This window comes from Dryobates pubescens, chromosome 4, assembly GCF_014839835.1.
Source record: "Dryobates pubescens isolate bDryPub1 chromosome 4, bDryPub1.pri, whole genome shotgun sequence".
In the NCBI taxonomy this organism is placed as follows: domain Eukaryota; kingdom Metazoa; phylum Chordata; class Aves; order Piciformes; family Picidae; genus Dryobates; species Dryobates pubescens.
Genome location: NC_071615.1, coordinates 829740 through 967910, shown reverse-complemented (window position 1 = coordinate 967910; position 138171 = coordinate 829740). Strand labels below are relative to the sequence as shown.

General features: G+C 53.4%; 3 protein-coding genes across 3 annotated transcripts; 2 read left to right on the top strand and 1 right to left on the bottom strand.

Annotated features, from left to right (window-relative positions):
- Nucleotides 1–48380: 48380 nt before the first annotated feature.
- Nucleotides 48381–52855, bottom strand: SOX8 (SRY-box transcription factor 8). The gene is made up of 3 exons (XM_054161299.1): nucleotides 52250–52855; nucleotides 50510–50748; nucleotides 48381–49571 (listed from the first exon to the last, which is right to left on the bottom strand). Exons 1-3 carry the CDS (start codon nucleotides 52690–52692, stop codon nucleotides 48835–48837), a joined length of 1419 nt encoding a protein of 472 aa, XP_054017274.1. The 5' UTR covers nucleotides 52693–52855; the 3' UTR covers nucleotides 48381–48834.
- A 307-nt stretch (nucleotides 52856–53162) lies between these two features.
- LOC128899969 (uncharacterized) lies at nucleotides 53163–55118 on the top strand. Its single transcript, XM_054180226.1, has 3 exons — nucleotides 53163–53918; nucleotides 54708–54783; nucleotides 55001–55118. The coding sequence occupies exons 1-3, from the start codon at nucleotides 53480–53482 to the stop codon at nucleotides 55116–55118; spliced, it is 633 nt and encodes a 210-aa protein (XP_054036201.1). The 5' UTR covers nucleotides 53163–53479.
- Nucleotides 55119–62900: 7782 nt separating this feature from the next.
- Nucleotides 62901–137908, top strand: LOC128897203 (lipase maturation factor 1-like). The gene is made up of 4 exons (XM_054161298.1): nucleotides 62901–63111; nucleotides 73740–74049; nucleotides 118215–118363; nucleotides 137682–137908. Exons 1-4 carry the CDS (start codon nucleotides 62916–62918, stop codon nucleotides 137690–137692), a joined length of 666 nt encoding a protein of 221 aa, XP_054017273.1. The 5' UTR covers nucleotides 62901–62915; the 3' UTR covers nucleotides 137693–137908.
- Nucleotides 137909–138171: the final 263 nt, after the last annotated feature.

Below are 138171 nucleotides of genomic sequence, written 5' to 3'. Positions count from 1 at the left end.
TCACTGTTTCGTCCTCGCTGCTTCTCCGCTGGGAAGTCTCCACATGCTCATTTGCTCCTTACGAGATGGTGATACCCACAGAGGAGCGTTGATCTCCTGGGGCAAAGAAGCAAATCAGCACCTCCAGGTCAGCTTCTGCCTTTTCCTTCACCTACTCAGAAATAATTCTTTTGCCTTTCATTTCCAGTATTAATTACTCCTTCTGCCCAACCTTTGCCAAGAGGGTTCCCAAGGGGAGGAAGGATGGTTGTCTGGTCACACGCATCTCATGTTTCTTTAGCCAGGCCTCCTGCTTTCTGACTTACCCCACCTGGGGTTTGTCCTTTGCAGGGATGTTGTAGTTTTGAATTAACTGAGGTTCAGAAAGTAATCCCAAGATGTAGAGCAGAATTCCTACTAAATTCTCGAGTGCTATTCCTGGCTTGCAGGCACCTAAGAGCTCTGCTCTGTCTATGATCCTATTTATCCCTATTTTATGTTTCTGTGTGCATTCTCACACCCTTCCTCTTCTTCTCTCATCCACATGACACAGCTGAGGGGGAGAGGGAATTTGGGGCTCATTTTCTGGTTTGAATTTCCATGGCAGAGAAGTCATACACCACGTCAAGGACACAAGAGGTCACCCAGCTTCTCATACCTGTAGGTATGACACCTGCATGTCTGCAAACCCACCTGACCACCAGGCACCCTGTGTGAAACGAATAGAATGGAACAGCATCAAACAAAAAGAATATAATAGAAGAAAGAATAGCATGGAATAGAATGGAATAGCATAGAATGGAATAGTGAGAGAAGAGAAGAGAAGAGAAGGAGAAGAGAAGGAGAAGAGAAGGAGAAGAGAAGGAGAAGAGAAGGAGAAGAGAAGGAGAAGAGAAGGAGAAGAGAAGGAGAAGAGAAGGAGAAGAGAAGGAGAAGAGAAGGAGAAGAGAAGGAGAAGAGAAGGAGAAGAGAAGGAGAAGAGAAGGAGAAGAGAAGGAGAAGAGAAGGAGAAGAGAAGGAGAAGAGAAGGAGAAGAGAAGGAGAAGAGAAGGAGAAGAGAAGGAGAAGAGAAGGAGAAGAGAATCATCATAGAATTATTGTGGTTGGAAAAGACCTTTAAGATCATCAAGCCAACCCATTCTCTAACTGTAACCAAGTCTGGTGCTAAACCATGTTCCTCAGCACCACATCTCTGCCTCTTTTAAACACCTCCAGGGGTGGGGATTCAAGCAGCTCCCTGAGGAACCTGTTCCAGTGTTTGAGAACCCTTTCAGTGAAGAAGTTTCTTCTAATATCCAACTTAAATCTCCTCTGGGGCAATTTGAGGCTCTTTCCTCTCACCTTATCACTTGTTACTAGGGAGAGAGACCAACCTCACAGCTGGTTTAGGATGTATTTACCATAAAGCAGTAACAAAGGACCACAAGGAGCAGCACTGCCGAGCTGCTGTGCTTTGCCTGGGTGCCTGGGTCCTATAGAAAACAAGAGCATGAAGTAGAACCACAGAATCAGTAAGGCTGGTCAAAACCTCCAAGATCATTGAGTCCAACCCTCCAACCAGGTTGCCACTAAACCACCTCCCTTAGCACCATGTCAGCTTTGAAACTTTTCCAGGGATGGGGGTGCCCTGGGCAGCCTGGGCCAGGCCTAGACAACCCTTTTGGGGAAGAAGTTGTTCCCCATGTAAACCTAAACCTGCCCTGGGGCAACCTGAGCTCATTTCCTCTCGTTCTGTCGCTTGTTCCATGGGAGAAGAGATCAACGCCGCACCTGGCTCCAGCCTCCTTTCAAGGGAGTCGTGGAGAGCCAGAAGGTCTCCCCTCAGCCTCCTTTTCTCCAGGCTGAACCAGCCCAGTTCCCTCAGCTGCTCCTCCCCAGCACCACTGTGTTGCAGTGCCTTAGGAGCATTACCCCTTCAGCTTAAAGGGCACGAGTTCACGTCACGGAGCTGACGTATTTCGTGCAGGGCTGGCCCACAAGCCATGTTGCTCCCCAATGGAGAGTGTCAAGGTTTCACAAGTTCTTTGAGTCCCCACCAGATCTCTTGGAATTTGTTTGTGAAGAGAGTAAGACAAGCAACCAACCACAACAACACAACCAAGGCTGTGGTGAAGCAGCTCCCGAGGGAAGCGAAGGCCAAAACTGCTCATTGGATTTCATCTGCTGAGTTGTGCCCTTAAATGATGATCTGTAAGTGCTCACAAAGGTGCTCTTTGATTCCTGGGAGCCATCATCTTAAAGTAATTAACTGAGGATTAGTCAGAAATGATGCCCAAACAAATGAGATACGGAAGGGCAAGAAATTGTATTCCCCTCCTGAACCTTGCGTTACGTGGAGCTCTGCCAGTGCAAACAGCAGAGAGAACAGAGTGTTGTGTCTTCAGGAGAATGAGGAATCAGATTGGTAATTAGAGCTGGAGGGCTGTTTTCAAAACAGAGTGTCTCAAGGGTGGACATTGCTCAGCCTGTGACCAACACTGTCATCTTCTGCTGCCCCGCATCCCAGGAGCTTGGCTTTGCTTCTCTCTCCAGCAGGATGCTAACGTGAGCCTGGCTGCAGCTTCCATGCCTGTAAATCAAAGGCTGTGTCAACAGTTTATCAGCAGCATGAAGGAACAGCAGAGCTCCCCACACAAAGTTCTCTTCTGACAGCCTCCTCCTTCCGTCTGCCTTCCCATGACTGATGCAGAATTCAGGAAGCAGGCTCAGGAACGTGGGTTTGAGGGGAGAGAAAATGCAGCAGCTCTGTGTGGGGGAGTTTTAGCACCCCTGCAGCAGGCCTGGGCTGCCCTTCTCTGGAACAGAACCATGGAATTGTTCAGGCTGGAAAAGACCTTTAGGATCATCAAGTCCAGCTGATAACCCAGCACTGCCAGGTCACTACTAAACCATGTCTCTCAGCAGCACATCTGCATGGCTTTGGAACCCCTCGGGGATGGGGACTCCACCACTGCTCTGGCCAGCCTCTTCCAGGCCTTAACAACCCTTATAGGGGAAGAAATTATCCCTCATGTCCTATCTAAACCTCCTGTGCCTCAACTTGAGGCCATTTCCTCTCCTTGTCTTTCTTGTTCCCTGGGAGAAGAGACCCACCTCCCCCTGGCTCCAACCCCTTTCAGGGAGTTGTAGGTTAAGTCCTTGCTCAGTCTTCTTGTTTAGGCTGAAAGATCCTGCACAGAAATCAGCAAGAGTTCATAAATCATGCCCAAGTGTTGCTCACATCAGGTTATTTTCAGACTAAAGCCACAGTCTGACACTGACCCCCACTGCACAGCTGCCCACAAGGCCCCCTCCAGAGCTTTGTTTCTACCCCCGCAGCACAGAGGAGCAGCGCTCCCAGCTCCCTGCACAAACTGCAGCAACTCAGGGAGACCCTGAGCTGGCACAAAACTCCTAACCCCACTCCAAATGAGCTTTGTGGCTCCTCAAAACCTCACTGAGGTGTGTGAGCTGCTCTCAAAGCCCTCAAAGCTTGCATGCCCCTGCCACTCCTGTTGCTGACATCCTGACGCAGGCTGAATTCCCTCCCTTGGGAGCACCACTAGCGCCGCTGCTGCCGCAGAACATCCCAGTCCAGTGCCCTGGGGTTCTGCAGGCAGCTATAAATCCTCTGACCTCTGCCACCCAACTGCTCAGCAGCCTCAGTAAATCCAGGCTGTGCCTCGCTCCGCTGCAGCAGCCCAGCTCCCCTGGCAGCAGGCTGGCCATTGCCTCACCAACACGTGCTGGCTGCACTGGGAACAGACCCTGCAGAGCCCAGCTGGAGGAGGAGGAGGAGGAGGCAAGTGGGACAGCACTTGAGCGGTAATTGAGTGCATGTGCTAAGCAACTTTACGACCCTGCTTCGCTGGGAAGCCAATAAAAGGGCAAAACACAATTGGCCAGGTTTAATTAAGAAGTGCCCATTTAAATGAGGTGCATCATCTGTTTGTGTTAAACGTGTTTAATTTAATTTGTTATAGCCCACTTATTAAATCAATCAGCTTTATTGAGCCTGCTGCGCCGGTGGCACGGCCGGCAGAAGGGAAGGGAAAGAAGCTGGGTCTGGAATTTTCTCTTCTCAGTCAACCAAGGCTCTGTCTGCAGGCAGCAATGCTCAGGAAGATTACTTCCAGCTAATTAAAGGTGTGGATTTGGAGCAGATCGGTTCAGCCACCTGAAAACACTGAGCAGACCTCTTCAGTCCGGGTTCCAATGCCAGGATTGTGGGACGGGGGGGCAGGAGGTGCTCATCCATCCCTGGTGTACCCAAACACACCTCCAGTATCTGGCAGTTTGAAAAACACCTTTAGGGGGCTGCATCTTTTCCTGGCTCTCCTCCATCCCTGCTCCCAGCCAGGCAGTGCCTGCTTATTCCACGGGAGAGCCAGGGAGGTTTCAAAGCCACTTGCAAGACCCACAGTGCGGTGGGGCAAAAGCACAGAGCACCAGAGGAGCTCCAGTACAGAAAGGGTCCCCAGCAGGGGGATGGAGACTCCCTTTTGACAAGGACAGGTAAAGATAAAGAGTAATGAGGACAAGGTCCTGCTGGGGAGATTCCCCTGGGGCTCCAGAAGAAAATGTTTCCCAATGAGAACAGTCAGGCATTGGAATCATCTCCCAAGTGGATTCCCCTACACTGGACAGTTTAAGGCTCAGCTTGGCAGGGTGCTGGGCCAGCTCACTTCAACTTCACTGTTACCTACAAAGGTTGGACCAGGTGGTCCTTGGGGTCCCTTGCAGCCTGGCATTCTGTGACTCTGTGAGGCTCCCTCCCGCCGCACGTCGCCTCGGCTCCGGCGGGGATCAGCACACCGGCGCTGCTGGTCACTGCATCCCTGAGGGGGGGAGGCCCACACGTGCCAGAGCCCTCCTGCCATCACCCTGCATGAAAGAGCCCTTGTGCTCCCTGCTGCCAGCCAGCCCCTCGTCATCTCTTCAGCTCCCTGCATGCTTTTCCTGAGAGGAAAATGAAATTCCTGCCTGGGAATCGGCGCCGCGGTGCCAGAGCGGCAGTGACCTCTGCAACCACACAAGATTTAGTGGTTGCTTTATTTCGGCTGTAATGAGGCTTTGTAAACCACTAAAAGCTGAATGTTTGCTTCTCCTTTAACTCTTGCTGGATGGGGGGGGGAATAAATAACCCAAGAGACGTGCTGTCTGTGCAGGGATTGAGAAGTCACTGCAAATTACCCAGCGTCTGAAGTGGGTGGGATGGAGGGACCGGGAGCAGGTAGGTGCTGAGTGAGAAGTTATTTGGAGCAGTGAGCCCTGAGCTCTTTGCAGCAAGCACAGCCACAGCTGGCTGGGGGCACAGGGAATGGCTTTGGGCACACCGAGAAGGACTCCAGTGTTGATGTGTCGATGTGTTGCTGAGGGACGTGGTTTAGTGGTGGGCTTGGCAGTGTCAGGTTAACTGCTGGACTCGATGCTCCTGGAGGTCTTTTCCCAAGCTGAATTTTCCTATGATTCACAGAAGCACAGGAGGGTAGGGGTTGGGTCTGGAGATCAGCCCGGTCAAGCCCTCCACCAGAGCAGGTTCACTTAGAGCAGGTTGTACAGGGCAGTGTCCAAGCAGGCCTTGAATGACTCCAGAGATGGACACTCCACCACCTCTCTGGGCAGCCTGCTCCAGTCCTCCACCACCCTCAACTTCAAGAAGTTCCTCCTTGTGTTTAGATGGAAACTTCCTTCTTTGATTTCTGCAAGGAGACACAGGGCTCAGTCTCCTCCCAGCCTCACTCAGGTGTATGGCAGGGGTCAGACCTTGGGCCCAATGATCCTAGAGGTCTTCTCCAACCAAAGCAATTCTGTGCTTCCATGGCTCTGTGATTCTATGAGCTAAGCCCTGCCAGTGCCATGCATTGTCTCAGGGGAAGCCTGTGCTCATCCTTCTGATCTCCTCTGCAAGCTTCAGCTGCAGGAGGGCTCCTTCCCATTCAAAAAGGTCTGCAGTGTTCCAACCAACATCCACTGCCTTGAGCACCAGGACAGCCATGGACTGGTAAACACGAGCTGCAGTGGTTGTCAGTGAGCACAGGTTTCCAAGGTTTGGGGGTTAACAGTAAAATGCTGATTCTCTACATCTCATTCTTAGCCCAGAGGCTGCTTCACTGCACCAAAACAACATTAGAGATGGAGATGATAGGAAGGTGCTGATGGAGCCCAGCTTGGTAGGGACCTTCTTCATCTTCTGCTGCTAATATCAATGAAAAAATAAATAAATCTATTTTCTTATGGTTTGGAACAAGTGTCCAAATGTTTTCCACTCCCACAGCAGCTGCAAGGTGGTGAGGTGGATTGCTCTGGGGTTCAGAAGGGCTTTGGAGTGGTGTTGTCCCCAAGACATAGCTGATGCCACCACGGTGCCACCACCATCCCACTGCTGCTGGGAGCCACAGGGCCACAGAGGATTCAGCCAGGGCGACCCAATTAATTTGGAGCAACTGGAAAGCTCTTTCTCCAGGTTTAATTTGCTGCATGAGTGACTCCAGCCTGATGATGATGATTGAATGTGGGAGAGGGGCAGGGCCCCAGGCAGGGTGATGCCACTGTCATGGAAATGAGGGTCGGTTTTGAGGTTCCTTCCCAGCGTGGACCCTCATGGGGGGCTGGGAGCCATGTGCCACCCAGTGACCAGGCTGCTTATCCATGAAGCTCTCACACAGCACTGGTGGAGGGTACCCAGACACCAGGGGGTTGCTGCACAGCCTGAATCCAAAAGGAGAAGGGCATCACTTCTGCCTGCTGCTAGCAGAGGCAGGCTGCTCATCGAGGGCAGTTCTTTGTCCTGCTTTGAGCTGGGGCAGATCTGATTCTGCTGGGGCTGTCACTCCCCAGCTCAGGCTCTGCTCAGCTCAGGCACTTTCTGCAGCTCAGGGCAGCTTTGTACAGCCAGGAGCTGCTTCTAGCAGGCACAAGCTGATGGGCAGAGCTCCTGCCAAGGGCTGGGCTGCAGAGAGCCTCTGTCTGAGACTTGCTCCTCTGCACACCAAGGGCACTGCCACGGCTTGTGTCCCACCCTGGGGTGCAGCCAGTCAGGGGTGGCACTGGTGGGGAGGAGCAGCCAGGACAGGTGACCCTCAGCTGCCCACCCAGGGCTTGCATCCCATGGGCAGCATCTTCAGGATCAAGCTGAGACATCACCAGGGCCAAGCCTCTTCCTCACTGGCTGCTGTCCCAGGGGGACTCTGTCCCTTCTGCCTCTGATCCTGATCTGTGTGTTGCTGAATGCAGTTCCAGAGCCCAGCTCCTGGATCTGGTTCCCATCTGCTGCTGAGTCCATCCTTGGTCTTGCCCAGTGCCTGCCCAGTGGTGCCAATGGTGATGTAATTGCCACCAGGGGTTGGGCTCCACACTGGTTTGTGTCTCTTGGTCTCTAGTTCATGTTATTGTTTTCCTTCAAACTGTTTCCATTTCTCTCTCCCTTCTTCCCTTTCTCTTCCCTTGGGGAAGGCAGAGGTGTTCATAGAGAGCCTCTGGCACTCGACTGGTGGCCAGCCCTGCCCTGACCCTTGGCAGCATTCATCCACAGCAAACAGTCTTCTGCTCTCCAGTCAACTCTTCCACCCTACAAGCAAACCCAGCTGCAGCATTTCTCTCTGTGGTGCAGATCAGCCGTTTGGGGCTGATCAAGAGCCTGCAGAAGGTGAACTGAAAGTCAGGATTGCTGGTTTCAACCCCCAGCTCAGCCCCAAGTAAATAATAACAAGGCAGTACTGAGCTTTCAGCAGGAGGCTGCTCCACTCATGCTCTGGGAAGATCAGGAATTTCACCTCGTGGCTATTTCATGCCCAGCCAACACCACGAAGCAGACTGTGGCTGGGTCTGGGGGTTGGTTTCAAAGTGTTTGGAGGGATTCACCAGATTCCTTCCTAGCACACCAGCTCTTTGTTCCTGTCCTGGTGAACCCATCCAGCTTGATATTCTCCTTTCTGTTACAGCCATGACCTTTTCTATTCTAATTCCCATCCCTAGAGCCTAACCATCTTCTTGGCACCGCTCGGGCTCTCTGCTGTAAGCAAAGCCTTGCATCAGTAGGTTCCCCGGGTTTATAACCCCCTGTGCTGCACCAGGGTTATTTGAATAGATAAAGGCAGATTCTCACCTGCACCAAGCTGGAGTCAAGTCAAGTTATGCCATCAAAAGAGCTGGCCCAAGGTTCTAACTTCATCAAACACCTCTTTGATCTTCTATTAGAGGAAAGGGAAAATAGAAGCACTTTGTAACTGGAGGGGGTTATGCCCCACATTTTATCTTCTTCTGCCTCTTACTCTTTCAGAGAGGAGCTGTGCTGTCCCTTTCAGCTCTTCCTGGCTAGAGTCTCCCACTGCTGACTCTGGTCTGCACTGACCCTCAGGAAGGGCAGGGGATCACCTCTTTGGCTTGACCTGATGGACAAAGCTCCTGCTGGGCTATCCACTAAGAAAGAGGACAACCTACACAGGGCAAAAGTGGCTTAGGAAAGGCAGCAATTCATTCCACACCTCCAGGGTACCTTGCAGGGTCAGGTGCGAGGAAAGATCCTACTCTGCATGGATGTGACCTTATCTAATCTCACTCCTCTCAGGTTAAGGAAGGACCTTATCCTGCCATTTGCCCCTGCTACCAGGAAGCAAAGTCTTCTGCACATCTCTGGTGCTTCACAGGGAACACCAAACAAAGGCTGCACTGTGCAAACCCCAGCAGCATTCTCCTTCTCACCTTCTTCTTCAGGCCCTCCCTTGACCTCCCTGTGTCCCCTCAGATGAATCAGCTCTCATCCCATCCAGCAGCCCCTCTGCAGCCAAACAAATTTCATGTTGATATTCCCTACATAATGCCTCTGAGATTTGGCCTTTAGGCTGAACAGGAACCTGGGAAGGTTTCTGGAGAAGCATCTTTGTGCCTCCACTGCTGCGTGGGCTGAGAACACCACATGGGAAAGATTTTTTCCCAGTTAGACTCCTGGGTTTTATACCTTTCTTGGGGGTGTGTGAGATCAGTCTGAGCTACTGACAGGGTCTGAAAGCTCAAACTAGGTCACTGTGCAGTGATTGCATCACTGGACTGCTGCCTTGGTGATGTGTATCTCACCAAGGACAAAGCCACTTCTCCTTGGCAGGCCTCTGAGCTATCATCTAAAGCTGAGCAGCTTCTGTCTCCACCAGCCAGGGCTAGATCTGAAACCCCAGGCAGTGACAGATGCAGAAGCTTGCTGTTTGATGAGACATCTTACCTGGGAGCTGCAGGAATCCCCATGCTGGGCTTTGAGGGAGGAATTTAATCAAGTTGGGTCTCCCTCATCTTCAGGAGTGACTCAGGCCAGCTGCTAGAGAGGAAAGAGCAAGCAGGCAGCCGTGGGCCATGAGGGAAGTGTTGTCCTTACCCCTGTTCATTAGAGCTTTGCAGAGCACTGAAGCAGGAGGATTTCTGACCTTTCCCAGATATTGCTTCTGGGTGGTTCCCAAGGCTCTCCAGCTCAGGGTGCTGGTGCCACACCACTGTTCCTGCTCCCTCCTGGAGCCCTCTGCCGCAGCAAAGCTCGGATCACCTGCCCCAGCACAAGACATCAGCAAGCCCAGCCAGTGGTTGTGCAATAAACTCTTGGAAACTCTGAAAGGTTAAAACAGCCCCATAAACAAGAAGTAAAAGTTGTATTTCCAACCCTCCACCCCTCCCTGGGTGCCTTTGAGTCATGTTCTTTGGGGCGAGGAAGAACAAGCAGAGCTTTTCATCCAGACTCTCTGTGCCGAGCTCCACTCAACGTTAGGAAGAGGGCACTGGGTTCTGCTCTGCTCTGACAGAGTCTGCATGGGGCCATGCAAGGTTTTTTTCTAGAGGCTTTGTTCATGAGGACAGGAAATGGATCTCAAGAAACATTGCTTGTGGGCATCTGACCCTACAGCCATGTTGCAACCTTGCACTGCAGAAGTGGAGAGTGGAAGTCCCAAGGACCCACCATGGGACACTCCTTGTGTCCATCACACCCAAGCATTCTTAGTGGGTTCAGCAGGACCATGCAGGTGGTACAGAAGGACAGAGGTAGAGAGGCACAGAGTCAGGGCCAAAGGGAGAATCACAGAATTGTTTCATCTGCAAAAGACCTCTAAGGTCATGCAGTCCAACCAGCAACCCAACACCACCATGGCCATTAAACCGTGGGCCCAAGTGCCACGGCCATACAGTTCTTAAACACCCCCAGGGATGGGGACTCCACCACCTCCCTGGGCAGCCTGTCCCAGTGCCTGGCCACTCTTGCAGCAAAGAAATTCCACACTCCATTCAGAGCTGAAGCTGCACCTCCAGAGACAGAGCAGGTGAAGCCAGGCTGAGCTAACTCGTTTGAACTGACGCTGACATAAGGCTGACTTTTCCTTTGCCTACCCAAAAGCAGGAGCAGGCTCCCTCCTGGTGTGTCAGACCATTGCCAGGCACACACCTGGGGCAGCAGAGGTTGTGACAAGACCAGGCAGGCAATTACCACACAACCAGAGCTGTGACCCACAGGAAGACCCTCGCCAGCCGAGAGCTGGGAAGCGCTCCCTGCACGGGCAGGAAAATCCATCGCAGCCGTCCACGAAGCAAGCCTGCAGGCTGCAGGAAGGTGTCTGCCACTTGGCTGTGCAGCAGCAGCAGCAGCAGCAGCAGCAATCACGACAGAAGTCCCTGGCTTGTGAAGTTGTCAAACTGTAAAGTTAATGAGGTAGAAATGAGAGTTCGGTGCAGGCGTCTGAGCGCTGGAATGGGTCCCCAACGGCTTCGCCCTCCTCTTATTGCAGCCTGTGTAAATGAAGTGACTAAGGGTCTCCCTGGCCCCTGGCCAGCTCGCCACTGCTGCTGCAGAGAGCTCCCAGCCTTGTTTTGCAGATTAATAAACACAAAGTTGCTGGGGAAGGAGGAACATGTGGTTTCCAAGAGCTAGACGAGCAGGAAAAGCAGACAGACATTACACCGCCCCGCGGCCCGGCAAAGGAATAAAAGCCTCAGAAGGCAGCAGCACGGGAGAGCAGGGGTGCTGTGACAGAGCGGGGGGTGGAGGGGGCTGGGGCATGCTGGAGGAGAAAAGGGCTCAGGTGCCAGATGGAGCAAAATAAAAAGGAGGGGTTTGTGCTTTGCCACTGAGAGAGGAGCTTAAATTGGGTGAAATCAGTGGGAGCTGAGGTGTGCCCTGCGTGGGTCAGCTGATGAACGCATCCTGACAAGCCAGCAGGAGAAACCACCTGGAGAAGAGACCTTTCCTTTGGGTGCTGGTGCGGAGGAGGCTCCACAGAGAACCTCTCCACGAGCATCGGTGTGCCTTCGTGGGAGCCCAGGGCAGCAGGAGGAGCGGCACAGATGGAAACAAACGCCACAGTCTCCTCTGCTGTGGAAAGAAGAGGCCTGGATTGAGCCATCTGCAAACAGCCTTGCTGGCCAAGGAGCTCCTCTGTCCTCTTGGGAGCCCCCAGCAGATGACCTGCAACACTGCGGCGAAGTGGAGGGAGGATATTAATCGTGGAGAGCAGGAGGAGAGCTAATCCCACAGAGCCATTCGTGTCTAAGGCTTGTGGCTGTGGGATTGTGTTTCTCACAGTCCTCCCAAGCTCACCTAGAGCAGTGGAGCCTGGTCCTCAGCACGATCCTGAGAAGAGTTGTGCAATAAAAAGGAAGAAAGTAGGATGAGCACAGGCCACAGGTTGGGGAAGCAGGAGGAAGGATTTTTTTTCACTCTAAGGGCAAAGGAACACTGGAACAGGCTGCTCAGGGGGGTGTGGAGTCTCCCTCTCTGGAGATACTCAAGACTCACCTGGATGAGTTCCAGTGTGATCTGGAGCAGGGCATCCTGCTCAGGCAGGGGGGTTGGACTGGATGGTTTTTCGAGGTCCCTTCCGGCCCCTATCGTTCTGTGGTGCTGTGATTTTCCCTCTTAAAGCTTAGAGAAGCTTGTGCAGCTCAAAGCCCTGGCATAAGCAGGAAGTTAGAGGTGTGCTGCTGATGGCCACGAGCTCAGTGAGACAGCCTCCTCTTGAAAGTAGTCATTTCCAACAGCTCCTCTCTCTCCTTCCCTCCTGCTGAGGCAAGGAGGGGCCCTGCTCCCACACAGGGGCTCAAGGAAGGAGGTTTAGCTGAGGATAGCAGCAAGTTCTTCGCTGCTTTCGCTGCTGCTAAGACCAAGGGAGTTTAAAGGAGGCTGTGGAGCCCATTGCTGTGCCTTCCCCACGCTGGAGGAACTGCCTCACACGTCAGCTTCGAGAAGAGACATCCCAGCAGCCCCGAACCCTCGGCGACGTGCTGCTCGTCCTGTGAGCCCCGCCAGACTCTCACTGCTAACATCTGCAGGCTCTGCACTATCAGCACCATCAAGTTTTCTCTGCTCCAGGCTCGGATCCATCCTCAGTGGAGGCTGTTTTGATAAAGCAGCAGCTGTTCTGGTCCCATCTGGTGTCCAACATGCAGCAGGAGATGTGTGATGGCAGCCCGGGGGTCCTCTGCTCCCTGCTGCTGACACACACAGCCACCAGGAAATGGTGAAGATCAATTTTACACCGAATTTACCAGGAGTGAACATGGCTCTCTCTCAGCTGCCTAATGGAACCCAGTCCCACTGCCTGTCACTCCCAGCTGCTTCCTCTGCTTGGTGACTTCCAGAGTTGCAGACTTGTGACTCTAAGACCTTGCCAAGCTGTGACCTAGGACTTTGCCGACTCACATCTTCCAAGAGGCTCTGGAAAGGCTCCAGGGAAGCTCTGCAACAGCTCTGGGAAAGCTTTGAGCTGGCTCATTGGGAGTGAGGCTGTCTGAGCTCACCCTACAATATATTCAGAGAAGCTCTTGGATACGCCTAGGACAGAATCTGCCCCAGCTCTAGAGAGGCTCCGGAGTAGCTTCAGAAAGCTCCCATGAGCTCCAGGGAGGACTGGCGAGGAGAGCCAGGACTGCTTCAGGAGCCTTTGCACTTGAGCTATGGAGAAGGCTTCATGTGGCTCAGAGAATCTCAGAGTCCCATCATGGTGAGTGTTGGAAGGGACCTCTGGGGATGATCCAGTCCACCCCCCCTGCTCCAGCAGGGCAGCTTGCCCAGGAGCACAATGCCCAGGGGAGGTTGGAAGCTCTCCACATGAGGAGACTCCACAACCTCTCTGGGCAGCCTGCTCCAGGGCTCCAGCAGGGCTCACACCAAACAATTTCACAGTATCACAGTATAATTTCTTCTCATCTTCAGATGGAGCCTCCTGGGTTTCAGTTTGTGCCTCCTGCTGCCCCTTGTCCTGTTCCTGGGCACCACTGAGCAGAGCCTGGCCCCAGCCTCTTGCCCCCCAGCCTTTATCTCTTTGCTGAGCATTGCTTAGCTCCCCTCTGGGGCTGCTCTTCTTCAGGCTCTCAGTCCCAGGGCTCTCAGCCCCAGGGCTCTCAGCCTTTGCTCCTCACAGAGGTTCTGCATTCCCCTCAGCATCTTCCTAGCCTCTGCTGGACTCTCTCCAGGAGTTCCCAGTTCTCTTGCACTGGGGAGCCCAGCACTGGACACAGGACTCCAGATGTGGCCTCACTAGAGCAGAGCAGAGGGGGATGAGAACCTCCCTCAACACTCTGTTGAATACACCATAGGAGCTCATTTGTCTTCTTGGCCATGGGGGCACACTGCTGCCTCATGGGGAGCTTGTTGAGCATCAGGACTTCTCTGCAGGTTGACAAACTACTTTCTAGCTTGTCAACCCCAGCCTGAGTCTCTCTTCACCATGCCAGTGCTGGCCACATTACATCTGCCTGCCTCCTGCTTCTGCTGCAGAGAAGCAGCTCACACCCCATGGTCCTTGCCTGGTGCCATTGCCAGGCTGAAAGGTTTACAGAAAATCCTTCTGCTCCCTGACTTTGCCTGGCCTGAGACCTGCACCGGCAACAGCTCCTTCCCACCTCCCCATACAGCTCCTGTGGGGAAGGCTCAGTGTCTGCATCACCTTGCAGGGCAGAGAAACACAACCTCTTGTGCAGGGGACACATAAAGTGTTTCCAGAGCACGGCTGAGTTTCCCCACAGCAAGGCAGCACTCTTCTGAAGGCAAGGCAACAGCTCCTGCTCTGCAAACCTTTGCTTTCTGAGCTCCCATCCCAAAGCTGAAGCTCAGGGTGGGTTGGTTCCTTTTGTCAAACCCAGGTTAAAAGCTGTGGGGAACCAAAGTGCTGAGGGGAGACCTCATGGCTCTCTACAGCTCCCTGAGAGGAGGTTGGAGTGAGTGAGCTCCTCTCCCTAGTCTCAGGTAATAGAATGAGAGGAAATGGCCTGAAATTGTGCCAGGGGAGGGTTAGGTTGGAGATGAGGAACAATTTCTTCACTGGCAGAGTGGTCAGGCACTGGCACAGGCTGCCCAGGGAGGTGGTGGAGTCCCCATCCCTGGGGCTGTTCAGAAAACCTGTGGCCGTGGCACTTGGGGGCATGGTTTAATGGCCATGGTGGTGTTGGGTTGCTGGTTGGACTGGCTGATCTTAGAGGGCTTTTCCTGCCAGCCCAATCCTCTGCTCCTCTGATTCTTCCCAGTGCCCTAATCCTCGGGAAAACAGCGCGGCGCTTTCCTCCCGTTGCACTCCCTGCGCTCGTCCCTGCTGCAGCCAAAGCTTGACCTGATGCCATATTCCCCATTCCAGATGCCAAATTCCTCCTTTACCCAGAGACACAAATTAGGCACAGCTCACATCGCTTTCTGCCTCCCCCATGCCTGTGTTTTTCCCTCTCTGAGGACGTTTTCACCTCGGCGGAGCCACCGGGAGAGCTGCGAGCTGCCTCCCAGCTCCTCGGCTGCGCTCTTCGGAGGCTGGGATTATGTTGCAGATGTTGCCTGCTCTGAATGTGTAAGGATCCTACCCGGTGGTGTCACAGCTGGACATCCCATTAATAGGAACAATATTTAGCTTGAGCCATTTTAATTGAAACCACGGCTGGAGCAGCATGTCATTTTCTTCTCTTCCCTCCCCCACCCCTTAATCATAGGCAAACGTGTTCCTCTCGGCTCTCCCCACCTCCTCTGCCATAGTTATTGCTCTAAGACATCTGGTTTCACAGTTCAACAAGCACAGGCATCCTTCCACCATGTAGTTCTTTGCCTGTTGACAGGGCAGAATTTTTTAATATGGGGTTACTATCATCCAGACTTCCTCCACCTCCTCATTTCTGTGACGGATACCTCTAAACAGTCCCTCAGCTCCTCCATCTTCAAGCTGCTGGCCCAGTTTTATTAGCTCACATTCATGACACCTCCATGTCTGATTTCTCCCTTCCCCTCCCAGCTGAAATCCAAACCCTAAATGGGAACCGGACCTAATACTTCTTCTTTACTTCCCCCTCTTTTGTTGAGGTCTGCTCCAGCGAAGCCAGGCCAGCGACGTGGAGCCTCTTCAGCCTGCAAGTAAGCTGCCAGTGGAGTTCAGGGAAGGATGAGTCCCCTCCCCATTCCTGACCGGGGCTGTAGGACAGCCCAGAGCACAGCAGCCCTGGAATCATGCAGTTGGTTGCATAGGAAGAGACCTTTAAGGTCGTTGAGTCCAACCATTACCCAGCACTGCAGGGCACCACCAAACCAGGGCCCTCAGCACCACATCTACACAGCCTTGAAACCCCTCCAGGGATGGGGACTCATCCACTGTCCTGAGCAGCCTGGGCCAGGGCTTGACAACTCTTTGGGGGAAGAAATTGTTCCTCTAGTCCAACCTAAACCTCCCCTGGTGCAGCTTGAAGCCATTTCCCCTCCTCCTGTTGCTTGTTACCTGGGAGAAGACACCAGCCCCCACCTCACTCCAACCTCCTTTCAGGGAGCTGCAGAGAGCCAGAAGGTCTCCCTTGAGCCTCCTTTCCTCCAGGCTGCACAATCCCAGTTCCCTCACCTGCTCCTCCCTGGACTTAACCTCAGATTTTGCACAGATGTTACACTTTGGAACCTGTGTGAATGTGAAGGGTCCCACAGCTGCCAGAGCCTTTTGGGCTTCGTTGTTTTGCAACACAAAAGGTTGCTTCACTGTGTGCAACCTTCACCAGCTTTGGCAATGTCCAAAGGAAAGCCCCAGTGGGTACTGAGCCTCTTTTCCTCGGGGTGCCTTCCAAAGGGGGATTGGTTTGCAAAGGGAGAGGTGCCCTTTACACAGGACCACCCTCAGCCCCAGGGCAGGGACACCAGTGGCCCTGGGGCTAATTCTCACAGAACCAGGGAGTTGTTTGGGTTGGAAAAGCCCTCCAAGGTCACCCAGTCCAACCATCAACCCAGCCCCACCATGGCTGTTCAACCATGCCCCAAAGTGCCATGGCCACACATTTCTTCAACACCTCCAGAGATGCTGACTTCACCACTTCTCTGGACAGCCTGTTCCAACCTCCTGTCTTGGCCTTGTCTATCCTCCTACCTTGGCTATGTCTATCCAACCTCTCTCTTCACCCCTGAATATCAAAACAGTGCAGCCCAGCGAGTGCCCTCCCAAGGAGTGAAGTTATCTCCAGCCACACTCCCTCATTTGTGCCTCATGCAGCCAAGGAAACTTGTGCTGGTAGCTCCAGCACAATCCTTCCCTGGCATCCTGGAGCTGCTTCTACCATTTCCTCATGACACTGATGGGAATGACACCACAAGGTAGGACTGCACCATCTCTTGTAGCTACCACACCAAGCATTGCTCTCAGCTCAGCTTTGCATCTTCCCAGCTCAGAAGGTTTTCTCCGGGCATGAATTAGCTCCTCCAGCACTGGATGGAAGCATCAGCCCCACTGATGGCTGAAGATAAGGAGGTGACCTGCATGGGGCAGAGTGGAGGTGGCATGAGCTACCAGCAACAGGGATGCACATGAAGATGGAGCTAGTTGATGGAGATCACCAAGTAGAAAAGGCAGGGTTTGTATTGCACTGGGCTGGAGGGAGCCCAGCAGTAAAGCAAAGACTGCAAAACAGAAGTTCTTATCCTCCAGACCAGAGCTCCTCATTCTTCAGACCTTAAGTCTTCACTCTCCAGACCAGAGCTCCTCACTCTCCAGACCTTAAGTCCTCACTCTCCAGACCAGAGCTCCTCACCCTTCAGACCAGAGCTCCTCACTCTCCAGACCTTAAGTCCTCACTCTCCCGACCAGAGCTCCTCACTCTCCAGACCTTAAGTCCTCACTCTCCAGACCAGAGCTCCTCACTCTTCAGACCTTAAGTCCTCACTCTCCCAACCAGAGCTCCTCACTCTCCAGACCTTAAGTCCTCACTCTCCAGACCTTAAGTCCTCACTCTCCCGACCAGAACTCCTCACTCTCCAGACCTTAAGTCCTCACTCTCCAGACCAGAACTCCTCACTCTCCAGACCTTAAGTCCTCACTCTCCAGACCAGAGCTCCTCACCCTTCAGATCAGAGCTCCTCACTCTCCAGACCTTAAGTCCTCACTCTCCAGACCAGAGCTCCTCACTCTCTGAACCAGAAGCCCCTTCTCTCCAAACCTTCTTTTCTGCACGTAGAATAACTCCAATTATCTGAACCCCTGCCCCACTTAAGAGGGGTTTAAGCCCAGCTCAGTGAGCTGAACTTTCACCAGAACAGTTGCACCTGCTCACCCAAGGTGTGAACTTGCCTCTTTATTTTCTTTTTAGGCTTTATTGTAGCAAAGAAAAAAAAAAAAAGAAAAAAAAATAAAAGCAGCCAAAAAAGGCAAAACTCAGCTAACAAAAAAAAAAAAAAGAGAGAAGTTATTAGGTAAGGCCCAAACAAACTTTCCCTTTCATTCTTGGTTTATTGGATACTGGAAAATAAGCTTTACAAACTATCTCTTGCAGAGGACTTGTTTTCAGCTAGTTTATATAGTAGCTTTTGTTCACATAAAAATTTAGAAAGCTCCTTTCCTCTTCTCCTTTCTCCTTCCCACCTCCCCTCTCCCCAATCCATCAGGGAGGTATTACAGTGTGAAATATATCTACCGCTAGCAGGGCTGTGTTGTGAAGCTTAAAATGAACACAGTAAATTCTGAGAAGGAATTTGTTTAACCTCTAACCTTAAAGTAATAAGTGGAGTGCTAAATGTTTTGGCTCACACTGATATATTTTTATAACACTTGGCAAGGCAGCTCGGAGGCTGAAAGAAAAACTTGAGCGCTGGAGAAACAGCTCACTGCCTCTCCATCTCCAGGAGGCTGAGTCCCAGCCCAGCACCGACCCCATCCCACCCCTCCGTGGGCGCTGGGAGCGGGAGGGTGGCGGCTTGCACACGCGTGTGCCCGCGGCAGCCGCAGCGAGGAGGTGAAGCTGGCGGCGGCTTGACCCTGAGCGTCCCATCCAGGCTGCCCTGCTCAAGAGGCATTAGTTAATTTGGGGTGGGTCTGATGTAATTAAAGTCCTTCTCTCTCTCTCTCTCTGGAGGCTTTGGGAGGCAGCTGGAGCACAGGGAGCTGGGCTTTGAGATGGAGCAGGTCCTGTGGTTCCCAGTCCCCTCCACTGGCAGCGGTGGCTCAGCCTCGGCGCCAGCCGGGCCCCAGCTCTCCGTCATGCCCTCAATTCCTCCTCTGCTGCTGGGAGCAATAATTACCCCCTCCTCCCTCCAGCAAACACGTTTCCCAAAGATTGGAGGGGGCTGCAACTCCCAGGCCTGGTTTTCCTTCATTAACACCCAGCTGACATGGGCTGCAATAACATCAGCCCCTGCCTGTGCCACCGCTGGAGCGGAGCCGAGCCGCCAGGGTCTTGCCACCCAGTCCCTGCTCCACGCTGGCCCCAGCAGCTGGGCAGAGGGCAACGGCTTGACCTCGGCTCCCCTGCCATTCCCTTGGTGGAAACCCGGAGTGAACTGCCCTGAAACCACTGAGCAGCAGCTTGCAGGGCCAAGATGCAGCCCAGCATCCAGCCCCTGGCTTGGCTGGGGGCCAGGGTACAGTCTAGCCCCAGGCTGGGCTGTGTACTTTGGTTGCAAACCCACGCGCCGCAGGTTAAAGCAAATCCTTCTTTCTGTCCAGACAACGTCACTCCTGTTGCATCTCGGCCCAAGGTGATGTTTTTCCTGGGGAGAGACCAAGGGCACAGCATCTGAGCTGGGTTGTGGAGCCATGGTGAGGTGCTGACATCCAGCTCGGGAGCTGAGAGGCTGTGGTGCCTCTTGTTCCAGATCTCCACTTCTAGGGGGTCTGAAAAGGTGGGAAATGAGGGGGTGCCAGGTCTGAGAAACACCCCAAGGGCTGTGGGCAGGCTGGATGCTGAGTGAGGCACTGGAGAGGTGAGATCCTCACAGCACAGCAGATGGGAAAGTGGATTTTAGGGGGGCCTGGGGGGCCCCAGCATGTTTCCCAGCCCTCCCAGGGAGTGCTGCAGAGACACAGCAAAGGGACTCAGCCACAGCCACTGATCACAGAGTCACAGAATGCAGCAGGGTGGAAGGGATCCCCAAAGGTCATCTTGTGCAATGTCCCTGCTCAGGGACATCTCCAGCTGGATCACTGCTGCTGCCTTAATAAAGAGTAAAGTGTCTGTGCTTAGCCCAGGGCAGCACAGGTCCCCTCCAGTGCCACCCCTCTCACTCGGGACAACAGCATCTGGCAAAGACCTTTCAGATGTCCTCAGTTTAAACACAGCCAGTGGTGCCCATGGTCATAGCTCTGAGCATCCATGTCTCCCATCCATGTGGAATGATTCTCTGGGGAATTAAGAAACAGCTCTGGTCTGTGGTTAGGGTGGGGAAACAGTCACAGCACCACTTAGTGACCCCTTCCCAGGCACATGAGGAGGTGGTGGCAGCTATGGGGATGTCAGGACGACGTGAGAAGCTTGACCCATCTCTGCCATCCCTCTGAAGCTCATAGCAGACAAGGGGGGACCCAGGGATAAGGCTGCCCTGAGAGGTGGTCATGTCTGTCTATCACCCATTTTCTGAGCTGGGCTATTTCCCCTCCCATGAGCAGCCCCCCCAGGAGCACACACTGCTCCCCCCAGAGCCCTGCCCTATGGAGCAGGGATGGTGGCAGCAGGAATGGTTCACACCTCTCATCCTCCTGGTTTGGTTCTTAGCTTTTAATTTGGCATTATTAATCTCGGGGGGGATGGGTGAGGGGGGCAGGGGGTGTATAAATAACCTCACTCACCCTTCCCCTGCCTCCACCTCCCAGCTCATTTGCTGTGGATTAATATTTGCAGGCTCATTTGCACAGTAGCCTGTAGATTTTCAGCCTGCTGGCTGGAACGATGTTGACTTGGAGAGAAATTACAGGGGCTTTAGCTGGGCACAAAGCAAACAGTGTGTGCTGTAATCAGACTCAACACCTCAGCAAATAATGAAAAGAGATATTATGTGGCTATAATTTCCAGCCGGGATTAGGTGTTTGTCTTGTAAAGCGTTCAGGTGCCAGCGGCCGCGCGAGCCCGGGGCGTAATTATGGTCATCAGCTCCAACGGCGAGGGAGCAGGAACCCGACCCGCAGTGGGGACTGATGGGAGCTGTTCCTTTGCAGCTATGAATGCTTCTCACAGGTCCTGGGGCTTGCAGCGACTTGGCTTCTATTTATGGCTCCCAAGTGCGGAGCCGAGGCCAAGTCCTGCAGGCCCCAGGAGCCTTTCCGTGGCTCTGCACTGAGCCTCCTTCAGTTTTCGCTCCTCTTAGTTTCAGTCCCCTCTCCCAGATGTCCCAGGCACTGCTGTCCCAAAGTAGCCTTGTCCCATACCAGGAGATGGACTTCATCTACTCCTACAGCTCCTGGGTCCTGGAGTGATGCAGCTTCTATTTATGGTTCCCAAGCGCAGAGCCGAGGCCAGGTCCTGCGGACCCCAGGAGCCCTTCGCTGGCTCTGCACTGAGCCTCCTTCAGTTTTCCCTCCTCTCATTCCCAGCAGGAATCAATCACCTCTCCCAAATGTCCCAATCAATACTGTCCCAAAGCCACCTTGTCCCACACCAGGAGGTGGACTTCATCTGCTAGAGGGTTTGTGTTAGATCAAGGAGAAAGTTCTGGGGTGTGAGAGGTCAACAAAGTCATGCTAGAGGCACAGCCCCAGAATGGTTCTTTGCTCTCCAAGTGTGCTCTGGAGGGGTTTGGGGCACTGAGGTGTGATGGGACAGGAGGACACACTGAATCTCCTCCTGAATGGGTGCCTTGTTCCCTAAAGGCTGGAGAGGGAGCAGCCTGTTTTGCCTTGGCCAGCGGAGAGCTGAGAGCTATCCCTGGAAAAACCACCACAGGCACCCAGGGCAGACATGTCCACCCACAGTGACCAGCTGGGGTGGCAATAAATCCCAGCAGGACCCAGCATGGGACAGCCAAAGGCCAGAAATGGAAACCAGGCAAAACTCAGACTGGGAACAGGGGCTGGTTTGGGCTGGGAAGGAGTTAGCTGCTGTCAGACCCCATGGAAAAGTGATGGACGTGGCAGTTCTGGATAGAGCTGGGGCATGAGATCACTCTTGGCCCAGTATGGAGATAACCTGAGGGTACCTCATGGCCAGCAAGGTGCTCCAAAGCCATCCCAGCCTTTGGCTCTGTAAAAGCAAAGAGTTTTTCTCTTCAAGAGCTAAGCCTGCCCAAGCAACTCAAAACAGTGTCCAACCAAAAAATCCTCTTGGAGTCTTTGTTCCTCCCTGTCCCCATAGGGAGGGGGGAGCCATGGGGACAAGGTGACACCCAGGAGGCTCCTGGGCAGCCTGGCAGGGAGAGAAGAGCTTGGCAAAGGAAGGGACATTGCCTGGTGGCTGTGCTCAGCTCCCAGCATGTGTCCCAGGTAGGCAGAGATGGGCAGGAGGCCAGCAGGATGGAAGGAGGCTGGAGGACAAGGAGGAGAAGGCTTGGCTGGCTGCCCAGCCAGGAGGACAGGATGCCTGCTCAGGCTCTGGCACAGAAGCTGGAGGCTAAGGGGATGGTTTTGCATCCCCAGCAGCTGCCTGGAGCCATCCTGACTGCCCAGCCTGGATTTACCCTGTGGCGGAAGCCAGGAGAGCAACAAACCTCCCTAGCATCCCCCAAGCACTCCCTGCTTTTGCCTGCCAGCCCAATCCCGTTGTGGGGGATTCCCTTGTGCAGACCCTCTCCCAAGGCACAGCAGCCTGAGGGCTGCAAAGCTGCAGGTCTGCAGCTCCGGCCGCAGCACCCTCCGGCCGCAGCACCCTCCGGCCGCCTCGGTGCGAGGGGAGCAGCCTGGCCAAGCCGTCTCACACCTTCCCCAGGACGGAGTCAGGGCTTATTATAGCAAATGTTATTGCAGCAGGGAAGGAGGCAGCATCCAGGAGCAGGCAATATCCTGCCTGAAATGTTCAGGGACCTCTGCCATGTGCACATTCTTCCAGGGAGCAATTAGGGTGGCAGGCGCTGGAGACAGGCACGCAGACGGCTGGGGACGGGGCTGCGGGGCGGGGGGGATTTGTTGGGGTCTGGGGTTTGGGGTTTTTTCCCCTCCTTCTCTTTGCAGGAGATTCACCTCAGCTGGGGAACACGCTGCTTTCCTGAACACAAAATGTTCCAGAGGAAATCATTAAAGTGGGGTGGAGTGACAGAGCTTTGGGTTAATGTCACCTAAGAGAAAAAGGGCTTCCAGAAAGGAAGAATCCGGGAAAGCCCTCGTGGCCCCACATGCTCCTGGTGAGAAACAGGGAGGTGAAGGAGCTGCTCTGCCCAGGGCAAGGCTGCAGCAGGCTGCTGGCTTCTGTGGTAGCACTCAGTGCTGTGTGACAGGAGGGACGCAGAGCCTTGCCAAAGGCCGGTGGCACAGGGGACAGCTTAGCCAAGCCGTGCTGCCTGCAGCCAGGGATGTAGGGCTGGGGGGAGCTGATGCTTGTTCCTTGGCTGCAGTGCTCTTTGCATGTGAAAAGTTTCAAGCCTCTCTTTTCAGTGCTGTAAGGGTCCTGATTTCAGCAGAGCACACACATCCCTCCCTGCTGGAGACTCCTGCTTTCAGAGAAGGTCCTTGCAGCTGCACTTGCTGGAGCCTGATGAGTCTGGGCTCCTGACCAGCCTCTCTGGTCACTGCCTCTGGTTTATCTCCTCCCATCCAGTCCTTGCTGATCAGTTGGGCTGGGTTTAGCCCTTTCATGGAATGTTAGGGCTGGAAGGAACCTCTGGGGATCATCCAGTCCAAGCCCCCTGCCAGGGGCAGGTCACCCAGAAACACATCCAGATGGGTCTTGAAAGTCTCCAGAGAAGCAGACTCCACAACCTCTCTGGGCAGCCTGCTCCAGGGCTCCAGCAGCCTCACAGTAAAGAATTTTCTCCTCACGTTGAGGTGGAACCTTCTGAGTTCAGTTTGTGTCCATTGCCTCTTGTTCTGTCACAGGGCACCACTGAGAAGAGTCTGGCCCCCAGTTTCCCTTCAGCATCTCACAGGAAACTGGGATTCATATTGGGTGAGTGGTCTTGGGACCACTGAGTGAAGATCTGGTTGTGCCACAGCCTTCATGGCCAGCATGCTCCCAGGTGCTCAGAGGGGAGGATGCTGTAGGTGTGGGACTGGAAGTGTCCACATGTTTGGTGCCCTGAAAGAGCCAGCAACATATCTAATAATAATTCCCTCTCTCAGTTCACTTCAGGAAAGGAAAACACAAGCTTTAAACCCAAACTAAGTAACCCTGAAGCCCTTCTCTTTAGGCTGCAGAAGAATTAAAGAGTTTAGGAGGGAGAATTTAACTGCTGAGTAGGTTTGTGTCTGCTGAGGACATCTGGAAAGAACTTCTCCATTCATTCCATACCAGGTGGGTACATGGGGAACAAATGTGCCCCTCAGTGCTGTTGTTGGGTGTCACCTCAGAGCACATACTTCATACTCAGCTGCTTGTTTCCCTCCTTCCTCTCTGGGATCAACAAATCTCCAGGGAGAAACCTCCACAGCTATTTTGGAGCCCAAGGATGTGATTCACTTCAGGCAACCTGTGCAAATAGTAACATTAGTGTCTGTCACTCCTGTCCCCAGGACATCTGTCCTGCTTTAAGCTCCTTGGTGGGTATAGAGAATCAGAGAATGGGCTGGGTTGGAAGGCACCTGAAAGCTCATCCAGCTCCAGCCCCCTGCCATGGGCAGGGACACCTCCCACCAGCCCAGGCTGCTCAATGCTGCATCCAACCTCAGCTTGAACACCTCCAGGGAGGGGGCATCCATGACCTCCCTGGGCAACCTGTGCCAGTGTCTCCCCACTCTCACTGTAAAGAATTTCTTTCTCATCTCCAGTCTCAATCTCCTCTCTCCCAGCTCAAAGCCATTGCCTCTCCTCCTGTCACTCCCAGCCCTTGTCAGAAGCCCCTCCCCAGCTCTCCTGGAGCCCCTTCAGGTACTGGGAAGCTGCTTTAAGGTCTCCCTGGAGCCTTCTCTTCTCCAGGCTGAACAGCCCCAACCCTCTCAGCCTGTTCCCACAGGGGAGGTGCTCCAGCTCTCTGGTATCTTCATGGCCTCCTCTGGACCCACTCCAACTGTTCTATGTCCTTCTTGTGTGTCCAGAACTGGAGGCAGTACTCCAGGTGGGGTCTCACAAGAGCAGAGCAGAGGGTGAGTATCACATTCCTTGTCCTGCTGCTCATACTTCTTTTGATGCAGCTCAGGGCTGCCTTCTGGGCTGCCAGAGCCCAGTGCCAGCTCATGAGGAGCTTTTCATCAAGTGCACAGTGACTTTCTCCCAGCAGCCACACGGCTGGGTACCATGGTACCTCTGCCAGGTATTTGCCAGGCTGATGCTCCAACCTTCCACCTGAGGTGGGTGCAAGTCTGGGGACTTCAACCCACTGGAAACTGCTCCCTTCCCAAACATCCATCCCTTTTGCCTCGTAGCTGCCTGCACTCTCACAGCCATGGTCTTGCCTCTGCCTTGCAGCAGCCAATCCCACAAGAAAAGAGTTCAAAGCAACATGAAATAAATGTCCCAGGAAACAAGGGCTGTGCCTTGGCTGGGGATTGCAAAGCCACCTCCCAGACTGGTGCCAGCTGGGTGCTCTGGGAGAGGGCTGGCAAGGAGCAGGACCAGGGAGGGCATCCAGGGCTCAGTGGCCTTGGAGCAGCCTGGCACAGCAGGCTGTCCTTTCAAACTGCCTTTGCACCCTGGCCTGGGCTGAGCCTGAGTGGGAAAAACTGCCTCATGGCAAAGCAGGAGGGACATTTATCACCACTGTCAGGGCTTGGGAGTCAGAAAGTGGCAGCAGAATACAGAATCCCAGCCCATGGAACAAAATCCAAGCCCCTGGGGACAGGGGGGATAAAGAAAAGGGCTGTGTCACACAGGTCAGATCCCACCTCTCCTCCTGCTCTCCAGGGATGGGTTTCTGCTCTTGCTGCTCACATGGAAAACGATGGCAGGGCTGGAAGCCCTCTGCTGTGAGGCCAAGCTGAGAGAGTTGGGGTTGTTCAGCTTGGAGAAGAGAAGGCTCCAGGAGAGACCTTCTGGTGGCCTTTCAGGAATTAAAGGGGCTGAGAAGAAAGCTGGGGACAGACTTTGATCAGAGCCTGTTGTGACAGGACAAGGGGGGATGGCTTGAACTAAAAGAGGGAGGTATAGACCGGAGAGAAGGGACACGTTTTTTACTCTGAGGATGGTGAGACACTGGCTCAGGTTTTCCCAGAGAGGTAGGAGCTGCCCCATCCCTGGAACCATCCCAGGTCAGGTTGTTTTGGGCTCTGTGCAACCTGTTCTAGCTGCAGATGTCCCTGCTGGCTGCAGGGGGGTTGGACTGGATGAGCTTCCAAGGTCCCTTCCCATCCAAACCAGTCTGGGATTCTATGGAGAGCTCTGTAAAGGCAGTGTCCACATGTGTCTGGCCCATGGCTGTTCCTCCCACCCCCATGGTGCCAGCCAGCATTGCCCCCAGCCTCAGCTGCTGGCTGTGCTGACTTCAGCTGGAGTGGGAGGCAGCTGCTGCTGCGCGGCTGGCCAGGAGTGATGCTGAGAGACGCTGGGGTGGGGATCCACACGCTCAGATTTCACGCCCTGCTCTCATCCCATCCCATCCCAAAGGCTCCCAGCTCCTGCAGGGATGGAGCGATGGGTTTGCAGCTGCGGGGCTGTCTCCTTCAGGAGGAGCCAGAGAGACGCCGGTGCCGGGAGCGCCTGCGGCTGGCACGGTGCTGCCACAGCCCCAGCTTCCCGCAGGCACCCAGGCTTCCCGCAGCAGCCAGCACTGTGCAGGCAGAAGCGACCTTCCCAGCGACATGCTGGGACCTCGGGAATGGTCCAGGCAGGAAAGTCTGTCCCTGTTTTATAAAGGAACACAGAATCCTAGAGTCCTTTTGAGCTGGGGAAGTCCAACTATGGCAAACCCACCGTGGCCATGAAGGCACGGTGATGATCTCAGAGCACTTTGCCAGCCTAAACAGCTCTATGATTCCATTAAAATATAATCAGGCAGCTAATTGCAGCAGCCACAGCTGCACTTGCTCAGAGAGGAGCAGCACCTTGACCAGTGGAGGAGACCAAGCTTCAAGGTCCTACAAACTCCGTGTCCAGAAGTCCCTTCTGCACCCAGCAACAGAAACATTGCTGCCCACCAAGGGAGTTGTAAATGCAGTTCCCTCCCACCCTGCTTGGGCACTTCCAAGCAGGCTTCTACATGGAGCAGAGGATGCAAATCAGTGCCCCTCACTTTGCATCTCATCTGCATATCTCCTCTTGCTCCATGGCAGGCTGCCCACGCTGCAGCCCCCAGCTGGGGCTGGGGGTAAATGGCAGCCACTGCCTAAGAGGGGTGGGGATGGGGATGGGAATAGGGATAGGGATGGAGATGGGGATGAGATAGAGGATGGAGATAGGGGATGAGGATAGGAATGGGGATAGAGGATGGGGATAGAAGATGGGGATATACATGATATAGGGGATGAAAATAGGATGCAGGATGGAGATGGAATGGGCATGGAAATGGGTTAGGGGATAGGGAGAAGGATAAGAATAGGGATGAGGCTCCCTATGGTGCCTTCCCATCCATGGCAGGATGCAGCTTCAGAGCCAGCAACACCAGCTGGCATCAGTGTCCTTGTTTCCTCTGTAGGAAGTGAGATGATTCAGCTTTGATCAACTTGTAAAAGTGAATAAAGGCTGCAGAGGAGCTTGCTGTCAGGAGAAGATCCTGGGTCTGATCGGAGCAAGAAGGCAGGCAGCAGGCTGCTCCATCGCAGCAGAGACCTCTGTGGTTGTCAGTTGTCTCCAGCATCCCTCCTCAGGAAAGAAAAAGCAGTGAAAGCAGCTCCTTTGCTCTTGGAGCAGTCAAGCAGGGAGGAATAGCTCCAAGGTGGGACCCTCAAAAAAACCCCAACCCTGCTCCCCTCTTTGTTATCCTGCTGATGGGCTTGGGCAGCTCCTGAGAGCTGTGCTGAGTGTGACATTCCCAGCCAGCAAAGCCAGGAGTGAGGGCTGCAAGGGGCATAGCATCATAGAGTGGTAGGGATTGGAAAGGACCTCTGGAGATCACTGAGCCCAACCCCCTGCCACAGCAGCATCACCCAGCACAGGTCACAGGAATGCATCCAGACAAGGCTGGAAAGGCTCCAGAGGAGACTCCACAACCTCTCTGGGCAGCCTGCTCCTGTGGAGCTTCCTGGGTTCCAGTTTGTGCCCCTTGCCCCAAAACACCACTGCAAAAGAGACTTGCACCTTCTTGATGCAAAGAAGCAGCCAGGGAGGAGCAAAAGCAGAGTCAGAGAATCACAGAATCAGAGAATCAGAGACTCACAGACTCTCAGATTCACAGAAAGGTGGAGGTTGGAAGGGACCTCTGAAGATCATCTTGCCCAACACCTCCCCCCCATGCCAAGAGCCTCCCAGCCCACCCGCAGCCCTCCGTGGGTGCAGAGGTGTTTGCAGCCCCCTCAGGTGGGATCTAATAATGTTAATAAGAGTAATAAAAGCTCTGTCCTAACTGCAACAGCAAAGCTGCAGCGTGGAAGGAAGGGGGAAAAAGGATGCAAATGAGGCTTATCTGCTGATCAGAATAACAAGTGAACTCGAGAGGGAAGGGGCAGCCTCTCTGGGTAATGAGGATTATTTACCCACCATTTCCCTTGCAAATCAGCAGCAGCTTCCCAGAGCAGGCTGAGCACGCAGCTCAGCACCCAGAGATGCCTCTCCAGGGCCACCACGTGAAGCCCAGGCACAGGAGATGCTTGCCCAAGCCTTTAGTTTTTCACAATGAAATGTTGTCCCTGGGTTAGGTTCTTATGAGGAGAGGTTGAGGGAGCTGAGGTGGTTTAGTCTGGAGAAGAGGGAGGCTGAGGGGAGACCTCATGGCTCTCTGCAGCTGCCTGAGAAGAGGCTGCAGTAAGGTGGAGGTTAGGCTCTTCTCCCTAGTCTCAGGTGATAGAATGAGAGGAAATGACCTGAAATTGTGCCAGGGGAGGCTTAGGTTGGAGATTAAGAACAGTTTCTTCACTGCCAGAGTGGTCAGGGATTGGCACAGGCTGCCCAGGGAGGTGGAGGAGTCCCCATGCCTGGAGGTGCTCAAGAAACCTGTGGCCGTGGCACTTGGGGACATGGTTTAAAGGCCATGGTGGTGCTGGGTTGCTGGTTGGACTGGGTGATCTCAGAGGCCTTCTCCTACCCAAACAACTCTTTGATTCTCTGATTCCTTCCTTGCTGCTCTGGGGTTTGAGCTCAGTGCCTCCTGGATGCATCATCTTCCTCTTTGTGACCACGCTGCGTGCAGAGCAGAGCAGAGCTCTGTGTTGGCTCTGCTGAGGAGGGAGTTGAAGCTGCAGGAGTGAGTTTATGTTCTGGCAATTAGCAGTGCTCATGGTTATTTCCCCTCATTATGATCTGTCCTGTGTGTCATGGAACAACACTCACCAACAGCCTCCAAATCCTCCTTGAGCCCCTCCACCCGTGGCCAGGTCAGGGTCTCAGCAGCCTGTTGCCTCAGCTCCCAGGGATTGTCCTTTATTGAATCCAGCTTCCAGGCAGCGTCCAGAGCTGTCTTTGGAGCTATTTGGGTCTTACCCATGCTTTCCAGGCCAGGACTATTCCCATATGCATGATCCATGTGTTCCAAAATATTAGTGTACTGGAAAGGCCCTAACTCAATTTCACTCTGCATTTTCCAGACACTTATTGAAACAGTGAGCTGTGAAATTCTGCTGTGGATTCCCTCTGGTTCAATTTGTATCTGGGATGGAGGAATCTGCAGAAGACTCATCCAGGGCTCACAGCACAGGGGACAACCTCTCTGGATGCTAACTGGAGTCTCTCACAGGCATCCCAGGGCAATTGCTTTTTTCTTCTGACTGTTCAGTGCAGGGCACAAGGAAGCATCCCTAAGAGCCAGGGCTTGATTAGCTCTGCCAGAGTGATGCTTGTAGGGCTCTCCAGAGCTTCACTTCCCTTTGCATCAAGTGCTCCAGTTCCTAGCCCCAGTTCCTCCTCTAGAGTATTCTGCTGCCCCATGGGAGGAGCAGACACCTGGAAGAGGGAGTAGATGTTCCACAGACATTGTGCTGGGTAGGATGCCAGGATACAGCCCACCTCAGGCTGTGTATTATCTTCCCTGCCATTGCTCCTCCAGGCTCCTGGGAGAAGGATTCCAAGGTGTCACCCATTGGTATGATGCCCATGGGTGTGACCTACCACCAGGGCTCTGGATCAAGCACAAAGGTGAATGAGATGAGGTTTCTGGGGGGCATACAGGGGCTTTGCTAAGAGGAGTTCAGCAGAGGAGATCTTGTCCTCCCAAATACTTCTGCTGAAGCCCTGCAGTTGGGCCATGCAGCACCTCCCTTCCTTCCCCCTCCAGCTCTGCTGGAGGATTTTCCATGGGACAGCAGAACTTTGTGAGCAAGGGTTCAGCTGCAGACACACCTGGCCAAGGCAGAGCTGCACTGCAGGCAATCCTGTGCTGCCAGCACCACAGAGGAGCCATCACAGCCCTGGGGAGGGCATGGAGAAGTGTGAGAAAAGGGGAATCACTTTATTAAGGCCATGTGAATATCTGGGGCAGAAGCCCAAGTCTGAGAGGCTGAGTGTGCAGCAGCCCTGCACAGCCAGCCCCAACCATGCACATCCATTTGGGGGTGGGGAGCAGCTGCTCACGTGCTTGCTCTAGGACTTGGTTTCAGAGCATCACGCTGCGTGGGACAGGGACATCCCAGCACAAACATTGTCCCTCTGTCCCTCTGCCCCAGCACTCCCACAGTCCAGAGCCAGTCACCAGAGTACAGACAGAGAAGGCAGAGCAGGGTCATGTTTCCAGCCCTGAGGCCATCTGCACTGCAAGAACTTGCCAAGTTCAGTGCTGCTCCCCCCAGTCAGCTCCAGAAGGATTTGCACTACTGCTGCAATCTCCCAAGTGCAGCTTGTTACAGGAGGTTCCAGTTTCATTTCAGTGATGGTTTCACCAGGAGCTGCTGTGCTAAAGAGCTCACAGGGGCTGGGTGCTCTCAGGCCAGGTTCAGCTCTTGTTACCCTTGTGCAGACCTCAGGTGAGGTTCTGGTGGCAGTGAAGATGTTGCTTGTTTGGAGGCTTACACATGAAGATAGACTTTGGTCTAAGATTGCTCCCCCCAAGGCTTTCTCATGCAAATGTGGCCCTTTTGCACATGCCTTGAATACCAAACCAGTCCAGCTTCTACTTCTCAGTCTCACATTTCCCCCACAGAACCTGCACCACCACATCTGTCCCTGCTGAGCCCTGGCACAGGGCTTTCCCTGCCCCTGAGCCACAAAGCTGCCTTCTGCTGGCAGTGTCCCCCACTCACTGCCAACCCAAATGGCTGTTGCCACACCAATAAAACCCACCAGATGGGTTGGCCAAGGCTGCTCATGGAGGAGTATTTGGCCATGGAAACTGGGAGCAGCAACTAGGAAGAATCAGCAATGTGCTCTTGGGGCTAAGAAGGTCAATGGTCTCCTGGGGGGCACTATGAAGAGACTGACCAGGTCCAGGAAGGTTCTCCTCCCCCTTGCTCTGCCCTACTAAGGCTACAGCTGGAGTCCTGTGTCCACTTCTGGACTGCTCAGTTCAAGAGAGACAGGGAACTACTGGAGAGAGTCCAGTGGAGGCTAAGAAGATGCTGAGGGGACTGCAGCATCTTTGAGGAGGAAAGGTTCTTCTTTGCTGTGAGGATGCCAAAGCCCTGGAGCAGGCTCTCTCTGGAGAGATTCCAAGCCCCTCTGGGCATCATGGTCCTGGTCAAGCTGCTGTGGGTGCCCTGCTTTGGCAGGGGGCTTGGGCTGGATGATCTCCAGAGGTCTCTTCCAACCCTGGATGGGTTCTGTGTGGAGTCTCCCCAGTCTGTATTTGCTGGTTTGTATCCAGGTGGGCTTTCCACTGCTGAATGCTCACCAAACTCCACACAGTCTCCAGAGGCCCCTGTCAGCCCCCACCATGCTGGGACTCAGTGAAATCAGGATGTGAGAGGCACCTGTGGAAGCCATGAGGAGCTTCGCTCCAGCTCTCGACTGTAGCTGAAGGTGTCCAAGCAGGAGGCTCTGGGGAGGAGGTGGGGGGAAACTCCCAGATGAGGCAACCAGCCATCAGGCAGAGGAGCTGGAGGAGAATGGAATATTCCTGCCACACCAAGGAGCAGAGCCCTCACCCCTTCAGGTGCTGCATGGCACCAGAGCCGGGGGAATTCACTTTTGTCTGGCTCAGAGTGGCGCTGATCCTGCTGCAGCTGGGAGAGGATTTCCCTTCAGCTCCAGCCCAGCTGCCTAAAGAAGCAAGCAACCCCCAAAGCCTAACACAGCAAGCAGCACCAGGGCCACCAGAGCCCTCTGCCCCCTCACTGAGCTAATATTTCATGAATAAATTGAAGTGGTCAAGTCCCATTTTGTGCAGAAAGGAGGTTCCCTGCCGACCAAGCCTCCTGGGTGCCTTTGGGGGTATAAATAACTTCACAGGCTCCTTCTCTCTGCCTTTCAAAATAAAAGCAACTTTCACTCATTTGATTTTTTTCCCCCCCTTTTTCTTTTTTTTTTTTTAATTTTATGCAAATGATCTTCTGTTCTGTGTTATTATGTAAAGGAGCCAACTGAAATGGTAATGAGGGAACCCAGAAGCATGCATACATTAACTGCCTGCTAGAGAGCTTTACACCTCCAGAGCTGGCACTCAGGCCCAGCTCCAAGGGAGGGACAGGTGTCCTGGGGGGGAAGAGTTTACTCCAGGACTTGGTTACTTCTGAAAGTAAGAGAAAAGAGAGACTTTATTACCATCGACCAGAGATCCATGGAATCAGAGAATGGGTTGGATTGGAAGAGACCTTAATGATCATCCAGTTCCAACCCCCTGCCATGGGCAGGGACACCTCCCACCAGCCTCATCCAGCCTGGCCTTGAACACCTCCAGGTTGGTGGCACCCCTGAGCTCCTTGGGCAACCTGCTGCAGTGTCTCCCCAGCCTCACTGTGAAGAATTTCCAGTCTAAATCTGCCCCTTATGCACTGGTATATGCAGAGTGGCTACCAGGGGGATGGAGACTCCCTTTTACAAGGAGTCCCATGGAAAAGACAAGGGGCCATGGGTACAGGTCACTGCTGGGGAGATTCTGACTGGACTCCAGAAGAAAATGTTCCATCATGAGGACAGTCAGACATTGGAACTGACTCCCAAGGGGAGCAGTGGATCCCCCCACGCTGGACAGATCTAAGATTCAGCCCCCTGCTGCCTAAACCACATCCTTATGTGCCCAGTGGGGTCCTGTGCCTGCTCTCCTCCAAGGTGCTGCCCCAGGGGACACAGCTCCAGCTAGAAACTGCCCTGAGAGTGAGACAAGTTCAAATGTTCATTTTCTGTGCCCTCCAAGAACACCCAAGGGGTTCGACCAGGGGGGAAAGATCAGAGTTTCTCACCTTCGTAATGAGAGAGCCGAAGCTCAGATCACGAAGGAGCAGATGCCTCAAATCCTCCTTAATCCCCACGTTCAGCACTGCTGTTTGAAGCAATTAGAGGCACAGCCAGGACCATTCCCGAGAAGGTGGAGCAGATGTTGCACACAGAGGTGCATTAAGCTCTCCGTCGTGGCTGAGCTGCAGAGACGTTGGCCCAAGTCCACCCCAGTGTGACTGTGAGGGCTGCTTGGCTCCAAGCACAGCAGCCTGGACCAGCAGCACAACACCGATCGCAGTTCGTGAGCTCACCACCGTGTCAGGAGCTGGAGTGAGATCCAGAGACCTCCTGGAGGCGGTGGGAGCCTTCTCCTTGATTTCAAGGCACCTAGAAGCTTTATATCTGCGGCTTCTGTGTAGTAATTAAATGAGAGGCAGCAAATAATGGATAATTTGTCACAGGGAAAACTACACCAAGAGGCTAGGGCTGATCCAAAAGCCTTCTGTGAAAGCCTTCTGCTGAGCCAACGGGGTTCTGGAACAAGCCCTGAGTGGTAATAAAAATAAATCCCTGTAATTAGGCAAAAGGGAAAAGCCAAAAGGCTTCCAAATCTGGATCCTGGAGTTAGGGCTGGGGAGGCTTGAAACCTCAGGAAATCCCAGGAGCACACAGGAGGTAGCGCAGGAGGTGCTCAGCCATCCCTCACTGGAGGGGGTGAGGGAGCATCTTCTGCACCCCCAGGGCTCAGCCTCCTGAAATGGCAATTCCCAGGTGGCCTGGGGTGCCCTGAGCCTGGATGGGGTCAGGAGACATCACAGAATCTTTTCAGGTGGAAAAGGCCTCCAAGAGCATCAAATCCAAGCAGGAACTCAGCACCACCAGGGCCTTTTAACTGTCCCCAAGTGCCATGGCCACACATTTCATGAACACCTCCAGGGATGGGGACTCCACCACCACCCTGGGCAGCCTGTGCCAGGCCCTGACCACTCCTGCAGGAAAGAAATTGTTCCTAATCTCCAATCTAAACCTTCCCTGGTACAACCTGAGGCCATTCCTCTTGTCCTATTGCTTGCTCCTTGGGAGAAGAGACCAACCCCCACCTGGCTCCAACCTCTGTTCAGGGAGCTGCAGAGAGCAGTGAGGTCTCCCTCAGCCTCCTTTCCTCCAGGCTGAACAGTCCCAGCTCCTCAGCTGCTCCTCAAGTGTCCTCTTCTCCAGACCCTTCACCAGCTTCGTTGTCCTTCTCTGGAGGTGCTGCAGCTCCTCCTTCTTGCAGTTTGGGATCTGCCTGACTGTTCCTGATCTCTGCTGGCAATCCATTCTCCCTAAGAAAGCTCCCCTGGGTCTGTCCATCCTTCCTGCAGAAATGTGTGCAGCGGTCTGTCCAGGCTGCCTCACCACCCGAGACACCAATGCCATGCCAGGCCGTGCCACAGCCCTGTCTGCTTCCCCTGGGCTGCATGCCCCCAGAGAGCCAGGAATTGGTTGCTTGGAAGGCATGGTGCAAAAAGCAGGATCCTTGGCTCCAAAGCCAGGAAAGTGACTTTTCAAGCATGTCCAAAGTGCATTTTTCACAGTGGGATGAGCTAAATGGCAGCAGCAGCAGCAGCAGTGTAGGGAGCCCCAACACAGGGTCAGAGATGGGGACAAAAGTCTGCCCAAAGAGGATATTTTGGGTTTGGGGGTGAAATGTGGAATTTGTCTCCAGGAGGTTCTTTGTAGTTTTGGTGTAGCCAGTGGAGCAGCAAACGGGGGAAGAAGAAGAGGAAAGGAGATCCATTACTGTTGTGTTGACCTGCTGTGCCTCATGGTAGAGTGAGGGAACAGACAGCTGAAATTAGACGAAAAAGGAAGGATTCTTGTGGGTTTTCTGAGCAAGGAGTTCACCATAGAGCTCTGGCGTGGGCAGAGGCCAAGAGCAGGGCTGGGTTCAAAGGGAGGTTAGATAAATTCATGGAAAATATGCAACTTCTAGGCATGGCATTGAGACAACTCAAGTGTCAGACAGTGCTTCCTGAGTGCCAGAGGCTGGCACAGACCAGGGGGATGGTGCTGCCTACACACCCTGCTCATGCCCCTGCTTTGAGATGGGGTTTGGTTAGCTCCTGCGTGGCAAACCCACACAGTGCCCTGGCAGGATGCTCCTGAGGCAAACCTTTGCTCTCTTCCAGGGCAGAGATTTCCATCTTGCCTCTTCCTTTCACGAGGGTCTGAGCCTCTGCATCGTTTGGGGCTGACTGTTTTAGCATTTCAGTTCTCTTTTTTGATCATTTCTTTCTTTTCTGGGGGGGTTCAGAGGACCTTTCCTGCCTTCCCAGAAACAGAGCACAAACATCTCCTGCTCGGATGTTTTGCTAAGTTATTTTCATTAGCAAGAAAATAAACTTGCTTCCATCTGGGAATTTTGTTAAGTGCTTCAGATAGGGTTTTCAACTTCTCTGTATCCCATCACCAGGGGTGGAATTCAGCCAAGTGTTCCAGGGCTTGGACACACAGCTCTTCAGGGATGGTCAGGATTTGGCTCTGAAGCCCTCACCTGACTTCCTTCTGATAGACACCGCTCCAAGCTCCTCCTCCACAGATCTGATTTCTCCCAAATGTTGAGAACTTTTGGATTCCTGCCTGAATTGTGTCCATTTGGGTCCAGCTTTATCCTCACTTCCATATGGTGACCAGGAGAGGCTCTCGAAGCCAACAAACCTTCCGGGCTTCAGGTGGCCCCGGAGCAGCAAGAGAGACAGAAGTAAGCGCTGGGGGACCTCAAAGAGCCTGGGAATTTGCTACCCACGCACAGAGGAACTCATCTGGGGGGGTCACATTAAACCCTCCTTGTTAGGAGAAGGGGGATGTGCAGGTGACCCACTGGGCTCAAACAGCCTCTGAGTGACTCAGGGCTCAGCTCCAGGGGCCAAGATGGCAAAACCACTGCAGTGAGTGTTGTCTTCAGGGGCAGAGCAGGTGGTGGTGGCAGAGTCATCCTCTGTGGCAGAGCAAGTGGTGGTGCCAGAGTCATCCTCCTTGGCAGAGCAGGTGGTGGTGCCAGAGTCATCCTCCTTGGCAGAGCAGGTGGTGGTGGCAGAGTCATCCTCCTTGGCAGAGCAGGTGGTGGTGGCAGAGTCATCCTCCTTGGCAGAGCAGGTGGTGGTGCCAGAGTCATCCTCCTTGGCAGAGCAGGTGGTGGTGCCAGAGTCATCCTCCATGGCAGAGCAAGTGGTGGTGCCAGAGTCATCCTCCATGGCAGAGCAAGTGGTGGTGCCAGAGTCATCCTCCTTGGCAGAGCAGGTGGTGGTGCCAGAGTCATCCTCCATGGCAGAGCAAGTGGTGGTGCCAGAGTCATCCTCCTTGGCAGAGCAGGTAGTGGTGGCAGAGTCATCCTCCATGGCAGAGCAGGTGGTGGTGGCAGAGTCATCCTCAGTGGCAGAGCAGGTGGTGGTGGCAAGATCCTCCTCTGTGGCAGAGCTAGTGGTGGTGTGACCCACCCCAGGAGGCACCATCACTCCCTGGCCAGAGGATCTCTTGCCACTACTAAGAGCTCTTCCCTTTGCCTCCTTCCCAGCTGCAGCACGACCAGAGGAGCACAAATGGCAGTGCACATTTTCCCCCCTCCTTTCACAGTGCTAAGAAGCTGAAGTCTCAGGAGGACCATTACAATTTCCAGGGGAACCAGCTACCTTCCCACCTCTTTTCCCTGATTATTTTATGTTTGTTTGACACTCATGCCTCTACTTTCCTGAATGAAGAGTGCCACTAACTACCTCTTAAAATATGATTGCAGCAGGGCTGTATTCTACTGAGAATGGCATTTTGGTAATAACCCCATTTTCCCTCTCACTTATTCTTACCTAAAAAGTTTCAGATTGCAGCTCATCCATCTCCCTGACACCCAAATCCCCTCTCACGTTTTCACTTTTATATATATAGATTGTTAACCCATTATTAGCCCATTGTACCCAGGGAGCAAAAACCCCAAACAACAAAACAACCCAAACCAACACCAGGGAAGCACGAGAGAGGTCCAAACCCTGAGCAGAGGAGTGGGGGTGCCTCAGTTTGAGCTGCTGCTTTTGGGAGGTGTGTTGAAAGTGGGTGGCTGTGGAGCCTCTTTCCTCCCTACAGCCTCCCTCTGCTAAGGGTTTTGTGGGGACACCTTGGTGTCACCAGTGAGGGGGTTAAGAGTTGGACTAAAATGACCTTAAAGGTCTCTTCCCCCCAAAATGATTTTGTGATTCTGACTGCCTCCTCAGGTCTTGCTCCAGCGCCTGGTGGGCAGCCCCAGCCTGCTCTGCCCTACATCGTGTGGGGGATGAAACTCACCCAGACAGGAAAATCAGGGGCAGGAGACTGTGGAGGAGGAGAAAACCAAACTCTCCCTGCTGTTTCCTCCAGCCAGGATGGGAGAGGTCATGTTCTGAAGGATGTGTGTGTGTGAGCTCATCCCAGCGGGGCAGCAGCGGTGCACGTGGTGCTAAAAACTCCTCGGCCTGGGTTCCTGGGGCAGGAGGGGAAGGATGGGGTTGGGAATGGAATATCCCCTGGGGATCATCCAGTCCAACCCCCCTGCCAAAGCAGGGTCACTCAAAGCGGCTTGCCCATGATCACAACTGCCAGCTGGGTTTGGAATCTCTCCAGAGAAGGAAACTCCACAGCCTCTCTGGGCAGCCTGCTCCAGGGCTCCAGCAGCCTCACGCCGAGGAATGTTCTCCTCCTGCTCAGATAGAACCCCCTGGGTTCCAGTTTGTGCCCCTTGCCCCCTGCCCTGTCCCTGGGCACCACTGAAAATAGTCTGGCCCCATCCCCTTGCTCCCTGCCTTTTACATCTCAGTCCAACCCAGTCCATCCCAGCTGCCCCAGAAGCCAGCAGGAGGATTCAGGCTGTAGGGGAAGCCGGGTGAGATGCATCGGCACCTGGGGGCTTTTGCTCCCCTGTTCCTTGGAAAGCCTGGGCTCACCCCTGGCATCACAGCCCCATGGCCAGCAACCCCCTGGTACCAGGCAGGTGTAGGGGTGTCTGCTGCTGGTGACTCAGGGGAGGAAGAGCCTCTTACACTTAGTGAGGCCAGGTGGCATCCTGAGCCTGTCAGGAAGGGCTTATCCTCTGCCAGCTTTTGAGGCAGATGAAAAGGGTGCAAAGACCTCTGGGGCAGGCGAAGGCCACAGCTTTCCCTTTCCTGCAGGCTGTAAGGAACCACTTGCAAGGGAAAAAAAAACACATCACCAAAACCCAACCCAAAATCTCCATCTTCCTTAAAGTGTCCTCTTTTCTTTTTTCTTTTCTTTTCTTTCCTTCTCTTTCCTCTTTTCTTTTCTTTTCTTTTCTTTTCTTTTCTTTTCTTTTCTTTTCTTTTCTTTTCTTTTCTTTTCTTTTCTTTTCTTTTCTTTTCTTTTTTCTTTTCTTTTCTTTCCTTCTCTTTCCTCTTTTCTTTTCTTTTCTTTTCTTTTCTTTTCTTTTCTTTTCTTTTCTTTTCTTTTCTTTTCTTTTCTTTTCTTTTCTTTTCTTTTCTTTTCTTTTCTTTTCCTTTCTCTTTTCTTTTCTTTTCCTTTCTTTTCTTTTCTCTTTTCTTTTCTTTTCTTTTCTTTTGTTTCCTTTTCTTCTTTTCTTTCCTTCTCTTTCCTTCTCTTTCCTTCTCTTTCCTTCTCTTTCCTTTTTTCTTTTCTTTTCTTTTCTTTTCTCTTTTATTTTCTTTATTTCATTTTATTGCATTTTATTGCATTTTATTGTATTTATTTAATTTAATTTCATTTTATTTATTTTAATTTATTTTTTATTTATTTTATTTTAATTTCACTTTATTTTAATTTTTTTATTTTACTTTAATTTTATTTTATTTGTTTTGTTTTGTTTTGTTTTACTTATTTTTTTTTCTTTCTATTTTATTTTCTTTTTCACCCTGACACTCCAGCAGCTGTGCTCAGCCCTGACAGCAAACTGCTGTTTCTGTTTGTTCTCCTCTTAGGCTAACAAAAAATCCAGCACATAAATGCATTCCTCATCAAAATCACACCTACCCGACCTGCCTGGATGGGGATTTTCTTTTGCTCCTTCTTTTCCCTCCTCTGTGTGTGTGGTTTTTATTATAACTCACAGGCAACTGCTTAACATCAACAACAACAAGGGGAAGTTTGGCAGAAGCCGCCTCAAAGGATGCCTGTGCGAGATGTTCACTCCACTTCCTAGCGACCAATGATTCCAGTTGGCTGCTTCTCCTCCAGCTCCATCCTCCTGGGCCTTGGGAGTGGAAGTGGTCAGTGCCCCGGCGCTCACAGGGGCTCCGGCAGCTGCAGGAGGCTTTCCTGGATGGTGGCTCCTTGGGAATGATGGGGAGAGGGTGGAGGGGAGGTGGGGGGAGGGTGGGGAGAGAAGTGGGAGAGGTTTATTAGTTCTTTTTCCTTTTGCTAAATGAAGCTACTTCTCCCAAGTCCAAATATTTACTGGATGGACACACACACAAAAATTGATGGAACTCTCCTCGGAGTGAGGTTCTGATTCCCCAATTATTTTGCTTTGGTGAAGTTAAAAGCAAAAGGAGAAGGGGGGGGGGGGGGGGGGGGGGGGGGGGGGGGGGGGGGGAAGAGAAAGGGGAAAAAAAAAAAAGAAAGAAAGAAAAAAAGAAAGTAAAAAAGAGGAAAAAAAATCCAAACCAAACAACAAAAAACCAGCCCAACTTTGTTTGTGCATTCTTATTGCAAACACAATGCCAACAATGGCTAAATAGACAGCATAATAAATAGCACCACAATGCTGACATAAAGGCCTTTCTGGTACTGCATACAAAATATAAACTGTGCCATGCCATTATTATTCTGGAGCCCTTGCTGAAACAGTGCAGTTGAAATTCCACCCCCAATGTGCACCTAATCAGCCATTCAGAGCCCCTTAATGACTTGTCAGTTCTTTGCCCTGCCATTTTCTGTCCAATTAATTCTTTTATTGTGCACCGGATAAAGGAAGACAAAGGCCTTCCATGCAATAATGAATCATTAAAATTCAGCAGCTCCTCTCTTGTGCTCTTGGCTCCTCACCAGCAATTCAGGCTGTTTCGCATTCGTTATGTGTGTGGTGGTTAAAATTCACTCTGCCTCAAACAAGACCTTGCAAAAGGCTTAACCCTTTCCTGGGTGAAGACCTCCAGCGCTACGCTGGGAATTTAGACACACACCGAAAGGGGTGGGGGGAGAAGGGGGGAAGGAAAAGAATGGAGGAGGAGGAGGAAGAGGAGGAGGAAGGGGATGAACGAGGGGAGGAGAAAGGCAGGCAGAGGTATTTTGGGTAAATGTTTTAATATCACATCGCTGACAGTCACAATATTGCCGGAGCGCACAGCCACAAACAAATACGGAGAGCGGGAGCCGCTGCCAGCGCGGCTGGGAGAGCGCAGCCGGGGCGGGACGGGACGGGACGGGGCGTGGGCGCCGTCCCCCCTCCCCGGGCACAGCTTCCCGATCCAGCCCGGTGGCTTTGCATCGCTTTGCCTAAACCAACAGAGCCCCAGGAGCGGGCGGTGGAGGCAGGGAGGGACACCCTCTTATTTTGGATTAGGAGGGGCTTGGTTTTCATTCCTAATTGGTTTAAGAGAAGCTGAAAGGAGCCGGCTTTTAAACCCGAACAAGTGTGTCTAACTGGCTTTTTTTTCCCCCCTTCTTCTTCTTCTTTTTCTTCTGCATGGGCTTCACTAAATCAGGTCAAAACCAACACTCCAGTTAAGCCAGTGACACACTGTGCATGGCTGAGCTCCACAGCCATATGGGAGCTGCTTAATAGGGGTCAGCAGCAACGCCAGAGGCTCTCTCAAGCAGGAGGGCAGAGCCCCACTTGTCAGCAGTGCCCACCGCGGTTTCCCAAGTGCCAAACCATTTCTGAGCAAGAGTCCCCAGGCTGGTGGCAACCGGTGACTCCCATCCCACCGTGGTGACAGAAGGTGGGGGGAGGTTTGGTTTCTGAGCCCTGCTACAAATGATTTGTTTTGCTGGGGGTTGTTGGTTTGTTTGTTTGTTTTATAATGAAGAATGAGTGATTTCATAAAGTCATAGAATTGGTTTTGGTTGGAAGAGCCCTTTAAGATCCACTATCTTAAGGGGCCCTACAAGAAAGCTGGGGAGGGACTTTTGAGGGTGTCAGGGAGGGATAGGACTGGGGGGGATGGAGCAAAACTAGGAATGGGGAGATGCAGATTGGATGTGAGGAAGAAGCTGTTCCCCATGAGGGTGGTGAGAGCCTGGCACAGGTAGCCCAGGGAGGTGGTGGAAGCCTCCTGCCTGGAGGTGTTTGCAGCCAGGCTGGAGGTGGCTGTGAGCAACCTGCTGCAGTGTGAGGTGTCCCTGCCCATGGCAGGGGGCTGGAACTGGCTGAGCCTTGATTCCAACCCTAACAATTCTATGATTCTGTGATCATTCAGTCCAACCATTATCTAACCCTCCCAAGTACAGGACTAAGCCATGCCCCCCAGCACCACAGCTGTGCTGAGGTCCCAGGTAAGTTGCTGGGAAATGATCTTTTTTTGTTGTTCTCCTACCTGTGCATAGGATATCAAAGTGCAGCAGGAGGCTCCCGTGGCTGCTTGCATTATCTGGTTGCTAACTTGGGACTCCACAGCTGCCTGCCCTTCCCCTCCTCGGGCAGCAAGGGTCTGAACACAAAATCAGCTCACTTTCCACCTAAAGCAGAGAAGCTGCCAGCACTGCCGCCACAGCTACTGAAAGCTGCAAACCCCCTGTGGCAGGGACCCACCATGAGCCTCCTGGGCTGAGCCAAGAGCTGATGGCTCCCAAAAGCCCAGGCTGAGGGAGCAGCCCTGGATCCTGTCACGTCACATCGGCAGGGGTTGCCCTGCAGCCTCTGTGGCTCTGGCACAGGCTGGGCTGGCAGGAGGGCAGGAGAACGAAGCCATTTGTAATAAGCACCATTTTTCTGCGGTTTGGGCTCCAGGGGGGATTATTTTTAGCTCCTGCTGACTCATTTGGGAAATGGCTTCCCCTCCCCAAGCCTCATCCTTTGCCATTTGGTGCCATCCTTAATTCCTGAGGAATAAAATGAACTTGAAATGACACCAACCCAGCTCAGCTGGGCAGCGGTGGAGGAGATGGGACTGGGGCTGGGCTGGGTCTCCCTGGCTCCCATGGTCCTGTGCTGCTTTCCTCTCTTCATAAATTAATGAATAAGGCTCTGCAGGGTCTCCCAGAAGAGTGCAGCAGTGGTGAGGTACAGGACAATGCCTCTCTTGGGAGCTGGGGCTCCTCTGCATTGCTCATGGAACACAGGGGAGTTGATGTGAAATTCCCCTGGTTTCACTCCCACCTCCCAGAAAGGGAGTTTGGGGTCTTTCAGCTGGTGAATTCACACTGAAGCACTTGCCTTCAGATGTAAAAGACCCTAAACCAACTGGACCCAACCTCATGCTCCTGAAGGCTGAAAACAGGGCAATCACAGAGTCATCTTAAAGCCTTCCCTGGGGACTGGGTTCATTCCCAGGCTCTGTTCACTATAGCATCTCCTCAGCTTGCCCAGTCCTGTCCCTGCAGCTCCTGTGGCCACCAAGGCTTCCCAAGGGCTTGCACAGTGCTGCTCCTGCTCCCCAGAGCTTTCTGGCTGTGCACAGCAGTGGAGCTCTGCCCTGCTCAGGTTATGGTCACAGCATCTGCTGCTCACTGGAGTATGGCTTCTGCTGCCCTCGTGCTGCTCCAACACCACAAGCTCCAAACAGCACTCCTGGCTCTCGTCATTTGTAGTTTACATTTCATATTTTTGCCCTCCAGATCCCAAAACCCAACTAACCAGGGGCTGGGAGCTCTCAGCCTTGGCAATGGGAGGAGTAAATGTGGCAGAAGGATGAGGTAGCTTCACATCTCTCATCGAGCATCAGGCTGGAGATGCTGGGTGGGGGCAGCCCCAAGGCTGCTGCTTCCAGGAGCAGCATGTGAGGATGGCCAAATCCCTGGAGCTCCCACAGGGAGCAGTTCCACGTGGGAAGGGTCCAGGGAGCTCACCCAAGATGGATTGTCCCATGCACCAAAGGTTGTTCAGATGTGGTGCTTGGGGATATGGTTTAGGGTGAACTTTGCAGAGTAGGGTCAGTGGTTGGACTTGGTGATCCTGAGGGTCTTTTCCAACCTGAATGTTTCTGTGATTCTGTGATCAGCTCTCATAGCCCCAAGACTTCACAGAATGGTTTGGGTAGGAAGGGACCCTCAAAGGTCATCTTATCCAACCCCCTGCAGTCAGCAGGGGCATCTTGAAGTAGAATCAGGTTACTCAGGGGCCCATCAAGTCTGACCTTGAATGTCTGTAGGCATGGAGCCTTCACACATCTCTGGGCAGCCTGCTCCAGCATTCCACCCCTCTCACTGTAAAGAACTTCCTCCTTATGGCCCACCCTGCTCCAGTTTAAAGCCATGCTCTTGCTGTGGGTTGGGGCTGGAGAGCCCAGCTGGAAAATCTCAACATCCCAAGGAGGTCAATCCATGGAAAAGCAGCTGGGATATGCCCATGTGGAAGTGCATGAGAGCTGAACACCCTCACGGCAAGGGCATTTCAGAGACTTCTGTGCCCTACACCTAACACCCAGCTGTGAAAAAGAAACAAGCAACAACAGCCAAACCCAACCAAAACAAAGTGCACCAAAGGCTGCTATCACTCCAGGAAAAGCTATAAGGAGGAGGATGGGAAGGGACTTTTTCCCCCATGCAGCAGGAATGTGGATATGGTCTATAAAATTAATTTCCCCTTTCTGACTGAGCAGAACCTTCTGAGCCCTGCTGACAAACAGCAACCTCCACGATTCCCTGCAAGAAAAAAAGGAGGAACTTTCATCACTTGTGTGTCCCTGCAATTATCTTGAGAAGCCTTTTTCTGTTGACAGGCAGGGGTCAAAAGCTGGTCTTGGTTTCACCTGATCTCATTGACTTCTGCAGAGACATTCCAGATTCACGCCAACACAAGAGCCATCAGAGCCCGGCTCGGGACACACAATGCTGCCATTCATGGCAGGAAGATGCTGGGCTCATGGAAAATCACTTCCCTTGCTGTAGACAACATCTACACAGAACAAAACAACAATAAAATGGAAGGAAAGGACAATGCAGGGAAATGCATTTTGTCAAACAGCCTCAAAATGCTCTTCTCTGAGTCAAATCCGTGGGCCCCTGACCGCTGCTTCTCTGCTGTGGAAATTAAATGGGGGGGGGGGGGGGTGTTGTATGTTTGGCTGTAAAGCTGAGCATGGGGAATGAACTTCTGGTGCCCTTAGGAGCTCCCAGCTCACCCTCGAGCCTGGCTCCCTGGGATTTCATTCAGGCTGGTGAATTTTCCCTGCCTGTCACCATCCTGAGCATCCATTTTGTAACCTCCTGGAGTTTTACTCCATCGTGGACGTGCCGTGAGTAGCCCAGACTCGGGGAGGTGCCAAAAGAAAGTTGAATGTCACCATTCAGCAGGAGCTGCTCCAAAGGCAGCTGCCTCCAGGAGCTGCAGAGGGGTCTCCAGGCTCCCATTCTCACTTGTGCCCACCAAAGGGTCTAGATCTGTGGCATCTGATTTCTGCAAACATTAGTAAAAGCCAAGCTGATTTTGCAAAGCTTGTAGAAAGCAAACCCAAGTGGAAACTAAGCCAAAGCAAGCAACTGGGTTTAAAAATCTGCCTATTTTGGATGTGCTTTTCCTTGGTGCAGTGGCTAGGCTGGGCCAGGAGCCCTGTGGCTGCCCAGGGCTCCCGTGGGAGCAGAGCACATCTCCAAACAGACAGCTGCTGGGCATGCTGAGGATGTTGCACTCACTGGATGTCAGCTAGGAAGCCATGGCTGGTAAAATACCCTGGGAGGAGGAGGAAGAGCTTGGGAATGTCGCCCAAGCCTGTTCTGGGGATCCATCCTGCTGGGTGCACAGGCCCCCATCACCCTCTCCCATGAGCCACAGATACTTTGGAGCCATTTCTAATTTCAGCTGATTTATTTACAATGTTATCAAATTCTGAGCCTATTTCAAAGATGAATCCAGGCCTCAGTGAAGGCACTGTGAGCTCTGCTGTTAAACAGCAAGAAGAAGCAAGCACTTAAACTCCCATCCCACCCTTTTCTCCCCCTCGCCCCCCACCAAAGTGTGAGGCTTGGAAGCAGCTCTGCCTCAAGGTGCAGAACAAGCAAAGCCAGAACACATCTCCTTTTTTTGAGTGGGAGTTAGGACTAATACTTGAAACTCAGATTGTAACTGGAAGGGAGGAGAAGGGAGGAAAGAAAACCTCCTCTGAAAGTGATTCTGCAGCTTTGGCCTGGAGTGCAATAAAGTCGTTTTGCCAGCAGTGCTGTAAATGAGCACAGAGAAAATGGTGTCCAGTTACAGACACTCCTGGCAAGATAGCTCTTGGCAGGTCCTGCAACCAGCAAATTTGCATTGGGACTCTGTTGTTCAGACTCTGTTAATGTTCCTGAAGCTTCATTAATTGTCATCACATTTATTCTCTCCTCCCACCCTCCCTGTTAAAGCCTTTTCCACGGGGCTGCAAGTCCCCAGCTCGTTTCGGGGGCAGGAGCAGCAGAGTTTCCCTCAGCCTGACCCTTTCCTCCCAGTGCAGAGCCCAGCCTGAAAGCCTTGCACCAGTGAAAGCAAACTGCAACTCCATTTATATAAGCAAAAAAAGGAGAGAATTAAATCACTGCTGTGGCTATTTTAATGCCTGCATTTAGAAGAAACACACACCCCCCACACCAGCCACTCCAGGGGACGTTCAGTTTTGCTGCTGTCCTCACTCAGAGGCATTGACAGGAGCAAACAGCAGTTGGTAGGGCACCATTCCTGCCTGCTGCAGAGAAGAGAACCAACTTGGGCTGAAACTCTCCAGCCTGACCTTGCAAACCCTCACCCATGTGAGCAGTCTCACTGAAATCCTGTGAAATCCTCGGGATTACAGGCAGGGAAGTACACTGCAAGTGGAAAAATCCAACAAAATAATTAAAAAGAGAAAGAGCATAGAATTGTTTTGGTTGGAAAAGGCCTTTGAGATCATGGAGTCCAACCATTATCTAACTCCACCAAGTCTGGTGCTGAACCATGCACCACATCCACATGGAGTTTAAATTCCTCCAGGAGCGGTGATTCAACCCCAGGCAGCCTGTTCCAGTGCTGGAGAACCCTTTCAGTGAAGAAGCTTCTCCTAATCCCCAACCTAAACCTCCCCTGGTACAACTTGTGGCTATTTGCTCTCCTCCTATCCCTTGTTCCTTGGGAGAAGACATCAACACCCACCTGGCTCCGACCTCCTTGCAGGCAGTTGTACAGAGCAATGTGCTTTAGTTGATCAGATGGTGTTGGATGATAGGTTGGACTGAATGATCTCAAAGGTCTCTTCCAACCTGGTTAATTCTATTCTATTCTATTCTATTCTACTCTATTCTACTCTACTCTACTCTACTCTATTCCATGCCATTCCATGCCATTCTATTCTATTCCATTCCATGCCATTCCATTCCATTCTATTCTATTCCATTCCATTCCAATGTGGCCTCCCCTCAGCCATCTTTTCTCCAGACTAAACCCACCCCCAGCCCCCTCAGCCACTCCTCACAAGACCTCTTCTCCAGAATTAGAAGAAAATGAATAATCTCAGAAGACAACAACTAAGCACAGGGAAAGGGAGCTAGGTGAGATAAAAACCAACCAAACACACAAAACCAACCAAAACCAGCCCAAAAATCAAGAGGGCTAGCAGGAAAACCAGCAAATCTCGGCCCAAGCATTTTATTCCAAGTCACACAGAGGATCACAGAGGATCACAGAGGATCACAGAGGATGTTAGGGTTGGAAGGGACCTCTGGAGATCACCGAGTCCAACCCCTCCCCGCCAGAGCAGGGCCACAGAAGCCGGTGCAGGTCGCAGATGAACCACCTGCTCCCCACCTTCTCCTCTCGGCTCCGGAGGGCGGCTCGAGCAGAATGCAAAGGAACAACCCAGAAGACGTGGCTGATAAAAAGCAATTTTCTTTTTAATCTTATCAAATGGATCTGTACAAAAGTTAGCATTGCTTAGTCAGAAGCGAGTGAAGAGATCAGTAACAGCCGAAAACAAACGAACAAAGGAACGCAAAGAGAAGTCTCTCAACCTTTACACAGAAAAATAGATTGCATAAAAACCAGCTTGCTCTCTGTTGTGTGTTTGCTCCCCCCACACCCCACGGCAGCCCTCCCAGCCCCAAACGAGGGAAAGGAAAACAAACAAACAAACAAAACCAAAAAAGCCAAACCAAAACAATAACAACTCCCCCCCCCCCCCCCCCCCCAAAAAAAAAAAAAAAAAAAGAGAGAGAGTAGGAAAGGTAGAAAAAGGTAAAAAGGTGAAAACAAAAAACACCTCTGAAAGGTAGGTTTAGATTTACAAAGTTTCTGTAAAGGCACAAGTTACCATAAAATAGGTGGTTATTATATGCTCAGCATACAATGGAAGAAGTAGAAATATACCAACAAAATATTAGTCTAAAACTAAGTACCTAAACTTTATCTTTTTTTCCTTTTTTTTTTGGTTTTTTTTTTTTACTCTTTTTTTAAATTTTTTTTTTTTTAAGCTTAGTGGAGAAGATTTTTTTTTTAAATTTATTTATTATTTTTGATTTTTTTTTTGTTTCACAGCTTGATGGATGGGATCTGGTCCCTAGCGAAGCCAAACCAAACCAAAACACCTCTCCATACTTCGAGCAGGCGCCGATGGCTTTCCCGCCGAGCCCCGGCGCCCCGGCGAGGCAGCCCTGGTGCCGAGGGTGGGCAAAGGCTCTGCGGCGCCTTCGATCCGGGCTGGGCAGCCAGGGGACACAAAACAGCCACAGGCAAACTCCTGCTCCTCCCTGCAACCGTTTTTTAGCCTCCTAACTTAAGCAGTAACTTTTCCACCCCACCTCCCCACCTCCTCCTTTTCCATCCGCCGGTGGTGACCAGGCCTGTGACGGGCGATGGGATTCGCTCCGTCCCACTCCCAAGCAGCTGCTGCAGAGGTTCCAAATGAGAAACCAAACCAAACCAAACCAAACCAGGCCCCAAAAACCCAACCACCAAAAAAATGATAATTCACTAATTAATCTATCAGCTCATGACACCTTTTTATTGGATCAGCTCCACTATGTTTTTCTTTTAGGCTCCCTCCCGACCCTTCCCTCCCCCACCCCTACTCCCCCCCCCCAAAACAAAAAACCCTCTTTAAAAATAATGCTTTTTTTTTTTTTTAATTCTACCTTTTTGTGGGTTTTTTTTTTGCACAGAATCACTTCATTAATGAAAAGGCAAAAAAAAAAAAAAAAACCAAACCACCACACCAAAACCCCAAAGAAATAATAATACAGAACATAAATATTATAACAGATGAAAAAGGGGGGGGGGGATAAAAAAGCCACCAACCAACCAACCAACCAACGACAATCGAAGCTTCCCCCCCCCCCCAAAAAAAACCAACCCCAAATAAACCAAAAAAGAAAAGAACAAAATGTGAATGACAGCCAAACCTTGCTCAGGAGAACTCCTGACTGAAACAGAACCAAAAGAAAAGGAGGGGATAAAAAAGAAAACAAACCCACACCAAAACAACAAAGACTTCAGACACTGACTCGGTTGGTCCCACCAGACTCGTTTTGCTCCCACAAGGTCATCACACACGGAGTCAGAGGAAGGGGGCTTTTTTATGGGGGGGGGAGGGGGTTCCTCCGTGTTGCTCCCAGTGAGTTCTTTGCCCTCAAGGTTGGTCCAGTTCCTCACATTGCAATAGACCCTGAAAAGTCTCAAAACAGCTCTTTTCTGGTTGTTGTTTCTTGCTTTCTTCCCCCTCCCTCCCCCTTCCCCATCCTTCCCTGCTCCGCTTTTGCACTTGTCAGCTTCCACGAGGAGTAAGTTCAGTCCTCACAGAGGAGTCGAACGGTCTTGTCCTTCATTTATTGGAAAGGAATTGCTTTTCCTTGACCTCATTCTCCTTTCTCATTTCCCTTTCCTCAATTACCTTTTAGTAGCAATTCTGCTTTGTCTTTTGTGTTTTGTTTTTAGTTCTCTTTTGTTTTAAAACTGTACTCATTAAAGAAGAATAAAAAATAGAGCTCTGTCCTTTCGGAGTTTCGAAGCAAAGGGGACACCGTCCAGCCGCAGCGAGCAGAGTTCCCAGTGGCTCAGGAGGCACTTTGGAAACTATCAGGGCACTCCACGCTCTTCCTCTTCCATTCCTTCATTAGTGCATATGTTGGGGAAGCCCTCAGGGGAGCTCCACACGTCCTTTAAGGCCTCGTCAGGGTCGTATAGACCGGCTGGTCCCAGTTAGCGGTGGGGCTGTGAGCCGGCGGGATGGACAAGCCGTTGAGGATGGGCGTCGCGTAGGGCCGGCGGGAGGAGTGGAAATAGGGATACTGGTAAATGCTGGAGGGGTAGCCGGGGTAGGGGTTGTAGTAGTTGGAGCTCTGCAGGTCCGTGTAGTCGCACTGGGAGCTGGAGAAGGAGGCGGCGGCCGTGGCGGTGGAGGCGGTAGTGGCGCAGGCCTGGGCGCTGTAGGAGCCGTAGTCGGAGTGCGGGGGGGAGCCGTGGGACTGGTCGCTGTAGTGGCTGGGGCTCAGCTGCTCCGTTTTGATGTGTGGCCTTTGCTGGGCAGAGTCGGCCGACGACGGCGAGGCCGAGGCAGGGCTCTTGTGAGTCCAGACCTGGTTGGTGCCGGCGGTGCCGGCGGCGGAGTGGGAGTAGGAGGTGCCGTAGGAGCCGGCGGCGGCGCCGGGGCCGTGCTCGGCCGGCATGGCGGCGTGGCCGTTGAGCGGCAGGTACTGGTCGAACTCGTGCACGTCGAAGGTCTCCATGTTGTTGATGACCTCGCTGCTCAGCTCCGAGATGTCCACGTTGCTGAAGTCGATGTTCTGGCGACCGCTTTCCACGAGGCGGCGGCCCTCGTGCTTCAGCTCCTGCTTGCTGCCGTGGTGGAGGTCGGTTTTGGGGGTGGTGGGTGGGGTGGGTGGCCCATGGGTCTGGCCTGGGGAGGAAAACAGAGCGAGACTTTAACAAGTGCCCACGAAACACCCAACTCCATCAAGGACAACTGAAAAATCCACCAACACTCACACATTTCACTCCCTTCTAATTGCTACAGAGGAAGAGGGATTTAAATCTACTTCCCCACGGCAGAAGCTGGCTGATGTCCCCCTGAAACCACACCTGGGACCACATCCTCAGCTGGAGCAGACCACCTGCATGGGTGATGCTTCACAACCAGGAGGAGATGAGGATGTTGCTGATCCATCAGGACCACTCTGGGACACCCTTTGCAGCACAAACTCCCCCTCTCCGGGGAAGCATAACTGGGGGGGTGATTCGGAGAGACCCTCTCAGCCTCTCCCCGCAGGCAGGCTGAAGCCATCGCTGCTCTCCCGGAGGCAGTGAGGCCGTGCCGGCAGCAGGGGCCGGGGCCGGGATCCCCAGCCAGGCTGGGGGAGAGAGCGCAGACATGTCTGAGGCTGCAGGACGTTCGCAATCCTCCTGGAATCTGTCAACACAAGCCCCGTGCCAACTCGCAGCGTCGCCCAGGAGTGGGGAGCTTCACGGGGAAGCTGCATCTCCAGGACCTGCTCCCCCAGGACAGGGCCGAGGGATTATTAACCCTGATTAGCTGGCAATTAATTCTCCCTGCTCCTGAGCAGCTGGGAAACAGGGATCCCAGCATTTGGGGACTTTCCCAGCGCACAGCTTGCTCTATAAACATTTAGCAAAGAAAGTTGTGGCCACGTTCACAACCTAGTGGCAAAACCACAGCTCTTGGGGCAACGACTCCTGCTTTTGGGTGGCCTCAGTCCCACCGATGTCCCATCTAGAGGGGACACATGCCCACCAGCGGGCTCACCTCCCAGAGGAGCACACGTGGAACTGGCAGGGCGGTCTGGGGCTTTTTTTTTTTGGCCCGTGGTGGCCCTTTACCTGCGTGATCTCCGTGGTGGTGCGAATCAGCCATGCCCCCCAGCCCGCTGTCTGCCTTGTAGATCTGGGTGCCGGCGTGGTGGCTGAGCTCTGCCCCCGAGTCGGAGTCGCTCTGCCCGGCTTTCACGCTCTTCCTCCTCCGGGGCTGGTATTTATAATCCGGGTGATCCTTTTTGTGCTGGACCCTGAGCCTCTCAGCTTCTTCCACAAAGGGACGTTTCTCGTTTTCACTTAACAAGCTGGATTTTGTTCATTTAAAAAGAAGGAAGGGGGGGGGGGGGATAAAAATAAATCCCAAATTAACATCTTTTCCTCGAAAGTTTTCAGTTCACTTTCAGACTCATTTCCCCACACACTGATCTGAGCAGCAAGGTAAGTAAGGGTCTTTTCCAACCAAAACAATTCTATGAAAACGAATTGGGCAAAAAAAAAGAAAGAACTGAACTGGATTGCAAAAATGTAGTAAAAAAAAAATCATTTATAGAGATGCAGAAGACACTGAGCACCATGGGCAATGAGAGCCAGGCAAAACAACATGCTCCTGCCCCCCTTCAAATGCCTCTGCCAAATATTATTCTGCTGTTTGTCCTACAAATGCCATCCCCTCACCAGGACAAACACCACTGACCGTTCCCAGCTTTGTCCAGTGCTTACAGGGATGGCAGCACTGATGGGATTATTCCCTTCAGAACTCTCCCCTGTCCTAGATCTCTCCTTGGAAAGTCTTGGAGAGTCTCAAAACAGCAGCAGGAGCACAACTGGCCCGGAGAGGCAGGAGAAGACACGAGTTTGGTGGAGCCAGACACGACTGAATGTACCACGCGGTAAAACATGGCTTGTGGCACAGCCTCGGAGAGCTGAGAGCACCCAGAGGCCACCCAGCACAAAAAAAGTGGTTCGCGTCAGCGGGCAGCTCTGAGCCCACAGATCAGAAGGGAAAGTAGAAAGTTGATTAAAATAGCTGCTAAAAGTCATCTTCTTTGGGTTTAGGGCTCGTTAAGCAACAAGCAAGGCAGCAGAGGGAGAAAAAGTTGGGGAAAGCCTTTGTAAAAGAAGCAATTAAAGAAAAATCTCAGCCTCCTGGGGATGGCGATGTGGGAAATGAAGAGAGGAAAGAGCCCAGGCTGCACAGCTCGGTGATGGAGCAGGGAAAACCCACGCGCGGGGAAGGACCCTGCACACGGGGAGTTTCTCAGGGCAGGGACCAGTGTGTCCTCCGCAGCCTGCACAGCCCGGGGCGGGGTATTTCTGCACGTCAGCTCCAAACGCTGCAAGCTTCCCCCGCGGCCAAAGAAATAAATCAGGATTAACAGAATAAATAAAAAATAAGCGGTGGGAGGCAGAATCCAGCCGCGCACCCCGGGGTAAAGCCCCCCCCGGCCGTCCTGGGCAGCCCGAGGGCGTCCCGCCGGTCCAGTCCCGCTAAAAGAGGGGTGGGGTGGGGGGGGATGTCTGTGTGCAGCTCAGTCCGGCGCGGAGACCCGCGGGGGGATGCGCGGAGCGGTGCCCCGCAGAAGGGGAGATGCGCTGAGCCCGGGTCCCGCGGAGGGGGAGATGTGCGGGGCTGTACCCTTCAGGGGGGTGACGCGCGGCCGAGCGCGGTGCCCTGCGGAGCCGTGGCCGCGGAGGACGATGCGCTGCCGGCAGCCGTGCGCTACTCCGCAGAAAGGGAGGTGCGCGGCCGCGGGAGCGGTAACCCCGCAGAACAGGAGATGCGCGGATGCGCAGCAGAGGACTCACCGCCAGAGCTTGCCCAGGGTCTTGCTGAGCTCGGCGTTGTGCAGATGCGGATACTGGTCGGCCAGCTTCCTGCGGGCGGCCTGCGCCCAGACCATGAAGGCGTTCATGGGCCGCTTGACGTGCGGCTTGGCCTTGAGCGATCCGTTGCCTCGGACGGGCATAGGCACCAGGCTCCAGTCGTAGCCCTTCAGCACCTGCGAGACGGCGTCGCGGATGCAGGCGGGAAAGCGCTCATCAACCTCGGCCGCGTCCACCTTAGAGCCCAACGGAGCGGCCCCGGGAGGACGCGGAGCGGCTGCGGGGGCGCAGCCCAGACCCTCGGAACCGGCGGGGGAAAGCGGCGAGTCGGAATCCGAGTCCACGTGGGACATGGAACTGGTGGTGCCGGTGGGGCTGCACGGAGCCTCCAGCGCTTTGTCGTGCTCCTCGGTCATGTTGAGCATTGGAGTGGCCGTGGAGGGGTGGGGGGTTAAAAAAAAAACGAGGCGAAGGGGCTAAGCCGCCCCAAAAGGGGCGAAGATGTGCCCGGAGTGAAGTAGCGGGGGGCTGCGCACCCCTCCGCGGGTGCTCGAAATGCAAGACAGAAAAAAATAAAAAAGATTGAAAAAGAATAATAAAACTTTAGAAAAATGAAAATTAAAAGGCACAAAGGCGCGGAGGAAAACAAAAAGGAAAATAACTTTAAAAATCAGCCGAAAAGTAGAAAACAACCAGAACCAGGCGCAGTCCTGCCGCCGTCCCGCTCCGCGCCCGCGCTGCAGGTCCGGTGCGAAACGCGGACCCTGGCAACAAGTGACTTTAATGGGGGAGCAGGAGGCCCCGCCTCCCAGCTTCCCATTGGTGGAAATGGATGTCTTATTTGCATGGCGGGCGGGGAATCGCCCTCCACCCGCCCACCGCGCTCCCGCCGCTCTGCCGGCTGGAGCCGCCGCTGCTGCCGCTGAGGGGTCCCGCTGCCCCGGGCCCTCTTTTGGGGTGTGTGGAGTTTCCCCCTCCCTGCTGCAGATTGTCCGGAAGACCTCCCTCCCACCAGCGGTGTTTTATAGCCCCGGTGTGTTTTATATTCCCGGTGCGGGGAGGGTCCCTTCCCTGGCTTGGCCGGTGGTACCGGAGAACGGGTACAGGGCACTTGCCAGGCTAGGCGGCGGGATGCTGAGCCCCTTCCCTAGCCCTATTCCAAGCCTTGTGGGATGAGGCAGGAGCGGTGAAGAGTTACGGGGTGCCACCGGGATGAGGCGGCAGCAGCCGTCACCTCTCCGGGGCTCCGGTGCGGCGGGAGCGGTTCGTGCCTTGGGTACGGCCGGTCATTTTTTTAGCTCCTTTTCCGAGCGGCTTTTTGGGCAGAAGCACCGGTGCGCTCCGGTTGTAGGAGAAGTTGGAGTTGGCCGTGTAACCCCTTCAGCCCTCCGACTGCCGAGCCCCGATGTTCCCGGTGCCGCCGTGCGCTCCCCGCTCTCTCCAACGGCTAAAGAACGGAGGAAAAGCAGCGGATTGATGGGAAGAACCAAAACGATCCTCTCCAGCCCCTTAGACCCGTCTCTCCCCGCAGCTTTCCCGTCTCTGGGCTCAGTCCCGGACACTCGGGAAGGCAGAGCCGGGGCTGCCCCGGCCGAGTCCTGCCCGGTGCCGGCGGCTTTGCAGCGTCCGGAGGAGGATGCGGCACCTCGGGGTGAGCTTTCGGGTTTGGGCTTGGGGGGGGTGGGGGTACCCGCAAAATCTCGGCTCCTTCAGCAAACACCCACTTCTAAAAGCTCTTCCTGCTTGCTGCCCCTCTCCAAGCTTTCCCTGGCTTCGCAGCGTCTCTTTGGAGCATTTGATTTTAATTACCGGCGGAATCCAGCCTTCTAATTGCGACTGGAAAGAAAAAAGCAACTCCCCAAATTCCAGTTTTAGCCGCTGCTTCCCCCCAACTCACAAAAAAATAGAAAAAAAAAAAAAAGAAAAAGAAAAAAGAAAGAAAAAAGAGAGAGAGTCAAGTACAAGATTTCCAAGGGAAAAAAATAAATCAATTAGGAATTGTGGGAGTGCTTCAAGTATTGCAGCACTTAAAAAGTAGCAGGCAAGGAAGGAGGGTGGGTGGGGATGAGAGCAGTTTGTTTAATTACTGCGATGAATAATCACCTTGGAATAAAGTGTTTGCTTTGAATTGATATTGAATTCGAATTCAAGCACGGTTTAAGTGCGCCTGAATCTCCCAACACCTTCGAAGTGAAAATGAAAATATTCCATTGAAGTGCCAAGCGGGATCGGGTTGGAGTTTAAAATTCTCTCGTTTCCTTATTAGTAGCTCCTCGAGATTTCAGCCGGCAGTTTGCAGAGTCACAAAGTGTGCTGCCTTTGGACAAAATTCCTGGAAATAAGATTTTAGAAAGCGTCTGTTTAAAAGAAAATTGTCTTGAAGGCTCCCGGTGTGTTTTCTCTGTTGATCTCGTCAAGAAGAGCTGAATTTTTCTTCCAGGGCCCGATCCAAAGCTTAAAGGAGTTGTGGAAGAGTTTCTGTTGCCCTGCTGGCTTTGCAGTGCTGTGGACGCTTGGCAAAATGTTGTTTTGTTCTGTTTTGGGTTTTCCTCACATGAGCAGAATATAATAAACACCATATAATAAACAGATTTCTGCCTTTGTGCCCTCTCAGATCTTTAAGTTACTTGCTGAAATTCTGTGAGTAAGGAAAATTGTGATGCATTCGGTTTAGAGGTGGCAATAATCACTGTTTTCAGTTCCTCTTTTCAAAGCCTCTCTCATACCGAGCAGCTTCTTGGAGCCTGGCTGCGTGGCCGAGGCTGGGGAGGGATCTGTGAGGTACTCGGAGCTTTGGGGTGAGCCCATGAAGGTAGGAAGCCCGAATTTTCTGATCCCTGCCTACAACTAAGCAGAAAAATCCTGCCCGAGGAGCCCCGCAGGACAGAAGGATTTGCAGACATTGGGTTTCTTCCCCCCTGCAGACGGCTCCCCGGCTCTGCCTCAGGCAGCGAGCTGCATTTCCCAGCTCACTGCTTCAATTCCTCTTTGTCCAATGCAGGTAAAAAGAGGACAACTTTCAGACTACTTCCTCTTACCCCAGGGGGCACAGGGAAGAGGTAGTGCTGGAAGGTAGTGTAGGGCTTAAAGTTTGGGTTTGTGATGTCTCTGAGTGTCAGTTCTCAGCCGAGCTGGGGAGCAGCATTGCCTCACAAACCCACCTGAGCTGGGCAAGGCTGCAAGAAGCTGAGATGACAATGGGAGGAGGGAGGGAGCTGGAGCACCTGGGAAGCTTCAACAGCTCCCATTTCCTGAGAAGTTCACTCACCCATGGAATGGAAAGAGAGATTATGCTGTGACAAGTGGGTTCAAGTGGTGATGTTTGTTTTATGTGGTCTCATGTTCAAATGTTGTGTGACAAAGTACCAGTGATGTTTGCACAGGGATGGGCAAGTGATGGAGCTGCAGGGCAGGTATTGCAGTGATCTCACAGGGTGCATCATCTAGACCTGGCCTAACACTTCTCTGTCTTGACCCAGCCTGCTGACATCTGAATTTCCAAGAAAAGAGTGCAGATCGGAGAGGGAAGAACCAAGGTTCCCATTGCCCAGTGGAGCTTTGAAGGCTGCACCAAGTGGGAGTCTGCAGAGAGAATCTGGTGGAAGAGAGCTGGCTGTTCCTGATTGAGTGGGCAGAGCAGAGGTTCTCCAGCTGCCTGACAGCAGCAGCAATGTTACTTCATTATTGTCAAAGTCTGAGACACAACTCCAGTTCCTGGCCAGTTCACACCAGCACTGTCAGGAGGTTGTAGCAAGGTGGGCATTGGTCTCTTCTCCCTAGTAATGAGTGATAAGGATGAGAGGAAATGCTTTCAAGATGCACCAAGGGAAGTTTAGGTTGGACATTAGAAGACATTTCTTCACTGAAAGGGTTTTCAACCACTGCCACAGGCTGCCCAGGGAGGTGGTTGAATTTCCATCTCCGGAGGTGTTTAGAAGATGCAGAGTTGTGGTGCTAAGGGACATGGTTTAGCATCAGCCCTGGCAGAGTTAGGTAATGGTTAGGCTCAACGATCCTAAGATCCTTTTCATCCAGGCGCTGCTGTGATTCTATGATGATCTTCAAGGTCTTTTCCAACCAAAACACCTCTATGATTCTATCAGGCACTAAATCAAAGGTCTATGTGCCTGGCTCCACCACGTTGTCATTTGTCACCCTCAGAATCCCCTTAGGATGGAGGTGGCTTCACCTCCCTTCTTGACTCCTCTCTGCCACCCCTGTTAGTTATGCAGGAATGTGTGCGCGTGTGCGTTGGCTCCAGAGCAGTCAGAGCCCCACCGATAGCAGGGAGGAGAAATTTCATCTTCAGCAGAAGGCAGGGAAGGAGTTTTGCAGGCAGGCAGGCAGGCAGGCAGGCAGGAATGACTGCCCACGATGGGATACGCTGCAGCCCTTGCCTGGCTGGGTGGAGGCCCTGCCCGAAGGTGGCCTCTATCACTTCCTCCGATCAAGTGGTAAAAGTTATCGCTCTTCAAAACCTGGCTACCTTTGAACTGTGAGCAATTTTTACATGGGAATTTCAAAGAGCAAACAGAAAGTGGCTTACAGGAGGGGAAAGAGAAAACAAGCCCTGATCAGATAAAGGCAAACCTATGCATCACGTTAAAATAAGCCTCTGACATCTGCGGGATTAATGCTCTGCCCAGAGGATATGGCAGCTCAGGGGTGGCTGTGAAACAAGGCTCAGGCCTTTTCAGGAAAAGCTGAGACAAAACCCCCAAACAATTAATGAAATCTGTGGTAGCTTTCAACCAATTCCAAGCAGCAGAAGAGCTGAAAAGCTTTGCTCCTATGATGAACTGTAGGGATGGAGCCGAGCCTACGCTGGGGGCTTGCGAAGCCTCCGGCACACAGCTGCTGGCTGCTCGTGCAACTCTAAGACTAAATTTACATGGCTGTGTAGACTGATTTAGGTCCAGAACTTCTCTCTTCACATGAAACAACTCCTGATGCTCTGAACCATTCAGAAGTGAAAAAGGAGAGAAGCTTTTTGCAAGTTTCCATTAACACTTGGGGTGTTTAGTCCTCAGCATTTCCACAGCTCCTGCAGCTGTGCTGAGCTGTGCCCTGGGTAGCTCTGCACAGGAAAGGGAAAGGTTACTGGGTGCTGTCATTACAGTCTCTGTGTGCTCCCACCAAAGCAAGGACAAGTTTTCACTGCACAGCCTCATCCAAAGGCTGGCATTAGAGGGATTTCCATGGATTGGGAAGAACTGGTGAGGCTCAAAGCTCCCAGTGCTGTGAGGGGATGCAGACTGGCACCCCTTGCACAGCTGCTGCAATCTGCTGAGAGCTGGGGGGAAATGAGAGGCTAAATATGACTTGAATAGTATTTTTTTTACTGGGTTAATGGGGTGCTCCTCTTTTTTTCTGGGCAGGACTTGTTTGGCAGCTGCAGGGTGAAAAATGGAGGAGCCTGTCCCCAAGCAGCTCTTTTCCAAGCCACGATCATTTACCTGGCAGTGATACAAGAAACTCTGCACACCTGCACTGAGCAGGACTCCACTGACCTCTCCTGCTTGAAATGCAAGTGGGGAGGAGTGTGTGGATTTCTTTGCCCTTTTCTAGGCTTCCTCGTGGCAGCAGAGGGTAAAAAAAATTTAAAAGGACATTTAATTTTAGGAAGCTTTGACTTCAGGGTGAGTCAAAGGCAAAAGGGCTTCATGAAAATCTTGGTAGACTGGGCTGGCTGTGGAATTTCTGCTAAATAGAGCAGACCCCTTGCTTCTGTGATTACTAGCTCTTGAGTAGCTCAGCAGCAGCTAGCTTGTGCTGTGTTGTTCTCTTGCATCTTTCCCAGCCTGATGCTGCCCACCAAGGCAGCCAAGGAGGTGAAAGCAATTACAAACCTGACAGAGATGGCCTTCCCTGTTGGTCTCAAAATACACAGATATGGATAAACCCCAAAACCAGTGGTGAGGAGAAGATGCAGCAAGGTGCTGCTTCTGTTCAAATATTCAAAGATACCAGCAACAAACCCAAACCTGCTTCTGCAGGCTCAGCGACACAGGCATGGTAGTGTTGGGCTGATGGTTGGACTCGATGGTCTTGGAGGTCTTTTCCAACCTTAGTGATTGTATATGTACAAGTTACAGGCTAAAGGCCAGCTGAGACACTAGCAGACCTCTTCTTCACTCCTGCACAGCACAGGCTGGATGGCATCGTCTTAAAGCAACAGAGAAGCACAGTCCTATTAATTACAATTGCTGTGATCACTAATTTGTTTGTCCTACAGAATCATAGAGCAGTTTGGGTTGGTAAAAACCTCTAAGATCATCCAGTCCAACCATCAACCCAACACCATCATGGCCATTAAACCACGTCCCCACGTGCCATGGCCACACATTTCTTGAACGCCTCCGGAGACTCCACCACCTCCCTGTGCCAATCCCTGACCACTCCTGAAGGAAATATCCAACCTTATCCTCCCCTGGCACAATTTCAAGCAATTTCCTCTCATTCTGTCACCTGACAGTAGGTGACCAAGCAGCTGAAGGCCAATGTCCTCCCTTGCCTGGGGTTCCCCAAGAGCTCATTCCGTGCAGATGGCAATGCCATAGCTTCAAAGCTTGTGCTCTGGCTTAACTTTTCTTTGCCAGCAGCATACAACTCCCATCCCTCACACTGCTTAGGGATCCCTGGTCAAGAATCAGCAGCCCCTCGGTACAGATGCTGTCCAAATACAGGAGGGAAAGAAAAAGCCAGGTAATTCTTCCTCTGAAAATCCTTCTCAGCCTTAATCCTGCAAGCCCTGGAGCTAAAGATCAGATTTCCACGGGGAAGAGTCCAGGATTTTAACGGCAAGGGAAAAAAAAACCCCATATCACCGCTGGAAAAATCTTCAGTGTGTAGAAGGAAGCTCCCAAATCCTTTGCAAGATCCTTGTCTCTCATTGAGTGAGCGCAGCTGAGGGCTCAGCAGGATGGTGTGTAACTGCTTTATACATAACTGAATGTATGTTTTCTTTAGAGGAGCCCCCAAATGTTAATGCCCCTTCACAAAATAGCCATCTCGGCCTGCATTCACTCGCCCTGTTTTCTTTAAACCCAATTCCTGGCAGCCAAGAGGCACCAAAGGCTAGACCTGAATGAACACAAGAGTAGTTTAGGGTGCCAGGGACAGCAGGGTTGAGGTGCTGGTGGGGACAGCTGCTGGGTGCTGTGACAGTAAATGCTTGTTTCTCTGTCACTTTTGCAGCTGTTTGGAACACAGCAAAATAGGGTCGGGTGGGGGGGGTGCGGCGGGGAGGGTTTTGTTGAATGAAGATCAGCATCAATGATGCCTCAGCGCCTGCCTGCCCGCCTGACATTTATGAATTGCTTTCCCTTGGAGCCTTTCAGGCTCAGAGCCTGGCTCTTCAGTATCTCAGTTGCCTTACTTGCTGGGTTTGGACATTGTTTTCTTTCTTCTGTGAGAAGAGGGAAAGCGAGGGGAAAATCGCTGCGGGAGGATAAAAGCTGAGGGGAAGGAGATAAGTGAGCAGAAAAGCTGACCCAGGTGATGGCCCACACCAAGTTCTGTACCAGCAGGAGCTAAGGGCAGAGAGGAGGTCATCTCATGGTCTAATCTTCCTTTTTCTCACATGTTTTCCTGTAGAGCTTGATCCATCTTCCAGTACAGCTAAAGAATCACAGAATGGTTTGGGTTGGAAGGGACCTTAAAGGTCATCCAGTTCCAACCTCCCTGCCCTGGGCAGGGACAACTCCCACCAGACCAAATTGCTCAAGGCCCCATCCAACCTGGCCTTGAACACTTCCCAGGGAGGGGACATCCATGACCTTGCTGGGCACCCTGTTTCAGTGTTTCACCACCATCACTGTGAAGAATTTTGCCCTAAAATCCAGACTAAATCTCCCCTCTTCCAGCTCCAAGCCACCGCCTCTCATCCTAGCACTGCAAGCCCTTATAAAAAGTTCTCCATCAATTCTGTAGCCCTTCTAGGTACTGGAAGGCCGATCTAATGTCTCCCCAGAGCCTTCTCTTCTCCAGCATGAAGAGACACAACTCTCTCAGCCTGCCCCCATGGGTGAGGTGTTCCAGCTCTCTGACCATCGTTGTGGTCCTGCTCCAACAGTTCGATGTCCTCCTTGTGCTGGGGGCAAGGGATTCCACTTCCTGTTATGAGAGCTGGATCAGTCCTTTAGAGCAACAACATTTTCCTGCCTTTTAATAGACTTAAAACTTTGCAGCTTAGCTTGTGGGGAGGTGATGCTGCCACAGGGTGTCCCCTGAGCTTGGGTCAGCTGAGTTGGGTGTTTGTTCCTGCTGCTGTCCCAACCTGTGCATCCAGCAGGTCTCAACAAACGCCAACGAACGCCAACATACTTCAGGCTTCGCTTCTTAGTTCCAATAATTCCATTCCCCCCTCCCCCCTAAATCTTAGGCTAAACTCTCTGCTTTTCCTCAGTAATTTCCTCAGTTTGTTTCACAGACATTTCCATTTCAGGTGGAACTTGCTGGAGATGTTTCATAAAGACCCCACGAAGGAAACCATTAGCTTACATCTACTGGAATTTATCTAGCCAAACCTCGTGGCTAATCCCAAGGGAGAGCAAAACTGAAGTATTTTAGGGCCCTTTAACACATAGCTTATTTTTCTTTCCCTGTACAATGCACCATTATGTAGGGTTGGTTGGTGGTTGTGTTGTTTTGGTTTTTTTTTCCCCCTGAGGAGAACAATGCAAGCAGCAGTGATGGGAAGCCGGAAAAACAAAAGAGGCATTTAGAAGGGAGCAGTTTGCAGCCTGAAAAGCGTTGAATAATATTACACCTGATAGCAGATACTTTCTCAGAGCCCATGGAAAGGTTTTGCAGGGTGGTGTTTACTTCAGTGGGATCCATGATGCATGTCTGAACTCATCAGTGGCTGCTGAGGCTGCTTTGTGCAAGTGGTTTTGCTAAAAATCAGTATTTGGAATCGCAGAGTCATAGAACTGTTGCAGTTGGAAAAGACCTCTAAGAGCATCCAGTCCAATCATCAACCCAACACCACCATGGCCATTAAACCATGGCCCCAGGTGCCACACACGTTTCTGGAACACCTCCAGGGATGGTGACTCCACCACCTCCCTGGGCAGCCTCTTCCAATGCCTGACCGCTCTTGCAGCAAAGGAATTGTTCCTGATCTCCAACCTAACCCTTCCCTGGCACAATTCCAGGCCATCTCCTTCTATCACCTGATAGTAGGGAGAAGAGACTAACTCCTGCCTCATTCAAACCTCCTTTCAGGGAGTTTGAGGGAGTAATAAGGTTTCTTCTCAGTCTCCTCTTCTGCAGACTAAACATTCCTAGTTCCCTCAGCTGCTCCTCATAAGATGATTCTCTAGACCCTTCACCAGGTTTTATGGACACAACCTGAAGTCAAGCTCTTGATGGCTGTGTAAAGTAGAACTCACAACAGCTGAGGAATTTAACTTCACCTTTCCCCATCCCCACTCACTGGAATAGATATCATGGGGAGAAACTAAAAGCTAAGAAAACCAGCTGAGCACCAATTAACAAACAACTCATGAAACCAGCACCCATTTGTGGCGGTCTGGTTTCAAAGGTTTATTTAGTATTCAGACATAAAACTTATGGAATCCAGGTCCACAAAGAAAGATTTAATTATCTTGAGTATGAAACCTTCTGGGCTGCCTTGTGCCACTCAGAAACTTTGAAGGAATGGAGGCCAGGTGAGCCGAGGTGGCTGCAGCTCTGCAGCTCTCCCTGAGCGGGAGGTGGATGAAGAGCTTCAGAGCCAACTCCTTCCCTCTCTTTTTTATTTTAAGCTTGCACTTTCCTGCTGTTTTGCAGAGGGCAAAGGGGTTGGGGTGTAAAATGCCATTTTCCCACAGAAATCCCAAGCTGGGTCCTGCTGCAGAGACAAGTGCAATGGGCTGCACCTGGGCTGGGGCAGCCCTTGTTATCAACACAGGCTGGGGGGTGATGTGCCTGAGAGCAGCCCTGCAGAGGAGGACTTGGGGGTTCTGGCTGTGTGCAAAGCTAGACACGAGCTGGCAATGTGCACTCACAGCCCAGACCCAACTGTGTCCTGGTGAGACCTCACCTTTGTTGTGCTTCCCTTTCAGATATTTAAATGTAGCTATAAGGTCTCCCTGGAGCCTTCTCTTCAGGCTGAACAACCTCAACTCTCTTAGCGTGGCCACACAGCAGAGCCTCCAAGCTCTCTAATCATCTTGGCTGCTCTCCTCTGGACACACTCCATCAGGTCCATGTCCTTTCCGTGTTAGGACACAGCAGCGCAGGTGAGGTCTCCGCAGAGCGGAGTGGCAGAATCACCTCTCTCCATCTGCTGTCCACGCCGCTTTTGATGCGGAGCAGGACACAGATTGCCTCCTGGGCTGCAGGTGCCCCTTGTCTCACATCCAGCACGAGTCCTTCCCGGCGCAGCTGCTGTCAGTTTCATCATCCCCCAGCCGCGGTTGGCAATTGCCCCGACCCACCTGCGGGGCCTCGCACTTCATTCAGCCTCATGAGATTCACCTGAGCCTACTTCTCGAGCCCTTTCTAGTTCCTTCTGCGTGACGAGGAACCGCTTTCAGGCTCCCTGCCCACCCGAACCGCTCCGCAGGCAGCTTGCCCCGGCAGCCCAGCCTCCCCCCCGGCCCGGCCGCCGCAGCCCGCCGGGGCCGGCGCGGCCCCACGCATGCTCGCTGCGGGCTCAGACATGGCGGCGCCCAGCACCGCGCTCCGGCACCGGCAGAAGCGGGCGGTGGGAAGCGCTGCCCCCGAGGCCCCGGAGCGGGCTGCGGCGGAGCCGGTGGGCAGCGAGGCCAAGCCGCCGCAGGGCACCTTCTGGCTGACCCGCATCGTGCTGCTGCGATCCATAGCGCTGCTGTACTGTGAGTGTCCGGGCGCTGCCCCGCCTCGCCTTTCCGCTGCCCGGGCAGCGCTGGGGGCTCCTTCTGGTCCGGGGAGCGGGCTGGGGGCTCGATCTGGTCCGGGGAGCCCCCGGGGAGCGGGCTGGGGGCTCGATCTGGTCCGGGGAGCCCCCGGGGAGCGGGCTGGGGGCACGATCTGGTCCGGGGAGTCCCCGGGGAGCGGGCTGGGGGCTCGATCTGGTCCGGGGAGCCCCCGGGGAGCGGGCTGGGGGCTCAATCTGGTCCGGGGAGCCCCCGGGGAGCGGGCTGGGGGCTCGATCTGGTCCGGGGAGCGGGCTGGAGGTTCACTCTGGTTTGGGGAGCCCCGGGGAGCGGGGGGCGGGCGGGTTGTGACCACCCGCAGCCCTGCGAAGTGCTGGGGTTGCCCCATCCCTTATGGTCTTCCCCGCTGCAAAGCCTCAGGAAGGGAAGGGGTGAGCCCCCGGGTGCCTCGGCGGCGGGGTCCGTGCCGATGCTGCGGGGCGAGGTCCCATCCTGCTGGGAGAGAAGGGCTGCGACCACCGGACCTCCTCGGGGGTGGCGGAGAGCAGGACCGTGACCCCCTAACCTGCTCGGTGGTGAACTGCGTGGAAGATGCGGGTTTGCAGGGGAGCTTCGCTCTGCTTCTTGGCTCCAAACCACGTCCTGGTGCGGAGGGTCCAGTTGCACCCAGCAGCCCAGCCTGCCTTCCCCAAATCCACGCCAGTCTGTTAGAGGATGAACGGGTTTTTTATAAGCAGTTGCAAGAGGTTTCACAATCTCTGCCCCTTGTTCTTAATGTGAGACTTCAGCTTCCCAGATGTCTGCTGGAAATACAATGCAGCACGGGGGGAACAGGGTGGAGGTTCCTGGAGCGTGTGGGAGATAAATTCCTGACACAGCTGGTGAGGGAAGCTGCCCTCCTGGACCTGCTTATTGTGAACAGAAGTGAACTTGTTTGGGGAGAAGAGGTTGGAGGCAGCTTAGGGCACAGCGAATGTGAGATGCTTGAGCTTTCAGTCCCTGGGGAAGTAAGGAGTGAGGGGGGGTCAGTAAAGCTGTCACCTTGGGCTTCCTGAGGAAGAGATCTTTGGCTTATTCAGGAGACTGATTGCCCATGGAGGTTGTGGATGCTCCCCCCGGAGCTGTTCAGTGCCAGGCTGGACAGGGCCTTGAGTAGCCTGGTCTAGTGGGAGGCGTGCCTGTCCGTGGTGGTGGTGGATAAGAACTAGATGATCTTTAAGGTCTGAGACTGGATGAGGCACTCAGTGCCTCGTGGCACTATGGTTTAGTTGACTAGATGATGCTGGGTGATAGGTTGGACTTGATGATCTCAAAGGTCTTTTCCAGCCTGGTTAATTCTGAATTCTGTCTCTTCCACCCCAAGCCATTCTATGAACTGAATTTGCCACAACCTTGAGATGCTTAACGATGTGAGGCCAGTTTCCAGTCTCGGCTGTGCTTGCTTGGCTCTGCCTTTGGCCGGCAGCACCCAGAGCCATGCTCAGCCCCCACTGGTGTTCCCCTGGAAAAAGGCAAATAGTCAGAGTGAAACCCAAAGTGACATGTAACACGCTGCCTTACAAATTCTAGCCGTGCCCCAGATTTGTCCACAGAAGCGATAGGATTTGTAGGCTGCCAGCCTGCTTCGATTATCCTGCAGCAAAACCACGCAGGAGCCGTAGCTCGGGCTGCTTTTGACACGTGCTCTGTTTCCAGTTTGGTTTCAGCTCTGGGTGAAATGCAGGGTTATGACTCCTTCAGTCAAAATGAAAGCGACTCCCAGATTCCCCAGGGTGTAAATCCAGGCTGCTCAGTTTGCTGTTTCCTTAGGAAAAGCTGATTGGTGTGCTCTGCTGTGGGTTTGGTGGGGGCTGCTGCTCTCTGATCAGGGGGCTGGAGCCAGAAATGCACCACATCTGGCACGGAAATGCCGTCCTGTGGGGTGCTGGGGCTGTGTTTGGTGGGAAGGGGCTGGTGGGGGGAGCGGGAAAGGTAGTGGCTGGAGGGGTGGGAGTTGGTAAGGCTGTGATGAGGCAGAGAGTGAATCGGACATTTGGGACCTTCTGGTGGGTGGGAGACCTGATGTGGGACAGTGAAAGCAGTAAGGGGTGAGGAGCAAGTCAAGGGTCAGGTGAGTTTCATCCTGGAAGTGACTGAAACTTAGGAGCTGCAGAGAGAAAGGGCAGAAGGCAGAGGACGAAGCCAAGGTTGCAGGCTGGCGAGTGAAAGCCAGATGACAGCATGCAGGGAGAGCAACTGGATTTGGCACTTCAGAACAGGAGATGGGAACATCTGGGAGTGGCAGAAGCAGGGAGGAGACCCCAAAATGCTCTTGTGGTCCAGAGTGGGGAAAGCTTTGTTGAGAATGTAGTCTCAGAGGAAGGAATTTGGGTAGTGGAGCTGGAAGGAGCATGGTAGGAGGCTGCTTCTGTCCTTTGTACTGACAGAGATCAAGAGAGGAGAAGTTTACCTGCTCGTTATGCAACTTCAGCTTGGCTGTGGTCAGGTCACAGTGATCTTTGCTGTTTGTTTTGGGTGGGTGCTGGCCAAACAACCCCAAAACAAACAACCAGAAGCTTGGGCCAGGTTTGAGATGGGTCAAACTGGGAGAAGGGAGGACTGAGGAGGGATTTCATCAGTGCTGATCAGTACTTACAGAGTTTGTGTCAGGAGGATGGGACCAGGCTTTGTTCAGTGGCGCCCAGGACAAGGGGTAGTGGGCACAAACCTCAACATAGGTTCCAACTAAACATGAGGAGGAACTTTAAGGGTGACAGAGCACTGAAACAGGCTGCCCTCCAACTGAGAAGGCATTCCAAACCCATCTGGATATGTTCCTGTGTGACCTTCTCTAGGTGAACCTCCCTTGGCAATGGAGCAGGACTTGATCTGCAGAGGTCCCTTCCAAGCCCTACCATTCTGTGTCACTTGCTGTCACTTGCAGCAACTTTGGGGCTCCAGCTCTGATGCCAGCGCAGGGGAGATGCTGCACAGCCTGCAGCTGAAGCGTTCCTGGGTTGGGAACTGACTGGAGTGTGTGATTTGGAGAGGTTGTGAGCAGGCAGATTCTCCTGTCAGAGGCTGCAAAGCCCTGGCAGGGCTGTTGGGGTGGGCTGCTCTCGAGGGAAGGTGGTTTGCCTTTTGATCTCTTCTGAGAGCCTGGGTTTAGAAACAGCAGCAAACAATTTAAAGCCTCTGTGCCAAGCTGCTCTTCCCAGCTTGTTTCTGAAGATGGAACCATTTACTCTGACAGCCTCAGCCTGGCTGATGCTGTTGTGACACTGACATTCCTCAGTCGTGGGATGTTTTCCCCCCTCCTTTCACTTCACCCTTTTGAACACAATCCTTTCATTCCTGCTGTGCTCAGTAACAAATCCTTTGAGGGGGGAACTTGTGTGAAAGTATCATGGAAGTGGTCACCCCCCTGATGCCTGTAGCTCCTGCCTCTCAGTGCAGCTGTGGGATCTGAAAGCTTGTTCTCCTTCCTAGATGGAAAGGGAGGGGTGGGAGAGTGAAGGACCCTGTGGATGGGAGGGAGAGGACCAGGGCTGGGGGCATGCAGTGATGCTGAGGTGAGGAGCAGAATCACTGAGCATGATCTGGGGGACTGTCACTTCCTTCCTGTCCTCAACTCCACTCTCAAGGGGCTGGATTATTGCTTGGTGTGAGCTGAGGAGATGCTCTCCCTTTGGATCTTCTGTGGAAGGAGGGTATTCAGAGCAAGGCAGGTGTGAAGCATCCTTCTGTGTGCCCTCCCTTCTCCCCCACCCCTTTGGTTGTAGCTGCTTTCCCTTTCTGTTTCTTTGAAGGGAGTTTCCAAAGGCAGCCAGAGCCTGGGAAGTCCCTGGCAGAGCAGATGTTCCCTGAGAGGCAAGTTCGAGATGGGAAGGTGGGAAAGGATCTGATGATGTGTGGAGGTCAGCAACCAAACCCTCCTGCTGCTTGCAGGAGTGGGAAGGAAGGGCAAAATGGATCCAAGCTGAAAGGGTTCTGTGAGTTTTGCTCTTTGTGATGGAGCTGTGCCAATGGGGGCACAGAACCACAGAATGGTTTGGGTTCAGAGACCTTTCAGATCTGGGACCTCTTTCTCCACTTCACCAATGAGTGTGGGCAGACTTAATTAAAACCCTTCTGGAAGGGGAGAGTGTGAAGTAACACAGAATCCAGCCCTGAACACTGAGGAAGAGAACTATGTGTTGGTCTTACCCTCTTGCTCTGCTGCCCAGACCCCTCTTTCTGTGAGGCATCTTCATGTTCTCCCAGATAAGAAGCAACAGGACAAGAGGAAACAGCCTCAAGTTGCACCAAGGGAGGTCTGGGATGGACGTGAGGAACAATTTCTTTCCCCAAAGGGTTGTCAAGACCTGGCCCAGGCTGCCCAGGGCAGTGGTGGATTCTCCATCCCTGGAGGGGTTTCAGAGCTGTGGAAGTGTGGTGCTGAGGGCCATGGTTTGGTGGTGCCCTGGCAGTGCAGGGTTAAGGGTTGGACTTGGTGATCTTAAATGTCTCTTCCAACCAGTCTGACTCTGTGATTCTCTATGCTGCTGCTGTTTCACAGGTTTCCATCCCTGCAGCCTGGCCCTCAGTGGCTAATTGCAGTCTCTGATACAGCAGTTCATGGCACAGGGAGGTTTGCAGCAGCACTGCTCCGAGATTGCCAGGGGTTTTCCCATCCTGCACTGTGTGTTTGGTCTTAGGACAGGGATTGCCATTTTGTCATTACAGAAAGTCTTTGGGGCCCGGTTGGGAGTGCTGCTGCAGGTCAGCAGCTGGTGCCAAAGCTCCTGACAAGGAGTGTGTGCTATTTGCTCCCTTCACCCTCCTCCTGAATCATTGTGAGGTGCCCTGTGTGGCTGAGGACTATCATCAGCTTCCAGATGTAGCAGTTTAAGTAATTAGATCCCACCCTGCCCAATGTCAGCCAGGCTCTGTGGAGTGCTTTGAAATAAAAGCTATTATTTAAATCCAGTTTATCTTCCTTCTCCTCCTGTCTTGTTTATTAGTAGTATTTTCTTTGCCCAGAGCTGGAGCTATGGGAGGTTCATGCTACTTCTTCCTCATTCTGAAACCTAAAGCCTTCTCAGGGGGGGTTTGGCTTCCTGTAAGCTCCTGGCTCTCCCCAGTGTCCTTCCTCCTCTCCTTCTCTCTGCCATCTCTTCTCTGCTTTCCCCCTTCTCTTCCCTCAGCTGTACTAAAAGGTTTCCAGTGGGTTTCAGCTTGCCCAGTCAGGACTATAACATCCTTCTGATGCCTTTTCTGCCCTGGAAGGTTTTATTTCAGTGCAGAACTTGTTACCAAGTCTGTCCAGCAACAGCAGTCTGTTAGCACAGTGTCCTCCTAGCAAGCTGTGTGTGCACCCCCTTCAGCTGTGCACCAAAGAGCTGAGTAAGTGAGGCAGGATTGTGTGTGGTCCTGAGCAAAGCACATTCAGCAGAGCAAGCAGTGATAGTCCAGGGGAAATGGTAAGAAGAAGTGAGAAGGAAAGAATGTGTCTCCCAGTCTGCTGCTTGCTGCAAGCTGCTCTGGAGCAGAGGGATCTTCTCAGGGCATCCTCCAGCTGCAGGCTGGTGTGGTTCTAAAACAACCCAGGTCTCGGGGAGCTTTTTTCCTGTTTGCTTTCATATTCTTGCAGACAAAGAGGCAATAGGGAGATAAGCCCTTGAAAAGCCTCCAGAGCAATCACCCCAAAGCCTTTAGCCTGGCTGTGAGTGGCAAGACAACAGCAAAGTGTGAAGAGCAGCCCACTTTGTTGTGTGTTTCTCGGGGGCTGCGTGGGGTAGCAGGATGAGAAGGGGGTGCTTGGCTTCCCCCTGGCTCTTTGCACGCCGCTACGGTGTTCTCCCTTCTGTGTTGCAAAACATTGCAGGGGAATTCATCAATTGAGCACCCATTTGATTCCTCTCTCTGATAATAGCGAGCATACCATGAATATTCTCTGCCCCCACCCCCCTCCCCTGCTCCTTGTCGGTGGCAGCACCTCAGCTTGCCAGCGCCCAGCCTTGCCGAGTGCTCCGCTGGGTCAAAGGTGCCCTCGATGTAAGGCTGCAGGCAGAATCTTCTCGATGTGTGCAGTGTAGTTTGGGTTTCATGCAAAGCTCTCTGCTCTTGCTTGATTTCTTCTTGTGGTTTGGGCTGTGAGGAAAAGCTCAGACTCCTTTCAATGGGGGGCAAGGCGGGGGGGGAGGGAGTGAGCCCATATGACCAGAAAGGTTTGGATTTCACATCTTTCAATCTTTACAGAGCATGAAGAACAGGAGCCCCTCATGCTCCTACCGTGACAGGCTGAGCCTGGGCTGGGGGAGAGGAGCTGAGGCGACAGCAACCTGCAGAGACCAAATCGTCTCAGAGGGGCAGCTCCTGCTTTGTCTGCTTGGGTCGTGTGGATGAGAGGCTGTTGTGTGGGCTGCAACGAGGAGCATGCTCAAGCTGGGGGGGGAGAGGAGGCTGGGAGAGGGAGGGGAGTTGATGGAAAAGTACAGGGAAGCATCTTGAGGTGAGAAGAGGCAGCGAAGGTCTATTAGCAGTTGGTGGCAATTTGCATTTCTTATGTAAAGATCAGGTGGCAGCAGGTAGAGCAGCCTGCTCCCATGTGAGCTGTCAAAGGCTCCAGCTGCCTCTGCAGTGGGAGGGAGCATGGGAGTCACCGAGGCTGTTTGCGAGCCAGGAAGGAGCAAATCCTCTGAAGAACGGCAAAGGGCTTCAGGTGGAACAGAGGAGGCTGGCCTGGGTTGAAAGCACCCAACTCATCCTCTGCTGGCTTACCAACTGCTGGCTTCTGGTTTGTGCAACAGAACTCTGCCACCTTCTTGCCCAGGAAGAAGCTACAGGACACACCAGAGAAGCAGTTAACCTTGCCCCCTGCCCTGGCAGTGCAGAGGATGTGCCAGCCAGTGCCCAGAGTGGAAGCAAAAGTGTTTGCCCATGTTTGCCTGGAGGGAGTGGGAAGATGGAGAGTGGAAAACCCCCAGATTCAAGGCCAGTTGGAGGGAGGTTTCAGGATAGGGCTTAGGGAAGAGGAAGAGAAGCACAGGCTTGGGGGGCAAAAGGGACTTTTTCCCCCTCTGGGACTAAGCCAAGATGAAAGGGAAGGTTCCTGGAGAAGGGAGCAGGGTCTGTTGCAGTCAGTTTAAGGATGCAGTTTCTCGAGATGGGCTCAGGAAGAGGAAGCTGTGACAGAGAAGCTGATGAATGACTTCCCCACCCCTGGCTCTGTGCATCTCCTGTGTTGCTGAAACCCTCTGCAGAGTCTGCCTTTAGTTTCAGCCACTGCATGTGTCTGGTAACATGGGAACCACTCTGTACAGGGTGAAGCCCCTCGAAGGCTTGGCTGGTGCCTGGGTCCAGCTGGTTTGGTGAGGGGGTTTGAGAAGTAGATCCTGCCTAAGGAGATACCCTTCAAAGGTGCTCCAAAGGATGCTGGAGATGAGTGGAGAGGGAGCAGGGTGAGACAGCAGCTCGGCTTGGGGAGTGTCCAGGAGAGGGAGCTGGATCCAGGATGGAGCAGCACACCTAGGAAGTGAAAGGTGGGAGCAATAAACAGTGGTTGCTGGTCCTGAGGGCTTGGGGTCGAGGTGTGGGTGGAGCAGGCAGGCTTTGGTTTGGGTTGGGTGAGGTTTTCCATCAGGTTAGGGCTGTTGCTGGGGTGGTTTAGTGGTGCATCAGCAGTGCAGCATCTCCCGAGGAGCAGTTGGTGCCCTGGCAGAGCACCACTCTGGAGCCCAAACTGGGCAGGCTGAGCGGTGCAGCTCCCCCCAAGCCAGGCTGCAGCCTTTGCTGCTTCCTGGCTGAGGCTGTGCAGTGTTTTGTACCTCCAGTGTGTACTTTTCTGCAATTGCTGGAGTTGTGTCCTTCCTAATTTGCCCTTTCCTTGTTTATCTTGCATACCATGCAGGGGCCTCGTTTGGATTGGATTGCTTTTTAGGACAGCAGTTATGGGTTTGGGGCAGCAATTTTTGCAGCATTTAGAGGTGGATTTGATTAGCACTTCTGGGAAGCTGTGCAGCAAATAGCAGTGCTCCTCGAGGGAGCCCAAGCCATGGGGCCTTAAGATTTGGCCTTGGTTTAACCAGAAATGAAGATACTGAGCTGTGTGGAAAAATCTCTGCCTGTTTTCCCTGTCAGGCTTTCTGCTTTCGCAGTGGTGCTGAGTGGTGGTGTTGGGGGGGGGAAAAGAGGAATAAAATGTGAAACACTTAATTTGCTGGTCCCAAACTGATTGTTGAGTGTGGCAGTTGGGTTTGTCCCTCTGTGTCCATCCTCAGGTGAAATACCCTGTGTGATTTTTACTAGTTGGTGAAAGCATAGAATGGTTTGGGTGGGAAGAGACCTTTCAAGCTCACCTAATCCAATCCCTCTGCCATCAGCAGGGGCATCTGCAGCTAGAGCAGGCTGCTCAGAGCCCCAAACAACCTGAGCTGGAGTGGTTCTCGGGATGGGGCAGCTCAAACCTCCCTGGGCAACCTGGGCAAGTGTCTTATCACCTTCAGTGCAAACATTTCTTCTCTGCAGTCTGAATCTCCCTCTTGTAGCTTCAACCCATCTCCCTCTGGCCTGCTCAAAAGCCTGTGCTCATCTCTTTACTGGCCCCTTAAAGCACTGAAAATCCTTCACTGTGTGTGAAAGACAGCTGGGAAGAGACACAACCAATTAAAGTCCCAACTTGATTGTGTCAGGGCTGTGATTCAGGATCTGTTGAAACCGCTGGGGACCCTCCCAGTGACCTCAGCTAGACTTTGGCTTGTGAGTTTTTGGTGGGTTTTGAGATGAGAACAAAACACACAGCGTGTGCAGGGGGCTGCAGTGAGTGCTAAGTGGATTAACTGAAGTCCACTGGAGACCTTTGTGTGTGCCTGGGGGAAATGGGACATTTATTTTGCTTCCCTGGGGCTGCAGACTTTGCTTTGCTAGTTGAACTTCAAAGAAATGATAATCTGGGTTTAAAACTCGGGGGTATAATTTCACATGGGCTCCCCAGCAGCTTTCCCAGTGAGAGACAGCAGCCAGCTGAGCACCAGAGTCCTCCTTTGCAGGATGACAGTGTGCAGATAAGGGAAGAAACATATTTGATCATTAACTAAGGAGAATTGGGAGGGGTAGGGGGGGGAAGATGCTGACCTTTTGCAAGGGCTCTGTTGTTGCTGGTGTTTGGGATAGTGTTTGAAGGATGGATGGATGGAAGGATGGATGGATGGAAGGATGGATGGATGGATGGATGGATGGATGGATGGATGGGTGAGGGACTGAGCTGCTGGGAGCAAGATGTATGGAGCCTAATCAGGAAATGTTGGCCTTCATCAAGTTGTTTCTGAGAAATGGAGATGGCTGCAGTTATGAACTGCAAATTGGTGACTGGAGGAGATTCCTAAAGCATGAGATAATCCCTAGAAGCTGACCAACTCTCTCTGTAGAACATCAAATTTTAGGTCTAGTGTCTGTAATTAAATTGCTGATGTGCTGTTAAAAAAAGCATCTGGCTGTTCTAAGATTGTCCAGCTCAGGAGCACAGAGGCTATAAATGAGGGAGCTGTAGCAGCATGTGAAAAAGTAGCAATTTGGAGGAGAGGAAAAATATTAAGACTCTGTGTTTCCAACCTACCAGGATGTGAGAGGATCCAGAAGGCCAAGCCATGGCATAACTACTGTGTTCTGCATTTGTGATGCATAACCATTAACTGTTGTGCTGCCAAGAGAGTGAAGGTGTCCTTCTGAGTGCTGGGTCTGAGTTTGAGCTGGCTCATTAGCAGTATTTTGGGGGGAACAATCCTACAGTTGATAACTGCACAGCAGTGTTATGTGAACATGGAGATGTGTTGTCCCCTGAAGTCAAAGCACAACCTTGCAGGCACAGTCTGCTCTCAGCCTGCCCTGGGAGCAGCAGATACTGTAGTAAATCATCCTCACCAACAGACCCCGTGCTGGAGCTGTTGTCCATGTACACTGCAGAATGGTTTGAGAGCCTGAAAGAGGAGGGGGTTTGGAAGTCCAGCTGTGCCTGGGCTGCTGCAGAGCTGCAGGGAGCTGGGTGGGCTCCTGGGGCTCCATCGGCCGAGCTCCCCCAAAATCCGTGCGAAGGCTTCTCGACATTTCCTTTCCAGACCCTCTTTGTGGAAAGGAAATTCCATCTGAAAGGCTTGAAATGAATGCATGGAGTTTGTCTCTGCAGTGCAATTAGGCTCTTTCCCTCATCTGCATGGGGAGATGAATAGTGTTTGTGACGAACGTGGGGTCACGCAGAGTCTAACAGAGCAGGGCTGAGCCTCCTGGTCCTACCCTGGGTCAGGTCGTTCAGTTGCAGGCAGCCTTTCCCAGAAGGGCATTGTTGAGCTTGCCTGGAGCAAGTGGCATGTCCCTTACAGCTGTTGGGGAGCAAATTGTCTCCAAACAGACCCTGTGCCATTTCCTGGTGTGAAGGCAAAGAGAGTATTTATAGCACTGCTCTGCCTTGTGCTGGTGGCTCACAGCAGCGAGTGTGCTGTGTTCTGATGGGGATGAGAACATGTGGAAGAATTCCTTCCCAAGGCATGAATAGAATTCTGTAACTCTGGATTTAAAATGTGTGCTCCAGCCTGGATGATTGCTAATGCTGTCTTGGTTTTGTTTCCACCCCCCCTTTCCTCATTATCTTCCAGTTGTGGCCTTCCTGGTGGCTTATCACCAAAACAAGCAGCTGATAGGAGAGAAGGGGCTGCTCCCCTGCAAGCTCTACCTGCAGAGTGTCAAGAAGTATTTCAAAGGAAAGATAAACCTGGATGCTCTGAGCTATGCACCAACAATCATCTGGTTTCTGGACTGGTCAGACATGGACAGCATCTTGGACTACCTCTCCCTGCTTGGCCTGGCAGCTTCAGCCTTTGTCTTGCTGTCTGGGTGTGCGAACATGGTGCTGATGGCCGTCCTGTGGCTGCTCTACCTCTCGCTGGTCAACGTTGGACAGATCTGGTAGGTTCACCACCTCTCTGCTTTGTTTTCCTCTGTCATCTCCTGCTGTTTGTTGCAGACATTGACTTTCTGTTGCCCTCTGAGGTTGGTAACCTGGTGAGGAGCGATGTAGGAGTGTGAGGTGAGGAAGGCATTTGGCAGAAGTGAGTTCTGGACGTGCCCCTGCTCTCTCTTACCCAGGGTATCTGCTCTGATTTCTGCTGTCCTGAGAGGCAGATGGGCTGCATGATGTGCTTTGGAGAGCTTCCCCTCATGGCTGCTGCAAGGGAGTTGCCCTTTATCCCTCAGTTTGAAATGACTTCTCAGCTTGGAGTTCCACCCAAAAGAGAGCTGGGGCACTCAAGATAAGGCCACGAAGCCTATGGTGGAAAAGAAGTAAAGGAGAAGTAGTGACTCTGCATATTGATCCTGCTGCAGGGAGCAGCTGTGCTGCAAAAGGAGAGGCTTTAGGTGGTGCTCACACTTGTTAAGGCTCCAAGTAGAAGGGTTAAAAGAGGGTGGCCCCTTACAGCCCCACACTTCATTGGGTCACCTCTTTGTGTCTGCCTGTAGCAGAGCTGATGTGGTGACTTTGAGGAGGCAAAAGGCTGTGCCATGAAGAGGTGCCCAGGCCCTACACTGGGATGTTCTTCCCAAATCTCTCTCTACACCACCAGTCAGGACTCCTTCCCTGGGGATGGGCTCAGGGAATGCAGTTGTAAGGGTCTGCATGTGCTTGGGCAGCCCTTTGTCGTGTCCTGGCCCTTTCATTCCCATCCTACTCCAGCTGGTATGTGAGTGGGTGAAGGATAACAGCCTCAGCTGTCTGAAGAGCTCTGTTCTCCCAGCTCTTAACTCAGCCTGAACTTCAGACTGGGAAGGAAAGCCACACAACTTGGAAAATAACTTGCTGGATGGTTTTCCTTTGCCCATTTCCTACTTTGCCCCAAAATTGCTCTTCTGTTTTTGTGGATGTTTTATGTTACAGAGCAAGGATTCAGGCATCCTCCTGCTCTCACTTCCGGGGTAGAGGAGCTTGTGTCACTCTAACAGCAAAATCTGGATGTGTTCCTTCTTTCTGTTTGTGGGGAGGGGAAAAAAGCCCAATCCTAGCAACCTCCTTCTCAAGCTGAAAAGGTCTTGTGGCTCTAAACTGGACCTGCAGTGACTCCTGAGGCTGAAGGCTTGGTCTGCACCTGGACTAGAGGGCTAGCTAAGACTCCTCTGTTGGTGTCCACCAGGTGCTCTGGCATGCCATAGCCATAGCTATGAAAACCCCTAGCTGGGATATGTGCTCCAGGTTTTGTTGGGCAGCTGAGTTCTGTGCTGCTCCTCTGCTCCCAGTTGCTGGTCCTGGCAGACTGAAAGCAAAGGGTTGATGTCTTTATTCTATTCTATTCTATTCCCTGCCAGTGGTGGAGGTGTGACAGATCTGGAGAACTCTTGAGGTTTGCTCAAAGCAATCCATGTATGCCTGCTGAGTGAGTGACCATTCTGTCACCTTCAGGCCTCTGAGGGAGAGGTGAAGAGTGGGGAATGGAGAGGGGAGGCTTTTTCCACTGCTGAACTGAACCAGTGCCCAGCAGACAGGGTCCAAATGCCTCATCCTGAGTTGGGGTTAGAAGCTCACAGCTGAGTGTTAGGTCTCTCCAGCTCTGAAGACAATGAGCTGGCCAGCAGGAATGCAAGAGGAACCCAGACTTCACCTTTTGTGGGTGCTGTGGCTGAAAGGAATTGACTCTTGATGTTTGATATAAGGATGTGTTTTGTTTTTCTTCCTTTGCTGCTTCAGATCTGGAGTTTAAAAGTTACTCTGGCACAGGCAGATGGCTCCCAGAGCAGTAACACCCCAAGGAAAGGGGGGGCAGGTTCCCCTGGGATAGGGGTGTGAGAGAAAAGGAGTTCTGTGTCCAGCTGGGGAGCCCTCACCACAGGAAGGATCTGGAGCTGATGGAGCAGGGCCAGAGGAGGAACATGAAAATGCTCAGGGGGTTGGGGCAGCTCTGCCCCAAGGCCAGGCTGAGAGAGGTGGGGCTGTGCAGCCTGCAGGAGAGAAGGCTCCAGGCAGACCTCACAGCAGCCTGCCAGGACCTGAAGGGCTGCAGGAAGGCTGCAGAGGGACTGTTCCCAAAGGGCTGCAGGGACAGGAGCAGAGGCAATGGTTTGGAATGAGAGCAGAGCAGATTGAGATTGGATGTGAGGAACAAGTTCTGCCCCAGGAGGCTGCTGGAACACTGCAGCAGGTTGCCCAGGGAGGTGGCTGAGGCTCCATGCCTGGAGCTGTTCAAGGTGAGGCTGGAGAGGGCTCTGAGCAGCCTGATCCAGGGGAGGATGTCCCTGCTGCCTGCAGGGGGTGGCCTGGATGAGCTCTGGAGCTCCCTTCCAGCCCAAACCCTTCTGTGATTCTGTGGAATAGGAGGTGCTACCTCAACCTCATCTCTTCTGAATTGTGGTGTGGAGTCTGTTGCACAGGAAATTAGGTGGTTCTTGTAGCAGGGTGAGGGAAAAGAATCAAAGCCACCCAGCAGCACAGCTCAGTCACTTGTGGTTGCATTTTCCTTCAGATCCTCTGCAGTGGGTCACTGGGTGGTCAAAACCACAGCATTATTGTGCATCCAGTGTGACCTTCAGTTCCTGGGGGAGGGAATGCTGGGTGGCTAGGTACTGACAGTGCAAATGAGCCTGGAGAGGGCAAAGGACTCTCATCATCCTTCAGGGTGTTGTGGTGGAGCAAGGGATGAGCTCTGGGAGCACCTGAGGTCTGCTGCTGGCTGTGGGTGGGTGCCAACACTGGCCATAAACTGAGAATCATAGAGTTGTTTGGTTTGGAAAAGAGCTTTCAGATCACAGAGCAACCCTTACCCCAGCACTGCCAGGTCACCACTAAACCATGGCCCTCAGCACCACCTCTCCATGGCTTTGAAATACCTCCAGGGGTGACGGTTCAACCGCTTCCCTGTGCAGCCTGTTCCAGGCTGGAGGAGGCTGGCTGTAAAGCTCCCTCTCCACACTGGTCTGTGAGGGAGGCTGGATGCTTCTGCTCACTTTGGTTTGCTCTCACATTTGGGCAGACTGAGAGGTTTTGATGGTTTCTGCTTGTTCTCCAAAGCATCTGTGCAAGACCTCAGGCACTTCATGTGAAGAGGGAGGGAGGGCGACGTTGTCAGGCATCAGTTAGGAGACAGCTCAGCAAGGGACCTCTGAAACGAGGAAGCAATTCCTCCTGTGGCCACCTTTTGGTAGCTATTGTGAGCTCTTTCTCGGTGGTGTTCAGCAGCTGGCAGGTGTGGACTCCTAGAAGGCAGCACAGACCCATGGGCTGACACAGCCCAGCAGAAGCCTTTGCAGCAGCTGCCTGGGAAGGCAGCTCGAGGACGATGGGGAGCGATGAGCAGGGGGAGGGATCTCCTCTGTAGGCCAGTGAGGAACAATTTAGTCCTTTTATTGCCTTTTTTTGTTGTTCTATTTTAATTTTAAATGCTTCTATTTGTTTTGGGTTGGAGTCTCCTGATAGTGAGGGCTGCTGAAGGAGAGAGGCTTTCAACTGCTGTCCAGCTGGCTTGGGCTCAGAGTCAGAGGAAGCTTCAGAAGAGCAAACCATCTCCTTTGAAAGGCAGGACGTGTTGCCTGCCTGCCCCAGTGCTGCTGACTGCCACCTCTGAGCTGGGGAATACACTCTGTGCCCTGGGACAGCTGAGCCTGCTGGGGCAGCCCAGCAAGGGACCAGCCCAGCAAGGGACCAGCCCAAGGGCTGCAGGAAGCTGCTGCTGATGTGGGCTGCTTGTGGTGGGGTTTGTGGGACAAGGATTGCTTTGGCAACCTAAAATAGTGGGAAGTGGAGCCAGGATGCTGTCCTGGCCCTGATTCTTTGCTGTTGGCTCTGCCAAAGTGCAGGTGACCTGAGGGGAGATGCACTCTGGTGGCTCTCAGAGCCAGGCTGGATTCCAGAGAGCAGCCTTTTAACGTTGGTGCCTGCGAAGCGCTGGGGCCGGAGCTGCCTCTGTCACGTTTGGCAGTGGAATGCAATGGGAATCTCTTGGGATTCTGAGCACTCTGCTCCCAAAAACGGTGGTGGTGTTTTGAGGTCTCCTCAGAGTGAACCTGGATGGCTGCTGTGGCTGCTGGGGCATGCACCTGGTGGTGCTGCACTGGCACCAGGAGCTCAGTGAATCTCTCTTGAAAGATTGTGGTGGGTTTGGGTTTTCCTTGTTCTTTCCTCTGCCATTTGGAGCTTTTCCTTTTGAAGTAGCAGGAGACTGTCAAGCATCCAAAAATCTGCCAGTGCAAGAGGATGTTTAATGCCTGACCCAGGGGCTGGGTGAAGTGCTTGAGCATTTTGTTAATCTTAGCCTTGATTTATTTTCTTTTCTTGCAGCTTCTGCAGGCTGTACCCAATTTTAGTAGAACAGTGTGAAAATGGATGTGAGCTGACACTGAGCATTCCCAGCCCAGGGCCCACCCTGGCCTGGGCTGATCCCCAGCAGTGTGGCCATCATGTGGAGGGAGGGGATTCTGCCCCCCCTGCAGTGCTGGGGCCAGATCTGGAGTCCTCAGGAGGTCACAGCAGTGCTGGCAGGGCTGGAAGCCCTCTCCTGTGAGGCCAGGCTGGGAGAGTTGGGGTTGCTCAGCCTGGAGAAGAGAAGGCTCCAGGGAGACCTTCTGGTGGCCTTGCAGTGCTTCAGGCTGGGGACAGGCTTTTGAGCAGGGCTTGTTGTGACAGCACAAGGGGTGAGGGTTTGAAACTAAGAAAGGAAGATTCAGACTGGAGAGAAGGAGGAAAGTTTTCACACTGGGGATGGTGACAGCCTGGCCCAGGTTGCCCAAAGAGATGGGAGATGCCCCATGCCTGGAGCCTGCTCTGCTTGCAGAAGTCCCTCCTGAAGGCAGGGGATTGGAGTAGACCTTGAAAGGTCTCTTCTGGCCTAAAGCACTCTGTGATTCTGTGTCAAGTGGGCCCAGTCTGAGTATAATAGAAGTTAGGCTGGACAGCAGGAAAAACCAATGTCCCTGTGAGGGTTGTCAGGCATTGGAGCAGGCTGCCCAGGGAGGTGCTTGAGTTGCCATCCCTGGAAGGGTTTGAAGGCTGTGTGCAGGTGGTGCTGGGGGATGTGGCTGAGTGGTGGGCTCGGCAGAGAAGGCTTAATGGTTGGGCTCTGTTATCCTGAAGGTCTTTTCCAACCTTATGATTCTATGTAATTAACCTAGAGATGCTTGACAAGGTTTTGTGGGGGTGCAGCCTGCCAGCCCTGCTGGTGCAGGGGTAGGCACTGAAGTCTCTTGTGCACCAGGGCAACCAAAGCACTTCTAAAGTGAGTGAGCAGCTGTGGAGTGCAGTCCCTTGCAGCCCCCAGCACGGTGTCTCCAGGGAGTTACTGCATTTTATGGCAACAAACTCTTAAACTGCTCTGCCACTGATCTCCTCTTTCTGCTCCTGTTCTTTCCCCACTGAACCCAGCCCCCCCCAGCATTTTGCAGTGTCACCTGCAAACCTTTTCCCTTGCTGCTTGTGTTCATTTTCAAAGCCCCACTGGGCCACTGCTGGTACAGTTTGTAAGACACTTGATACAAGAGCTAGAGTTGGGGGGGGGGGGTAAATCCTGTTGCCTTTTCCCCACCCCCCTCTCCTGAGTGGGGTTCTGGTAGAGTTACAAGAGCTCAGGGGAATAGGTTAAACAAGCCAATAAATAAAAGGTTATAGCATGAGGTGGCTACAAGCTGCTTTTCAGTGTGTTCTTCCCTTGTGGAACGTGGTGGTGGTGGAGCTACTGCTAACAGGGATTTAGGGTAAAATATGCCTGACTAGGACAGCTTTGGTTTGTTTCTGCAAGGAGTAGGAAACTGAGTGCTGTAGGTTCTCACTGATGGTGGCCCAGTGTCTTCTGAGCTGTGCTCAGGAGCCCTTTGAAGCCATGTGCTCAGCTGCCTTCCAAGAAGCTGGGGAGGGGAGGACATACCTGTGTCCTTCTGGTCCCCAAAGCCTGGTGCCCACTCACCTTTAGCTGGCTGAATGTCCTCTGGACAGCTTTCAAGGACTTAAGGTATACAGCAGGTCATGGCAGCCTGGCCCTGAGGCATGGCATCTGATTGCAGTCAAATTGCCATCCTCAGAAGTTCATTTGCCACAGAGCAAGAAGAAAGGCTTGCATGTCACAGAGGTTTTGTGCTTTATATGTCTTATTAAAACCCACTTGACCTATGCAGGACTCCAGTCAGAGTCTGGTGTGCTGGTGGGTGAACTGCTGACTGCTCAAGCTTGATCTCCACTCAGTGCTGGGGGACTGAGGAGATGCTCAGGGCTGTGTTTCTGCTCTCCAGGAGGGCATCAGTAGGCATTAAATGGACCTCTTCCCCACTTCCTTTCCTCTTATGGTCTCTCAGCTTTGGTGTGGCAGTCTCTGAAGCACTTGGGGCTTTGCCTGGTGTAGGTTAGAAATGGATCTCTTCTGAGGCTCTTGTTCCAGCTGTAAAACAACTGATGTGTGAATCATGCTTGGATGAGGCCTTGAGCAGCGGAGTCGAAGGTCTCTGAGGTCCCTTCCAACCTGGGCTACTGGGAGGTGTCCCTGCCCATGGCAGGGGGGTTGGAACTGGATGATCTTTTAAGATCCCTTCCAACCCAAACCACTCTCTGAATTGTGTGTCCTGGGTTTCATCAGTGGACTCAGTGCACTTGGGATGTTCTCTGTGACCTCGCTGTAGAAGCAGGAATGGATGGGTTGGACTGCACTTACCAACATGACCTTGGCAAGGTCTGCCCCTCAGCTTGTGTCCTGCTTGCTCTGCCTGTCTGAAACTTACACAGGTTGGTCTCATCTCCCTAGGATCAGGTGATAGGGTGAGAGGAAGTGTCCTGAAATTGTGCCAGGGGAGGTTTAGGTTGGAGATGAGGAACAATTTCGTTGCTGCAAGAGTGCTCAGGGATTGGAAGAGGCTGCCCAGGGAGGTGATGGAGTCCCCATCCCTGGAGGTGTTCAGGAAACCTGTGGACAAAGCACTTTGGTTTGAAGGCCATGGTGGTGGTGGGCTGATGGTTGGATTCAATCTTCAAGGTCTCTTCCAGCTGAAAGAATTCTACAGCAGCTCTGTGGTCCTTAAAAGTTTGAAGTGCAAGCAAAGATTAATGCTGTGCCTGATTCCAGTGTGGAGTTTGGTGTGTTGAAGAAAGAATGTCAGGGTTTAGATGGAATCATAGAATCATTTCACATGGAGGAGACCTTTGAGATGGAGGCCAACTGTTATCTAACTCCACCAGGTCCACATGGACAGATCTCACCTTGCTGCTGATGCTGAACTGGAGCCATTTGCACTTTGCTGCAAGCTTGGCAAAGAACCCTTTGTGTCAACCTTGGCTTTGTTTGTCTAGCTCTCCAAAATATCCCAGTGGCAGCAACAACAAACAAGAAGGAGGAGAAAGCTCAGAATATCTTACTCCTTTCTCTGGCCCTTGGCAATCGCCCTCAGGAGTTTCTTTGTTGCTGTGGGTAGCAGCCTTGCATCCCTTTTCCTCCCCACCTCCCTTCCCCCTGCGCCCAGGGAGAAAAGAGTAGCTCTAGGAAGGCAAAGCCAAGGCTGAAGGATCTCAGGGGGTCATCCTTCCTGTGGAGGAAGCTGCTTTGCTGGCACTTCCTCCTCTCGCAGGAGAGAGCAGCGGATCGGTTTCAAAGAGTGCTGTGAGCGGCTGATCGGACACAGGAACGGGAGCAGGGATGAGTGCCAGGGGACACTCCTGCCCTGCAGTGCCACTGCCAGCTGATCAGGCTAATCAGAGCCATGTTTCCATCTGAGAGATTAACAGCTCATCAAGGCTGATGGCAGTTGGTGCTTCTCCCCCACGCACCTCCTCCAACCCCACCTGTGAAGGTTTCCCCTCCCTGCCCTAAGATGGGGTTTGGGTTAGCAGAGGTCCTTGAGAGGGGTCAGCCCTTGGCCATTTCCTCACCTGGTCTCCAGCATGGCTGGGAGGGAGGAGGGTGATGCCATGGCTGGTTGGCCTTCCTCAGTCCCTGAGACCCTGCAGTGGGGGTGCCTCACCTTCAGCCAAATGAGGATGGGCAAACCAAGGGTGACAGCTCTGGAGCAGGCTGCCCAGAGAGGTTGTAGAGTCTCCTTCTCTGGAGTGATTGCAAACCCTCCCTGGCCACTGTGCTCCTGGGCAAGCTGCTGTGGCTGCCCTGCTTTAGCAGAGGGGTTGGACTGGAGGATCTCCAGGGGCCCCTTCCCCTGCTGGGATTCTGGGAGTTAATGTAGCTTGGCCTTTTCAAAGGGGCAAGTAGAATTGTAGGGTTGTTTTGGTTGGAAAAGACCTTTAACATCATGAGGTCCAAGTGTTATCTAACTCTCCTCAGTCTGGTGCTATACCACGTCCCTCAGCACAGCAAAACACAGAAGCAGCCAACCCCTGATCTGAAACCAAAGGCAGAGACCAGAGGAGGAAGCCTCTCCTGTCACAATCTGTCCTTCCAGCCCTGTGGTACTGTGCTCCAGCCAGCATTTCACTTGGAAGCTGGCATGGCAGCAGCCTGGTGTGGGCTGGCAGCAGCAGATTCAACTCAACCCACCTCCAGGCTGCACCTCTGGACTCCAATCGCTTTTGCAAGCCCTGGCTGATGAGGAAATGAGAGCAGAGAGATGATCAGGAGGTGCTGTGGTCAGTGGTGTGGCTGTGCAGCGTCTGCTGGACCACAGGGCTGTGCCAGAGGACCCAGGCAGATGTTTACTGTCTTTAGTTGCTTCTTATCTGGCACAGCTACTTGCCAGCTGCATCCAGAGTGTGGACTTGGGTCTTGATTCCACAGCTGAAAGATTGAGGCACAGAATGAATAATGGTTTGGGGTTGGGTTGGTTTTCTTCACGATTCTTTTTTATTCTTGCTGTAGACTGGGAGTTGCCAAACAGCTTCCTGCACCCAGGCTGCTCCAGCACACGGCCAGGGGCTTTAACTCATCCAGCTCCTCAAACAGCTGTGGTTGGAAAGAATGTTAATGCAGTGCCTGGTACCACTGAAAAGTGAGCAGGGGTTAGGGAAGGGGCCAAGCTGTGGTGGGCTCTGTGTTTACTAACTTCCCTAAGGATCTTAATCCAGAAATTGAGCCTTGAGAACAGGACTTGCTACCAGCAGGGCTGGCTCTTGGCTGGGCTTTTGCTGCAGGGCTCAGCCCTGTCACTGGAGCAGTGCTGTGGCTCTGCCTGGGGGAGCAGCAGCGCTCTGGCCTGCGGGAGGGAGGCAAGGCGCTGCAGGAGCAAGTTCTCTGCAGCCAGGGGCCGAAGTGGAAAGTAGATGGAAGCCTGCATTAGGGCAAGTTGTGGCTTTAGGACTGGGCTGTAGGGGAAGTGCCCCCTGAAACCTGGAGCCCTGCTCTGGGAGTTGCCTTCAGTCAGCAGAATGGGAGCTACTGGAGAGACTCCAGTGGAGGCTACAAAGATGCTGAGGGGCCTGGAGCAGCTCTGTGAGGAGCAGAGGCTGAGAGCCCTGGGGCTGAGAGCCTGCAGAAGAGCAGCCCCAGAGGGGATCTGATTAATGCTCAGCAAGAGCTAAAGGCTGGGGGGCAAGGGGCTGGGGCCAGACAGCTATTAGGTCCCCCTGGAGCCCTCTCCAGGCTGAACACCCCCAGCTCCCTCTCTTGTTCCTCACCAGATTGTGCTGTAGACCTTTCTCCATCTTGCTGTCCATCTCTGGACACAGCACTCTTCAGCACCCCAATGTCTTCCTTGAGGTGAGCGTCTCAGAAGCTGGCATCTGGCTTCTTGACCCAGCCTGGTGCCCAGCTTTGCAAGGGGCAGCTGTAGTGGTCCTTCAGTGACACCTGGGAGCTTCTGCTTGCTCAGAGATGGGCAGAGCCAGGTGATGCTGCCTGACCAGGTCATGGCTGCATGGGATGGAACATGGCTGTGGCTCCAGGAGGCAGCCCAGCCCACTCCCCAGCCCGCTCCCCCTGCACTGCTTGGCTGCAGCTCTGCTCAGGCACCTTTCCCAGCACCATGTGCAAAACCCAAGAGCAAACCTCATCCTTGAGCACTCTTCTAATGCTGTCCCTGCTCCTTCCATGTAAATGTGGATGTTGTAATTACAGAGCACAGAGTCCCAGTTTTTAGGGATCTGTGACCACAATAAAGTGAATCCAGAAACCAGAGGAATGGTTTCATTTACTCCCATTCCAGCTTATTTCCTCCCCCCTGCCACCACTGTGCAGTACTAAAGGCTTGGCAGCAACTGAAACCAGCTGTCAAGAATGCTTCTTGCCCCCACACTTGCCAGTTGATGATGTTCTGAAGTGGATGGTGCAAGAGACAACTGCTGTCACCTCATGGTGATGGACTCCCCACCTCCTGCCAGTGGTGGTTGCCAGCAGGCTGCTCTGTCTGGAGGCAGGCTGCTGAGGAGCTCGGGTCTCCAGGTGCCCAAGCACTTCACACAGACCTGCCCTGAGAAGATGTGGGGTGGTTGGGTTTTTTTTTGTGTCCTCAAGTGTTTACAGCTTTAATTTGGTTGGGCTATTGTGGTTCACCAAAGGAGCTTTCAGGGCTGTGAGTGAGTTGCTGTTAGGAGTGCCACAGGCAAGGCAGCAGTGGGATGAGGTTTGCTGCATCTTGGAGCTGGGGAGGTGTCAGCCAGCATCTTGTGTCTAGCTTTCCCCTTGCTCTGGAAGTGGCCATGGCCCCTTGCTGGGTAGGAAGGAGGCACTGTCCTTGGTGGGGGGGAAGAAAGTGGTGGAAAGCTGAAAGAGCTGAGTTTGAGTAGTTGAGAAATGGGAATGGAGACAAAGATCTTCAAGTAGATGTGCTGAGGAATGTGGTTTAGTGGTGACCTAGCAGTGCTGAGTTAATGTTTGGGCTGGATGATCTTCAAGGTCTCTTCCAACCAAAATGATTCTGTGATTCTCATGGGGAGAAAGCAGCAGAGGGGGTGGAGAAACTGTTGGTTTAGGTGGTGGAAAGGCAGATGTAGGTTAGACCTAGGAAAAAGCCTTCTAAATGTACACATATGGAGGAGCCCTGAGAACACCTGGAGAGGGAGGGGGGAGTCTCCATCACTGCTTACAGAATCATCTCACACAGCTCTGTCTTGGGGGTCCCTGCAGAGGGACTGTTTGCAAAGGCCTGGATGAGAGGCAGTGGTTTGAAATGAGAGCAGAGCAGCCCTCAGTCCTACAAAGCTGGATAGCTGTCTGTGTCTGTCTCTCATCTTTCAAGGGCCAAGGCAGCCAGGAGGGAAGGAAAGCCTTCTTTGTTTGTTTTTTAGTAAATACAAATCTCACAGAATGTCAGGGGTTGGAAGGGACCTCCAGAGACCATCCAGCCCAAGCCCCCTGCCTGAGCAGCATCACCCAGGGCCGGTCACACAGGAGCACATCCAGGTGGGTTTTCAAAGCCCCCAGAGCAGGAGACTCCACAACCTCTCTGGGCAGCCTGCTCCAGGGCGCTCTCACCCTCACAGTGAAGAAGTTTCTCCTCATGTTGAAGTGGAACTTCCTGGCTTCCAGCTTGTAACTATTGCTTATTGTCCTATCACTGGGCACCACTGACACCCACCCTGGCCCCTTCGTCCTGACGCCCACCCTGGCCCCTTCGTCCTGACGCCCACCCTGGCCCCTTCGTCCTGACGCCCACCCTGGCCCCTTCATCCTGACACCCACCCCTCTCCTATTCATAGACCTTGATCAGATGCTCTCTCAGCCTCCTCTTTTCCAGGCTAAACAGCTCCAGGTCTCTCAGTCCCCTCCACAGAGAGGAGGAAGAGGAGCTTGAGGCTGGAAGTTGTTCATGAGGTTCCAAACTACAGCCTGAGGTCTGGGGAAATGGAGTCCCTGCCTGTTTGTACCTATGCAAAACCCCCTCCCAGAGTCCCCACAGGAAGCTCTGCTGCCTTTCTGTGTGTGGAGGGGGCCATTTGGTTGGGTTCCTTGGCATTTGCATCTCAGGCTTCTTCAGAGAAATAAATTCACAAGTGCTTGGCTGTCATCACAAGGCGAGAGAGGGAGCCTAGGTTGATGTAATCAGCACCAGACACACGTCAGAAGGCTTCATGTGGTTCAGAAGAATACAATATTCTATTAATTCCTCATTTGGGGGGAGGGATGTGTGTGTGTGTGTGTGTTTTAAATGAGCCTCAGGGGGTTCTTAACTTCTGCCAAGAAACAAACTTGCAGGAATTATTCTTTTCTCTGACTGCACCACAAGTGGGGTGGAGAGCAGCAAAGTGAGGTTGTCCTTAATGACAGACATCTTCATAAGGAGCCACTGCTGCTCAGGAGGTTAAAGCTTGGGGGGTGGGGGTGGTAGAGTTGTTGTCCTCTGTGTGTCAGTAGCCTGCACCAAGGGGACCTACAAGGAAGCTAGAGAGGGGCTTTTGACAGGGGGTTGTGGTGACAGGATGAAGGGCGATGGATTTTAGCTGGGAGAGAGGAGATTTAGACTGGAGATGAGGAAGAAATTCTTTAGAGTGAGGCTGGTCACAGGATCAGAGGATGGTAGGGGTTGGAAGGGACCTTTGGAGATTGAGTCCAACCCCCCTGCCAGAGCAGGAGCAGAGAATCCAGCACAGGTCACACAGAACACATCCAGATGGGGCTGGAAAGGCTCCAGAGCAGGAGACTCCACAGCCTCTCTGGGCAGCCTGCTCCAGGGCTCTGGGACCCTCACAGTGAAGAAGTTCCTGCTCATGCTGAGGTGGAACCTCCTGTGCTGGAGTTCATATCCATTGCCCCTTGTCCTGTCCCAGGGAGCAAGTGAGCAGAGCCTGTCCCCTCCCTCCTGACCCCCAGCCCTCAGGTATTGATAAACATTGATTAATTGCCCTCTCAGTCTTCCCTTCTCTGAGCTACACAGTCCCAGGTCCCTCAGCTCTCCTCACAGGGCAGTGCTCCCTTCAGCATCCTTGTAGCCTCTGATGGACTCTCTCAAGTGGGGAGACTCTGGCACAGGTTGCCCATGGAGGTTGTGGCTGTCCCCTCCTTGGGGGTGCTCAGGACCAGGCTGGATGAGGCCTTGAGCAGCCTGGGCTGGTGGGAGGTGTCCCTGCCCATGGCAGGGGGAGGTTGGAACCGGATGATCTTCAAGGTCCTTTCCAGCCCATTCTGTGATTCTGTTTCATGGTCCAAGGCATTTTTCTGTGCCCCTTGACAGAGGTGCTTGAAACTGAAACCTTGTGAAGTGTGAAAGAAGACTTCTGCTAAATAGCTTCCTACAGTTTATTGACACAGGTTGCAATTAACTCATTTCTTTTTGTACCTCATTTTGTTTTGCAGGTATTCCTTTGGTAAGTGAATAAGATGAGGAAAGCCCTCTGCAGTTAGAGTTTCTTGGTGCATTTGTGGGTATGTAGCTTTTGCATCACTCCAGCTTGCTTGAGTCCTCTTTCCCTTTGAAGCTGCCACTCTTTCCCTCCTCTGCCTCTCCCTGGATTTCTTTCTGCTCATCTGCCCTTCAGGAAAGGAGAGGTGGTGCAAAGAGGGTTCAGGAGACTGGTGGGAGGGCTGTGTGAGTACCAAGTGCATCCTTTGGAAAGAGACATCAAAGATGGATAATGAAATAAGCCTGAGGCAACCAAACAAAGTGAGGGCTGAAGGGCAGCACCTGGAGGGAGCATGGTCCTCCCAAATGCCATTTCCTCTTGCACTGGTGATCTGTCTGAATGCTGGGAAGCTCTGGCTCATAATCATCTCCTCTCCTGCTTGTTCCTCACATCCAATCTCAGTCTGCTCTGCTCTCATTTCAAACCATTGCCTCTCATCCTGTCCCTGCAGCCCTTTGGGAACAGTCCCTCTGCAGCCTTCTTGGAGCTCTTCAGGCTGCTCTTAGCTATCCCTGGAGCCTTCTCTCCTCCAGGCTGCACACCCCCAGCTCCCTCAGTCTGTCCTTGGAGCAGAGCTGCTCCAGACCCCTGAGCATTTTCTTGGCCTCCTCTGGACCTGCTCCATCAGCTCCAGGTCCCTCCTGTGCTGAGGGCTCCAGAGCTGGACTCTGTGTGTGTTTTCTGCTCTCACTGATAGCTGTAGCAAAGCTGCTTCTTGCATGTGGTGTTTTATCTGCCCTTGGCCTTTCTTTATGTCCCAACTGGAGAGCCACCCTATGAGGATTACTGAAGCCCTTTGTACGCAGTAGGGTCTCTCCCTTCCTTGTTCTTGGCTGAAGGGCTACTTCTGAATAAGATGAATGAGATGTAAATCTTGAGTTACTTTTGTCAGAATACAGGAAAACCACAATATTTTTGTTATAATATAGCTGAAACAACAACACTGTCATCCATGGCTGTAAGAGGTACATTAAATATTGCTGAGCTCTGGAAGCCTTATTCTTTGGTAGCATCTACTTCAAAGCAAGATCTTACAATTCCTGGAGAGACCTCTGTGAATGCTGACTGTTTCCTCTTCTCCTCCAGGAAATGTGCTTTTTTGATACATCTCAGGGTGGATTTTGGGAGCTTCTGTTAAAACTCCAGGCTGTCCCTATGAATTTTAAAGAACTCCAGGGTCTGGAAATAGCAACAAGCTGTTAGGCCAAGTGGGATCAAGCAGCATTGCCACAGGTTTTGCTCTTTGCTCTTACTCCTGTCAGGTAACAGTTATTAAAACCACTCTTCACTTGAGGGAATGAACTGTGAAAGAGCCATGCAGGAGCTTTCAGAGTGCAAAGCAGCAGCCACCTTGGGCTATTCATCTTTGAAAGGTGAAGAGGGGCTCCACGACGCAAATCCTGCAGCGGTTGTCAGCCCCAGGCTTAGGGCTGCTCTGGAAAGAGCTGAGCTGTTATAACTTCTCAGCTTTATTTATTGTTATTGGGGTAGAGAGCTGGCTTCAGACGTAGTGTGATGTGTTTTGGTGAGCCATGGGGTGGGTTTGTGTTGGGTCCCTCCTGGTGGGTAGGCACAGCTCAGGTGTGTGAAGCTCCTAGCTGGGAGAGAGGAGCACCTGGCCTAAACATGAGGAAGAACTATGAACGGCCCCAGAGGGCAGCTGAGCAATGCTCAGCAAGAGATAAAGGCTGGGGGGCAAGAGGCTGGGGCCAGGCTCTGCTCAGTGGTGCCCAGGGACTGGACCAGGGGCAGGGGGCACAAACTGGAACCCAGGAGGTTCCATCCGAGCAGGAGGAGAAACTTCTTTGGTGTGAGGCTGCTGGAGGCCTGGAGCAGGCTGCCCTTTATAACCAAGGGCATCTTCTCTCCTAGCTTTGAAGGATACCAGAGCTACTTTGGGAGGTTTGTGATGTTGACAGCTGTGCTGTTTCTGTTGCTTTCTGAGCAAAGGTGCACTCCTAGAGCAATAGTTCCTGATGAAGCTTCTGTCTGAGATGCCCTCAAGCCTGATTTAATACAGTGATTTATTATCTCTCTTTTAACAGACTTTCAAAGAGGTGATGCTCCCTTACAGCCTTTCTTGTCTTCCTTCTTCCCTTCTGTCATCTTACTGTGTTCAGTAGCTGCAGATATTCAGCAGGCAGTTTGGTGACCCTGAGTCTGTCCTGAGCTGTTAGTCAAAGGAGTGGGAAGGTAAAGAGAGCTGCAGCAAAGCTGCGAAGATCCCATGAGCTGCAATGAGCAGCCACATCCTTCTGTAGAGGAAAAATCCAGGTGTGGGAAAGTGGTCATAGGATGGTTTGGCTTGGAGTCTAGTTCCAAATCCCCCTGCCATGGGCAGCTCCTGCTGGACCAGGTTGCTCAGGGCTCCTGATTTTGACTACTTGGAGGCTTGGAGCCTCCACAGCTTTTCTGGACAATCTGTTCCAGTGCTGCCTCATCCTCCTTGGGAGGAATTTCTTCCTGATGTCTCATGTGAACTGAGCTGCTTCCAGTCTGAAGCCATTGCTCCTCATCCTGTGCTGGTGCTCCATACCTTTGTCAGAAGTCCCTCTGCAGCTCTCCTGAAGCCCCCTTCAAACACTGGAGGGCTGATGGAAGTGTCTGGGGAGACCCTGACTCCACATCACCTTCATGGCTGTCAGATCCCTCTTGGGGTTGGATTCCTAGCAAGGAAGAGGGAGAAGGGACAGGGATGTTTGTTTGCCTTGTGCCTATCCCTGGGATTATTAAACAGAAAGGACTGAGGAGCAGCTGATCTTATTTTGACACTTGCTGCACAAAAGTGTCCTGTTTGGAGCCAAAGCAAATGTTTCCTCGGGGATGGTTCCAGAGAGCCTGGCTTCAGCACTCTTTGCAAGCCAACTGCATGGCTGCAATTGGAAGCATATTTTAACACAGCTCCCTTCCCCCTCCCCCCCTTTCTTTTTCCTACATTGAGCTTCCTTAATTTTGGTGAGGAGTGAAGTCAGTCACTGGAGGTTGAATTCAGCTCCATGTTTCTTCCTTTATCTCTAAACATGGAACAAGTAAATTCTTTAGCTCATACCAGTGTCTGCCCCCCCCCCTTTCTCCCCCCCCCCCCCCCCCCCCAAATTTCCTGCTGCATCTCTCAGCTCAGAATTTCAGATGAAGTCTGTTTTGATTAGGAGGAGAATAAGAAGTTGAGAGCTGAGTGTATGTAATCCTCCATTACTTGTTAAAGCCTCACTCTTGACTTCAATGCAAATTGTTCCAAGGAGGATTTTCTTTTAAAAGGTCTTCAGGGATCTTGAATTTTAGATGTGCACTGACATAAAATTAAATGTTAAGAGTGCACAGCTGGGGTTCTGGCTCTTGCTGTGCGAGATGGAGATGCTTCTCCTCTTGTGAGCAATCCTTGCCAAGGAAGGAGCAAACTTTTCCTATGAGTTGGTCTCTACGAGTACCTGAAAGAAGGCTGTGGGGAGGTGAGGGTTGATCTCTCCTCCCTAGTAACAAGTAATAGGACAGGGAAAAAAAATGGCTTCAAGTTGCACCAGAGGGAGTGGAGTTTGGCTATTAGAACAAATTACTTCGCTGCAAGGGCTCTGGAATAGGCTGCTCAGGGAGGTGGTTGGATCCCCAGCCCTGGAGGGGTTTAAAAGGTGCAGAGATGTGGTGCTGAGGAAGGTGGCTTTGCATCCTACTTGGTGAAGTTAGAGCAGGGTTGGACTTGATCTTAAAGGTCTTTCCCAAGCAAAACCATTCTGTGGCTCTGTATTGGTGACCAGCACTGGGGTCATGGAAGGAAATGAGAGTAAGTTGAAATGCTTGAGGTCAAACTTGCCCAGTGCAGGTCCAAGGCTCAGTTTAACTGACACTAGCTGATTCACTGGCGGCCCTGAGCGCCCTGATCTAGTGGGAGATGGATTCATAGCATGGCCTGGGTTGGAAGGCACCCTCAGAGGTCATCCAGTCCAGCTTCCCTGCAGTGAGCAGAGCTTGCGTGGGACTGGGTGACCTTCGGGGGTCCCTTCCAGCCCGCCGCGTTCCATGGTTGTATGCGATGAGGCCGGCTGTGCTGAACGGTGCCCGGTGCCGGTCCCTCCGCTCCTGCAGCCCCATCTGCAGCGGCTGTGTGGGGGGTGGGAGGCTGCCCAGGCACGAGAGAATCCCTCGGTGGAGCAGAACGCACCAGCGCCGCGGCCGCGCCGGGTGGCACTTGTCACGCCGGCGGCCGGCTGCGCGGCCGGCGTGCGGGGGAGACGCTGGCAGCGGGAGCTGGAGGACAGGTTGCTCTGTGCTGTTCCTGCGGAACTTTGTTCTGCTCACAGCGGGAGACCAGGGACCCCCTGGCAAGGGCTGTGGGGTCGAACACCCAGCTGGCCACAGGCTGCTGTTTCTTCCTCCTTCCCCCCCCGGGGTGAGAAGGAAGGGACAGGGCTGCTGCAGGCTAACACTGCGATCCGTTCCCCGCTGCTGCTGCTGCAGTGGGAAACTTTTCTCTCTGTCTTATTAAATCTATTTTTCAAGCTGTCACTTAAGCAGGTCTAGTGACAGAGTCGGATGTTTATGTGGCCCTGGACACTTGAACTCTGGTGTTTTCAATCACAACAGCACCTTCTGCCAGCCGTTGTGAATTAAATACTCCTCCTGACCTCTTCCCCTCGCCGCTCTTAAATTCATGCTTTAAAAACAGCTTAATGAGGGGTTTACTGGCCCAATTGGAAGTTTTTATTAAAACCTATTAGTGTGCTGGAGTGGCCTGCCTGAAGGAAACGATTAGCCCAGAAAGCAGCTCGGCTCGGAGCTGGCCCCTGGCCACGCCAGGTTTGCTCTAAACTGTTTCCAGACCCGCTGGTTAACCCTCACACTGCAGCCTGCATGGTATTCATATCCTCTGCTTGGATTTATGGCTTGTCTGATTCTCTCCCCAGCCTCTCCCCATGTTCACCAGGGTGTTTCCTTTTAATTGCATTAGGCCTGCGTTAAAGGGCACTGCGCCTCCCTCCGGGCCTCGCTGCTTCGAGCGCCTCAGTTCGGTGGGAGCATTCTCCCAGAGCCTGCTGCTGGTGCTGGGTGGTGAAGGAGATGCCCTGCAGACCACAGAGGGATAGAATCACAGAATGGCCTGGGTTGGAAGGGACCTCCAAAGTCATCCAGTCCAACCCCCTGCAGGCAGCAGGGGCATCCTCCGCTGGATCAGGTTGCTCAGAGCCTCATTGAGCCTTACCTTGAATAGCTCCAGGGATGGGACCTCAACCACCTCTCTGGGCAACCTGTGCCAGTGTTCCAGCACCTTCACAGTAAAGAACTTGTTCCTAACATCCAATCTAAATCTGCTCTGCTCTAGTCCCTCATCCTGTCCCTGCAGGCCTTTGCAAACAGTCTCTCCCCATCCTTCCTTTATCCCCCTTCAGGTACTAGCAGGCTGCTGCTAGGTCTCCCTGGAGCCTCCTCTTCTTCAGGCTGCACACCCCCAGCTCCCTCAGCCTGGCCTTGGAGCAGATGAGGTGGACAAAGCCATAAGAAATGGCTATAAATATCTGAGGGCTGGGTGTCAGGAGGGAAGGGACAGGGACAGCCTCTGCTCACTTGTGCCCTGGGACAGGACAAGGAGCAGTGGATGGAAACTACAGCACAGGAGGTTCCACCTCATAGAATCAGTCAGGGTTGGAAGGGACCCCAAGGATCATCTAGTTCCAAGCCCCCTGCCATGGGCAGGGACACCCCACACTAGATGAGGCTGGCCAGAGCCTCAGCATGAGTGACAAAGCCTTAGGCTCTGGGGGACACCCTGAGCATCATAAGGCATAAACAAAGCACAAACTAAAAGCAACTGGTCCCTCTCCACCCCGTGTGGTTCCTGAGTGTCACCTCTTGTCTTTATTTTCCCTGGCACATGGGTGCACCAACCTTGGAAGAAGGATGTTTAAGGAAAAATCTGCTATTAAAGTTATTACTGCAAAGTAGTGCCTTTGATTGCAGCAATTATGCAAATGATCTTAAGGGATAAAATACTTCTTAACAAGGACTGCTGGAAAGGGTGGTGCTGCAATGAGTGCAGAGCTCCTTCAAGCCAGATCTTTCCATGTGAGTTGTTTCTGCTGACCAGCAGCTCAGGGGAGCTTCTCCTTCTCCTCTGCTCTGCCCTGCTGAGGCCACAGACAGCATCCTGGCTCCAGTGCACAGAATCACCAAGGTTGGAAGAGACCCCAAGGATCATCGAGTCCAACCTGTCACCACAGACCTCATGACTAGACCATGGCACCAAGTGCCACATCCAATCCCCTCCTGAACCCTTCCAGGATTCTGGGCTCCCCAGCTTGAGAGAGAGAGAACTGCTGGAGAGAGTCCAGTGGAGGCTGGGAAGCTGCTGAGGGCCCTGGAGCAGCTCTGGGAGGAGCAGAGGCTGAGAGCCCTGGGGCTGAGAGCCTGCAGCAGAGCAGCCCCAGAGGGCAGCTGATCAGTGCTCAGCAAGAGATAAAGGCTGGGGGACAAGAGGCTGGGGCCAGGCTCTGCTCAGTGGTGCCCAGGGCCAGGCCAAGGGGCACTGGGCACAAACTGGAACCCAGTCAGGAGGTTCCATCTGAGCAGGAGGAGAAACTTCTGAGCAGGCTGCCCAGAGAGGCTGTGGAGTCTCCTTGTCTGGAGAGCTTCCAACCCCCAGGTGGGCATGGTGAATCCTGGGCAAGCTGCTGGGGGTGCTGGGGTTGTGCTGGGTGATCCCCAGAAGTCCCTTCCAAGCCCAGGGGTGCTGGGGTGGTGTGTGCCTGGCTGCCCACCCCTGCCGCCCGCGGGTGGGCTGTGGCGCTCTCGGCGCAGGAATGTCGGTGGGTGGGATGGGAACGCTGGCCCTGCAGAAACTGGCAGAGCCTTTCCCCAAGCAGATTGTTTCTCCCTAGCTCTTGTGACTGACTTTTGTCCCAGCCTTCAGCAAAGGGAAGCAAACAAAACATGCTTTTTGCAGGCAGAGGTTTTCCTCTGGAGGCAGGGAGTGGGGCTGGGTGGCTGGCAGCAGTGGAGCTTCTTCCCAGCAAGAGAGATTGGCCCTGGGGATGTGCTGCCCAGGGAGGTGGTGGAGTCCCCATCCCTGGAGGGGTTTAGGAAGCGCCTGGCTGAGGCCCTTGGTGCCATGGTTGAGTTGATCAGATGGTGCTGGGTGATAGGTTGGACTGGATGACCTCTGAGGTCTCTTCCAACCTGGTCTATTCTATTCTGCTCTGCTCTCCTCTGTGCCAGAGCAGGCTCCCCTGGGACAGGTTGCACAGGTTGGTGTCCAGTGGCAGCACTTTGGGTGGGGCTGAATGGTTTAGGTCTTTTGCAATTTCTTTTTCAATCAGTCCTGGAGAAGCCTCAGCAGACCTGCACTGCCCCCCCCCCCCAGTGCACTGCCCCCCCCCCCAGTGCACAGCCCACCCCCCCCCCCAGTGCACAGCCCCCCCCCCCAGTGCACAGCCCCCCCCCCAGTGCACAGCCCCCCCCCAGTGCACTGCCCCCCCCCCCAGTGCACTGCCCCCCCCACCCCCCCCGTGCACAGCCCCCCCCCCTGCACTGCCCCCCCTCAGTGCACAGCCCCAGCTGCTCTGGCCTGTGCTTGGGGAAAACTGAGGGGAGCAGGAGGAAAAACCTCCTCAGAACAAGGATGATGGAGCCCTGGGGCAAGATGCCCAGACAGGCTGTGGAGCCTCCTGCAGAGACTTTGGAGCTCCACCTGCACAGGTTCCTGTGTGACCTGTTCCAGGTGATCCTACTTTGGCAGGAGGGTTGAGCTCCATCTCTGGAGATCCCTTCCAAGCCCTACCTTTCTGTGATGCCAAGGGGGCAGAAAGAGCATTGCAAAGGAAGTGGCATTTGGGAGGGAGGGAGAACACTGTGGTGTTGCTGCCCATTTGTACCTGGAGCTAACTTCCTTTGACCATGCATTAAAAACCCAACACTGACCCTTTGACTTGAGCAGCAAGAGAGGTCTCAGGACAAGCCTCTGAGCATCTTCTCAGCTCAGAGCTGCCTTCCAGTATCTGAAGTACAGGAAGGCTGCAGAGGGACTTTCCATGGGGGTGTCTGGAGACAGGACTAGGGGAAATGGTTTGAAGCTGAGGTAGAGCAGGGTTAGAGTAGAGCTGAGGAAGAAGTTCTTCAGCAGGAGGGTGCTGAGACTCTGGCACTGGCTGCCCAGGGAGGCTGTGGCTGCCTCCTCCCTGGGGGTGTTCAAGGCCAGTCTGGATGGGACCTTGAGCAGCTGAGTCTGGTTGGAGTGGATGATCTCTGAGGTCTCTTCCAGCCTGAGCCTTTTGTTTGTTCTGTTCTTGCTGCCTCCTTTTCCTGGCTGAGAGTAAGAAGAATGGTGGTGGGCTCCTTCTTGTAAGTGTTTGACTGTTGGATGCTGCTGAGCCTGGAAAAGGTTAATGTATTTGTGCTGGCAGAGTCCCTGTGTGAAGCATCTGTGTTTCTTCCCAAGTCTATGTGTTGAACTTTATGGCAGTTTCTGTGCTTGCTCCACACAGGAGGAGTGGTGGAAGTGCTGGCATTGGGTAGCAGGGGGGGAGCCAGGGGTCAGGTTTGATCTTCCTCTAAGTGCTGGACCCCTTGATCTTCCCCAGAGCAGGGACCAAGCTGTCACTCTTCACTGCCTTTGCAGAAATCGATGCCCACATGAAGGGAGGCCTCTGTGGGTTCCCCCCTGCAGTGCCTTTGCCCAGGAGAAGTCCTCCCCATGCAGTGGGGCTCGCTGGTGGGAATGCCCTGGTTGGGCTTCTGGGTCAGGCCAGTGCCATCAGCAGTGGTTTGGAAGTGGTTGCAGCTCTTCTGCACCATGCAACAATGCGGGGGGAGGAAATAAAAAGTAATAGAGTGTGGTGTAGTTCAGAGAGACTTAGAGGCAGGAGATTCAGACATCACTGCAGTTGCTGCAGCAGTGACCTTGTGCATGGGAAAAATCCCAGAGGCCCAAGAGGGTGGAGACTGGAAGGGACCTCTGGGGTCACCCAGCCCAAGCCCCTGCTCCAGCAGGGCACCCACAGCAGCTTGCCCAGGGGCACAGTGCCCAGGGGGGGTTGGAAGCTCTCCAGAGCAGGAGACTCCACAACCTCTCTGGGCAGCCTGCTCCAGGCCTCCAGCAGCCTCACAACAAAGAAGTTTCTCCTCCTGCTCAGATGGAGCCTCCTGGGTGCCAGCTTGTGCCCCTTGCCCCTTGTGCTGTCCCTGGGCACCACTGAGCAGAGCCTGCCCCCAGCCCCTTGCCCCCCAGCCTTTCTCTCTTGCTGAGCATTGCTCAGCTGCCCTCTGGGGCTGCTCTGCTGCAGGCTCTCAGCCCCAGGGCTCTCAGTCCTTGTAAGAACTTCCTCCTCATCTTCCTCGTGGCCCCGTCAGGTGCTGCAGGCTGCTCTTACAGCTTTGTTCTCAGCTTTGGTTGAAGGAGTCTGCAGCCTGGCCAAACAGTTGTGCTTGCATCCAGCACCATCCCCTCAGCTGCTGCAGGCTGTAATCCATTTATTTGTTCTGTGCTTTTTCTCCTGGGTTGCTCTTCCCTTTCCGAGCTGGGTGAAACCGCAGCGCTAAGCCATCCTCTTCCCAGTCGTGTCTAGGAAGTGAGCAGGAGCCAAGGTACATATTTTCTGTTAGTCAAAAGAGATAAGTGGCCCAGATTTCAAAGGAAATTCCCCCCCAACCCCCCTGCAATTCCCAGCTCTGAAGTCTCTGCTGTACCTTGGCTCTCCTGCCTTGCTTGGGAACAGCTGGAGCCTTCATTGCAGCTCCTTTGTGTTTTTGTGGGGTGTGTGTGGTGTCTCCAGGCATGCCAGAGTGCCCTGTCCCACTCAGAGACACAGGAGGGGCTGGGTTGGAAAGGGCCTCAAAGATCACCCAGTTCCAACCCCCCTGCAGGGGCAGGGACCCTTCCCACCAGCCCAGGCTGCTCAAGGCCTCATCCAGCCTGGCACTGAACACCTCCAGGGAGAGGACAGCCACAGCCTCCCTGGGCAGCCTGTGCCAGCCTCTCCCTACCCTCACTGGGAAGAATTTCTTCCCAATCTCCACTCTCAGTCTGCTCTCCTCAAGCTTCACTCCATGCCCTCTTGTCCTGGCACAAAAAGCAAAGGGCATCATAATGAGGGCAAGACAAGGAGCAAGGGTGAGAAACTGGAGCAGGGTAGATTTAGGCTGGGCATTAGGAGTAAGCTCTTCACAGTGAGGGCAGTGAAATGCTGCATCAGGATGCCCAGATGTGGTGGAGGCTCCATCACTAGGGACAGGCAGTGTCAAACTTGCTGGGGCCCTGAGCACCCTGCTCTGGTTGCAGATGCCCCTGCTCACTGCAGGGCACTTGAGCAAGGTGACCTTCAAGGGTCCCTCCCAACTCAATGCATTCTGTGCTGATCCACCCAGGAAAGCCCTGGAGTGGCAGGAGAGCTGCAGGTGGTGAGGCTGGGGAGGGTGCTGGCCAGGAGGGGAAGAGGAAGGTGTGTGATGATGTGCTTGAGCACCTCAGGAAGAGGAGAGGAGGCTCCTCTGCCTTCTCAGCACCAGAAGGCAGTGATCCATCCCCAAGGTTTGTCCCTGTCATAAGGAGGGGACAGTTTTTGGTGGGGAGGGAGGTGAGCCTGGGGCCCTGTGTGTATTAACTGCACCTTCCACCTTCCCTCCCCCTGAGATGGGGACAGGGCTTTGCCCAGGGTGCTTGCAGAGCTGTGTGAAGCTGGGACCTCAGCTCCAGGCACGGAGCCTAAACCAACAACGTTTTAGTGGTGGGGTTTTGATTTCTCTCCCATGCTTTCAGGCTCTGAGGTGGTGAAACCACCACTGAACTTGGACTGCACAGCTCAGGGCTTAGTGGAGCAGATAGCTGAGGTGTGGAGGGCTCTGAGGTTGCTTCTTGATCTGCCATTTGCTGTGGACAGGGAGGAGGCGCAGGGTAATCACAGGAAGGTCTTCTGGGTTGTTTCGTGCTTGCCTGAGCCGTGCTGAGCTGTGTCTGATTCAGCAGCTAACCTCAGGCTGGGTTGGAAGACCTGCAGGGATGGAGCTTTTTGCTTCTGTGTGTAGGAAGGAGAAGGAATCCCCAGGGCAGGCTGTGGTTGCAGCTCTGCAGCCTGAGCCTCTCAGCAAGGATTGCTCAACCCCCTGGAGCTGGCTCGGGGCCGGCCGGCTCGCTGCGTGGGCAGCCTGGGCTCCAACCTGCCTGCTCAAACCCATGTGGGGATGGCTTCCAAGGATGGGTGGGGAGCAGCTCCAGGCAGGGATAGGTCCTGCAGCTCCAGCCTTGTCATCTGTCACCACCCAGCTGCAGCTAGGAACGTGTTTGTTCCCTCTGCGGCGGGGAGGGGTTGGGGCTGGTGCAGGAGGGTTTGGAAGCAGAATTATTTGGTTGGAAAAGATGTTTAAGGTCACTGAGTCCAACCATCACCTAACTGCCAGGTCTGGTGCTGAACCACGTCCCTCAGCACCACATCTCTGCCTTCTAGGCTCCTGCAGGGGTGGGAGATCAACCACCTCCCTGGGCAGCCTGTCCCAGTGTTTGAGAACCCTGTCACTGAAGAGGTTTCTTCTAATGCCTTAAACCTCTCCTGGGGCAACTGGAGGCTGCTTCCTCTCATCCTGCCACTTCTTCCCTGGGAGGACACCAACCCAGACCTCACTTCAGCCTCCTTTCAGGGAATCACAGAATCACCAGGGTTGGAAGAGACCTCAAAGATCATCAGGTCCAACCTGTCACCACTAAACCATGGCTCCAAGTGCCACATCCAATCCCCTCTGGAACACCTCCAGGGATGGGGACTCCACCAGCTCCCTGGGCAGCACATCCCAATGGCTAACAACTCTCTCAGTGAAGAACTTTCTCCTCACCTCCAGCCAGGTGGTCTCTCCTCAGCCTCCTTTTCTCCAGGCTCCCTCAGTGAATCCTCCCCAGCCCTGCTCCCAGACCCTTCAGCAGCTCAGTTGCCCTTCTCTGGGCTTGCTCCAGCCTCTCAGTGTCCTGCTTGGAACAAATGGTCCAAGACTGAGCCCAGTATTTGAGCTGTGACCTCACTGGTGCTGAGTCCAGGGGGACAGTCACTTTCCTGGTCCTGCTGGTTACACTGCTCCTGGTCTGCACACAGCCCCAGACAGCAGCAACTCAGCCATGGGAATGGCCACAGGATCCCAGTGCCACCCATCTGTGCCCAGGGCAGGCACTGGCACAGAGCAGCGTGGCTCCATGCCCATTTCCACACCCAGGCAGCTCTGTGGGCACAGCACAGAGATCTTTGTCCTAAAAGGCTGCAGGACTTGCAGCTGTGATGGCTGCTGAGCCCTTGGGAAAGGAGTTGGAAGGGTTTCAGTGCTAAGAGCTGCCTTGCCTGTGGCCTTGCTGCAGAGTGGGTGAGGTTCAGTCCCAAGTGTCACTGGGGCTTGGAAACCTGCCCCCAGACACAGGAGTGAGACAGACCTGGGATGAATCCCCATCCTTAGGGGCTGCTGGGGGGCTGCTGGCTCCTGTGAGCAGGGCTGCTGCTCTTTGTGTGTCATGAGACAGCACAGCTCCTGGTGTCACAGCCTTGCTCTCATCCTGCCAGCTCTGCAGCCTGGCTCAGACAGTGATGGGATGGATTTATAGCATCCCTGTGCCCAGGGACACAGGGAGCACCAAGAGCTGCCCACTGGAATGGTGTCTGGGTGGTGAAGGGGGGAATGTGGCCAAGCCTTTCTGGCCCCCAGCTTGAACACTTCCAATCATTTATTCTGATATTTTCCCATCTGCTGGTTATTATCAAACATGAAGCACTGAAGCTGCACAGCCTTACCTTGTGGAGTCATGTTCAGAAGCAGCTGGGGGGGTTACTGAGTACCTTTTAACTCTTCCCTTGGAGTTAGGAGCAGCATTCTGCTCTCCTTTGGAAAGCAAAATTAAACTAAGCAATAAGTAACTAACCACCCAAGACAGCTGCTGAGAGATGCCACTCCTCAGGGGTCAGCACCTTCCCTCTGCAGAACTGTCCTGTGCATGGAAAGCTTTCTCAGGTGTTTTACTTCCATCCTCAGCATCTCTGCAGCTGGCACCAAGCTGAGTGCTGCAGCTGACAGGCTGGAGGGAAGGGACTGGGACAGGCTGGAGGGAAGGGACTGGGACAGGCTGGAGGGAAGGGACTGGGACAGGCTGGAGAGGTTGGCTTGTGCCAGCCTCAGGAAGTTCAGGAAAGCCAAGTACAAGGTCCTGCAGCTGGGCTGGGGCAACCCAAGCACAAAGGTAGGCTGAGAGAGGAGGGGCTCCAGGGCAGTCTCAAGGAGCAGGACTTGGGAGTGCTGGCTGATGGAAAACTCCATGTGAGCTGGCAGCTGTGGGATGAATCCTACAATGGTTTGGGCTGGAAGGAACCTCCAGAGCTCATCCAGCCCAGCCCCTGCAGGCAGCAGGGACATCCTCCCCTAGCTCAGGTTGCTCAGAGCCCTCTCCAGCCTCACCTTGAACAGCTCCAGGCAGGGAGCCTCAGCCACCTCCCTGGGCAACCTGCTGCAGTGTTCCAGCAGCCTCCTGGGGCAGAACTTGTTCCTCACATCCAATCTCAATCTGCTCTGCTCTCATTCCAAACCATTGCCTCTGCTCCTGTCCCTGCAGCCCTTTGGGAGCAGTCCCTCTGCAGCCTTCCTGCAGCCCTTCAGGTCCTGGCAGGCTGCTGTGAGGTCTGCCTGGAGCCTTCTCTCCTGCAGGCTGCACAGCCCCAGCTCCCTCAGCCTGTCCTTGTTGCAGAGCTGCTCCAACCTCCTGATCATCTTCGTGGCCCTCTTCTGAACCCACTGCATCAGCTCCATGTCCTGCCTGTGCTGAGAGCTCCAAGTGGCAGAATCAACTCTCTCCCTCTGCTCTGTGCACTTGGAGCCCAGGCAGCCAAGTGGGCTGCATCAGTCTGAGCAGCCTGTCCCAGCAGAGAGGGAGATACCCTGCAACTGCTCTGGGCCTGAGCTCAGGAGTGGGTGGCAGCACCTCTGAAGCAGTCCCTGAAGGAAGGCATTCCTTTTGTCACCAGAAATAACCATCCAGGCTTTGATGCAAACTTTCAGTCACTAATGGGAAACTCCTTGGTGAAGCTGGGGGCTGAAATTGGGTAACTGGAACCATGTGTGAAAGGAGCCTGAACACCAGCCCCACTTACTGCAGTGATTTATCATCCACCTGAGGCTGCCTTCTGCTCACTCCACTAAAGCCCTGCGTGGAAGGGAGGCAAAAAAGGGTTTGCTTCCATGTGGTAAGGGAACACAAAGTAGTTCCAAAGTGTTTGCCTTGTTAATGAGCATAATGACTCTGGGCACCAGTGCTCATAGGGCCCTGTTGAACCTGGGGGGGATCTGATCAATGCTCAGCAGGGGATACAGGCTGGGGGACAAGGGCATGGGGCCAGGCTCTTCAGTCCTGTCCAGCAACAGGACAGGGGGCAGTGGGCACAAGCTGGAACCCCCAGAGGTTCTGGAAGAGGCATTCCATTGCTGTGAGGCTGCTGGAGCCCTGGAGCAGGCTGCCCAGAGAGCTTGTGGAGCCTTCTCTGGAGAGATTCCAGCCCCAGCTGGGCATTGTGATCCTGGGCAAGCTGCTGTGGGTGCCCTGCTTTGGCAGGGGGCTGCACTGGGTGATCCCCAGAGGTCCCTTCCAAGCCTGGATGGCTCCTGTGTGGCATCTCCCCGACCTGTCCTTGCTGTTCCAGGTTGGCTTCCCGTCGCACAGTGCTCACCAGACCCCCCTGCCCCTTTGTCTGGGGGCCCAGGCACTCTCAGCCTGAGTTAATGAGGCTGCAGAGTGTGGACAGAAGAGTTGGTGATTATTTCATATGGTTCATTTTATGCACTGAAGTCATTTGGTTTTCCAGCCAGGCTGGTGTGTGAGCCCTGTGCTGTGGGGACATCTGGGAGGAGCTGCTTAGTATCACTTGTCACACTCCTGGGTGATTCCTCTTCTCTTGTCTTATTTCTTGTGGTTGATTTCAGCAGTTCATACAAAACCCCTAAAAGAGGCTGCTTCTTCCAATTAGAAGCCAAAATCCTAATGATATGCTACAGAATCTGCTCCTGAGTGGATTTGATGTCACAGGCATGGGAAAGCCACCACCCAAGTTGCCGGCAGCCTGGCCCTGGCTGCTTGCTTCATGGTGAGGGGAGAAGGAAAATCTTGCTGCTCACTCTCTTATGTTATCACCAAACCACTGAATGCTTCCAACTGGCAGCTTCTCTGCAGAGCTCAGGGGATGGTAATGTTTGTGGGAAAATGTGCTGCCTTTTTCCCCCTCTCCTCCTCTCTTTACCAGGAAGCCTTTGTGAGGCCAGGCTGGGTGTGAGGAGGGGTCTGGAGCTGGCTGTGGGTAGATGCTTGCAGCCAGGCTGGGTGTGAGGAGGGGTCTGGAGCTGGCTGTGGGTAGATGCTTGCAGCCAGGCTGGGTGTGAGGAGGGGTCTGGAGCTGGCTGTGGGTAGGTGCTTGCAGCCAGGGTGGGTGTGAGGAGGGGTCTGGAGCTGGCTGTGGGTAGATGCTTGCAGCCAGGGTGGGTGTGAGGAGGGGTCTGGAGCTGGCTGTAGGTAGATGCTTGCAGCCAGGGTGGGTGTGAGGAGGGGTCTGGAGCTGGCTGTGGGTAGATGCTTGCAGCCAGGGTGGGTGTGAGGAGGGGTCTGGAGCTGGCTGTGGGTAGATGCTTGCAGCCAGGGTGGGTGTGAGGAGGGGTCTGGAGCTGGCTGTAGGTAGATGCTTGCAGCCAGGGTGGGTGTGAGGAGGGGTCTGGAGCTGGCTGTGGGTAGATGCTTGCTGGGGATGCCCAGCCCTGTGTCTTTGATCACAAAGCCATAGGTCCCTTCCCAACCCATTCCATGATTCTGTGCTGGAGGATCCCTCAGCACCACATTGCCAAGCCACCTAGCTCGAAGGCCATGGGGAGGAGGTGGAGCTGAGGCAATGGCACAGCTGTGGGGCAGGCTGTGGAAGAGCAGAAGCAGAGCCTGTGGCAGGGGTCTGGTCTGGCAGAGTCATTCCTGCAGCCATGGCCTTGGGCAGAGCGAGGTCTCAGCTGGCACCGATCCGAGGTGGCTGTTGGAGTTCTGGGAACAGAGAGCTGCTTTAATTCCCTTCCCAGGATTTTCTTGATGGCTCCCCTGATACCTCTCCCATCAAAGTATTCCCTTGACAGTTGAGCTTGACAGCTCAGGGCTCTCAAGAACATTTGCAGCTGTCCCAGGTGAGTTTGGGCTCGGAAGCTGTGTTGGAGGGGGACAGATAAGGACTCCTGTCACTTGTGTGGCACTGCAAGTGAAGTCAGACATCAGGAACAATTTCTTCCCCAGAAGGGTTGTCCAGGCCTGGCCCAGGCTGCCCAGGGCAGGGGTGCAGTCCCCATCCCTGGAGGGCTTCCAAAGCCCTGGGGCTGTGGCGCTGAGGGCCATGGCTTGGTGGTGCCCTGGCAGTGCTGGGGTAAAGGTAGGACTTGATGATCTTCAGGGTCTTCCCCAGCCTACAGGATTCCCTGATTCAGCCCTGTCTGCTCTCCACACTCCCCCCCAAGTGCTCTCACTGAGGCTTCCTTCTTCAGGGTGGATTTCAGAGTCTCTTTTCAAGCCATCACAAGCAGTTAAAGCAACCCAACCGCAGCTGTCAAAATAAATAACCCTGCTTTGTGGGGCTCTATCTTTTCTGTTCCCTTACCCCTCTGAAACTTGCTTATTCCTAAAAATGGAATCCACAGTAATTCCTGCAGCTGCTGGTTGGGATTAATAAGGGTGTCTGTCTTGCCAGCCCCTGAGATTTTCCAGTTTAACAAGAAATATCTATACATGTGGCTAGGAAAGGCAGCAAATGGTATGTTAATAAGAGCAGCACTTAATGAATGCCACATCTGGCTGCTTCTCAGCACCAGCCTGCTCTATATTTGCCTCCTTTTTTAGCAGCTAAAGTCTAAGTTAGTGTTTTAGATGCCTCTGAGATGTTTAGTGCTGGTATTTCGTAGGTGGTTATCTTTGGTGTCTGTGTGCTTGTGTTTGAGGTGGGTAGAAGCTGCTCTGGGTGGCTGCTGAGCATCTCTGGTTTACAGACTCAAAAAGAATTGGTTCAGTTGGAGAAGCTCTCTAAGAGCATCAAGTCCTGCTCCTCTGCTCTGGTGAGACCTCAGCTCAGTGCTCCATCCAGCTCTGGAGCCCTCAGCACAGGAGGGACAGGGACCTGATGGAGCAGGGCCAGATCAGAGAACTGAAGCTCCTCTGCTGTTGGGACAGGCTGAGAGAGCTGGGGGTGCTCAGCCTGGAAAGGAGAAGGCTCCAGGGAGACCTAGTAGCAGCCTGCCAGTACCTGAAGGGTACCCAGAAAGCCAGGAAGGGACTTTTTACACAGGCTTGTAGTGCTAGGAGGAGAGGGAATGGATTGAAGCTTGAGGAGGGCAGGTTTGGACTGGAGATTCAGAAGAAATTCTTTGCAGTGAGGGTGGTGAGACACTGGCACAGGCTGCCCAGGGAGGCTGTGGGTGCCCCCTCCCTGGAGGTGCTGGATGAGGCCTTGAGCAACCTGGGCTGGTGGAAGCTGTCCCAAGGACACTTGTGGCCTTCTATGTGAGTGCCCAGCGCTGGGTTAGGACAGCAGCTTCTGCCACGGGTGGGTTTTCCTGCTGCTGCTTTGGCACCTGGCAGCACTTCCACCACAGCAGGTAGATCTGGTTGAGGTTTCCTGGAGACAAGTTGATCACTCAGTGGATGTCTTGCAGATCCATTTGCTGCTGCTGACAGTAATCATGGTGAAATACTTGTGCTTTCCTTTCTTGTTCCTCATCTCCGGTGCCTTGGGTGCTCGTTCAGCTGTTCCAGCGCTCAATCAGATGGTAGCTGCTGCAGTCCATCTCTCTGTATCCACAGGGAGATTTCAGGGCTTGGAGACCTTGGTTGATAGTTCAGGTCTGTGACCAGCAGCATTTCTGCTTGTGTGTGCTGTTTGCTCATCTCTCTGCACTGTGCAGGGAGAGAACAACCTCCTAGCACAGAGGATTTGCTGTTTGTCCCTTAGCTGCCCCAAATCTGCTGCTCCCTCCTACGTTGCCCACCAGGTCCTGCTCAAATCAGAGGGGTTTTGGCAAGCAGCTTTCTGATTTCCTGAGAGCCTCATTTGATCTTCCTTCCTCCTGCTCCCTCTTTCTTCCTTAGTGCCTGGGGGTCAAAGCTGTGGGTGTTGAGGTCCTGTTAGTCATTGTGGCCACTCCTGAGCTCATCGTGTTGCAAAATGCCTGGATGGAAGCGTTCCTGAACTACAGCAGGCTGAGCATCCCTGAGGCTTCCTTAGGCTTGCCTGGGCTGCCCCAGAGTGGTGTAGCTGGATGGGAAGTCTTCTTCACTTCTGCTGGAAAAGACCTTTAAGATAAACCCCAAATGTTCCCCAGCACTGCCAAGTGTTCTGCTGAACCATGTAGCTCAGCACCACATCTGCACAGCTTTGAAATCCCTCCAGGGATGGGGACTCCAACACTGCCCTGAGCAGCCTGATCCAGGCCTTGACAACCCTTCTGGGGAAGAAACTCTTCCTGCTGTCCAACCTAAATCTCCCTGGTGCAGCTTGGTGCCGTTTCCTCTTGTCCTCTCATTTGCTCCTTAGGAGAAGAGAACAAATCCCAGCTGGTACCAGGCTACGTTCAGGGGGTTGTAGAAAGCAAGGAGGTCTCCCCTCAGCCTCCTCCAGGCTGAACACCCCCAGTTTTCTCAGCTGCTCCTCACCAGCCCTGATCTCCAGACCCTTCACCTAGGTAATTGCTGTTCCTTGGACCTGCTCCAGCCCCTCAGTGTCCTTCTTGGAGTGTGGGTCCCAAAGCTGAACCCAGGACTCCAGGTGTGGCCTCAGCAGTGCTGAGCACAGGGGGATGATCACTCCTCTGCTCCTGCTGGCCACACTGTTGCTGATCCAAGCCAGGATGCTGGTGGCCACCTTGGCCACCTGGGCACATGCTGGCTCATCCTCACACTGCTGCTCAGCCAAGTGCTTGCATGAGGCTCAGCTGCACTCTCCCCAGAGCAGAGGGAATGACACAGCAGGGAGAATTTGTCTGCTATGCTTTTGATTTGGAGACCTGCTCTCTGTCTGCCAGCAAAGAGCCTGCCAGGTGCCCTCATGGGCTTGGCTTTAATTTGTTCTTGCTTCCAGTGGGATGATAGTTTTGAAATGGTGAAGGCAGCAGGCTGGTTGAGCTGTTAGGCTCCACGTTGCCATGCTAACCACGTTAGCAGCTGCTAATGGTTTCTTAAGCTGCCAAAGCAGCCTGAAGATAGATTTAACACCCAGCAGACACCTGTTTCTAGCAGTTTAGCTCTGCAGGCACATGGCACAGCACTGCAGGGGTCCTCTCCCATACAGAGCAGATAAGATGTGTTCAGCAGGTTGCTTGGACGTGGCTGGCTTTCCACTGCATGCTTGGGTTTTCTTGGTGGAGAGTAAGCAGGAAAAGCAGAGCATGAAGGAATCTAACCTGGGAGAGATGAGCACCAGAGGGATGTGTCTGGTGTTTCAAACTCAGCTCTGTCTTGCAGAGCCCTTGGTGTCTTCACCTCAAGTCAGACTTGGTTGCAGTGTCCTCCCAGGGCACAGAGTGCTTTGCAGCTGGGAATAAGCTGCCTCTCCTTCCAGGTGGCACTGGGGCAGGCTGCCCAGAGAGGTGGTGGAGTCTCCATCTCTGGAGTCATTCCAAAGCTGCCTGGATGCTGTCCTGTGCAGCCTGCTCTAGGTGAACCTGCTGTGGCAGGGGGTTGGACTGGATGATCTTCAGGGGCCCCTTCCAGCCCCTATGATTCTGTGATCCACTGCAGTAAAGGGGTTGTGAGAGTTCTGTGGTTGGCTTCATGGAGGGAAGGTGCTGCAGCTGCTGGGGCAGGATTGCTGTGTGGAGCTCCCTGCAGAGGACAGCTCTGTGTTTGCAGAGCTCTGTACAGACCATCTCTGGGCTGTGCAAAGGAGAAGGTTTTAAGGGAGGTGGATCTAAGGCTTTTCCAGTCCCATAGCAGGAGTGTGCATAGCAAGCAACCATTCCTGGGCAAACCCTGGCTGTTCTGGTTTGGGAGCTGATGGTTCTGCCTTTGCCTTTCTTGTCCTTTCAGCATCTCTGGGTCTGCTTCTTTTCTTTCAAGCCCAAACCTTCTGACTCGGTGCACTTGGCTGTGCCGTCCTGTGTTCATCTGGTCAGCATGAGTTCCCACTGCAAAACACTCACCAGAAAGCTGCAACTGGCTTTTTGTTGCATCCCAAACTTCAAAGTGATGGGCACAGAAAGGATAATTGGGAAGAAAAGCCCTTCCAGGTCGTCATTCCTTTGGCCCAGGAGCCAAAGCTCCTTGCTGGTGATATTTACTTTTATTTCCCCTCCTGTTTTGCTGGTGCCATGGGAACCTGGCAGTAGGTGGTCTCTGCTGCTATGTGCAGCATATACCTGAGCCTCCACACAGAAGGATGGGAGAATCACAGTATTGGATCCAAACCAGTGATCCATCAAGACTTGATGGATCACCTTCCAGCAGCACCAGAGCCAACTGCTTCAAAGGCGAGCAGAGCTCTGCAGCAGGCAGGTTATCAGCTTCCCAGGGAGAGCTTCCCAGCCGCTCCTGCCAGCCAGGGATTGCTCTTCTCCTCCAGGCTTTTTTTCTGCCAAGCCTTTAAAGCCATTTTATTTTCTTCTGCTGGGAACTGATGGAGTGGGAGCATGCTGCTGTGCCCTCAGGCAGCACCGGTACTGATGGATGTGTGCCCTGATCATGGTGGCATCGCTTGGCCTTGGCCTTTCCTTTCCTTCTGTGTCTGTTCCTGGCTGAGTTTGACATCTCACCATTTAGAGTGGACATTAGAGGAAACTTCTTCACTGGAAGGGTTCTCAAGCACTGGAACAGGCTGCCCAGGGAGGTGGTTGAATGCCCATCCCTGGAGGTGTTTAAATGATGCAGGGCTGTGGTGCTGAGGGACATGGCTTAGCACCAGACTTGGACAAGTTAGAGCCTGGCTGGACTTGATGATCTTAGAGGTCTTTTCCAACCAAAATGATTCTGATGCCATCATTCATCTCACATTTAGCAAGCTCTCTGTGCTGCACATCATTTGTTGGCCCTTTAAAGCTCACCTAGTGCACCTCCCTGCAGCCAGCAGGGACATCTCCAGCTGGAGCAGGTTGCTCAGAGCCCCAAACAACCTGACCTGGAATGGTTCTGCAAAAGATCTCTTTCTTCATCTCTAGGCTGACTCTCCTCCCTGTAGTTAAGCCATTGCCCCTTGTCCTGTCCCAATAGGCCCTGCTCAGGAGCCTGTCCCCAGCTTTCTGACCGTCCCCATTAAGCACTGAGAGGTCTCCCTGCAGCCTTCTCTTCTCCAGGCGGAACACCCCCAAGTCTCTGAGCCTGGCCTCACAGCAGAGGGCTTCCAGCAGGTCCATGTCTGTGCTGAGGACTCCAGCACTGCAGGTGGGGCTGGAGCAGAGGGGCAGAATCCCCTCCCTCACAGCACAAGTCCAGGGAGGAAGCAGCACTGCGTCTGCAGAGACAGCGGTGAGGAGCAGCGGTGCTCCTGCGTCCTCCTGGCCTTGCTGCCCACCTTGAAGAGGTGCTGGTGCCCCAGAGTGCCCCTGGAGACAGCTGAGATTGTTTTTTGTGACTTGGAGCTGGGGCAATTAAAGGCAGTGTGCAGAGAGCCCTGGGAGTGACAGCCGCCCCCGGAGCTGCAAACAGGAACTCCATTAGCTGCAGCCTGGAGGAAGGGAGATACAAATCTTCCCAGCTGATTCCTCTGTCACTTACAGCTCTGCATGCAAGGAGGCCTCATTTAACACTGCATTAACTCCCTGTTATCACCCTCCTGTTACCTAAGTAGTTTCTAATGACTACCCTGGAGAGCACTTGGAAGCTTTTAAAAGTTTTTAAGCTAAATTTTTTTTTTGTTCTTTTTATTATTATTATTATTAATAATTATTTTTTTCTGTGTGGTTTTATTACTTTTAAGAACAAAAGTTATTGATAACGTTCTCCCAAATCTTCCAGCAGCCTCCAGAAGAGTTCTGTTGGCTGCAGAAAGGGGAGGGGGCAGCCTCCTCTTCTCTCTTTGGCAAGGGAGCGGTGGGAAGCGTTTCCCAGGGGTGTTCTGCAGAGCTCACCCAGCCCAGCCACCAGCCCAGCCCCACCATGGCCATTAACCCATCTCCCACACTGCTGTGTCCACACATTGCTTGAGCATCGTGGATGGGGACTCCTCCCCGTCCCTGGGCAGCCTGTGCCTGTCCCTGAGCCTCTGGCAGGACAGAGGTTTTTCCTCATCTCCAGCCCAAGCCTCCTAACCCTTCCTCTTGTTCTGTCACCTGAGACTAGAGAGATGAGGCCAGCCCCCACCTCACTGCAGCCTCCTTTCAGCCTTCACAGAACAATAGGATGGCTTCAGTGGGAAGGGAGCTTAAAGCTCATCCAGTTCCAACCCATTGCCATGGGCAGGGACACCTCCACCAGCCCAGGTCGCTCAAAGCCTCGTCCAGCCTGGTCCTAAGCATTTCCAGGGCTGAGGCATGCACGAGTCCTCTGGGCAGCCTGTTGCAGTGTCTCACCAGCCTCATGGTAAAGAAGTTCTTCCTAGTGTCCAGTCTAAAGATCCCCTGCTCTAGTTTCAAACCATTGCCCCTCATCCTATCGCTACAAGTCCCTCCCCAGCTGTCCTCTAGTCCCCTTTGGGTGCTAGAAGGCTGCTCTGAGGTCTGCCTGGAGCCTTCTCTTCTCCAAGCTGAACAGCCCCCAGGGAGTATTTACAGGCTGCAGTTCATGATCAGAGCATCCTGTCCTCACCAGCATCGGTGGCCACCTTCCTTCCAGCAGGTCTTTCAAGGCCAGAGCTGGAATTGCATCATGCTGCTTTTCAGGGAGGTGGGGAGGAGGGAGAGGCTGGCCAGGAGTTAATCCCATTCCAGTGGAAGCTGGTCTGTCTTGGATGTCTGTCCTGCTCTGGCTGCCAGGGAGGCTGACACACAATATTCATGGGCAGACAGCTGCAGTGTCCACTCCCAGCTCCTCTCTGCCCAGGCTGCATGAGCTCCAAAATCTCTCAGTGTTGTGTGGAGGCATTTCTCTGTGCCATGCAAATCTGGGTTTGATGTGTAGATGTGAGAGGCAGTTCATCTCCTTCTGCTTGCAGGAGGGAGGATTCACAAACCTAAGTTCCCAGAGCTGTCTCTGCTGGAGAAGAAATTATTCTGGCCAGAGAGCTGGTTTTTTTAACTCAGAAAAAGGCATTCATTAAAAGTAAGAAAAATTATTCTCTTTAGGCTTTGACCACTTTGTATTCAGGGCTGAAGGCTTCTTGCTCTGCTCAGCCTCGTTGCTTTCTCCCAGTTCTGTGCCACGTGAGCAGAGACCTGGTTTGGGCTAGGGGAAAGCAGCAAAGCTGGTGAGGGGCCTCGAACACAAATCTCCTGAGGAGCAGCTGAGGGACCTGGGGTTGTTTAGTCTTCAGGAGAGCAGGCTGAGGGGAGACCTCACTGCCCTCTGCAGCTGCTTCATGGGAGGCTGCAGCCAGGTGGGGGTTGGTCTCTTCTCACACGCAACAAGTGACAGGAGAAGAGGAAATGGCCTCAAGTTGTGCCAGGGGAGGTTCAGGCTGGATATGAGGAACACAGAAGGGGCTCTCAGGCACTGGCCCAGGCTGCCCAGGGAGGTGGTGGAGTCCCCATCCCTGGAGGTATTTTGAAGGCACCTGGATGTGGTGCTGGGGACGTGGTGTAGTGGCAGTGGGTTAGCAGCAGCGGTGGACTGTGAGCTCCGGGTGGGCAGCTGGGCTTGGTGATCTCAAAGGTCTCTGCCAGCTTCCCCGGCTCTGTGAAGGCTGAAGGTGCAGTGGGCTGGGTGGGAAGGGGCTGCAGTGGTTCCTCCATGGCCCCTGGGCAGGCTGGCTTGCTTTCCCCATCAGCTATTTGCTGGGCAGCAATAAAGATGCAGACTGGAAAGCCTCATGATCTAATGTCCCATAACCCAGATTCCATGAGCAAGAATCCCCCCTGTAGGGAGCCATAATGGGGCTGCTCTGGACTTTCCTGGAGCCTGTTCATAGCAAAGAGCCCTTCTTTTGGTCACGTTAAGCACCAGCCCTGTTCATCAGATGTTCTGCCAAGGCCTGCGGTGGCTGCCGGAGGGCTCGGGGGGACCGCGCGCCGCTGGCTCTCGCCGCTCCTCTCTCCAGCAGCAAAGGAGTTCTGACTCTGGAGAGCACTTGGTGTGGAGCTCAATTTCCTAGCTGAAAAGAGCGCTGGAGCAGGCTCCCCAGAGAGGCTGTCAAGTCTCTCCTTCTCTGGAGACTTTCAAGACCCAGCTGGATGCATTCCTGTGCGACCTGCACTAGAGTCTATGGTCCTGCTCTGATGGGGGGGGGGGGTTGGACTGGATGGTCTCTGGAGGTCCCTTGCAACCCCTCACATCCTGGGATCTGTGTGAGCTAAGCTCTTGGAGGGCTCTTGCAAGAAGCAAACCATTTGAATACCCTCAGGAGGGATAGGGGAAGTTAAGCTATTAAGCAGGGGGGGTGTTTTACATAATATTCAAGAAGAAACCCAATTGCAAAGGGATAGGGGAAAGCTTTTGGGTTGGTTTTTTGTGTCCTTCCCTTTCCCTGTTTTTTCCCCAACATCTCCCAGCCTCTCCTCCTCCTCTGCCCCAGCAAAGACCTCTAGCAAATGCCCAGCTCTGGATTTTGCCCCCAGGTTTGGAGCGTGTGAGAAGCCCTGGGCAGGCATGGGGGGGGGCAAGCACAGCCACCACTGGCAGCTTTCTTTTATTTCCTCTTTTCCCCCCCTCCTTCCTTGCCCCCCCCCCCACTTAAGCCCCCCCAGCACAGCACCCCCAGCAGTCCCCCAGCCCGTGGCTCCCTCTCCGGCTGCGCGGCAGATAACAATGGGCAGCTTTGTGCTGCGCTGCAGCTGCTGAAATTTGACGAGCTCCAAGTGAAGCAAACAGGAGCAGGTGGGTCAACAACGTGACCCTTTCCTTCCCAGCAGTATCAGTGTGCGCCGGGGCCGGCCTGGAGGTGACCCCCCCGGAGCGCGGACCCGGCCCAAGAGCAGGTCCTGGGTTGGTGCTGCGGGGATGGGAGCTGCCCTCCTCCTGCCGCAGCCAAGCGTCACCAGGGGCTGAAATCACAGCTCCCGGGATGCCAGGGGGTGGAAGGGACCCAAAGAGAGCATCCAGTCCAAGCCCCCTGCCGGAGCAGGGCCACGGAATCCAGCTCAGGTCACACAGGAACACATCCAGGCAGGCCTTGAAAGGCTCCCGAGAAGGAGCCTGGGCAGCCTGCTCCAGGGCTCTGGGAGCCTCACAGTGCAGAAGTTCCTCCTCATGTTGAGGTAGAACCTCCTGTGCTGCAGCTTCCATCCATTGCTCCTTGTCCTACCCCAGGGAGCAAGTGAGCAGAGCCTGTCCCCTCCCTCCTGACCCCCAGCCCTCAGATATTGATAAACATTGATCAAATCCCCTCTCAGTCTTCTCCAGACCAAACACCCCCAGGGCTCTCAGCCTCTCCTCACCAGGCAGTGCTCCACTCCCTTCATCATCCTCATAGCCCTCTGCTGGACCCTCTCCAGCAGATCCCTGTCCCTCTCGAACTGGGGAGCCCAGAACTGGAGGCAGTACTCCAGATGAGGTCTCAGGAGGGCAGAGCAGAGGGGGAGGAGAACTTCCCTGGATCTGCTGTGCACACTCTTCTTAATAAAGCCCAGGGCCCCATTGGCCTTCTTGGCCCCCAGGGCACATTGCTGTGCCATGCAGAACTTGCTGCCCACCATGATTTTCACTGCCAGAATGCTGGGATGGGGAAGTGTTGCTGTACCTGGCAGGCTGGTTTGGTGCTGGTGCTTTGGTTTGCCATATTGCCAATGGTTCCTTGGTGTGTGCCACACTCTGTGGCTGCTCCCATGGCTTCTCCTAAAGCTCACAATGCCCAGAACCTGCCCTCCCCTCAAGGTTGGATGAGGCCTTGAGCAACCCTGGGCTAGTGGAAGGTGTCCCTGCCAATGCCAGGGGGCTTGGAGCTGGATGATCTTGGAGGTCCCTTCCAAGCCAAACCAACCTGTGAATCCCTCAGCACTAAACCAGGGGATCACTTGATTCCTTCTCTAGACTGCCCCAGGTCAAAGAGTTGAGTTTCTGCATGTCCATGTTTTTGCTGAGCTAGAAGTGTCCTAAACATGTCAGGAGTGAGGATTTCTGCAGCTCAGAGGAGGGTTTGGGATGTGGTTCCCAGTATGTTCTGTGGAGGTGGAAGATGTTGTGCTGGGCTGCTTTGCCTGGCACTGCTGCATGGATCAATCCATCTCCTCCACAAATGCCTCTCCTCAGCGCTGCCCACCTGACTCCAAGAGAGGGGAACAAGTCAGAAACGATAGAATCCTGTTCTTACTTAGCTGCACAGGCCAGCCAGGTGCCTGAGGTCTTCCCTGGCAGCTCCCCTGTTGGTGCTGCAGTGTGTTTGGGCTCTGGGAGCCTCAGCAGTGGTGTCACGGAGGGTGGCAAGGCTCAAACTTGAGCAGCGCTCAGCAGACACACGGTTACAGCCTCAGACCTGCCTAAGCTCGCATTTGGAGTCTGAGGCTTTTCAGGGGTGGAGAGGAACAACTGTTTGGTTGTTGGTGGCTGAGGTTGCCGTTGATGGATCTCCTAATCTTCCTCTTATCAACTTACAATCAAGTGAATGTGGTCTGGGGCAGAGCTCAGCTCCCCCTGCTACGCCGTGGACGCAGTTGTGATGTCCAGCAGCGTGGCCACAGCCTTCAGGCTCCTCACGGTTTAGCTGTGAGCTTCACTGGGAAACAGACAGCCCTGCTGCCTTGTCTTGCTTCGAAGGTAGGGTCAAGGCTTGAACCCTGGAAGAGTCAGGGTGAGATCCACGCTCAGTGGGGAAGAGGCAAGTGGTGACAGCTTTGGCACTGGGTCAGGAGCAGCAGGGCTGCCCGAGAGAAGGGTCCAGGACAAGCTGCTGCTGGAAGCTGATGGTTGGACTTGATGATCTCCGAGATCTTTCCCAATTGAATCGGTTCTGCGAGGCTGGAGAGGAGCTTGCAGCGCCGAGGGCAGGGTGTGTGAGTGCTTGGGTGATGTGTGCTGGCGTGGAGAATCGATCTGCATGACCACATTACCAGCTGTGGGGACTGAGCCCGTCAGGAAGAGGGTTGTTAATAAATCAGAGGCTCTCCATGGCTATCTGCAGCTCCAGGCTTGGCTTTTAGCAGGAACTCGCTGCGAGGGTCAGGAGCAAAGCTCAGCACCTCGCCTCCACTGGCAGATGTGGCCATTGCCGGGGGCAGATGTGGCCACTGCTGGGGGCAGAGCTGCCAGAGCTGGGCAGGATTGAACCACGAGGTGAGGAGCTTTAAGCAGAGACTTCTGAAGCCGTGCTGTGACCCGGGTTTGTCCTTGGCTGCGCTTGCAGTGCAGCCCTGTTTGGTGCTGGCTGAGCTGCAGCCTCTGCCAGCCCCGTCGTCAGCAAGGGGTCGCTGCAGAGGTTGCTGCCAACAGCTGGCAGCAGGATCTGCCCCAGGCCTCCCCTCCCAGCAGGGCTGGCCCCCTGGCTGGCACGACTCGCTGGCAGCCGGGGGTGGCGGTGCCAGGCCCCAAACTCGTCCCTTTGGAACAAGGAGCACAGGTGCAGGCTGAACTCGTGGTGCTTGGGGCCAGCGGCGGCCTGGGCTGGGGGCACGCGCGCCCCCACACGCTCCCGGCCGGCTCTGCCCGGGCCCAGGGGGCTCTGTGCCCCTTCCCTCCACGCACACAGGCACCTCCCCAGCAGCCCGGTTTAAACATGGAGCTAAAAGTGATGCCCCAGAGGCGAAGCTGCTGGCAGAGGGAGATGCACACATAGGGAGGTAAAGGTCACTTGGAGACACTGAGATGTTTGTCTGTGTCCAGCTTTGAGCTAGAGCAGATCTGATTCTGCTGGGGCTGTCACTCCCCAGCTCAGGCTCTGCTCAGCTCAGGCACTTGCTGCAGCTCAGGGCAGCTTTGCACAGCCAGGAGCTGCTTCTAGCAGGCACAAGATGATGGACAGAGCTCCTGCCAAGGGCTGGGCTGCAGAGAGCCTCTGCCTGAGACTTGCTCCTCTGCACACCAAGGGCACTGCCACAGCTTGTGCCCCACCTTGGGGTGCAGCCAGTCAGGGGTGGCACTGGTGGGGAGGAGCAGCCAGGACAGGTGACCCTCAGCTGCCCACCCAGGGCTTGCATCCCATGGGCAGCATCTTCAGGATCAAGCTGAGACATCACCAGGGCCAAGCCTCTTCCTCACTGGCTGCTGTCCCAGGGGGACTCTGTCCCTTCTGCCTCTGATCCTGATCTGTGTGTTGCTGAATGCAGTTCCAGAGCCCAGCTCCTGGATCTGGTTCCCATCTGCTGCTGAGTCCATCCTTGGTCTTGCCCAGTGCCTGCCCCCAGCACCAGTGGTGCCAGTGGTGCCATCACTGCCATCGGGGGCTGGGCTCCACACTGGTTTGTGTCTCTTGGTCTCCGTTTCATGGGATTGTTCTTTCCATCCCAGCTGCTTTCGTTTCTCTCCCACCCCATCAGCCTGTCTCCCTTCTTCCCGTGCCTTTGGGCAGGCAGAGGGCTCCACAGAGTGGCTGTCACTGCTGTGGTGGCCAGCGCAGCCCCGAGCCCTGCGAGCCTCCCTGCTCAGCCACCCAGCACACATCCTATACGTCTGCAGGGGAAGCCAGGCATTACCATATGAAAGCGCTGCTAACAGTGGGATTCTTGTGCGGGCAGAGGCACAGGAGATATACAACCATTTCGGTGCCAGTTAGACCCAGAGCTGCTGCTTGTGCCTGGGTTTAGCTACAATTAACCTTTCACATTTTCTATCAGCCATTGCTTCCCTGCTGCAGCTGCTGTCACAACAATATCTCCTGCTGCTCCTCTCCCAGGAGCTGCTTCTGGGGCAGTTGGGGTAGCTGTTGGAGAAGCCACAGAGGGCATGGAGGGAGAGGGGAGATGTTTTTAATAGCTGTTGGGTGGACAATAACAATTGGGGGGGGGGGGATAATAAAAGTGATGTTTTGATTTAGGGGACTTGGTGCTTATTAAGGTAGATGAAAAGGAGGTTGCATGACTGCTGCTTGAGATCCTGTTCAATGTGGTGTTGCTTGTGTGGCAATATCAGACCTTGGGTTTGAAAAGGCTTCTGAGGGTGTACAGTTGGATGAAAGACATGCCTCTGGTTGGAGTTTCCCCACCTGTCTGAACTGGGTGAAGAAGGGAGATGTCATGGACCAAATCTGAGACCTCCTTCTCACTTTCTACAGCTCCCTGAGAGGAGGTTGGAGCCAGGTGGGGGTTGGTCTCTGCTCCCAGGGAATAAGTGACAGGGCAAGAAGGGAGGTGGTGGAGTCCCCATCCCTGGAGGTGCTCAGAAAAGGCTTGGATGTGGCACTTGGAGCCATGGGTTAGCTGTCAGGAGGTGTGAGGGGTTAGGTAATAGGTTGGGCTTGATGATCTCTGAGGTCTCTTCCAGCCTGGTTGATTGTATGATTCTATGAAATGGTCTCAAGTTGCATTAGGAGAGGTTTGGGTTGGACATGAGGAACAGCTTCTTCCCCAAAGTGTTGCCGAGGTCTGGACCAGGCTGCCCAGGGCAGCAGTGGAGTTCCCATCCCTGGAGGGAGCTGTCCCCACCAATGTGCCATTGATTATCTGGCTTCAAAGTGCAGTTTTAGCTTCCAGAAACAGAGGCACAGCTGGATCTTGAAGCATCTGAGCTCCCATTGTGCAGGGTGTGTTGGGCAGAGCTGCTCCCTGAGTCCCCTCAAAAGAAACTGACAAACTAGTCCAAGGCTTTGGCTTGGGTTAGGTTTGGCTGATTTTTCTTCTGGGTTGTTTTGTGTGTGTTTTGTGGTAGGCTTTTTGCTTGTTTGATTGTGTTTGGGGAGGGGGTGGTGGCTTTGTTTAGGGAGTTGGGTTGGGTTTGTTAGTTTGGTTCTTTTGGTTTGGTTTGGGTTTGTTGGTTTGGTTTGGTTCTTTTTGGTTTGGGTTTGTTGGGTTGGGTTTGTTGGTTTGGTTTGGGTTTGTTGGGTTGGTTTGGGTTTGTTTGGTTCTTTTTGTTTGGTTTGGGTTTGTTGGTTTGGGTTTGTTGGGTTGGGTTTGTTGGTTTGGTTTGGGTTTGTTGGTTTGGTTCTTTTGGTTTGGTTTGGGTTTGTTGGTTTGGTTCTTTTGGTTTGGGTTGGGTTTGTTGGTTTGGTTCTTTTGGTTTGGGTTGGGTTTGTTGGTTTGGTTCTTTTTGGTTTGGGTTTGTTGGTTTGGTTCTTTTGGTTTGGGTTGGGTTTGTTGGTTTGGTTCTTTTGGTTTGGGTTGGGTTTGTTGGGTTGGTTCTTTTGGTTTGGGTTGGGTTTGTTGGGTTGGTTCTTTTTGGTTTGGGTTTGTTGGTTTGGTTCTTTTGGTTTGGGTTGGGTTTGTTGGTTTGGTTCTTTTGGTTTGGTTTGGGTTTGTTGGGTTGGTTCTTTTGGTTTGGGTTGGGTTTGTTGGGTTGGTTCTTTTTGGTTTGGGTTTGTTGGTTTGGTTCTTTTGGTTTGGTTTGGGTTTGTTGGGTTGGGTTTGTTGGGTTGGGTTTGTTGGGTTGGGTTTGTTGGTTTGGTTTGGGTTTGTTGGTTTGGTTCTTTTTGGTTTGGGTTTGTTGGTTTGGTTCTTTTGGTTTGGGTTGGGTTTGTTGGTTTGGTTCTTTTGGTTTGGTTTGGGTTTGTTGGTTTGGTTCTTTTGGGTTGGGTTGGGTTTGTTGGTTTGGTTCTTTTGGTTTGGGTTGGGTTTGTTGGGTTGGTTCTTTTGGTTTGGGTTGGGTTTGTTGGGTTGGTTCTTTTGGTTTGGGTTTTGTTTGCTTCTTTCCCTTTTCTTTTTGAGTGTTTGAACTCTGGGAGGATGACTCCTGGGGCTTGGTGCAGTAACTGTTTTTCCTTTCTTGTTTTCTCCCATGTTGGCCCAACAGGATGGGAATCCCAGCTGCTGGAAACAGGGTTCCTGGGGATATTCCTCTGCCCTCTCTGGAGCCTCTCCCGCCTGCCCCAGCACTCTCCTCCCTCCCGCATCGTCCTCTGGGGCTTTCGGTGGCTGATCTTCAGGATCATGCTGGGAGCAGTGAGTAGATCTCCACTCTTCTGCTGCTGCCTGTTCTGAGGTGGCAGCCACAGGGGTGTCTCATCCTAGCAGAAATCCTGCTCCTGGTGCAAGGCCTTGGAGTCCTGTGGGGCAAGGAAGAGTCCTGTAGCAGGGAGCGCTTCATGCTCTGGCTTGCTGAAGCTTTCAGCTTAGCAGAAGCAGGAGGACGAACACAGGAGTAGCTGAAAGGGGCTACAGGAAAGCTGGAGAGGGACTTCTTACAAGGGGTTGTAGTGACAGGACAAGAGGCAATGGCTCTGAGCTGGAAGAGAAGAGATTTAGATTGGAGGTGAGGAAGAAATTCTTTCCAGTGGGGGTGGTGAGATGCTGGCACAGGTTGCCCAGGGGGGTTGTGGCTGCCCCCTCCCTGGAGGTGTTCAAGGCCAGGTTGGAGGGGTCTGGATCACAGCCCTGTGAGGAGAGGCTGAGGGAGCTGGGGTTGCTTAGCCTGGAGAAGAGGAGGCTCAGGGGAGATCTTCTTGCTCTCTACCTGAAGGGAGGTTGTAGCCAGGTGGGGGTTGGTCTCTTCTCCCAGGCACCCAGCACCAGAACAAGAGGACACAGTCTCAAGCTGTGCCAGGAAGGTTTGGGCTGGATGTGAGGAAGAAATTCTTCCCAGCAAGAGAGATTGGGATGTGCTGCCTAGGGAGGTGGTGGAGTCCCCATCCCTGGAGGTGTTTAGGAAGAGCCTGGCTGAGGCACTCGGTGCCATGGTTGAGTTGATCAGTTGGTGCTGGGTGAGAGGTTGGACTGGATGATCCCAAAGGTCTTTTCCAACCTGGTTAATTCTGTATTCTGTATTCAAGCAACCTGGGCTGGTGGGAGGTTTAGTGGCCATGGTGGTGTTGGGTTGCTGGTTGGACTCCATGAAATCTTTCCCAACCCAGACAGTTCTCTGACTCTATTTATGGCAGGCCCAGGACAGGAGGTGGAGGGGGGCAGCCCTCTTCCTCAGCAGGTTAGATGATCACCAAGCTTGCATCCTGCTTTCCCTTTGGGCTGGGCTGGCAGTCTGAGCTTTGCTCTGCTCCTGCTGATCTGTGATACAGCCTCTGAGTTATGGGACAGATGGGTTGTAAAGGGAGACTCAAACATCTCTGTTACTGTGCTCTCCGTGCTGCTGCTGGCTGTTATCTGGAGGGCAATAACTCTCCCACTGCTTTATGGGGAGCCCCACGCAGAAGAGATGCTGCCCCCTGAGCCCCCTGCCTGTCTGGGTTACTGATATATAACCAGCAGGCATGGGAGAGGGAAACATGGAAAGGTCATTAAAGGAGAATCTGCACAAGCAAGGGGAAGTTGGTGATTGATGGCATCTTTAATGTGCTGGGGCCCAAACACGTGTACCTCTCCTTCTGGGCCAGGGTAATGATGCTTGCAGGCCCCAGGAAGCAAGAGCAGAGCGTGAAGCTGAGCTCTCCTCTGGAGTGCAGATGCACCTGCTCACAGGGCAGCTTGGATTGCTCCCCTGGGCTGGGCAGCAGCTTTGCCATGTGCACAAAGGGGGGCTGAGGGAGGCCTTTCCCAGGGGTGGGGCTGGCCATGGTTGTGTCTTTGCACAGCAGGTAAGCTTTGCCTTCCCACACGGCTCTCTGGGGATTCTTCTGGTCTGGCTTTCCTTGGAGGATGCCTGAGAGTCAGAGGGAAAGACCTTCAGATCATCCACTCCAACCATTCTCGTAACTCTGCCAAGTCTGCTGCTAAACCATGTCCCTCAGCACCACAGCTGGGTGTCTTTAAAACACCTCCAGGCATGGGGCTTCAACTGGCAGCCTGGGCCAGTCTTTGAAAGCCCTTTCAGTGAAGAAATTGCTCCTCATGTCCAACCTAAACCTCCCCTGGTGCAACTTGAGGCTGCTTACTCTTGTCCTATCACTTGTCACAGGGTAGAAGGCAGACCCCACCTCACTCCAGCCTCCTTTCAGGGAGCTGTAAAGAGCCAGGAGGTCTCCTCTGAGCCTCCTTTCTTTAGGAACTGAACAGCTCCAGTTCCTCAGCTGCTCCTCACTGGATCTGTTCTCCAGACCTTTCCCCAGCTTCATTGTCCTCTGCTCCAGCACCTCAGTGTCCTTCTTGGAGTGAGGAGCTCAAAACTGAACCCAGTGCTCAAGATGTGGCCTCATCAGAGGCCATGTCTGGTGTCCCCCTGTTGATCTCTTGTGCTTAGGAGGTGAGCACTGCTCCTGATGCTCAGCAGCATCCTCAGCATGGTCCCATTTCCTCCTCCCATAGTCTTAACCAGATGATGGCTGTTGAAGCATCTGAGCAGCATCACCCAGCTCTGTGCTGGGGTAAGGCAGCCTTACTGTCCCCAGCCTGATCCTCCCCCCAGGGTGACATCCAGCTCCTGCTTTATGGCTTGTGTGGGCTGGCAGGGCTTGCTTAGTGGGGGGGCAGAGCATGAGGAGTAAGATAATCCTAGCTGGGTTCTTGCAGGAGGAGAGGAGCAGAGGCAGGATCTGCTTCTGGGGTTTGATTGGCAGCAGGCACTGGGCTGCTCTCAAACACTGCTGACTTCCTAAAAGGCATAATTGCATGACTCAATCTATATGTTTGATGTTGCTAATCATCCATTAGTGCAGGATGTAAAGAGAGATGCTTCTGGAGAGGCAACAGAAGAGGGGTCCCTTTGTGTGAGCCAGCAGCTTGTTGGGAAATAAGTGCTGCAAACAGACATCTGCGTGGCTGAGCTGCCTCAGCAGTGCTCAGGCAGTTGATGCCTCTGTCGGGTTGGCTGTGACTCTCTCACTCTGATTGCTTGGAGCTTGGAAGATGCAAAGTGTTGTGTCTCCAGCAGGAGCCAGGCAAGCAGCAGGGCAGGAATAACCTCCCTGCAGCAGTGCACCTGCTGGAGAGCAGCTCCGAGGGGAAGGACCTGGCAGTTCCCCATGACCAGCAGTGTGCCCTCCTGGCCAAGAAGGCCACTGGGGTCCTGGGGTGCATGAAGAAGAGCATGGGCAGCAGGCTGAAGGAGGTTCTCCACCCCTCTGTGCTAGTGAGGCCACATCTGGAGCCTTGTGTCCAGCGCTGGGCTCCCCAGTTCAGGAGAGGCAGGGAACTGCTGGAGAGTCCAGGGGAGGCTGTGGAGGTGCTGAGGGGCCTGGAGCAGCTCTGGGAGGAGGAAAGGCTGAGAGCCCTGGGGCTGAGAGCCTGCAGAAGAGCAGCCCCAGAGGGGATCAGCAGCAGACAGGGACCAGATTCAGGAGCTGGGTTCTAGAACTGGATTCAGGAGCACACAGATCAGAATCAAAGGCAGAAGGGACAGAGTCCTCCTTAGATGCCAGGCAGTGAAGAGGAGGCTTGGCCCTGGTGATCCTTCAGCTTTCTCCTGCAGATGCTGCCCACGGGATGCAAGCCCTGGGTGGGCAGCTGAGCATCTGCTCCTCCCCACCAGTGCCACCCCTGACTGGCTGCACCCCAAGGTGGGGCACAAGCTGTGGCAGTGCCCTTGGTGTGCAGAGGAGCAAGTCTCAGGCAGAGGCTCTCTGCAGCCCAGCCCTTGGCAGGAGCTCTGCCCATCAGCTTGTGCCTGCTGGAAGCAGCTCCTGGCTGTGCAAAGCTGCCCTGAGCTGCAGCAAGTGCCTGCCCATTCCAGGGCAGGTTGGTTGGGGCTCTGAGCAGCCTACTCTGGTTGCAGATGTCCCTGCTGACTGCAGAGGGGTGGACAAGGTGAGCTTTAAAGATCCCTTCCCACCCAGAGCAGTCTGGCACTCTGTGTGTCCATGAGCCAGAGGACTGGGTAGGCCACTTGGCAGCTTGATAACCTGGGGTTCTGTGCAAATAATTACCCCTGCTGGAGATGCAGTGAGGAGGTGAGGGGAGAGTCAAGCACTGGGGGTGCAGCAGCAGGCTGGGCAACTGGAAGCAAATAGAGAATGAAGTTGGAGCTGTGTCTTGCAAAGGATCACAGACATATGGAATAAGTTACCAGGGAAGGTGGCTGAGCAGAGGCTGTGAGTGAGCCTGAGACATCTTGATTAGTTTCTGGAGGAAAGGATTGAAGAGTGTAGTGAAAAAGCAGGGAAACAGGATTTAAAGCACATTACCACTTTAATTTAAAAGTGCCCAAAGCAAGGAAATTCAGATTTAAAGCTGCCAATCTGTCACTGCCTGCTGCAGGTGTTGGGGCTGGGGGCACTCGGCGGGGGCTGGGTGCAGATGGGTCCATGCCCTGCAGGCTCTGCTCCCTGGCTCAGCACCATGAGCTTGGGCAGGTTAAGCTCAACCTCAGGTGTGCCCCAAGAATGAGTTCCTTTAATGCATGTCTTAGGTAGTAACAGAAAAACAGTCACATTTTACAGACAGATGTGCTCCTATAGAGTAATATCATAACCATCCATCTGTGCAGTGTCCTTCAGCTCTTTTTCCCTGTGGGATGCCCCTGGAATCGTTTGCAGAGGCTCCTCTGTGCTTGCCAGGCTGGTGGCACGCAGGGGGCCAGGGGTCATGCTGGGAAGGCTCTTTCTTCTCCCTCTTATTTTCAGTGGAATCCTCCAAATCCAGTCTCTGATTCTCCAAGCTGCTCAAAACATCCTCAGAAGAATCAGAGAAGGGTTTGGGCTCGAAGGGAGCTCCAGAGCTCACCCAGGCCACCCCCTGCAGGCAGCAGGGACATCCTCCTCTGGGTCAGGTTGCTCAGAGCCCTCTCCAGCCTCACCTTGAACAGCTCCAGGCTTGGAGCCTCAGCTCCCTCCCTGGGCAACCTGCTGCAGTGTTCCAGCAGCCTCCTGGGGCAGAACTTGTTCCTCACATCCAATCTCAATCTGCTCTGCTCTCATTCCAAACCATTGCCTCTGCTCCTGTCCCTGCAGCCCTTTGGGAACAGTCCCTCTGCAGCCTTCCTGCAGCCCTTCAGGTCCTGGCAGGCTGCTGTGAGGTCTGCCTGGAGCCTTCTCTCCTGCAGGCTGCACAGCCCCAGCTCCCTCAGCCTGTCCTCCCTGATCATTTTTGTGGCCCTCTTCTGGGCCCTGCTCCATCAGGTCCAGGTCCTTCCTGTGCTGAGGGCTCCAGAGCAGAGAAGCCCTGGAGCCTTTACTTGTTCCTTATTTGATAATCAGAGGCTTGGAAAATGCTTTAAATCCTCTCCCATTTCAAACCTACACAGAAGTTTTGTCCTCCCTTTTGCAGGAGGAGGAAAAAGGCCATTTCAAGTGGTAGCCTGGGGGAAGAACCAGTGCAAAAAGATTTCTGCTAATGAGCAGTAAAAGCTTCCACTCAGCTCTCCTCCCTGCCTGCCGGTGAACGCTGTCCCTCTCTCCCACCAAGATGTGTTTGGGTCGAGGATTTCCAGGTCGCTTCGATACCCTCAGAGGTTTAACCTCTTCCACTGTGATTTGTGATTTTTCTTTCCCATTGGAAGCACTGAAGGGAAGGCAGCAAATGCTCTTAGAAACCAGAGAGAGAGGTTCCCATGAAACCCTCTTGTGTTGTGTTTTTGGCTTTGGAGGCTGCTGGAAGTGTCATAACGTGGGTGGCATTTGAAAGGTTACTGGAAAGGGTGGGGATGTGATTAGCTAATAAGGGAGATGAACTTGCTGGCAGAAAGGGAAAAACACAACCGAGGCAGGCTTTGAAGCAAGCAGAATCTGGATGCCTGTAGTAAAATTGCCTGCGATGTGGTGAGGGGAGAGCTGGAATCCGGGCAGTCTGCGCCGCTGGCAGGGAGGAGGAGGAGGAGGAGAAGAATCAAACGGATGTAGTTGTCACTTGGGTGACAAGCGTGCCCCAGTCCTGGGCATTATGGCTCTGAAATGGAGAATAATTATTCTAATTTGTTTTATTACATTAGCGTGGGTAGGAGGGAAGAAAGGGAGCTTTCTTTGATGGCTCGCTCATTATTCATGGGCCAGCCCGGCGGGGCCAGGCTCCCGGCTCCCGCGCCGGGGCTGCATGGGAAGCGCTGGAAAATGATGTCTGCTATGTTCTGACCTTTGCCGTCCCAGCTGCAGCCCTCCTCCTCTCTGCAGGGATCCCACACTTGACTCCTTAGCAACCTCCTTTGTGCCTCTGATCTCTCTCTCCGTTTGTCTAGCAATAGCCCTTGGCAGGCAGGCTGCTCGTTCCTCGGAGCCTGGAAGAGGCTGGGAGCCGCTCATGCCAAGTGCTTTTCAAGCCGCCTTTCACCCACCCTCTGCAGCGCTGCCTTCAAAGCCCCTCAGATGTTGGGCAGTCCTGGTGGCTTCTCAAAGGGTCTTTCTGGTAGCCCAGGCGGGGAAGAACACAGCAACAAATAAACCCAACCCCAAATTGACACTGTGGCCTGGGCAATGGTGCAGTCCCCATGCCTGGAGGGGTTTCAAAGCTGTGGTGCTGAGGGCCATGGGTTGGTGGTGCCCTGGCAGTGGTGGAGTCCCCATCCCTGGAGGGGTTTCCAAGCCCTGGAGCTGTGGTGCTGAGGGCCATGGGTTAGTGGTGCCCTGGCAGTGCTGGGGTAAGGCTTGAACTTGATGATCCTAAAGGTCTCTTCCAACCAAAGCAGTTCTGTGCTGTCTCCTCCCCAGCAGTGCTTCCCAGCCCCTCAGGCTGAGGTGCTTTGCACTTGTGTTTGACTCTGCTTTAACTTTTGGCACTGGACTGACCTGCACCCACTGCAGCAGAGCCCTCTCAGAATCATAGAATAAGGTTGGGAAAGACCTCAGAGATCATCAAGTCCAACCTGTCAGCCAGCACCTCATCATGACTCCCTCAGATGCAACAGAACCAGAGAATCATCTTCTGCAGGTGGCACTTGTCCTGTGGGCTTACAGCCCTCAGACCTGCCCCTGACTGTATGGGAAGGTGCTGGGCAGGCAGGGCTGATTCTCCTGAGGATGGGTTGCTCCTCAGACTCACACAATCAGTCCAGCCTTCTGCCCAACACCTCTGTGAAGCTGGAGCTTGGTCCTGTAACCTGCTGGTGCTGGACCAGAGCTGATGCTCTCAGGATGATGAGGAAGTGCTGTTGCCTTGCTGTAGGCTTGGACTGGCACGGGGCTGTCTGTGGGCTGGGAACTGAAGCAGAAGGCACAGAATAAAGCTGTTTAAACAACAGTGTTCTCTGTGGAGGATAAGCATGTCATTCCCTGGGCCAGGAAGAGAGGGGTTAGCCTGCTATTTGCCTCTCTTCATGGAAGAAGCAGGAGAGATTTGAATTAGTGGCTGCTCATTTAATGAGAGGTTTGTATGAACATCAGGCAGAGCTCTCTGTAAAGCCTTTAGCTTGCCACTGCCAGAGCTGTTTCCAAAAAGCCTAATACCTGTGTCATGCCTTCCCTGTGGGAAAAGGAACAAAACATTCCCTGCCTTCACAGTGAGGAAAGAAACATCCCTGTGAAGATCCCATGATCCAGATAATCCTTCCTGCACTGCAGAGCTTGAACCAGAGCCTGGAGGTGGGAGATAGAATCACAGAATGGTTTGGGTTAGCAGGCACCTCCAAACCTTCCTGTCCAACCCCCCTGCACTCAGCAGGGACATCCTCCCCTGGCTCAGGCTGCTCAGAGCCCTCTCCAGCCTCACCTTGAACAGCTCCAGGCTGGGAGCCTCAGCCACCTCCCTGGGCAACCTGCTGCAGTGTTCCAGCAGCCTCCTGGGGCAGAACTTGTTCCTCACATCCAATCTCAATCTGCTCTGCTCTCATTCCAAACCATTGCCTCTGCTCCTGTCCCTGCAGCCCTTTGGGAGCAGTCCCTCTGCAGCCTTCCTGCAGCCCTTCAGGTCCTGGCAGGCTGCTGTGAGGTCTGCCTGGAGCCTTCTCTCCTGCAGGCTGCACAGCCCCAGCTCCCTCAGCCTGTCCTTGCAGCAGAGGTGCTCCAACCCCTGAGCATTTTCCTGGCCCTGCTCCATCAGCTCTAGGTCCTTCCTGCGCTGAGGGCTCCAGAGCTGGATGCAGCACTCCCCATTGGGTGTCACAAGAGCAAAGTAATCAGAATCACCTCTCTGCATCTGCCAAGGGTCTGATGGCTCTGAGCCAAATCCAGCCCCTGGACCAGCATGGCTTGTGGCAAAGCCTGTGCCAGCACACTGTGCAGCTGAGGACTTGGGCTCATCAATTATGCAGGTATTTGAAAGTATGCAAACAGCATCGAGAGCCACAGCCAGGACCTGGAGGCACAAAAGGACCATGGAAAATGTGTGGAATGCTCCAAGAGCCAGAGAGTCCCTGCTGGTCTTGGGACTCAAATGTTGTGCCTGTTCTGAGGTATAGAAGGAAGAAAAACCCACACCACCAAAGTCATGAAGCCATGTGAAGGAGTCCAGAGGCAATGCACACCTCCAGCAGAAGGATCGTGCCGCTGCTGTGTGCTGCTGCTGTATCCTCCCACCTGCCCAGCCCTGTTCTCCTGGGGGGTGCAGCACTTGGGCATCAGGAGGCTGAAATACAAAATGCAGGAATGTTGCAAGATTTATCCCTTCAAGTGCAGAAGGAGGCTGGAGCAGGCTGGGCAGCCTGGTGCACAACAGCAGGAAAACTCTTTTGAGTGCTTCAGGTGGTGAGGCCCTGGCCCAGGCTGCCCTGAGAGGTGGTTGAGGCCCCATCCCTGGAGCCATTCCAGGTCAGGTTGGATGGAACAAGCTGCTCTAGTTGCAGATGTCCCTGCTGGCTGCAGGGGGGTTGGACTGGATGACCTTTAAAGGTTCCTTCCAACCTAAAGCATTCTGTGGTTCTCTTGTGGTCTGAAGGCATCAGGTCGTGTTCCTCAGATCTGAAACTGCTTCTGAACCTCACTCTCTGCTCTGGTCTGAATGCTTCTGAACCTCACTCTCTGCTCTGGTCTGAATGCTTCTGAACCTCACTCTCTGCTCTGGTCTGAATGCTTCTGAACCTCACTCTCTGCTCTGGTCTGAATGCTTCTGAACCTCCTTCTGCTCTGGTTTGAATGCTTCTGAACCTCACTCTCTGCTCTGGTCTGAATGCTTCTGAACCTCACTCTCTGCTCTGGTCTGGATGCTTCTGAACCTCCTTCTGCTCTGGTTTGAATGCTTCTGAACCTCACTCTCTGCTCTGGTCTGAATGCTTCTGAACCTCACTCTCTGCTCCTCACAGCTGACTCTCACCTTGCAGCCCTTCCTCAAGTCCTTAATCAGTTTTTCTCTTTGGCTTTTAGCTTTGTAAAGCTTCTTCCTCTCCTGTCAGCTTTATCTCCAGCAGAGTCTGGTGGAGGTTTGGTTTCCAGAAGCTCTTTGCAGCCCCTTGCTCCGTGGGCGGTGGGTGGCTGAGTGTGCGAAGTGCCAGGCACCATCTGGAGCCTTTTATATTTATAGTGGAAGGAAAATTAAAATCCAGAATTTAAGACTTCCCTTCATTGAGATTTTGCTTTTCCAGCCCTCTCCTTTATCATGAAGACTCAGAAAGGTCTTTAAGGTGCTTAATTTTTCTCTTTCACACCCAGCTTCTGTGTTGTGAAGACACAGAAAGGTCTTAACACTCTGACTGAATTTTGGTTTCTTACCTTCAGTCATCTTTTGAGTTGTGAAGACAAAAAGCTCTTAAAATTGGGATTTTTTTCTTCTTTTTCACCCAACTTCTGCACCCTGAAGACACAGGAAAGACCTTAAATTGTGATTTTGTTTTGTGGGGGGTTGGGGTTTGAGTTTCATCCAGCTTTTATACCATGAAGACACAGGAGGGGCTTAGAATTGTGACTTTAGTTTGGGTTGTCGTGGGGCTTTTTTTCCACCCTCTTTAGTGTTGTGGCAGCACAGAAAGCTCTTCAGATTATTGTGATTTCATTTTGGGTTTCACCTTCAGCCATCTCTGCAGCAGGGAGACACAGAAAAGCCTTGAAAAGCACTCTAAATTCATCCCAGGGGTGCCCATGGCCCACCCCTCTCTGCAGGGCTGGGATCAGTGAGGGGTTTGCAGACACAGCTTGAGTCACCAGGCTTCCTTCACTCAGCCTCCTTTGCTCTTGGCTGGCTGCAGCAGGTTTGTAGCTCCTTTTCTTTTCCTCTTTCTTTTTGTTCCTTTTTTCTTTTTTGTTTTTAAGAATTAATTTTGGGCTGAAAAAGTCTCAAAGAGGGCTTTGTTCCTCTTTGACTCTCACCCCAGGGAGAGGGGAAAAAATTAAAAAGGGGGGGGGAAAAGAAAGGAAAAATAAGGGGGAAAAAAAAAGAGAAAGGAAAAAAGGAAAGGAAAGGAAAGGAGAAAAAAAAAGGAAAAAAAAAGAAAGGGGGGGGGAAAGAAGAAAAAAAAAGAAAGAAAAAAGGAAAGAAAAAAAGGGGGGGGAAGGAAAGGGAAAAAAAAGGAAAAAATAGGGGAAAAAAAGGAAAAAATAAAGACAAAAAGCAAAAAAGAAAGAAAGCAAAAACAAAGGAAAAAAAAAGGGGGGAAAAGCAAGGCAAAAAAAGAAAGGAAAAAAGAAAGAAACAATGGGAAAAAAAAGAAAAGAAAAGAAAAAAAGAAAAGAAAAGAAAAGAGAAAAGAAAAGAAAAGAGAAAAGAAAAGAAAAGAAAAGAAAAGAAAAGAAAAGAAAAGAAAAGAAAAGAAAAGAAAAGAAAAGAAAAGAAAAGAAAAGAAAAGAAAAGTAAAGAGAAAAGAAAAAAAAAAGGGGGGGGGAAGAAAGAAAAAGGAAAAAGCAAAAAGTCCCCAACCCCCCCTGGAAAATCTGACATCTGCATTGTGGAGAAAAATCAGTAGCTAGGGAGGAATATAATTATCCCCCACTCCTGAAGCTGTTTTTCGTAGCAGTGACTCATGGCAGCTTGGGGCTTGAATGACATTTGAGTTATTTAGGCTTTTTGGGGTTGTTTTTTATTTTCCCCCCTTCTTTTTCCCTCCTGAATCACCCAAGTGCAGCAGCCTGGAAGGGGCACAGCTGGGTTGAAAGATCTGCCTGGGATGAAAAGAAAGGGATTGATGTGTCCCTTCCCAGCGCTGTGTGCAGCAGGGATGTGCAGAGCTGGGTCACAGAATGGGTTGGGTTGGGACCTTGAAGGCCATGCAGCTCCAAGCCCCTGCCATGGGCAGGGACACCTCACACCACAGCAGGTTGCTCACAGCCACCTCCAGCCTGGCTGCAAAAACTCCCAGGGATGAGGCTTCCACCACCTCCCTGGGCAGCCTGTGCCAGGCTCTCACCACCCTCATGGGGAACAACTTCTTCCTGACATCCAATCTGAATCTAACCATTTCTGGTTGGTTTTTCCATTCCCCCTGGTCCTATCCTTTCCTGACACCCTCAAAGTCCCTCACCTGCCCCATGTGAGGGGACACAGTCTCAAGCTGCGCCAGGGGAGGTTGAGACTTGAGGTGAGGAGAAAGTTCTTCACTGAGCGAGTTGTTCATCACTGGGATGTGCTGCCCAGGGAGGTGGTGGAGTCACCGTCCCTGGAGGTGTTCTAGAGGGGATTGGACGTGGCACCTGGTGCCATGGTTTAGTCATGAGGTCTGTGGTGACAGGTTGGACTTGATCCTCGAGATCTCTTCCAACCTTAGTGATACTGTGAGACTGTGATACTGTGAGACTGTGATACTGTGAGACTGTGATACTGTGAGACTGTGATTTCCCCCCCCCTTTTCCCCTCAAACCCACAGCACCTGGGCTCTGTTGGAGTCTCCTCCCACCCCAGCTGTGGCCACTTTGCCCTCCCCACCCACTCCCCTATTTAATCCCTCCCAGGAAGGGCAGCAGCCCTAAGCTGAGCCCATCTGGGCTGAGGATCCTCCTCTCACCCCTGGTGAGTACCCATGGAGTCCCCGTGGTGTGCACTGGGTGCTGGTGGTGGTGACAAAAGGCCGGGGGGCCTGGTGGCCCCCCGGCTGTTAGGGCCAACATTGCTGACTCCTCCAACCCCATCCACGGGTGCTGCCTGGGGCTCCCTGCTGGGGCTGAGCTCCTCTGGGTGGTGTCTTGGCTGGTGAGGGTCTTGCCCTGGCTCTGGGCTGGGTGCAGGAGTGGTGGTGGTGGAGCAGGAGCTGTTCAGGCAGAGGATGTGATGCTGGTTGCACTGCAGTGACCTGGAGGCCCCTGGACTCTGCTCTCATCAATAAATCTCTGCTGTTGTGCCTCAGTTGCAGACCAGTGTAACTTGGCTCCTTTGTGCCTGCATCAGTCTTAGTTTTGCTGTTTCATTAAGTCTGTTTTCATTTCAGTCCATGGGTGTCCCCTCCTTTTCCTGATCCCCCTCCTCAGCTGGGGAGGACGTGCCAGGCAGCTGCTAGAGTGTAGCCCTGAATATGGGCTGAAGGTAGACAGACACCAGGAGGGAAAGGCAACCTCCTTTGCCATGCTGTAAGGCACCTTGGGGCTCCAAATACGCAGCACAGAGCGGTGCAGCTTGGGGCATGGTTTTAAGGTGGGGGTCAACCAGTCTGCTGTCTCAGATGCTTGTTAGGCAGAAGTCTGCCTTGGAAAGGGATCCAAACCAGAGTTGTGTGTACCCAGACACCAAGGTGAGCAACCTGACCCAGTGTGAGGCCTCCCTGCATTCTGACTGCTCCCATCCAGGCTGATGAGTTGTCAGTGTTTGATGCTTGCCCCTGGTTCTAGAATTAATCAGCTTTTTAGGAGAGCTGCCCCTGACTGCTGAGAGTCCAGAGGCATGGAGGCAGCTTGGGCAGGAGTGCTCACTCTGATTTCTGACCTCTTCCTAGGTAATCCCTTGAGGGCAGAGGAGCTGGCACAAATGGCACTTGTGTGCCTCTTACCAAAGCAAAACAAGGGGATGGAATCCACCTTCAGCAAGCCTGCAGATGACACCAAGCTGGGGGGCAAGTGTCAGTCTGGTAAAGGTCCCTCTGCAGAAGGACCTTGCCAGGCTGGGCAGATGGGCAGAGCCCAGCAGCATGGGGATTAACAAGTCAAGTGCTGAGGGAGCTGGGGTTGTTCAGCATGGAGAAGGGAAGCTCGTGGGAAACCTTCCTCTCTCCAGCACTGAAAGGAGGTTGGAGCCATTTGGGAGCTGGTTTCTTCTCCCAAGGAACAAGCAATGAGACAGGAGGAAAGGGCCTCAGGTTGCAGCAGGGGAGGGTTAGGCTGGACAGCAGGAAAAATGTCTTTGCCTTTTACCTCTCTACAGAGCTGTGGCTTGCTCCAAAGAAGAGGAACCAAGCTGGGGAAGGGTCTGGAGAACAGGGCTGGGCAGGAGCAGCTGAGGGGGCTGGGGGTGTTCAGTGTGGAGAAGAGGAGGCTGAGGGGAGACCACCTGGCTCTCTGCAACTCTGTGGAAGGAAGCTGGAGCCAGAGAGCAAGGAAGATGACAAGGAGAAATGGCCTCAAGTTGCACCAGGGGAGGGTGAGGTTGGGCATGAGGAACAATTTCTTCCCCAGAAGAGTTGCCAAGGCCTGGCCCAGGCTGCCCAGGGCAGTGGTGCAGTCCCCAGCCCTGGAGGGGTTTCAAAGCTGTGGAGATGTGGTGCTGAGGGCCATGGCTTGGTGGTGCCCTGGCAGTGCTGGGGTAAGGGTTGGGCTGGATGATGTTGGAGATCTTTGCCAACCTTGATGATTCTGTGCCTGAGGTGGGGAAACTTTCTGTGTGAGCACACGGCGCGGGGCAGGCTGCTGGGTGGGAAGCGCAGGGGCGAGGGCGGCAGAGGGGCTCCCCTGATTAAAACCAGGCTCTGTATGCAGCACCAGTAAAGTAATACATGGAGGAAAAAGCAAGCAAGAAAAAGGCCCACATGTAATTTTGCTTCCCCTGTGAAAAAGGTTGGGGAATTTAATGCACTTTAATTGTGGGAGCCTGGGAGCCCGGAGGTTGGGATTTTCGCAGTCCAGGCAGGTGCTGCATCTCCACCCTTTCCCCTTTGCTCCTCAGCCGTGCCCTGGAGGGAGCAGACTTGGTAGGGGAGAAGGGGTTGAGCACATATTTCATTCTGGATGCTAATTCAATCCAGGGGGAACGTTTATGGTTCTCCTGCGGGCAGCGGCGAGGGCAGAGCTCCGAGTGCGCAGAGCGGCCTGGAGCCACAGCCCTGCTGTAAATTGCTATGACAAAAGATCTCAGCTTTCCCCTTCCCCAGGCCAGCCTCTCCCGTTGCTGGAAGGGGCTGGCCTGCCATGGTCTGGCTGCCACCAGCTCGGCCAAAAGTGATCCAACCGCCCCCACCTTGCTCTTTGGAGCCACCATCCCACCAGTGTGAATTTAATCATTCTAGGTAGGGCTGGATTCAGAGCCGGGGCAGGGAGGTGGAAGGGCAGTTGCTGCTTCACTTAGCCACCTGTTTCCTTCCCTTCAGCTTCTAGTTCATTTGCACTGCTGAATACCTTGTCCTTCTGAGATGCAGGGCTTTGAAGGGCTCTTCACCCCCCCCCCCGACCTGCAAACGGAGCAGGACTTCCTGGGGGGCTTGCTGGGGGGGTTTATCTGGATGCTTGGCTTTTATTGGGGTGCTTGGGCCTGGTTGGGGCTGCCTGGGTTTTCCTGGGCTGCCTCTTTTGCTTGGCTGGGGTTTATTTTCTTGGGGTGCTTCTTTCTTTCTTGGGGTCCTTGTCTTTTTCCAGGGGTCCTTGCTCTTTCCTGGGTGCTTGCTTCTTAATTGGGGTCCTTGCTCTTTCCTGGGTGCTTCTTGGGGTGGGGGTTGGTTGGTTTGTTTGTTCTGGGGTCTTTTCTCTTCTCCCAGGTGTCCTTGGTTTGTTCCCTGGGTCCTTGTTTGTTCCTGGAGTGCTTGTTTCTCAACTGGGATGCTTAGGTTTATTTTCCCCAGGGTGCTTGTATTTTCCCCAGGGATCCTTGTTTGGGTTGTGGCTTTTGTTTGTTGGTTTGCTTTTGTCCTGGGCTGCCTGCTTTTTTTTGGGGGGGTTTTATTTTCGTTGTCTGCTTGGTTTTTCCCTGGGGTGCTTAGCACATGAGGATGCATTGCCCCTTGTTATTAGGAACTCATCTTTAAAAGCCATTTCCCTGCCCCCTCCCCCCAGCAAGCACACTTTGTTGCTTTTAGGTGATGAGCATTAAAAAGGAAAGGAAGAAAAGGGTAAAAATGCAAACTGTTTTCCCAGCTCCCTGCCTCCTGCCCAGGGCTCTCCAATCTTTATGTCAAAACAAAAGTACAAGTCAAGCTTTTAGCTTCATGCTCTGGAACTAGGAGGGAAAATCCTACACTTGCCAGCTTGAACAGAAAAAGGGGGCGAAAAAAGGGGGGGAACCCAACCCCCCCAAAGCAAAACTCTTCTCAAGTCCTTTTGGAATGCAGGAAGAGAGAAACAGGTTGGGCACTGAGCTGCTTGTAGCTCATCTTGTCCCACGTGTCCCAGGTGATTGCCACCATGCCACAACATTAGGAGCTTTGTGCCAACCACAGGCATAAAGCTCGTGCTTAGGGACATGGTTTGGTGTTGACCCTTCAGTGCTGGGGCAGAGCTTGGCCTGGGTGAGCTTTGAGGCCTCTTCCAAGCAGATGTTTTCTGTGGTGCTCTATCTAAATGACAGTAATGGCTTCTTGACTTGGAGGGGCAGAAGCCCTGTGCTGCAGGCCTGGGAGCTTCTGGCTGGTGGTGAGGTCTTCAGAAAAGAAGCAGATGTGGTGCTGAAGGACATGGCTTAGTGATGGCTTCATGGCTGGACTCGCCTGCAGTCCTGCATCCAGCTCGGGAGCCCTCCACACAGGAAGGATCTGCCTGGCCCAGGGCTCCAGCACCCTCACAGGAACATTTTAGGGAGATCCCCTCTCAGTGCTCTCTGAACAGCCCCAGCTCTCAGCCTCTCCTTGTAAGAAAGGCATCTGCTCAATGTTAATCAATATCTACAGGGAGGGGTACAAGAGGCTGGGGCCAGACTCTTCTCACTGTGCCCAGCAACAGGAGAAGGACCAATGGGCACGGACTGGACCCCAGGAGGTTCCACCTGAACAAGAGGAGAAACTTCTTTGCTGTGAGGATCCTCCCTTTCCTCTCTCCCTCCTTCTGTCCTCCTGTGCTTGGACCCAGGTACCATGTCTCAGATTAAGCTTGCATCTTCAGGAGAGGATTTCCAAACGTGCCAATAATTAGTGCAGAGTGTGTAGAACCAGATCCAGTCCAAGCAAGGAGCTGTAAAGTCTGCAAGAGCTCAGCCTGCATGTGTCCTGCCCAGGATCTGCTTTACTCACGGTCACCAGGGCTGGTTCTCTTTTCATGGTGGTCCTCAGATGAGGTGAAGCAACAAAATGCCTTAGGGGTCCACACTCCTTCAGAGCCACCAGAGCTGCTTCTCCTTTTGTGGTCCTCCTCAGATGAGCTGAGGCTGCAGACTGCAGCTTTTCCTCTCTCTCCCTCCTTGGCCCAACTTCATTTGGAAACTGGAAGTCTCACGTGGCAGTGTGGGAGTGGAAGTGGACTCCAAGACAGCAGCAGGGTGAAGACAACTTGAAGCACCCCCAAATGATGAGAGTGGGAGTTCTCTGTGCTGAAAAACAGCTCTGATGTGAGGAGCTTCGAGTGACTTTCCTGTTTGAAGGCTTCTTAGTAAACAGAATGTGATTAACTGCCTTTGGTGACTCACTGCAGGGAAGAGTTTGCATTTCCAAGCCTGGTGTTTTTCTGTCACAGGCTCGTTTTAATTATCCCTGCTGAATAGTAGAGCTTGATAAGAGGCTGGGCAAGGCAGGAGGGAAGGTCATCAAGATAGCTCTGTCCTGTTTTAATATTGCAGCATTCTTGCACAGAGCCTTTCTCAGTGTCCATCCTGCCTCTGACAGGGCTGTGGCACATCCTGGGAGATGCTATCAACACATCCTGTAACGTTAGAAAAGCTTCCAGGGGCAGAGCCAGGCTGGGGATGAGTCGGGAGGGGGTGATGAAGCTGGGGCTGTTGACAGCCAGTCTGTCTTGTCCCTGCCTGCCCTGCTCCAGCCCTTGTGGAGTGACAGGCTCTGACTGACTCACTGGGGAGGAAAACCAGAGAGCAGCCACAGGTGCCCACCACCCTGCTTCCCCACCCCACCGGGCACTCTGCATCCATTGTGCTTTGCTCTCTGCTTTGCTTTGGGTTGATCAGGTCCAGCCCCTAACCCAGCACTGCCAGGTCACCACTAAACCATGGCCCTCAGGACTGCATCTCCACACCTTTAAAACCCCTTCAGGGATGGGGACTCCAGCACTGCCCTGGGCAGCCTGGGCCAAGCCTTGGCAACCCTTTGGGGAAAGAAATTGTTCCTCATGTCCAGCCTAAACTTCCTCTGATGCAGCTTCAGGCCATTTCCTCTTGTCCTATGCTTCTTCCTTGGAAGAAGAGACCAACCCCAGGTGGCTCCAACCTCCTTTCAGGAGGGAGTTGTAGAGAGGCAGAAGGTCTCCTCTCAGCTTCCTCTTTTCCATGCTGAGCAATCCCAGTTCCCTCAGCTGCTTCTCACCTGCCTTGTTCTCCAGGAGTGGTCACCAGCTTGGTTGTCCTTCTCTGGGCCTGCTTGAGCTCAGCAGTGTGCCTGGGAACTGCTCCAATCCGTGTTGTAAGCAGCCCTGGTGAAGGCTGTGGGGCTCACTCCTTTCCTCTGCCCAAGCCCAGAGCCATCCAAGCAGCCCTGGTGCCAGGCTCAGCCCAAGCACGGTGCCTGCTGCCCATTAGCTCTCCTGTCCCAGGACCTTGGACCTACCTTTGTGGATCCTTGGTGGCTTAGGAGAAGTCCACAGTGGGTTAAGCCCAAGGTCCAAGCAATGCCTCGTGTTGTCTGGGGGTTTGTGAGGTCTGGACAGGTTTTTAGGGTGTTTTTTCCTTCAGCCCCAAGCCTGCTCAACTTTGTTTCATGCTGGAAGTGGAGAGCTTTATTTTTTTTATTATTCTATATTTTATTGGTTTTTAAATGTTCCTTTTTAACCTTTTCATTATCTGTTTTTTTAGTTTTGTATTGTTTTACAAATCTTTTTGCAATGCTACCTTTTCAGCAGTTTGGGTGAAGCCCCTCGGGCAGGATGTGCCATAATCCTGGGGTCTCCTCCTCCCCTGAGCTCCCAGATGTTGGCACTGGACGGTGCCTGCCTTCCCCCAGCCCTGTCCTGCTGCAAGGAAGGTTGGGATGAGCCTGCTGGGGGCTCAGGGATCCTCCCTGCCTTTTCCTACCGAGGAAGGCAGGGACGCGCTCCGGAGGGGCAATGTCAGAGGCAGGTGAATAGCCCCTAATTGTACGCAGATGATGGAGCCGGCTCAGCCTTTTGACTAGCGAAGCCTTCCTCGGTTCGGGATATTGCGATCCTAATCGGGCTGCTTGCGCCGCACATCAAAGCCGCAGCCGCATGGCTCGGGGCTGGCGCAGCTTGCTCGCAGGCTCATCCCTGCCCAGGTGTCTTTCCTGCTGTGGACGACTGATTCCTTCCTGCTCCTCATCTCTGAGGCGAAGAAATCTAATCCCAATATCGCTGCCAGCCCCGGAGTGGAGCCGCTGGTTTGGAAACGTCGCCCTGAAAGAGCAACCCGCGGCAGCCTTCGGCTACCTGCTGGTTTCGCTGCCAGCCTCTCCCCTGAGGTGGAGCAGACCTGTCATTAGGGCATTCATCTGGGGGGAGATCTGTCAGCTTCCTTCCCCTTCTCCTCTTTTGTTTCTCTAATTACTTTGATTGCATCTCTGTAGCCAGCCGAAGGGCTGGGGAGGCAGTGGGGTCCTCACCCCAGCCTGTCCCTGGTTCCTGTTCTCTGTAGGCTTTGGGAGAGGGAGGCAGTTGGGTTTGGATTTCAAAGTGGCAGCTGCTGCTGTCCTGAGGTCTGCAGGGAACTTCTCAGCCTGCTGTACAGAAATACCCCGGTGGCAGAGTCTGATTTTCAGGCTTTTCCTGCTGCTGCTTGGTGCTCTGCAGCTCCCTACCAGCGGTGCTGGTAGCCCATACTGGGGGCACTGAGCTGCAAAGCCCAGAGTGAGGTAAAGCCTCTTCCAGCACACTTTAAGGGCTGGGGCACATCCCACAAGGAGTTTGTGTCCAGTTTTCAGTAAACACAAGGAAGAAATTCATTCCAGTGAGGCTGGGGAGACACTGGAGCAGGTTGCCCAAGGGGGCTGTGGATGTCCCTTCCCTGGAGGTGTTCAGGGCCAGGCTGGATGAGGCCTTGAGAGCCTGGGCTGGTGGCAGGCATCCCTGCCCATGGCTGGGGGTTGGAGCTGGATGAGCTTTAAACTCCCTTCCAACCCAACCCATTCTATGAGTCCACAGATTCTGTGTCCAGCCTTCAGCAGCCAGGCAGTGGAAGGAGTCCTGGGGGGGTTGTGCTATGCTCCCTCAGGGGCAATGACTGCAGCTGGGGTACAGATGTGCTGTGGGTCTCTCTTGGGGTCATTCCAGCCTCTGCAATCCCTTGCTGTGACAGATTCTCCCTGTGGTTTACCCAGAGTGTTTGGCATCTGGGGAAGAGACCTTGACATAAAATATTTGTGACAGGTTTTCTTGTCTCTTTTGTTTGTTTTTGTCCCCCCCAGGGGCTGATTAAAATCCGAGGGGACCCTTGCTGGAGAGAGTTAACTTGCATGGATTATCACTACGAGGTGAGTGATCTGCACTTCCAAACTCATTTCTCTTGTCTGCTTTACCTTGCTAGAAGAGTTTTGCCTCCTGCCAGGCAGCTCTCCCTGCTTTCTTCCTTTAGCATGGCCCCTCTGTCCCTGGCAGCACAGCCAGTGTCCAAGGGCCAGCTTGGTGATGCTGTTTTTCCCACACCACACTTCCAAAAGCCAAATTTCTCTCCTCCCTTCCCCATCACAGCCTGATTCAGGAGCAAACCTGAGCCCCACTGAGGAAAATCCCTCTGTAAATTCAGTCTGGAGCAGAAACTGAGGTGCTGGAGCAGGTCCAGAGAAGGGCAGTGATGCTGAGGGAGGGTCTAGGGCACAAATCTTGAGGAGGAGCTGGGGTTGCTCAGCCTGGAGAAGAGGAGGCTGAGGGGAGACCTTGTGGCTTTCTGTGGCTCCC

Bases quoted from the DNA above. Each gene is read 5' to 3' on its own strand.
- SOX8 (XM_054161299.1), bottom strand. From the start codon at position 52,692: ATGCTCAACATGACCGAGGAGCACGACAAAGCGCTGGAGGCTCCGTGC. The intron at 50,749-52,249 runs GTGAGTCCTCTG...AACAAAATCCAG, and splicing joins ACCCTGGGCAAGCTCTGGCG to CTTGTTAAGTGAAAACGAGA. The intron at 49,572-50,509 runs GTAAAGGGCCAC...TTTCCTCCCCAG, and splicing joins CCACCACGGAGATCACGCAG to GCCAGACCCATGGGCCACCC.
- LOC128899969 (XM_054180226.1), top strand. From the start codon at position 53,480: ATGAGGCGGCAGCAGCCGTCACCTCTCCGGGGCTCCGGTGCGGCGGGA. The intron at 53,919-54,707 runs GTGAGCTTTCGG...TTTTTCTTCCAG, and splicing joins GGAGGATGCGGCACCTCGGG to GGCCCGATCCAAAGCTTAAA. The intron at 54,784-55,000 runs GCAAAATGTTGT...CATACCGAGCAG, and splicing joins TGCAGTGCTGTGGACGCTTG to CTTCTTGGAGCCTGGCTGCG.
- LOC128897203 (XM_054161298.1), top strand. From the start codon at position 62,916: ATGCTCGCTGCGGGCTCAGACATGGCGGCGCCCAGCACCGCGCTCCGG. The intron at 63,112-73,739 runs GTGAGTGTCCGG...ATTATCTTCCAG, and splicing joins ATCCATAGCGCTGCTGTACT to TTGTGGCCTTCCTGGTGGCT. The intron at 74,050-118,214 runs GTAGGTTCACCA...TTGGCCCAACAG, and splicing joins GTCAACGTTGGACAGATCTG to GATGGGAATCCCAGCTGCTG.